Source organism: Hyperoodon ampullatus (assembly GCF_949752795.1).
Source record: "Hyperoodon ampullatus genome assembly, chromosome: 1".
NCBI lineage: Eukaryota > Metazoa > Chordata > Mammalia > Artiodactyla > Ziphiidae > Hyperoodon > Hyperoodon ampullatus.
This window is the reverse complement of record NC_136914.1, coordinates 156,716,576-156,860,754: the sequence shown is the minus strand read 5'-3', so window position 1 is coordinate 156,860,754 and position 144,179 is coordinate 156,716,576. Positions and strand designations below refer to the sequence as shown.

The 144,179-nt window shown below is 39.8% G+C and overlaps 1 protein-coding gene across 2 annotated transcripts; it reads right to left on the bottom strand.

The window, feature by feature from the left end:
* Positions 1-34,431: 34,431 nt before the first annotated feature.
* On the bottom strand, positions 34,432-143,722 carry PAPSS1 (3'-phosphoadenosine 5'-phosphosulfate synthase 1; the record flags this gene model as incomplete). Of its 2 annotated transcripts, XM_079699672.1 has the most annotated exons (13): positions 34,432-35,146; positions 50,386-50,615; positions 68,804-69,072; positions 81,306-81,441; positions 84,529-84,734; positions 87,346-87,457; positions 89,884-89,997; positions 114,423-114,541; positions 118,411-118,549; positions 125,117-125,352; positions 130,457-130,571; positions 136,037-136,155; positions 143,632-143,707. In XM_079699672.1, 13 exons carry the CDS (start codon positions 143,705-143,707, stop codon positions 35,008-35,010), a joined length of 2,010 nt encoding a protein of 669 aa, XP_079555798.1. In that variant the 3' UTR covers positions 34,432-35,007. The 2 variants fall into 2 exon arrangements, with proteins under 2 accessions (XP_079555798.1, XP_079555799.1); XM_079699673.1 differs by lacking the exon at positions 136,037-136,155 and having other exon boundaries at positions 143,648-143,722.
* Positions 143,723-144,179: the final 457 nt, after the last annotated feature.

The following is a 144,179-nucleotide window of genomic DNA, read 5'->3' as shown; positions in this document are numbered from 1 at the left end:
TTATCATTTTACAAGGAATAGGGATGAAGTTATCTTAACAGAGGAATTTCCTTTCCTATGCCTTCTGGAGAGGAATTAGCCATGATCTTAGAGATAGGTTTGGTCCTTGGTAACGAGTGAGGAAGCAGCAACAACTCCAGCTGGTGGGGAAGCCATACTGGAATCAGAACCCACATTCCAGGCAGGACCTCCTTTAATATTTACAGGATAGAAAAATAGTATTGGCAAAGCCCTCCAGCCAAAGACCACCAGGAAGACCTCTGTAGTGTGTTGGGATTATGGGGAACATGGGCTTTCTTATTAAGAAGGTGTTAGAAGGGACTTACAGGATCTGGGCTATGTTAAGTAATTGTGAGGACAGTTTAGGGAAGTGGGATTTTGCCTAGGATTGTGTGCTGCCAGGAAACAGATGTAATTTTATGTTTGGGAATTTCAGTAATTCTTATTTAGAAAATAAGAACACATGAATGGAAATTAAGTTGTATCCATAAAGAAGTAGCAGCCTCTCACAATAACTAGAAGGGGAGGTTTGGCCATGTTTGGGTTTGGAAAATGTTCTTGTACTCAGAACATGATTCTCAGGAGGTCCTGTTTACATCTTGCTCCATCATGGTCACAGACTGACCTTGTCTGATGATGGTGTTCTGTGAAATTGCCCGTGTTCCGTGGAGAACACCATTACCTAGCTGCAAGTACCAGGTCAGCTCCTAGCCACCTGAAGCCAGCTCTCAGATGTCTGGAACAGCCTTCCTCCTTCTTGGGACAGAGGGACACCCATATATCATTTATCTAAGTCTTTAAACGTTAAAAATCAACCTGTCAAATAAAGTATGTTTAATCCTTTTTCCTTGATAAATACATTCATAACAACAAAACTGAAAGGACTGTATAAAGCCATGGTTTTTATATGACTGAAAGTTGGCAAAATATTTTAAAAGACTGAATTTAAATACTGTTGTGCATGTCTGAATCTCCTATTGATGAGTCAGTGATGTTTGTGTGAATAATAAAAGACCTATACGGTCTATAAATTACTATGTTATTTATTTTATAAAATTTTCTTACGTACATTCTATGCAGAACAGTATGGAGGTTCCTTAAAAAACTAAAAATAGAATTACCATATGACCCCACAATCCCACTACTGGGCATATACCCTGAGAAAACCATAATTCAAAAACACACACGCACCCCAATGTTCACTGCAGTACTATTTACAATAGCCAGGACATGGAAGCAATGTAAATGTCCATCAACAGATGAATGGATAAAGAAGATGTGGTACATATATACAATGGAATATTAGTCATAAAAAGGAATGAAATTGGGTCATTTGTAGAAACATGGATGGACCTAGACACTGTCATACAGAGTGACATAAGTCAGAAAGAGAAAAACAAATATCGTATATTAACGCATATATGTGAAATCTGAAAAAATTGGTATAGACGATATTACTTACAAAGCAGAAATAGAGACACAGACGTAGAGAACAAACGTATGAATACCAAGGGGGAAGTGGGGGTGGTGGTGGGATGAATTGGGAGATTGGGATTGATATATATACACTATTGATACTATATATAAAAAAGATAACTAATGAGAACCTACTGTATAGCACAGGGAACTCTACTAATGCTCTTTGGTGACTTAAATGAGAAGGAAATCCAAAAAAAGAAGGGATATGTGTATACATATAGATGATTCACTTTGCTGTCCAGTATAAACTAACACGATATTGTAAAGCAACTATACTCCAGTAAAAAGAAAAAAAATATATTAATTTCTTCTGCTTTAAAAGTATCCACTCTTGGGACTTCCCTGGCAGTCCAGTCGTTAAGACCCCACCCCTCAGTGTAGGGGGCATGGGTTTGATCCCACGTCAGGGTAAGATCCCACATGACACATGGCACAGCCAAAAAAAACACAAAAGTATCCACTCTTAAAAACCACAGAGTCGGGCTTCCCTGGTGGTGCAGTGGTTGAGAGTCTGCCTGCCAATGCAGGGGACAAGGGTTCGTGCCCCGGTCCTGGAAGATCCCACCTGCCGCGGAGCAGCTGGGCCTGTGAGCCATGGCCGCTGAGCCTGCACGTCCGGAGCCTGTGCTCCGCAACAGGAGAGGCCACAATTGTGAGAGGCCCACGTACCGCAAAAAACGAACAAACAAACAAACAAAAAAACCCACAGAGTCATTCAGATCTCTGACTTTACAGAAAATATTATTGCCTGTTGTAATCTGAAAAAAATCGCATTAAGTGAAAGGAAAACTATTTTAACTCAGTGTTAATTTAATGGTTTCTGAGCTTATAGAATTTATTCTTGCTTAATGGCACTTTGTACCCTCAAACTAGGGGGTGTTTGTTGATATTGCTTGGCAGCTTTATGTCACAGACATGTAGGTGCTAACCTCAAATAACTCCCATATTTAAGCCCTTAGTTTACTATGGCTCTACGTATTAGTCAGAAAAAAAACCAATAGGATGTATATATACAAAGCAAGAGATCTATTATAAAGAATTGGCTCATGCAATTATGGAGACTGACAAGTCTAAATCTGCCGTGTGGTCTGGCAAGCTAGAGACCTAGGAGAGTCAATGATGCAGATGACGTCCGAAGGCAGACTCTGTAGAATTCCCTCTTGACTGGGGAGGCTGGTCTTTTTGTTCTATTCAGGTCTTTAACTGATTGAGAGGCCCGCGTACCGGGCCTTTAACAGTGAGAGGCCTGCGTACCACAAAAAAAAAAAAAAAAAAAAAAAGTCTACAGATGAAAATTGCTGGAGAGTGTTGAGACCGTCAGCACTGAACATGTGATTGAAACCCAGTTAAAGGCTCTATCTAAAATTTTAAGATTCTGGCAGGCAGGTGCAGAGAACTACTCATCTTAACACCTGCAGGAGACAAGTCTCTTATGTTCACAGGCCAGAAACATGCATGAATCAAGAGCAAATATATTTCCACCCATGTGGCTGACAGGGTCCTGATGCTCCGGCCTGGTGTCAAGCCTGAGTCTCGGAGGTGGGAGAGGCGAGTTCAGGACACTGGAGCACCAGAGACCTCCTGGCCCCATGTAATATCAGTCAGCGAGAGCGACCCCAGAGATCTCTGTCTCATCCCTAAGACCCAGCTCAACCCAAGGGCCAAACAGACTCCAGTGCTGGATGGCCCCATGCCAAACAACTACAGGAACACAACCAGACCCATTAGCAGAAAGACTGCCTAAAATCATATTAAGTTCACAGACACCCCAAAACACACCACCGGAGGCAGCCCTGCCCACCAGAAAGACAGATCCAGCCCCACCACCAGACCACAGGCACAAGTCCCCTCCACCAGGAAGCCTACACAACCCACTGAACCAACCTTACCACTGGGAGCAGACACCAAAAACAACGGGAACTACAAACCTGCAGCCTGCGAAAAGGAGACCCCAAACACAGTAAGCTAAGCAAAACGGGAAAACAGATATGCAGCAGATGAAAGAGCAAGGTAAAAACCCACCAGACCAAACAAATGAAGAGGAAAGAAGCAGTCTACCTGAAAAAGAATTCAGAGTAATGATAGTAAAGATGATTCAAAATCCTGAAAACAGAATGGAGAAAATACAGGAAACGTTTAACAAGGACCTAGAAGAACAAAAGAGCAAACAAACAATGAAGAACAACACAATAAATGAAATTTAAAATGCTCTAGAAGAAATCAATAGCAGAATAATTGAGGCAGAAGAACGGATAAGTGACCTGGAAGATAAAATAGTGGAAATAATTACCGCAGAGCAGAATAAAGGAAAAAGAATGAAAAGAATGGAGGACAGTCTCAGAGACCTCTGGAACAACATTAAAGGCACCAACACTTGAATTATAGGGGTCCCAGAAGAAGAAGAGAAAAAGAGAGGCTCTGAGAAAATATTTAAAGAGATTATAGTTGATAACTTCCCTAATATGGGAAAGGAAATAGTCAATCAAGTCCAGGAGGCACAGAGAGTCCCATACAGGATAAATCACAGGAGAAACATGCCAAGACACATATTAATCAAACTATCAAAAATTTAATACAAAGAAAAAATATTAAAAGCAGCAAGGGAAAAGCAACAAATAACATACAAGGGAATCCCCATAACGTTAAAAGCTGATCTTTCAGCAGAACCTCTGCAAGCCTTCTAGAAGGGAGTGGCAGGACATATTTAAAGTGATGAAAGGGAAGAACCTACAACCAAGATTACTCTACCCAGCAAGGATCTCATTCAGATACAATGGAGAAATTAAAGCCTTTACAGACAAGCAAAAGTTAAGAGAATTCAGCATCATCAAACCAGCTTTACAACAAATGCTAAAGGAACTTCTCTAGGCAGGAAACACAAGAGAAGGAAAAGACCTACAAAAACAAAGCCAAAACAATTAAGAAAATGGCAAGAGGAATATACATATCAATAATTACTTTAAATGTAAATGTATTAAATGCTCCAAACAAAAGACACAGACTGAATGGATACACAAACAAGACCTATATGTATGCTGTCTACAAGAGACCCACTTCAGACCTAGGGACACATACAGACTGAAAGTGAGGGGATGGAAAAAGATATTCCATGAAAATGGAAATCAAAGGAAACCTGGAGTAGCAATTCTCATATCAGACAAAATAGACTTTAAAATAAAGACTATTACAAGAGACAGAGAAGGACACTACATAATGATGAAGGGATCAATCCAAGAAGAAGACATAAGGGCTTCCCTGGTGGCGCAGTGGTTGAGAGTCCACCTGCCGATGCAGGGGACATGGGTTCATGCCCCGGTCTGGGAAGATCCCACATGCCGTGGAGCAGCTGGGCCTGTAAGCCATGGCCGTTGAGCCTGTGCGTCCAGAGCCTGTGCTCCGCAACGGGAGACGCCACAACAGTGAGAGGCCTGCATACTGCAAAAAAAAAAAAAAAAAAGAAGAAGAAGACATAACAATTGTAAAGATCTATGCACCCAACATAGGAGCACCTCACTACATAAGGCAAATGCTAACAGCTGTAAAAAGGGAAATCAACAGTAACACAATAATAGTAGGGGACTTTAACACCCCACTTTCACCAATGGACACATCATCCAAAATGAAAATAAATAAGGAAACACAAGCTTTAAATGACACATTAGACCAGATGGACTTAATTGATATTTATAGGACATTTCATCCAAAAACAACAGAATACACTTTCTTCTCAAGTGCTCATGGAACATTCTCCAGGATAGATCACATCTTGGGTCACAAATCAAGCCTTGGTAAATTTAAGAAAATTGAAATCGTATCAAGCACCTTTTCCACCACAACACTTTAAGAATAGATATCAATTACAGAAAAAAATTGTAAAAACTACAAACACATGGAGGCTAAACAATACACTACTGAACAACCAAGAGATCACTGTAGAAATCAACGAGGAAATCAAAAATTACCTAGAAAGAAATGACAATGAAAACACGATGACCCAAAGCCTATGGGATGCAGCAAAAGCAGTTCTAATAGGGACAAGCCTACCTCAAGAAACAAGAAACATCTCAAATAAACAACCTAACCTTACACCTAAAGCAATTAGAGAAAGATGAAGAGAAAAACCCAAAGTTAGCAGAAGGAAAGAAATATTAAAGATCAGATCAGAAATAAATGAAGGAAACAATTGAAAAGATCAATAAAACTAAAAGCTGGTTCTTTGAGAAGATAAATAAAATTGATAAACCATTAGCCAGACTCATCAAGAAAAAAAGGGAGAAGACTCAAACCAACAGAATTAGAAATGAAAACGGAGAAATAACAAATGACACGGCAGAAATACAAAGGATCATAAGAGATTACTACAAGATTATAACTATATGCCAATAAAATGGACAACCTGGAAGAAATGGACAAATTCTTAGAAAAGCACAACCTTCCCAGACTGAACCAGCAAGAAATAGAAAATACAAACAGACCAATCACAAGCACTGAAATTGAAAGTGTGATTAAAAATTTTCCAACAAACAAAAGCCCAGGACCAGATGGCTTCACAGGTGAATTCTATCAAACATTTAGAGAAGAGTTAACACCCATCCTTCTCAAACTCTTCCAAAATACAGCAAAGGGAGGACACTCGCAAACTCATTCTATGAGGCCACCATCACCCTGATACCAAAACCAGACAAAGATGTCACAAAAAAGGAAAACTACAGGCCAATATCACTGATGAACACAGATGCAAAAACCCTCAACAAAATACAAGCAAACAGAATCCAACAGCACATTAGAAGGATCTCATACACCATGATCAAGTGGGGTTTATCCCAGGAATGCAAGGATTCTTCAAAATACACAAATCAATCAACGTGATACACCATATTAACAAATTGAAAGAGAAAAAGCATATGATAATCTCAATAGATGCAGAAAAAGCTTTTGACAAAATTCAACACCCATTAATGATAAAAACCCTCCAGAAAGTTAGCGTAGAGGGAACTTACCTCAACATAATAAGGGCCATATATGACAAACCCACGGCCAACATCATTCTCAATGGTGAAAAACTGAAACCATTTCCTCTAAGATCAGGAACAAGACAAGGTTGCCCACTCTCACCACTATTACTCAACATAGTTTTGGAAGTTTTAGCCACAGCAATCAGAGAAGAAAAAGAAATAAAAGGATTCCAAATCGGAAAAGAAGTAAAACTGTCACTGTTTGCAGATGACATGATACTATACATAGAGAATCCTAAAGATGCTACCAGAAGACTACTAGAGCTAATCAATGAATTTGGTAGAGTAGCAGGATACAAAATTAACGCACAGAAATCTCTTGCATTCCTATACACTAATGATGAAAAATCTGAAAGAGAAATTAAGGAAACACTCCCATTTACCACTGCAACAAAAAGAATAAAATACCTAAGAATAAGTCTACCTAAGGAGACAAAAGACCTATATGCAAAAAACTATAAGACACTGATGAAGGAAATTAAAGACAGTAAAAACAAATGGAGATATACACCATGTTCTTGGGTTGGAAGAATCAACACTGTGAAAATGACTATACTACCCAAAGCAATCTACAGATTCAATGCAATCTCTATCAAACTACCAATGGCATTTTTCACAGAAATACAACAAAAAATTCCACAATTTGTATGGAAACACAAAAGACCCTGAATAGCCAAAGCAATCTTGTAAAAGAAAAATGGAGCTGGAAGAATCAGGCTCCCTGATTTCAGACTGTACTACAAAGCTACAGCAATCAAGACAGTATGGTACTGGCACAAAAACAGAAATACAGATCAATGGAACAGGATAGAAAGCTCAGAGATAAACCCATACACATATGGTCACCTTATCTTTGATAAAGGAGGCAAGAATATACAATGGAGAAAAGACAGCCTCTTCAATAAGTGATGCTGGGGAAACTGGACAGCTACATGTAAAAGAATGAAATTAGAACACACCCTAACACCATATACAAAAATAAACTCAAAATGGATTAAAGACCTAAATGTAAGGCCAGAAACTATCAAACTCTTAGAGGAAAACATAGGCAGAACACTCTATGACATAAATCACAGCAAGATCCCTTTTGACCCACCTCCTAGAAAAATGGAAATAAAATCAAAAATAAACAAATGGGACCTAATGACACTTCAAAGCTTTTGCACAGCAAACGAAACCATAAACAAGACAAAAAGACAACCCTCAGAATGGGAGAAAATATTTGCAAACAAAGCAACTGACAAAGGATTAATCCCCAAAATATACAAGGAGCTCATGCAGCTCAATATCAAAAAACAAAACAATCTAATCCAAAAATGGGCAGAGGATCTAAACAGATATTTCTCCACAGAAGATATACAGATTGCCAACAAACACATGAAAGGTTGCTCAACATCACTAATCATTAGAGAAATGCAAATCAAAACTACAGTGAGGTATCACCTCACACCAGTCAGAATGGCCAGCATCAAAAAATCTACAAACAATAAATGCTGGAGAGGGTGTGGAGAAAAGGGAACCCTCCTGCACTGTTGGTGGGAATGTAAATTGATACAGCTACTATGGAGAATAGTATGGCGGTTCCTTATAAAACTAAAAATAGAACTACCATACAACCCAGCAATCACACTACTGGGCATATACCCTGACAAAACCATAATTCAAAAAGAGTCATGGACCACAATGTTCATTGCAGCTCTATTTACAATCACCAGGACATGGAAGCAACCTAAGTGTCCATTGACAGATGAATGGATAAAGAAGATGTGGCACATATATACAATGGAATATTATTCAGCCATAAAAAGGAACGAAATTGAGTTATTTGTAGTGAGGTGGATGGACTTAGAGTCTGTCCTACAGAGTGAAGTAAGTCAGAAAGAGAAAAACAATTACCGTATGCTAAAACATATATATGGAATCTCAAAAAAAATTGCTCTGACAAACCTCAGGGCAGGACAGGAATAAAGTTGCAGACATAGAGAATGGACTTGAGGACATGGGAGAGGGAAGGGTAAGATGGGATGAAGTGGGAGAGTGCACTGACATATATACACTACCAAATGTAAAATAGATAGCTAGTGGGAAGCAGTCACATAGCACAGGGAGATCAGCTCGGTGCTGTGTGACCACCTAGAGGGGTGGGATAGGGAGGGTGGGAGGGAGATGCAAGAGGGAGGGGATATGGGTATATATGTGTACATATAGCTGGTTCACTTGTTATATGGTAGAAACTAACACAACATTGTAAAGCAATTATACTCCAATAAAGATGTTAAAAAAAAAACAAAAAATTGCTGGAGAGTGTGTGGAGAAAAAAAAACCTTCCTACACTGTTGGTGGGAATGTCAATTTTTGCAGCCACTATGGAGAACAGTACGGAGGTTCCTTAAAAAACTAATGATAGAGTTACCATATGATCCAGCAATTCCACTCCTGGGCATATATCCAGAAAAGACGAAAACTCTAATTCAGAAAAATACATGCACACCAATGTTCATAACAGCACTACTTACAATAGCCAAGACATGGAAGCAACCTAAGTGTCCATCAACAGATCAATGGGTAAAGAAGATGTGCCATATATATGTGTGAGTGTGTATATATATGTAAATATAATGGAATATTACTCAGCCATAAAAAAGAATGAAATAATGCCATTTGCAGCAACATGGGTGGACCTAGAGATTACCATACTAAGTAAGTTACACAGAGAAAAACAAATATTATATGATATCACTTATATGTGGAACCTGTTTACAGAACAGAAACAGTCTCACAGACTTACAAGAGAAACTTATGGTTACCAAAGGGGAAGGGGTGGGGGGAGGAATAAATTAGGAGTTTGGGATTAACAGATACACACTACTATATATAAAATAGATAAACAACAAGGATTTACTGTATAGCACAGGGAACTATACTCAACATCTTGTAATAACCTATAATGGAAAAGAAATTTTTTAAAGAATATATGAGTGAGTGTGTATGTATATGTATGTATATATGTATACTTTTATTATACTTTATTTAATATATATATACATATTTATATATAAACCAAATTACTTTGTAAATCAACTATACTTAAATTCTTCAATAAAAAAACTATAAAATTTAACTGTCATTTAATCCTTATCATATCCCTCTGAAGTAAGCATACTAATCATTTAATAGATGAGGAAAATGAATCCTAGAGGTTCAGTAACTTGCTGAAGGTTTCACAGGTAAGTGGGGGAAACTGGGAATTGAAACCAGATCTGTTTGACTCCAAAAACTGTGTTTTTCTCATCTTCCCACACTGGGAAATATTGGTGTTTGCTCTGGTAACATCAGTCAAATAGAGGTTTGCTCCTGAAAACCTATGAGAAACACTGTCAGTGCCCGTACCTCGTCCCATCCTTCTTCCTTATAGTTATGTGCTCAACTCTCCCTGCATACACGTATGTTGGTAAAAGTAACAAAATCTCAAGATGCACTATCCCTATTCTGTGGATAGGTTAGAAGACTCAGGAGGTTAGGGAGAACAGAAATAGAAAAGAAACTAACTCCATTACAAAACGGTACCTGCATGTCTGCAATATAAAATGGCTATCTCTACAGACCACTCGATGATTGTAAACACCCAGACACCAGAATTGAATCCATTAATGACTGTGCAATTAAAATAGAGTCTTGTACAGTCACACGGCAAAGAACGTCTCCCTGAATAATGTTTTATGGCGGAATGTCTTTTGGTTTTCAATACCCAACCTTTATGGAACATATGTATCTTTCAGCACAACTTATTTTGGCTGACGTCTACATAAAAGGAATCTATATTTATATCCCTAAAACTCATTGTGTTAATAGGGTTCTCCAGAGAAACAGAATTAATAGGATATGTAATAAGGAAGAACAAATTTGACTCCATGTTGGATCTGTTTCTTTTACTTTAACCTTTGTGCTCTGTTGCCTGTGCTTAGTCATGTTGCCTCTGCACCTTTTGTAAAAGATTGTTGCCTATGGCCTGAAATATACAGGATAGCCCCGTTCTCAAGGCTCTGACTTTTAATGGTATAACACTCTTCCATTCAGATAGAGATAAAAAGCTGCAGAACAGAGGATAACATTTGTTACAGGAACATCATGACCTGACCTACGTGGACAGCTGCAAGAACAAAGGATTCTGACACGAAGAAGTTTGCAGCAACCAACCACACCCGCTTCCCTTTCAGTATAAAAGAAGCCTGAATTCTAACTCAGGTAAGATCATTATCTAGGACAGGGGTCCCCAACCCCTGGGCCACAGACCAGTGGTTGTCCACAGCCTGTTAGGAACCAGTCCACACAGCAGGAGGTGAGCAGTGGTCAAGCAAGCAAAGCTTCATCTGCCGCTCCCCGTCACTCGCATTACTGCCTGTACCATCCCCCCACCCCACCCCCGCCCGTGTAAAAACTGTCTTCCGTGAAACTGGTCCCTGGTGCTAAAAAGTTTGGGGACCGCTGCTCTAGGACATTATTCTGCCATTTTCTAGGTCTGCTGGCTTTCTTTGCCCCAACAACTCATCTCCCAATTTACTGGCCTGTTGTGTGGTGAGCAGAACAGTTTTGGACTTGGTAGCTGATATATACAGATATATATAAGAGGAGATTTATTACAGGAATTAGCTCATGTGATTATGGAAACCAAGGAGTCCCATGATCTGCTATCTGCAAACTGGAGACCCAGGAAATCTGGTGGTGTTCAGTCTGAGTATGAAGGCCTGATAACCAGGGAAAATGATGGTATAAGTCTAAGTCCAAAGGCACGAAAATTAGGGAGCTGAGGGTGTAAGCCCTGATATTAATCCAAAGGCCAGAGAACCAGCAGTGCTGATGTCAGAGGGCAGGAGAAGATGGATGTTTCAGCTCAAACAGCAAATTCACCTTTCCTCTGCCTTTTTGTTCTATTGAGGCCCTCAAGAGATTAGATGATGTCCACTTGCATTGGTACAATGATCATCTTTACTCAGTCTAACAATTCAAATTCTAATCTCTTCCAAAAACATGCTCACAGACACACCCAGAAATCATGTTTTACCAGCCATCTGGGCATCCATTAGTCCACTGAAGTTGACAGATAAAATTAACCATCACACTCATTACAACATATTAAACAAAATGATGTATAGGAAAATTCTACAATTCCAAGTGCAATTGCTAAAATGTCAGACTCTATACAGACCTTTTTTAAAAGCTGAAGAGTGAAAAAAAGAAACAAAAAACAAAACAAAAATCAAAAAAAAAAAAAAAAAAGCTGAAGAGTGCTAACAGAGGGGAAGTGCAACGTTACTGTATGCAAAACAACTATTTATAACCATTATTTTTACTGTGTGGGAATCAGGAAGCAATATTGTAAGCATTTTACAATTATTACTTATGTATGTAAGTAATATACATAATAACTGTTTCAGTTCTATTTAAGGAAATTGGTGGTAAGGGAATGGTGTATCATATTTACTACTTAAAGTAATGGGGAACGAGCTGAAAGTCAGCATTTGTTGCACAGAACATCTGAGTTTCAGAAATGAATTTCTGATATTAAGAAGGTTATGTGCAATTTTATTTCAATAACTTACGTGGCAGTGAAGATGTACTGATCACCCTATCTTAAAAGAATACAAAGTTGTCCATTTCCTTTCTTACACCCTGGACATCAGGAAGCTTTCATTGTTACCTCATCTTGGGACTTGATTCCCTTGGAATCATGAGCATCAATGGATTAACAAAGTCAGAAGATTGTTCGGTTTCCCTCTCCCTGTCAGCAAACACCATGCACCGTGGTGGCGAGCAAGATTTTTGGTGGCAGGAAGGCCTTTGTGATGTTGCCAAACTCCTGTGGAAGGTTGTGGAGCCTGCAACTGTTGTTTGCACAGAGGCTGACTGCTAGGATTCAGCAGCCTAGAGTAACAACTTCTAAATATTTACTGAGTGATCACTGTACTGGGATTATGTTGATTGTTTAAATACAGGTAATACACAGAAAGTCCTGATTCCTCTTCCCTTGGAGTCAAAAATGAACACAAAAAGGAGGACATGGACTGAGGCAGCTTTTCAGAAGTGGATGAAGTCCCTGATGCAGCCTGCGAGAACTTCTCTATATATTCACCACGTTGTGAATGAATAAGTTCACTTTTGTGAACTCTGAGCATGGAAATGTGCTTAAAGTTGCTGGGACCTTGCTTGATGACAATCCTAATTAAGACCTTGATGCTGTCAAAGATACAAAAAAATCTTTCCCCTTAGACAAAGAGAGAATGATGGGGTAGGTGCTACTATTTCTTAAAATCCATCCCATCTTCATTTGCAAACGTATGAGCTAAAAACAGTCTAGCTTTAAATGAAGCAGTACATGAAGATGAATCTGCTTAAGACATGTAGAGGATAAGGAAGGCTTCTGCTTCAAAATCTCTGTACTTTATAAACATGAAAGTTTTGTGTTTTTCTCTTTTCAAATCAAATATATACAATTTAATGGATTTTATAAAAAATCTTATCTTCTATTATCTTTGCTCATGGGGAGGAAAGATTACAACTGTTAGTCTAAGTTGGTAACAATGCAAAGTAAACTCCTACTTGTCCCATCAAAACATTAAGATATCTTGGGCTTCCCTGGTGGCGCAGTGGTTGAGAGTTCACCTGCCGATGCAGGGGACATGGGTTCGTGTCCCGGTCTGGGAAGATCCCACATGCCGCGGAGTGGCTGGGCCCGTGAGCCATGGTCGCTGAGCCTGCGCGTCTGGAGCCTGTGCCCCGCAACGGGAGAGGCCACAACAGTGAGAGGCCCGCGTACCGCAAAAAAAAAAAAAAAAACATTAAGATATCTAAATATGGTAACATTCATCACACTTTAAAAAGGGGCTGACAGGGCTTCCCTGGTGGCGCAGTGGTTGAGAGTCCGCCTGCCGATGCAGGGGATACGGGTTCGTGCCCCGGTCTGGGAAGATCCCACATGCCGCGGAGCGGCTGGGCCCGTGAGCCATGGCCGCTGGGCCTGCGCGTCCGGAGCCTGTGCTCTGCAGCGGGAGTGGCCACAACAGTGAGAGGCCCGCGTACTGCAAAAAAAAAAAAAATAAAATAAAAAAAAAAATAAAATAAAAAGGGGCTGACAATCTACTCTCCAAAAGAAATATTTTTTTCTTCCCATGGAAAAAAAAGAAGTTTTCATAGTTATGCAAGCAAGCAAACACACACACACACACACGCACACACATCTGCATGATCTTATATTTTCAAGCTAAGGAGCAATGATATAGAACGTTAAATTATCTTCCATATGTTATGTATTAGTTATTTCTCTTATCGAACACTCGATGTATAAAAACTGAAGCACATGCACATAACACACTCTTTCTTCTTCCAAAAACATTCAGATTTGTGGTGTCTAAACTAAAGTAGATACTCTCCAATGTTTGTTTCTTTCCTTTCTTTATAAAGAAATATAAAAACATAAAATCCCTTCATGTATTGTAATGTGATAAGGGTAGACCACAGCTCATAATTATTACCCAGACTGGGAGACTTTATGGCAAAGAAAATGAACAATTTACCAGTCACACGTAACAATAAGAATGACTCTCACAAGCATAAAACCAAACATTAGAATCCAGACGAAAGAATACATACTGTATGACGACATATACATCAAGTATTAAAGCAGGCAAAACCAAGCTCTGATATTTAGGGATGTATGCTTCAATGATAAAACTATAAATAAAAGCAAAGAAACAAAATCCCCAAAAAAGACTGTGGTTTCCTTTGTGGAGACACTAAGAAATAATGACTGAGGGGTATTTCTAGACCAGTGACAATATAAGTAAACTAGTGTTTGCTTTGCAGTAAATAGATGAGAAATAAACTGTGCTTATGGGTGTAGGCACTTTTCCATCAGTGTGTTTCACTGCATAATGTAGAATTGGAAAAGACATAATTTGTGAATCCAATTATATTTCAAGAGTCTTAAGAAAAGGCTAATACTTTCTGGTCCTCAAATTCCACCTTTGGAAATCTACTTTAGAGACATAATCTCTTTAAAATGTCTTATTCCTCATGATATTCACTGAAAAATTATTACTACTTTGGAAATTAATATAACCTAAAACCCAACAACAAAGAAAATGGCTTAAATTGTGTTTATAAATGATCTGATCTAATTATAAAGGTAGTATAATTATGACTATGTTTTTAAAAAATTCTATCCATGGAAACAAGACTTGAAAGATACAATAAAATGTTAAAAGTGAGTTTGAGTAGTAGGAGTACAGCTGATTTCTTCTTCATGTTTGATGTGATTTCTCTATTTTCCTCTAATTAGCACTTATTAATTTAGAATATTTTAAAAATAGACTGCTGTCCAGTTTGGGTAGACCTTTTATATGGTCGTGACTTAACAAGACTTATTTATATTTGACTGTGCAACATGTTGGAGTTTCAAGTGTCTTACTTCTTCAAAGCCTCCTGGGAATCTTATAGAGAAGGATTATCATTCTTTGGTCAGCTGAAGAAACAGAGGCACACGGAGCTTAAGCAACCTGGCCTAAGTCACACAATCAGGAAGTAGGAGAGCCAGAATTTGAACCCATTCTTCTTAATTCAAAATTCTGAAATTCATTAAATTATACCATACATACACGTAGGGTTACACATATATGATTAGTTAGAAATAAGAATAACAGTAACTAATCCTCTCTAAAAAATAGAGTAGCAATGTCCAACAGTGAGATCCAGACTTACCAGACAGATATCATATTAACCAGTGATTCTCAACATTTTGGGGGAAGATACAGATGCCTTTGAGAATCTGCTGAAAGCCAGAAAAAAAACACACATACAGTGTTTGTTTTTTTTTACATTTAATTCAAAAAATCTATGAAGCCTATCCATATACCCCTGGTTTTTTTTTGTGTGTGTGTGGTACGCGGGCCTCTCACTGTTGTGACCTCTCCCGTTGCGGAGCACAGGCTCCGGATGCGCAGGCTCAGCAGCCATGGCTCACGGGCCCAGCCGCTCCGCGGCATATGGGATCCTCCCAGACCGGGGCACGAACCCGTATCCCCTGCATCGGCAGGCGGACTCTCAACCACTGCGCCACCAGGGAGGCCCAACCCCTGGTTTTAAATCCCTGTCTACATGAACATGAATTCTAGATAGCAACAGACTAGTATTCAGTATCTAAATGGCTGGAAAAAATACAGCTTAATTATGCAGAAAGGAGTGTTTAGGACAAACATTTTTTTTTTCTCCTCAAGCTTCAATAAAATCCCACAAAAAAGGACAAAGACAGTGGAAATAGCACTACTCGTTGTCCACTGTGAAGTTTTCAAGGATGGCAGATCTTATCCTTTCCTTCCCACACCCAGAAAAAGTGCAAAGGACTCCTCAAGGTCCATGATAAATCATCCCTACTGCCCCTGTATATTGTATAAAAGAGAAGCCAAAGGTTTTCTTCACAATTACTTCTTCCCTGTACATAGTCCTGAACCCAGATGGATAAAAATGGAAATATAGTAATACAAAGCTGATGAGACAGCTCCAGGCATGAGACCAACCTTTCTTGCTCAGATCTTCCCTGGCAAGTGGATCTGAGACACTTGAAGGAGAGAACAAAGGACACCCTCAGGGCCCTGACATGCTCCATGCTGTGCTTGCCAGGAAGCTCCCAGCACATCACACTGGGCCAGATCATCATTCATACATGTTTAGCCATATTCTCTCATCCTAGCTCCAAATCCCAAGACATACTCATTGGATTATGACTATGAGCCTGTTTATGTTGCCTCCCCACCCCATCATTCTTTCCCCTCCCAACCCCACAAGAATAAAAAACTGACTCAAAGCGTGGTGATGGTTAAGGTTATAGATATAAATATCTGGAATCTCACATGTTACAGAACAAGCGGACTACCATGTGCTGTAGCACAGTGTTGGAGGACCAGGTTGTAGTGCTTAAACTGATGTTTGTTCCCTCTGCAGCCATGGTCTGTATCCTCCTCACCTACCCCAGTGCCACATCAGATGGGGATGCAGGTTCTGACTAGAAAATATGGGACAACTACAATAAAGTTCAGAATGGACATTTATGAACCCCTTACTATGTGCCAGGAACTTTGAGTTAGCGGCTTTCAAATATTTTATCTTACCAAACCCCAAATCCCTGTGAGATCCTCATTTTATAGGCAAGAAAAAACCTAGAGGCTCAGAGAAGTCAAGTGACTTTCCCAGTGTCACACCTGCCCTTGACTCTTGCTCAGAGAAATAGAGCATCTGGCTCACAGTCCTACTGAAATAAGCTTTCTAACCGCAACCAACCAGGACACACAATTAATGACACTATCAGTTCATGAGCTTAAATTCAGGATCCCTCAACAAAGCTTTACTAAGGGATCTCTCCCAGACCCATCCTCCAACTGTCTTGGGGACGTAAGCATGACAATTGCTTGTCTTAGCTAAGGTTTCTACGCTTCTGTTTTTTATAAAATGGGGAAGGCAATATCAGACTGTTTTCTACTTCCTGAGCTCATATCAAGAGCAAAAATAAGTTATGTGGATGTGGCTAATTAAACAGAATGTCCATTTTGATGTCTTGTTGGACTCAGGCACAGGGAAATTGTTTTGCAGTATGAATTCTGAGCTGGCACAATGATAAAAGGAATAGCAACTATGGTTGTATCATAAGTAAGAAAAGTGTTTCAAGCTCATAAAACATAAATGCTTAGTACAAAATATCTCACTTTCATTTTCTCATTGTCCTCATTCAATTATTATTTTATCACGTTTTTTCATTTGCATCCTCATAATATAGCTTATATCTTTTTGGGAAAAAAATCAAGATTTTATTTTTTTAATTGTGACAGAGACTAGCTAAATTGTTCAATAATTCCTTTAATGCTTCCTGAGAATTCAGATAAACTACATTTCTCAGTATCCCACACAGTTAGTTTGGAGTTATGTGACCAATCCTGATCAGTGGAAAGAAGATAGGATGAGGTAAGGACCACTTTCAAGGCCTGGCCCTAAACCCTTGCATGATTATTTCTGCTCTCTCTGTTCTTCCACAGCGATCAAGGGATCCACAGATTGAAAGTAATGATATCAAAAAATGGAATGATCTACATCTACCTGCAGATTGTGATAAGTGCAAGAAATAAACTGTTTTTGTATTAAACCATCGAGATTTAGATATTACTTTTATATCACTTAGCATTGCTTATCCTGATTCTATAGTAAGACCATTTATATTATTCTATCTTTTAAGACTGGGAAACAAAAGGTAGAAAAAAATAATTTTTGAAAACCCTAGCAAATTATACAAACTTATAGGTCATTAAGCCCAAGGGAATGTTTCCAGTTCCAGGCAGAATTCCCAACATTGATACACAATTATCTGAGTCCCTGTTTTCAGTTCTTTTGGGGATATACCGAGAAGCTGAGTACTGGATCCCTACGGTAATCCTAGGTTTAACTTTTTGAGGAACCACCATACTACTTTCCACAGCTGTTGCACCACTTTGCATTCCCACGAACAGCGCACCAGGGCGGCAGTTTCTCTACATCCTCACCAACACCTGTTATTTTCTGTTTTTATGATAATAGCCAACTTAATGTAAGTGATATTTATTTTTATACATGTGTCCACTGTAATTAGTCTTTGTTAATTATGAAAGGTAAGAATAGAAGATTAAATTTGAAAAAGATAATATCTATATTTTTAAATAAATTTAAATTTTTATGAATGTTTCTCAGAACTCTGTTTTATACTAAAAATTTAACACTAACATTAACGATTTTAGTGAACACAAAGTGATTTAACTATACGGTCACAGGCAAAGCCCGTTAACAATTCCTGGGGAAAAAAAATAGAATCTGGGTAATAAAGTCTAACCTTTTTTTCCTTTGGCTTAGTCGAGTTTCACTCGCTCACAGGATGCCGCAGACAGAGGCCTCGCACCCGGCACTTCAGAGCAGAGTCCCTCGTGATAAACGGCGGCACCCCCACACTTCAGCTCCGCGGGCGTCCTGCACAAACACTACCGCAAGACACTGCAATTCAAGATGGCGGCAGCAGGCCGTGCGCAGAGTCGCTGCACCTGGCACTTCCAAGCCGGAGCAGCGCAGCTGCACCTGATCCATTGAGAACTCCGCCCCTCCCCCCGCCCAGATTCCTGTAAAGCAGCCCCTCCCATGGCCTGCTGGGGAGAGCATGTGCTCTAGAGCTCGGTCTCATACCTCTCTAATTCTCTGATCAAAGAAAAAAACTTCCCTTTAATCCTGAACCGAACTTGGTCTCATTCTATTGGCTCAGATGACACCAGGCAGGAGGACCCTTGTTGGGGACTGTCTAGGGAGGGTCGGTAACAATACTTTGTTATATGTTTAAACCTTAATTCAACATTTTGTGATGTCACTGAGTTTTAATGGCTGTCATCTGCAAAAAGTTCCTTGCACCGATATTTAGAGCCACATGGGAAAAACTGTATCATTGGTTGTAAATCCTGGAGTTTAATTTTCAATTTCATCTACCAATTTTCAATATTTTTCTGTTAAAATACCACTACTAGTGGTATTTTTTATTTTTTCTGATACATCTGTTTTCTTGTAAATGAATCAGAAAGTATTAAAATTTTAAATTATCATCAAATAGTTTCAAAACTCACTAAAACTCTCGATTTGAAGGATTTTTTTTATCAGTTTAGATATGAGAAAATTTGTATGTGACACATTTATGTTGTTTTTGACAATAAAATAACAATGGAACATTTCCAAACATCCAGTTTCAAAATGATTTGTTCATAGCAGGAGTTTCTTTTGAAAAGCAATTACTTTCTCTTTCATTGTTAAAACATCACTTTAAACTTGAGGGATAGATTGTGTTTATATTTTCAAACAATGCCTGCTGTGTAGCATACTACTGCCAGCCACTTGTTATCAGAGAAGAAGATACCAAATTTGGAACACTTGCCTTTTTGTTTAAAAAAGGCAAAATACATTTTTAAGTTAAACAACTGTTTAGTACTTTGCCATGAGAAATGTGGTGAAACTGTTATAGTACAGAAGATTTCCACAGTCTCTTCCCATCTCATTACAAAATCCACTGCTGTTTTATTTTGTTTCTGTAAAACTAAGTGCATCAGTACCTTCTGTATCATGGAAAAGGCAATACTTCAGGATAGGATTGTAGTAAGTGAAAGAGTGAGCGATGTGGTCAAGCCCGCTGCTTGGTGGGAAACAAAGTACTAAAGTGACCACAAAATACTATCTCCCTCCTTCTATCCTTTACAATGTGACCTTGCAATTTGACTTTGCAGCTTCTTCCATTGAGAGATAGGCTATTTCCCCTCCCTTTGAATCTGGGCAACCCTGTGACTTGTTTCAGCCAGTGGAATGTGGCAGGAACACCAGGATGTGAGTTTCAAATCTGGGCCTCTAGGCATCTCATACTCCTACTCTTACTCTTGAAATTCGGCCACCAGGTGATCAAGCAGGGGCTTCTTAGAAATACAGATCCTTGAGCCCCTTTCCCCAGAAATTCTGATTTATTGGGTCCGGAGGTCTATATTTTTATCAAGCATCAGAAGCAATTCTGACTCAGGAAATCTTCCGATAATACTTCAGAAACCCTGTGAGTCTTGGTTATGAAGCAGCCTCAACTCTAAGCATATTCTAAGAATCAGAAAATACATAAGAACTAGTGTTCACTCATAGTCTAAAATGTGTGTCACCTTTGCAAAATTCCTGGGTTTGACTCTAGTCCCGACTTTGCATTTCACTAGATTTGTGATCTTAATTCCCCTAACCTCTCTGAGCTTCAGTTTACCTAGTTGTAAAATGGGAATTTTACCCAGCTCTTTAGTCTTTTGTAAAAATTAAATGAGATAAGTTGTATAAGCATTCAACACAGAACCTGGGTCACAGTAGACGTTCAACTGTTTATTATCCTTGACTCATTATTATATTGTCCTCTTTAAGTACCTACTCCTCCCAAAGGGCTAATGTGAATTTCTGGACAATGCCAAATCCCTCAATGAAAACCCTGTCTCACACCAAGTCAGGCTCTGGAATCAGTCACACTTTGGTTCTTGTCCCCAACTCTACCTCTTATTAGCATGTGACCTTGAGACTTAACATAAGTCTCAGTTTTTGCATCTGTAAAACTGGGACAAAGGTATTACCTTATACCATAAGGTTGTGAAGATTAGAAGAGTTAATGTATGTAAAGCCCTTCGCCCAATGCCTGCCACATGGTAACCCACAGCAAGTATTATCTATTAGGATTATTTCCTCAGGGCTCTTTCTTTTTTTTTTTTTATGGCTGCGTCAGCCCTTAGTTGTGGCATGCAGAATCTTTGTTGAGGCGTGTGGGATCTTTCGTTGTGGTGTGCGGGCTCTTTGTTGCAGCGTGTGGTCTTCTCTCTAGTTGTGGCATGCAGGCTCCAGAGCACGTGGGCTCTGTAGTTGCGGCACAAGGGATCTCTAGTTGAGGCACATGGGCTCTGAATTTGTGGCGCACAGGCTCTGTAGTTGTGGTGTGCAGACTTAGTTGCCCCTCAGCATGTGGGATCTTAGTTCCCCAACCAGGGATCGACCCCATGTCCCCTGCATTGGAAGACAGATTCTTTACCACTGGACCACCAGGGAAGTCCCAGGGTTCTTTCTCATACATCCTGAAACTCCAGTTAAGAAAAGGCACCTGCATTTTTACAAGAAACAATCTAGAAACTCAGTGGTAAGGTCGCATCATCACAGGTGTTCTTAGTATATACAGGGAGTATCCTGTAACATGACAATATTGCTGGAGCAATTAGAGGGAGGGCCACCAGAGAAGAGGGAGAGGCCACTAGAGGTTTTCCTGAGGCACAGAACCTAAAAGCAGACACATCTGGTATTTGCAGCTGCCACAACAGGAATAAATTTGAATGATATTGTCAAAAGCTCACCTGTGAGTGAACAGATGATGTTAAAGCATATGTGGCCACCGAAGAACAGGTCAGACAGAGCTGCGAGGCCCAGGAGTTATTTGGGAAGATGTAAAGGTATCCTCTCTTCTCCACTGTTTCTTCCAACACAGGCCCTCCTAGTCCCTTGTCTGAAAAAACACAGCCCTTTTAACTGATCCTTCTGCAGTTCCTCCTCTCCACTCAACACACTGTGGCCAGAGTTATCTACTTGAAACTTGAAACTCTGCTTGCCTCATGTCACACTCCTGGGTAAAAACCTACAGTGGCTGATCCTGTTGGGTTCAACGGAAATGCTTCATTCTTACTGCAATCAGCTTCACCCCTCCACACGCATGAAATTCTTCTCATTAAGAGCATCAGTAATCCTCCACCTGCCAGAGGTAGGGCACAGTGATGCTCTCCTGAACATTCAGGGGCCTAGTTACATGGTTTGGAGTCGTCAAAATTTCCCCAGGCCCTCGCACCTTATACCTCATTTCAGTGCATCCTAGCCAGGATAAAACAAGATGCTTTAGTTTGTTTTAATTTGCATTAATAAGAAATCTAATCAGGGGTATGAAATGTACAGTGTGGGAATATTGTTAGTAATTATGTAGTACCTTTGTATGGTGGCAGATGGAAACTAAACTTATCGTGGTGATCATTCTGAAATGTATAGAAATATTGAATTACTATGTTGTGTAACAGGGGCTAAAACAGTGTTGTAGGGCAATTATACTTAACAAACAAACAAATTCATAGAAAAAGAGATCAGATTTATAGTTACCAGAGGCAGGGAATAGGGGGAGTGGGAACTGGATGAAGGTGGTCGAAAGGTACAAACTTCCAGTTATAAGATAAAATAAGTTCTGGAGATATAATATACAACACGATAAATATAATTAACACTGCTGTATGTTATATATGAAAGTTGTTAAGAGTAAATCCTAAGAGTTCACATCACAAGGAAAAAAAATTTTTTTCTATTTTTTTAATTTTGTATCTATATGAGATGATGACATTCACTAAATTGTGGTAATCATTTCATTATGTATGTAAGTCAAATCATTATGTTGTACACCTTAAACTTACACAGTGCAGTATGTCAACTATATCTCAATAAAACTAGAAGGAACAACCTTTTAAAAAGAAAATCCTAGGGACCTCCTTGGCAGTTCAGTGGTTAGGACTCCACACTTCCACTGAAGGGGGCACGTATTCCATCACTGGTTGGGGAACTAAGATCCCACATGCTGCGAGGCGTGGCCAAAAACAAAACAAATTTTAGGAAGCAATTAAAAAAATCTAGTATAGGGCTTCCCTGGTGGCGCAGTGGTTGAGAGTCCGCCTGCCGATGCAGGGGACACGGGTTCGTGCCCCGGTCCGGGAGGATCCCGCGTGCTGTGGAGCGGCTGGGCCCGTGAGCCGTGGCCGTTGGGCCTGCGCGTCCGGAGCCTGTGCTCCGCAACGGGAGATGCCACAACAGTGAGAGGCCCACATACCGCAAAAAAAAAAAAAAAAAAAAAAAAAAAAAAAAAAATCTAGTATAGCTGAAAATTTTCCCATTTTTGTATTTTTCCACTGGTTATATTTTATTCTTATTTTTTTTTGACAAGATTTTCTCTAACACTTTTCAATTGATTTCATTTTTAAGTAAGTTCCTGGAACTGGAAGCCCTGGTTATCATAAAAAGTCACTTGCTTAGACACATTGTAGGAATCTCCTATAATCATGTCACATAATAAGTCCTCTCATAAGCCTGTCCTGTGGCTTACTTCAGGACTGGAGGGTGGGAATCTTCCACAAGTTGGCAGCTGAAGCAGTAGTGAGATGTCTCTCATGGGAAGGGGATGCCCAGACTGAGTGAGGTGTGAGAGAGTTGCCTTGTATTCCTCAGAGTATTAAAAAAACTTTTAAAAAAAACTGTAAACATTAAAGAGCTTGCCTAGAGTACTTTGGTGCTAAGCATTTCTCTGAGATTGAAGTGTTCTTTCTTCTCATATTAAAAACCTTTCCAGTGTGGTAGGATTGTCATGAAGAAAGAGAGGTGGAAATGCTGAGAGACTGAGAGACTAGCTTGGCCCTGAAGAGAAAAATGCCTGTATTGAGTTCCTGAAAGGGCAATGGGAAGCCTTATACCATGTGGGGCTACATCTGCTTATTTCCCTAGTGTTGGAGGGTCTTCTAAAGTAGGATTGATATGGAGGAATCTGGAGATGTCTATAGGTAGGTACTTCGTATGACTGTTAACTTTTCCTTCTTAAAAGTTGAAATCCAGGACTTCCTTGGTGGTCCAGTGGTAAAGAATCCTCCTTATAATGCAGGGGACGTGGGTTCCATCCCTGGTCAGGAAACTAAGATTCCACATGCCATGGGGCAACTAAGCTCACGCATCACAACTACTGAGCTCGCACACCTCAACTGGAGCCCACGTGCTGCAAACTACAGAGCCTACGCTCCCTGGAGCCTGCACGCCACAACTGGGAAAGAGGGAACCTGCATGTCACAACTAGAGAGAAGCCCACACCCCACAATGAAGAGCCCATGCACCGCAATGATAGATCCCGCATACCTCAACGAAGATCCAGCGTGCCACAACTAAGACCTGACGCAGCCAAAAATAAATAAATAAATAAATAAATAAACAAATAATAAATAAAAAGTTAAAATTCCATTTAATTGATTATAAGGTTTTCAAGTAAGGACCCTGGGCTATCTAGAGAGTATTTTGTCATTTCCTGGATGGAGTCTTGTTTTTTTTGTGTGTGTGTTTTTTCATTTTTTGTTTTTTTCTTTATTAACTTTTAAAAGAAAATAATTTTGAAGCAACCCAAATGTCCATCAGCAGAGGAATGGATAAAGAAGATATGGTACATATATACAATGGAATATTAGCCATTAAAAGGAATGAAATTGGGTCATTTGTAGAGACATGGATGGACCTAGAGACTGTCATACAGAGTGAAATAAGTCAGAAAGAGAAAAAGAAATATTGTATATTAATGCATATATGTGGAATCTAAAAAAAATGGGCATAGGCGATCTTATGTAGAGAACAAATGTATGGATACCAAGGGGGAAGGGGGGTAAGATGAATTGGGAGATTGGGATTGACATATATACACTACTATATATAAAACAGATAACTAATGAAAACCTACTGTATAGCACAGGGAACTCTACTCAGTCCTCTGTGGTGACCTAAATGGGAAGGAAATCCGAAAAAGAGGGGATATATATATACTTATAGCTGATTCACTTTGCTGTACAGTATAAACTAACACAATACTGTAAAGCAACTATACTCAATAAAAATTTTTTTTTAATTATTCTGGGTGTACAAAAAAGTTGTCCAAATAATTTCCAAATACTCAGAGTCTCTACAAGTTAACATTTCACTGCATTTGATTTCTCTGATTCCCCCTCCGCCTTTCCTGGATGGAGTCTTGAACCAAGCAAACCGTGATCACCTGAAGAGGTAATCTAGGATCCGAAAAAAAGAAAAATTTTTTTTTAATGTTCTATTGTTAGCGGTGGTCTCGTTATATTCCTTAAAAAAAGTATATGGACTCTTAGTATTTCAGGAATCCCTGAGAATTATTTATGGGAGAGCAAATAGGCTTTAACCTTTTAGCAAAAGAAAAAAGACTTATCAAAGCCCTAGTCAGGTGAGGACCATCCTTGAGCCACCTCTGTCTCTAGTTGCAAATTCTCAACATATTTCTCAAAATGTTCAAAGGACCAGGGCTTTACTAAGTAGTTCTCAACAATAACGTCTCCGTAAACCTCACTTTCTGGAGCTGATAGCCAAAACCAAAGCTTATTAAAGTCTTTCATTGGAATGTATATGCAAATCAAAACATGTTATAACTTTTAAACAAACCAATTCAAAAGAACTATCTACCTGAGCTTTTATGCCACCCTAAAGATATCATACTTTAGGGTGCATAAGAATGACACAACGCACATATTTAAATGTATATTCCTGGCTTCACCCAGTGATACCAACCCAGGTATCTTTAATAGATGGGTCAAGGCCACAATTTGAAAAACACTTCTTTAGACTTTTTTCAAATACAGCAGAAATTGCTAAATACCATGCACCATATCTTGTTACCGAGTTTGCCAAGGAAGCATTCTGAAGTCTGCCTACCAGACAGGCTAGCTGTGTCTTCTCTCTTTATAAGAAAAGCAAAGCCCCCACCCTAACAGAATTCCTCTTACGTCTTCTTGGCCCACATTGGTCCCATGACCAATGATAGTTACGAGAGAGTCTGGAAAACACGTAATGTCTACTTCAAAAGGGGAGGAAGCAAACATATGTTGAATACCTATTATATGGAGAGGTCTGGATCAAGTACTTTCACATTTTTAAAAAATCCCAGTTAACATAATACCCCAAAGTCCCTTGCTTTCACCACATCACCTCTGCTCTCTTTCAGAGTTATCATGGTAGACAATGTCATCACTCCAGTCCCTTTTCTAAAAAAGAGAGCCTTTTAAACGTTTCCATTTAATGTATTTTAATCACTCAAAATTGAGTTTCCAAGTTTGTCTATAAGCTGTATTACATTTTCTTTTCTTGATTGAGGTCCTTTATTCTCTTTTGTTTATTTCCGGCAGTAAAAGAAAAAAATTTTATGCAAGTTTGAGCACAATACTTTTAATCCATTAGAGATCTGAATAAAAGGAATCAAATCCCTTCCCAATATTCCAAACCTAAGATTCTCAAAGCAGCTATTATATGGTATATGGTGATTGTCCTGAGAGATTGGGATATTAAAATTTTTCTTTTGTTCTCCTTTTTTTAAAGGAAACTAAATGCAAAGAAAAATGTTAATACAATGCACAGGATACAAATTAAAACATGGAAGTCAGGAAATGCAAAGGTGAATGTTCTCATAGGAACCTCAGCTTATATGCCCTGAACACATGCATGATGATCTGTCAGCACTACACATTTTGTGTTTCTGCTGATAAACCTGATGTTCCTGTCACCAATCACTGTGAATCTGTAATTGCCTGGACAGTCATTTTAAGTATAAAAGTGAAAGAACTACTATTGGAACCACTGCTTATTAAAATTTGCATTGATTTTTATTATCTGCCTTGTATGTATTTTAAAAATATACCTATTTGGATTCACAAATTTTTAGTTCCCATCACCAGAAGAAATACTGCTGGGGGACTTCCCTGGTGGTCCAGTGGTTAAGACTCTGCACTTCCACTGCAGGGAGCGAGGGTTCAATCTCTGGTCGGGGAACTAAGACCCCACATGCTGTGCGGTGCAGCAAAAAAGTTAAAATAAAAAAAGAAGAAGAAAGAAGAAATGCTTTTGGATCAACATGATGCTAAAAACTCTGTTCTAGTAATCACAGGATCCCTATAAGAGGGAGGCAGGAGAATCAGAGTCAAAGAGAGAGAGAGATCAGAAGATGCTACACCGCTGGCTTTGAAGAAGGAAGAGGAGGCCACTAGCTGAGGAATGCCGGTGGCCTCCAGAAGGTGGAAAAAGCAAGGAAACATATTCTCACCTAAAGTCTTCAGAAGAAATGCAGCCCTGCTGGATGCCTTGATTTTAGCCCACTGAGACTAATTTTGGACTTCCAACCTCCAAAACTATAAGATAATAAATGTGTGTTGTTTTAAGCAAAAAACATATATACACTATTGATACTAGGTATAAAATTAGTAACTAATAAGAACCTACTGTACAGCCCAGGGAACTCTACTCAATGCTCTGTGGTGACCTAAATGGGAAGGAAATCCAAAAAAAGAGGGGATATATGTATATGTATAGCTGATTCATTTTGCTGTACAGTAGAAACTAACACAACATTGTAAAGCAACTATACTCCAATAAAAATTAATTAAATAAAAAAGAAAAAATAAATAAAAGAAAAGAAATAAACACTGTTTTATTCAGTAAACAGTTCAATCAACATAGCTCCAAATCGAGTTAGACTGCATGTCTGACACTTAATTGAATTATTTGGACATGTTACTATTAGAAGCATCCAATCTCACTCCCATAATAGGAGGCTGTTGAGCATGTACCACTCTGATTTCTCTGACTTTGCAGGTTAAACCCGCTGAGGGTCTGGGCCTCTTCCCCATTGCCATCTCACTCCCATCCAAGCCGAAGAAGGGAATAGAAGGGTGAGCTATATAGACTAAATACTGAGTGTATTGCTCCATTCCCCAAGTCTGTCCCCTTCTTTCAGTAGGAACCCTGTTGTAGAAGTAATTGTCAGCCTAGAGCAGGGGTCGGCAAACTCTTCCTGTGAAGGGCCAGATGAAAAGCATTTTTAGCTCTTCAGGCCATAGGGCGCCTGTCTCAACTACTCAGCTCTGCTGCTGGAGCACAAAGCAGCCTCAGACAATACTTAAATGTGTAGCTATGGTCCTACACAGCTTTATTTACAAAAACGGACAGCAAGCCAGATCACCGTTTGCCAACTCCTGGTCTAGAGAACTCTGCTTCTCTGTTTTTTTCTTATTTTATCAAGGATATATATATATATATATATATATATATATATATATATATATATATTTTTTTTTTTTGCGATACGCGGGCCTCTCACTGTTGTGGCCTCTCCCGTTGCGGAGCACAGGCTCCGGACGCGCAGGCTCAGCGGCCATGGCTCACGGGCCCAGCCGCTCCGCGGCATGTGGGATCCTCTCGGACCAGGGCACGAACCCATGTCCCCCGCACCGGCAGGCGGACTCCCAACCACTGCGCCACCAGGGAAGCCCCAATATATTCTATTTTATAGCTCTGTAACTCAACACTTTTTTATATACAGTGTTGCCTAATTCTGTTTTATCTTGCCATTGCTGTTTTAATTGATTCTACCATTTATCCTTCTAATCATAAAGCTTCTAGGTGCTACTCGTTTCCCTTCTTTTTTTTTACCTTTACCACAACCCAAATTACCCCAGCCATCATCAGCTGGTGAGTACAACTGATACATGGGCTGTAATGCCTGTATTAATTAGTTATCGCTGTATAACAAAGCACCCCAAAACAACTACTATTATTTTTCCTGAGTCTTTGAGTCATATAATTACCTTGCCTTTTTAGTACTTGTTATTCAAAATGAATTGATAAAATTATTATAATTTACCCCCTAAAAAATTCATTGAGGTTTTAATTGCCTCAAAATCATGAATTTTAGGAAAACTGACATTTTTATGCTATTAAGCCTTTTCACCTGGGACCAAGGTATACTGTTCCACTTTTTTAGACCTTGCTTTTATGTCTTTTCATTAAATTTTATAGTTTTACTCAAGTAGACCGTTTCTTTTCTTAATTCTGTTCCTAAGCATTTTACAGGTTGTGTGACTGTCATTGTTGGGACATTGTTGGTTTACAAACTCAGGAATTTCCCCAGTGAAATCTGAAAACAGCTCCTGAACACAGAGGGCAGGGAGAGAAGAAAGAAGCAGCCACTCCAGATGCCTAGGCGGCAGTTTTAATAAGCAAGGGAACTTACAAGGCTTGTCTCCTAAGGCTGCAAAATGGGTACATCTCCACACCCACCCATCAGAATCTTGAGAGTTTGTATAGCAGCCTTAACAGGGTTCAGCCCCACGTACCATCCAGATGGTCTCAACAACACATTATCTCTCAAGGCTGCGTCCTTGAAATGGCTCTGGCTGTGGGAATGGTGAGCGGAATGTACATTCCAAGGATGGAGAGGGATGAGGAATCTCTGATTGCCTGCGTCCAGTTCGCAGGTCAACCGGCAGTCATGTCCTTCTGATGACCTCTGCAACAGATATTTTCACTTGTAGTCAATGATTGTTAATACACAGATTTTGATTTTGGCACATTTATGTGACTTTGGTTTTTGCACGTTTCTCTTATACTCGACCTCTTTATCAAAGTTAACTTTTAATATTAATTTCTCTTCTAACAAAATTATATTATACTAATTTTTATTGCAATTCTTTGAAAACAATTTTTCTTCTCCTTTCTTAATAATATTTCTTACTATGCCAGTTATTGTTATAAGCATTAAACAAAATAATACATGTAAAGCACTTAGCACAGTGTCTGGCAAATAAAATAGTAAGCACTTAGCAAACGTTAGCTATTATTATGATTTTGATTGTTTATTCAAGACAAATTTAAATGTTATGTTATTCTTTACTCATTATCCTACTCTTAGCTATGAGATCTTTTGACTATATAAACAGGAAAAAAAAAATCCCTGTGTGGAAAACTCTGGGAAACAGTATACTATTTTGTATTTCATGTTCCTAATACCTTTATTCCTGTTATGTCCATGGAAGATACAAATAATTCTCTAGGACATGAAACACCACTTATAGTTCAATTCTAAAAGTTAAATATATTTAAGGGCTTCCCTGGTGGCGCAGTGGTTGAGAGTCCGCCTGCTGATGCAGGGGACACGGGTTTGTGCCCCGGTCCAGGAAGATCCCACATGCCGCGGAGCGGCTGGGCCCGTGAGCCATGGCCGCTGAGCCTGCACGTCCGGAGCCTGTGCTCCACAACGGGAGAGGCCACAACAGTGAGAGGCCCGCGTACCGCAAAAAAAAAAAAAAAAAAAAAAAAAATATATATATTTAAGATTTTATGCTTTGATCAGAGGTGTCAACAAGCTGAACTTTTAAATGAAAAGTGTAACACTTGTAAAATGCAGCTTTGATATAGGTAATGACCACATTAATTAAAGCAAGCCTTCTTCTGTAAACTTAATGTTGAGAATAAACTACCTTTCTAATCTTGATCTTCCTCTCGATGATGCTTTCCCAAAGTACTATCATTTTTTCATAGGATTAGTCTATGCTTGCTTTAGGCAAATGTGTGTATTTTTCTGCTTTTTCTCTTTGCAAAAATGTACTAGTTTTCTTAATCTAGAAACCACAGAAGTTGGACACAGGGAAAAATTGAGGGGAAAGTATGGCTGAAACAAGGATACTGTGTCTGCCTTTAGGTTTGTATCTAACATATAACTGTATTTAGTCACTTTGCTCAGTGGGCTAGAGAATGGTTTTATGAAGCAAAGATTACAAGGTTGGTCTCATAAATATTGATATCACTGTTTCTTGGCCAAAAGACTACATCTTTAAATAAAACAATAATAATAAAGGAGCAGTGCTTTACAAGCATTACCTCATATAATTCCTGACTATAACCTTTGGTCCACAGATAAGGAAATCAAGCCCTCATGAAGCTGAAGATCACATAATCAACAAGGAATTGGTCAAGTTTGACTTCAGAGCCTGAATTCTTAACCACAAAACTATACTTTCTCTTTTACGCTTGTGCTTCTGCTTAAATGTCTCCTAAATAAACTTTTATTTTTTACTCAAAACTCTCTAATGGCTGCAAATGCCCACTAGAATTGACCACAACGTATCAAAAGTCATATTGCTATAACTGTACCTATGTACAACATATAGATCACACAAAATAGCACTAGCCACACACTGAGGTTCAAAGTCATTCGGGACAGGCTCTGGGCAGCCAGGCAGTGAACCAGTCATGGGTCAGACATAACTCAGTCTCTCCTTCACTTGGCTTTTTTTTCTTGAGGACCTGATTGTGCAGCAAGGCCCCAGTATACTTTTAACAGATAATTACTTTCTCTTGGGCAATAGAAGTGGTTATGCTCTCCGAGAACAGACACTTTTCAAAGAGGACAAGCCAGAGATGTTGGAACAAAAGCAGAGAGGGAGTCGGTGTTCTAATTCATTTCAGTGGAGAGGTTTTCCTGTGCTTTTCCTTTTTTAAATTGAAGTATAGTTGATTTACAGTTTTCAGGTGTACAGCAAAGTAATTCAGTTTTACATATCTGTATGTTTTTTTTCAATTTTTCAGATTTTTCCATTAGAGATTATTATAAGATATTGAATATAGTTCCCTGTGCTATACAGTAGGTCCTTGTTGTTTACCTATTTTATATATAGGACAGTGTATCTGTTAATCCCAGATTCCCAATTTATTCCCCCCCTTCCTCTTTGGTAACCATAATTTCTTTTCCTAACAAAGGCAGATCATTATAGATGCTCAGTGCTGGTGCAGGTCTGGGAAATAAAGGTCCATGATGAGATTTTCCATGTTTCTAATTTCAGTTCTTCAAATCTAGGCCCTAAACTCTAGTGCCATTTTCCTGAGGATCTGTTGAAACAGGAAGTTAGGAAAAAGAGGTTCCAATCTCAACACACCCCTGGCTCAATTATAGTCCTCAAGTACTTACCTTTAGGGAGGCCAGCTTTTACCTTAGTCCAGAAAAGACTGACTGAGAGTTAGGTGGGCAGAATGTGTTTTGCACAACTTATATATAATTATATTCAGGACAAGACTGTGTGGAGGAGGAAATGGAATCTGCAGAAATACAAAGAGGCTTACAGGCCCTCTAAGGAATATAGCCCACACATAAAAGAAGCCCGTCGGCAAATACTTCCTTACTTTGTGAGCCAACTCACCCCTGGATACATATGTGCTAATAAAAATATACCATATGGGGGAAGCACAACTTCTGAATTTTTCCCGATAAGGTATTTAAATGCTAACTTCTAAGATATGGACATAACTGTTCCCCTCTTGGATGGAAATGAAACTCAAATATGTGGTCTTGATTATCAGAGTGGAATACAGAATTGACAGATTTAAAACATTATATTTCTGCCAAAACATTATATTTCTGCACTTTCTTTTCCTCTTTTTTAAAAAAATAATTATTTTTCCATTCATTGTTCCAGCTGATGGATAGATAAAAATGACATTGAGATTTCCAAGACCACTTGGCAGTAGAGGTTTGGTGTAAGGGGTGAAGGTTTTAAAGATTGGTTTGGGGTCATTTTTATGAGTTGGGAAAGAAAAATAAAATTTCTACATATGTCCTATTTGTAGATTAAAGACACACATACCAACCCGTGGACTGGTAGAAATCACTGGGTACTTTTATTTTCTTCTCCATCTCTCTAAAACACACAAGTGGGTGGCCAATCCCAAGAGCAGAGAGGCTTAGAATCATGTTCTCATCATGTCCCTCCCTGGTGGGTTGAGGACAAGGGGCACTATGGGACTCAGAAAGGAAAATTACGTGACAGAACACAAAGCTCCTTTTTCGACCACATTTCACCCTGATGCTGTTGATTTCTGTTCTAAACATTCTCAGCTTGATTTTATGCGTATATTTTTGTAATTTTAAAAGGATAAGTTTTCTGAGTGCTAAGTATTAAACTTTTTCTCTATATTTTAACTTTTAAAATATGCTAACAGGGACTACCCTGGTGGCACAGTGGTTAGGAATCCACCTGCCAATGCAGGGGACACGGGTTCGAGCCCCGGTCCGGGAAGATCCCACATGTCGCAGAGCAACTCAGCCCGTGCGCCACAACTACTGAGCCTGCGCTCTAGAGCCCGTGAGCCACAACTACTGAGCCCACGTGTCACAACTACTGAAGCCCACATGCCTAGAGCCCGTGCTCCACAAGAGAAGCCACCGCAATGAGAAGCCTGCACAGTGCAACGAAGAGTAGCCCCCGCTCGCTGCAACTAGAGAAAGCCCTCGCGCAGCAACAAAGACCCAATGCAGCCATAAATAAATAAATAAATAAATAAATTTTAAAATAAATAAAATATGCTAACAGTAAAAATCACCTTGAATTTAGCAGTATCAAGATTTTAATGTGAAGTATACATTTTTTCACGTCACCTGTTATGATCAGGGTTCTTGGCAAACGACAGAAACTCTAGATAATTTAGGCAGCAAAGGAATATATGGGGAGGCTGTTGGGTCTCTTACAGAACTGATGGAAAATGCAAGAGAATGAGGCTTGGAAAATGGTCAGGAATGAAAGGTTAGTGGCAGAGGACTCAGCCAAGGTCATGCCCTGGAACATTCAAGATAGGGTACTACTTTTGCACAGGAGACCCCCACTGCCACGAGCACCATCACCACTGCCCCCAGAATCTTGACTCTGTCGCTGCCACCATGAAACCACAACTCATTCTGTCCTTACATCTTTGCATCATTCCTACACATTCAACACTTCAGGTTGGAGTTTCTGAATTAGCTGAGCTGAAGCCCTGTCACACCTTAGCTGTCTGTGGTTGGAGAGCCCCTCTGCAATCCTTCAACCTTTATATATACATAAAAATTGAAGATTTATACAAGATTTATATAAAGGAGATCTCCCTAAAAGAGATCTAGATAATGTGTAACCAAAAAAGTCATATCAACTATCACCTCTAATTCTTCCCATCAACATATGCATTCATATACTTTTTACATCGTCCACTAATGAATATTTTCATTCAGTATCCACTAGTGAATAAATCCATCCACTAGAAACTTTTACTCATATTCTCCATTTTTTTCTATTTATCAACTTTCTAATTAATTCCCTCAGTGATGTGCTTTTACTTTGTTTTCGTTTTTCCTTCTATTTCTTTTCCTAGTGGTATTTTATTCCCATTTGACTTAATGACAATACACTATCTCCGTGTATAATCTGCCATCTCTTTGTAATGCTGAATTTTCAAGGCTAGATCATGCAAGATTATTTCATCATAGGAAATACGACTGCAAATCAAAAATGCTGGCATCTCAACCAAAATTATATATCCAGTCCCTAAATAAGCATCTCCTCTGGAATATTCTACTTGAGGATATACTACAAAAGCAAACTTGATATGCTGCCCTTCCCCCACCATGAACTAACCTCCCTCTATCATGTCTCTATTACTAGTACCACCATCTTAGGTATTTAAGAATATTAGAGAGATATTTGGGGAAACAGGTTGAGTTTTTGGATGGACTGAGAATGCATTATTATTTTCCCACTTAAAAATTCACTATGAAACAGTGGTTGGAACTAATTATTATCAATAGATTCCAGTAATGAAAGACGCCTGTATTTTCCCTTCCCCACCAGAAACTTCTTCACAAGAAGGATAAAGTATGTGTAGACAAAACAATATTTTTAAAAAGTCACATAAATAAGAAGCCAAAAAGTTTAATTTTATTGAATAAAGTTCATTCAGGGCTTACACAGATATTAACATACTTTAGATTATAACAGTTGAGAGATCAATAGCTGATGGGAAGGAAGGCAGAAAGCAGTCTGTACTTCCAATGTAGAAGAAAAAATCTAAATGCTACAGACGACCTGTAAAATTCCCAAACAAGGTCTAGCCAAGTTTATTGTTTAGTGGATTTTTTTTTCTTTTTTCAAGAGATGAAAAGTGAGATTCAATGTGTATACTATTGGTTACAACTGATATAACAGCTTGAAAAAATCATGAGACAGAAGCATAAATATAATACAAAAAGACTATATTGTAGGAATATTTAACTACAGTAAGTGGAAAAGATACATTAAAACCAGCAGTGTGTTACACTAGTTCAGAACAGAACTCATAAGGCAGACCAAAACTGATGCTAGTTAAGGAAAAGGGTCTGTTTTTAGGAAGCATGTCCATACAGATACCACCACAAAGAAATGCCAACAGTAACTACATGGTCCCCTCTTGTTACTCAGTGAGGTGTCAAAGGTGAAATGACTGGGTTAACAGCTTAAGCTTTCTCCAAGGATTTGTAGTATTCCATCAGCACAGTCCAGGCCTTGGGAGCCATGAAACCTTCAGGAGGTTTCTGGCCTTCTCGGGCAAGTTTGCGCATTCGTGTTCCTGAAATAAATTCAAAGTCTTCATGGCTGAAAGGGAGAGAAAAAAGAAAAATATTTCATATTTTTAAAAACTTAGTTATAGTGAAATTTTAAAAAACATTCGTTCCTTCTGTTCATGGAAGACAAGCTTAATGAAAAAAATATCTGGATGAAATGTACTACTTATGAATATCAACCTGATTTCAAGTTTGTCATTGAGCAAAAAACACCACACTATCAAAACTTACCAAAAAAAAAAACCAACAAAAATACAATAATGATCCCTCAGGTTGCCCTTTTATAGACATACCCATTTTCCTCCCTCCTCCCCAACCCCTGGCAACTAATAATTTAGAAATAGAAATTTTTTTTTTTAGAAAAACATCGAATTTAGATGCACATATTGAAAACTTTTTAGGAAGTCTGAATCTGGAAAGCTAAATGCATTTTGGAACATTAAGAGAAAAACTGGAACTTAAAAAATAACAACAGCACGTAAGTAGCAATAATTAATATTATTCCATTGATAAACTATTACACAAAGGTAGTGTTAGTTCTTTTCACCTTCACACCTACAAAAACACACAAAAGCCCTTAGACCATTAAGCACAGAGCACCTATGGCTATGACACATACTGTCTATTGGTAATTTCAACCTCTTCCCTCAATCAAGGGAACCGACTAGATAGCAGACCCAAGAACAGAGCAAGAGTTCTGGGTCACTCAAGTCACCAGATCACATCCCCTGTTTACTCCTAGTCAGCGACTGTACGTTCCATCCCCACTTTTTGTGGAGTTAATCTGAGAATTGAGTGAAATCATAAACTGCAAGTGCCCCTTGTTCCTAGAGGTATGCCAGGTATGTTTCAACTAATAATCACACTTCTAGGAATCTACGTAAAGGAAATAATCAGAGATGCCAACAAACACTGTGCATAAAGATAGCTGTCTGAAAACTGTTTTATGATAGTAAAAATGTTGTAAATAATCTAACAGTTGAAGGTCTAAGTAAATTGTGGTACAGTCCTGAGCAGAATTACACAGTCATTAAAGTATAGTTAAAGATTGGATAAAATGTTCACGATGTAATAATGGGAAGTGAAATAATCAGGACACAAAACTTTATATACAATACCAATGCAATTTTGTTAAAATAAGGGGGTGCGGGGAGGAGAAGATCATAAAGAAATACACCCAAATGTTAACAGTGCTTATTTCTACAAAGTGGTATCACAGGTGCTTTTAGTTTTGTCATGATGTTTTCTGCAGTTTTCTACAATGATGATTTATATTATCAATATCAAAATAAAATAATATATTATTATCAATAAGAGCTTATTTTTAAAATCTCTATCCAAAAGTGATTTAAATAATTTTAAATAATGTGACCTTTAACTGATCTGAAACCCCAATCATTTGGAACACTGCCCTGATGAGAGCAGATAAACAGGATGCTGACATAGCATTATACTCCCTATTCTGGCCCAACAGGAGTTACAATGGCTATTAATTCACCCTTAAATGACAGACATCAGCAGTAAACAGTATATCATAACAGTGTTGGGACATACAACATATTCAGTAAATAATGACCAGTGATCAAGTACTTTATTAGCTTTCTAACTAGGAACTCAATAAATATTTGGTGAAATATGAAAGAATGAAAAGGTATATGTACAGAAAATTTTTATTCAATATAGAACCATTTAGAGTCTTATACAAGTCACTAACTACTCTCCATCCTCTGGCCAAAAAAGGGTAAGATGGGGTTTCTGATTGCTGTGGTTCATCTGAGCTCCTTGTATATTCCCTTTTCTCTAAATCTGGATTATTCACACTAGAGGTTTCTACATGCCCTTCATAACCTCTTCAACAGTCATCTTCCGATCTAGCTTCTCTCTTGACCTTGCTCACCTCCACTTTATCTGGGGGAACCTGGTTCACTTAGTCTATCTATGAGCTCTTGGGTTGTCCACTTGGTAGGACTGAGCTCCAGACCAAGGAAGAATTATTGTGATTTCCTCATGATCCAGTGTGCCCCAGTTTCTGGCCTCTCCTGCTTTTCTAATTTGCATTGTCTGTGTGCTCAATGACCCGACTGCTCACTGGTTTTCTGAACCTTGGACTTGGTTATATTATCACCAGCCTCTACATATCTTGCATCTGGCCTGTCCTTAGGCCTGCCCACTACTGTTAGTTCCTAAGATCAACTTGACTCTTGGTCCTGGATCTAGGTTTCCCTCTCATATTTGCTGCTGTCCCTAATTCTGGCCTTTCCAACTCCCCAGTGAGGTATCCAGGCTTTAATGAATGTCCTACCCCACTCTGAAACACCTAAGAGTCTGAGAGTTTTATTCTGGAATGCTACACATACAGGATAAGAATATAAAAAAGTGGGCTTCCGTGGTGGCGCAGTGGTTGGGAGTCCGCCTGCCGATGCAGGGGACACGGGTTCGTGCCCCGGTCCGGGAAGATCCCACATGCCGCGGAGTGGCTGGGCCTGTGAGCCATGGCTGCTGAGCCTACACGTCCAGAGCCTGTGCTCCGCAACGGGAGAGGCCACAGTGGTGAGAGGCCCGCGTACCGCAAAAAAAAAAAAAAAAAAAAAAAAAAAAAGAATATAAAAAAGTGTAACTCATTTAATCAGCCACAGGAAAATCAAACTTAATGCTTTATAATCCCATCTCTTGCTATTAAGCAGAAGTCACTACTTCTTTAACTCAGGCATGTGACACCTTCCCCTAGGCACCTGTCCGCTCTTCTATTCCCTGCACTACCAGAAAGACAGGAAGATATACATTCAACTCAATATTTCAACAGCTCTCATCTTCTTAGGTAAAACATCTTTTAAATGTCTGCTCACATTTTCAAAGATGACCGAAGAAAAGGAAAGTTTAACAGATATTGCTCCAAAGCAAGATGGATTCAAGTAGTTTAAATCTAGGGAGTAGCTCCTACTTCTATCATGTGTTCAATGTGTAAGAAAAGTCAAATCTACTATAATAAACTGGCCCATGCAGATGTGTTGGTTACAATAGTTCAAATATGAAGTAAGCTATCATCTTTCTCTTACATAAATGACTACAACTTAAGGGGAGAAAAAGAAATTGACTGCATGTGAGATGGGCCTAGGAAAAAAGCAAGACTATAAGAGATTTCCAAAAAATTCAGGAAAGGTTGGGGTTAGAAACATAATTTTTAAATTTATCAACACTAAAATGAAAACCCAGTTTGAGAAAATGGATAAGCTCTCCAAGAAAGAAGACTTGCCAAAAGGGAAAGCATTTGTCGAAAGAGTAAGAAGAAAACCAAGATGATTATATGGAGGTCATGGAAAAAGAAAAAATTTTAAAGTGAAGGCCACAGAGGGGCTAAGGAAGATGACCAAGAGGGGCGGAAAAATCCACTGGATAAACGAATCAGAATTTAAATTTTCTTTAATCAAGGAGTTTCAGTGGATGATGAAGGAAAGAGATGGAGTGGTAAAGTGGCAGAGATACACAGTGGAGAAAAGATTTTTTTTTTACAAGAAAAGGGAGGTCTTAGCATGTGTATAGGCAGAAGAAGATAAGTGGCATAGAATGAGAAAAGGAAGGAGGATGAAAGCCAGGAGAGGGTAACAGGAAAGAAATGAAAGATGGAGAAGTCTGGGATGAAGAACACAGAGAAAGGAGCTCTGACAAGGAGGGTGAAAAATGAAGAAAAGAAGAAATAGTGATGACGTGGAGTTAGAAAAAGATGAGGTGGTTAATGCAAGATGGTCTCAACCTTCTCAATAAAAATGTAATAAGGTTGTCTCCTGTGGGTAAACAGAACCTGTGTGGGAATGAACTGATAATAGGATCCATCAACACAGTTTGGTGACTATCTCTAGGCTAGAGAGGTTACCCCTCAGGGCAGGGCTTAGCAAAGCAGCATGTGGAGGGGAAGTCAAGGGTGTGGAGGGGTCCAGATCTCTCCAATTGCATCTAAAAAACCCTCATTCCAACCTGATGTAAAACTGGTTAGTTCAGCTGAGAATCATTTGACAGATATTGCTTGAATGTTTTTTAGTTCCTTAGGAGGGTCACTTATCAATTCCCTAAATAAGTGTCATTAAGGAAAATTATGACAGTAGATCTTTCTGGCGATGTCAATTTAAAATTTTGAATTCAGAAAGGAAACCCTGTGTTCCATGCATAAAGTACCTGTTCCTGATGGGGCAATGAAAAAGAAATGAGGGAGCAGCTTGTAGAATGACTCTGTCCTGGCTCTGTGATTAAAGGAAAAAAGCCAGACCAATTAAAGTCCTTTCTTTCCTCAGAATGCCAAACAGTCTGAAATCCAGAAGTCTGCTTGCATTCCTTCTGAAACTGAATTTTAAAACAAAAGTCCCTGGGTACCTCTTTTCCTGACGCTATTTCATACTCCATCTGTCCCGCATGCCACAAGCATTTCTTCATCACATGAAACGGGATTTTCTGCTGCCACATGCTGGTGGTTCCACACCACCCGGGCTACGGAAAACACATTTATTTCCCTCTGCCTCAGACTTGTATTTCTATCCCTCACATGAGGATTTTATTTTTTAACAGAAGTCAGGTGCAAGGACTTGACACTAGAGTCACTATCTGTAATCTAATCAGTTTTCACAATTACATCTTTAAATGGATAGCATTTTACAGAAAAAATAAATAAATCAAGTAAAAACTGAGGCATTTGGGGAATGCTCTAAAATTAGCTCTGAACTTTACCTGTGAGTAATTGGGAATCTGGCAGAAGCAGAAAAGGCTACTAAACCTTAGGCTTTCACTACAAAGCAATTCTAGCTAGTCCATCTAATTACACTCGTTAACCCATCTCCATGGCACCTGAAAAAGGAAATGCAAGTCTGTTTTTTTTTTTCTTCCCTTTTCAAAACCACTTGGTCATAGATTCTTACAATCCACAGCTGACAGAACGCCTCCTCTTAAAACACACACACAAACACACACTCCCCAAAAAACAAAAAACAAACGAAACAAAACAAAACCAAAAAAAACCAAAAAGAAACAACTGAAGCGGAAGGGGTTAGAACGCAAGGACAGAAAAAGCACACCATCCAGCAGACTATGTGGGACCCTGTGGGTCTAGCATCTTGTCCCATGTGGGACACACAACTACATATGGCCAGCATCTTGACCAACTCCAAAGTACAACAGCTCTTGGCCACTTGTTGAAGATTTTAATTCTTTACAAATATCTGCTGTCTCTCAGTCCACATATGTGGCCATCAGAGCCACCAGCACAAGCTGTTCAGACAAGAAGCTGGGGTCAGCCCAGGGGCCTTCAATTTTATCTTTCAAAAGTTCATATTCAATTAGACCAGCTTTTTAAAAAATACTAATTAGATGATAAGCAATCAGAGACACAAAGGGAGCTTCTTCTCTGATAGAACTAAAAATAATGGTAGTAACTTATAAGTGAATCTAATTAACTATTTGGGGGCTAACTACCTTTCATTTAACTCAAAAGAAACTCATATATAATACAGTATATATAAAAACACTAAGAATTCTCTTCAAATACAAATCATCTGTTCAAAACCAGATAATCAGTTATTTATGGCTTTCTTTCCAGGAGCCAAAGAGCATGGCATCATGCATGACAAATTTAACAATTTTTGTTTCCAAACCAAAGACCAACTGAAATACATGAAAAATTTAATTGTCTCGAACTAATTTATCAAAATCCTTAATTCATCATGTTTTCCTCCCCTCAAAAATCTTATAAATAAAAGCTAGAGAACAGCTCCTATCAGACATTCAGTCAAACAAGAAGTTTCCGGGGAATGCCTACTCATCTTTCTTCCAATCCCCCTGTTGCAAGCTACCTAAACCTAAACCATCATTTCATTAATTCTTGCCTGCACTAATGCACACCTTCACACTGACTTCCCTCCCATCTTTCTCTTTTCTATACTGCTAGGTCATTTCTATACTTTTATGTGCCACGTAGTAGTTTCAAACTTTTTTTTGTTTTAGTAAACACTGCAAGTATAGTTATTTTGTAATCCATGTCTGGTAATTCTAGTACGTGAAGTCTCTACAGGCAGGTCTGCTAGTGCCAACTGTAGTTTCCCTTTTTTATTTTTTTTCCTTGCTTTGGTGCTATGTTTCCTTGTATACTTTATCATTTTTTACTTAAGCTGTTCATTAAGCTTGTATAATTATTTGTGGGAATAAATTGAGGTCTAGGACAAAGGAGTAATGCTCTAGCGACAGTCTACATTTGCTTCTGCTGAACACTTAGAGGCATGCTCAGTTAAGAACCACCAAAAACTAATTTCATGGCTTGAGGGCTTTTTGGTTGTTTATCTGTTTTGTTTTGATACAACCCGGGTAGTATGAGTTTGGCCCATGTGAACAGTTCTGAGCTTTTGAGCCTAAAGCTCAGGGCTGTGCTCAGTCTCCTGGGGTAGGGGAATGGGTGGGGTTCACTTCAGATTCTCTCTTAACTACCTAAGGTGGGAGGGAGCATCAACTTAATGGGAGTGTCTCCTGTTGGGACTTCCCACCTCGGTCAAGCCCATGGAAATCAACACTCAAATTTGCTAGGTCAACCAAGACAAAAGCAACTTCAACACTCAACTTACCTGAAGTTCTAACCTTCATTTAATGGTTTAGCCTCACAATTCTTATCATCTTATCAGCACAATACTTTTATGAAAACATTTTCCTTTATCCACAATTTTTACTTAATTTCTCAGGAGAATCGACCTGTATAATCCAACTTACCTAATTACCAAAAACCTGAACTTCCCAATATTTAATGTACATGGTAACAACACACTATCTTTTCAAAATCTATTCCAGTTTGTACCTTTCAAAGAACTGCCTTATCTAGTCCCTGTCTCATCATCCTCCTTTCACTCTCTTTTCCAGCCCACCCTGGCCTTCTTCCCAAACCCTCTGAGTCTATCTCACCTCAGCACCTTTGCATGCACTTATCCCTTTGTCCAGAATGCTATTACCTCCTTCTTTACCAAGGGAATGCCTAAGTCATCTTCTGCAGCTCAGCTCAAATGTCTCTTGCTCCAGGAACCCATCCCTGATAACCCAGACTTGGTCACACAAGTGCTAGCAGAGCTTCCCAGAAGTCTTCTGCAAAGCACATGCCATCCTTAAGAGGTTTACTGTCTGTCTTCTCTAGAATGTAAGTCCTATGAAGGCAACAACAATATCTGCTTGTTTCCAACCACAGTGCCCACATTTAGCAATGACATGTACATAGTAAAGACTCAATAAATAGTTAATAAATGAATAAAGCATAGCAAAGTTGGAAAGTTTTATACTAATTTCAATGTAACATGTTGACTTTAAAACAAGACACAGCATATATAAAATATATAATTTGACTTTTAAAAATATACATAGTATTATGTCCCTAATTATGATTAAAATGTATAGTAAGAAAAGACAATGCAATAGATTTTAAATTAGACCTTATCAGTTAATGGTTATGCAATAACCCCCTGCAATAAAATATGTGCAAAATCTACAAACACAGGACAAGATTCATTGGCAAGTTCATGCAGTTACAGTCAGACTTCTACAAGTTTTTAAAAGAAACATCAAAATTAATAAAAACAAAGCACTTTATAAATGAATGGAAAAGACAGTTCCCCAGTACTCTAACAGAAATATTTATGTATGGCAAAGACTACATAGCAAGAAAGAAAAAGAAAAGAATTTACACAAGAAATATTTCAGGGGTCAATGTGACAAGACCTGAATGTGAAGAGTGAGGTGGAAGGATAAAGGACTTCAAGATTCTACACAACAGGGAGAACAAGTAACTAAGGAAATTTAGGATTTGGAGATATATGAGGGGAAAGGTAAAGTTGCTTCTGGGCATTTTAAATAATAACAAGAAATCTAAGCAGAAAACACCCATTAGCGTGGTAGACAGAATTCTAAGATGGCCTTCATGACCTTCACCCCATGGTGTTACTACCATGATATGTCCTTATATGGCAAAAGGAATTTTGCAGATGCCATTAAAGTTGCTAATCAATTGACCTAAAATAGTGAAATTATCTGAGTGGGCCTAACCTAATCACTAAAGCTCTCTAAAAGCAAATATTCTCAGATGACAGCAGTAAGTAGTCAGAGATTTGAAGCCTGAGAGGGATTTGACCTGAGGGAGGTTCTACTGCTGAGATGAGGGGGCCCACAAGGAAGACTCTCAACGTGGCTTCTAGCTGCAGAGAGTAATCCCCTCCACTGTGATAGCCAGTAAGAAGATGGGGAGCTCAGTCCTAAAACCGTAAGGAACTGAATTCTGCCAACAAGGGTCATCTTGGAAGTTGATTCTTTTCAGAGCCTTCAGATAAGAGCCCAGCCTGGCCAGAGAGTCCAGCTTGGCCCACCCAGACTTCTGACCTAAGGAACTGTGAGGTAATAAATGAGTAATGTTTTAAGCCACTAACTTTGTGTCAATTTGTTACACAGCGACAGAAAACTAACATAATTAGCAACTTGGAAACACTGAGGAATAGCTTTAAGAGTCACCACACAGAAACCACTAGAACAGACGAGCTTTCCTGTAGAAAGTAAATAAAAGAAGTTAAGAATATATGAGAAAAGCCTTGAAGGATGCCTCTAAGTAGAATGCTTTTAAAAATTGACACTGGGCTTCCCTGGTGGCACAGTGGTTGAGAATCTGCCTGCTAATGCAGGGGACACGGGTTCGAGCCCTGGTCTGGGAGGATCCCACATGCCACAGAGCAACTAGGCCCGTGAGCCACAACTACTGAGCCTGCGCGTCTGGAGCCTGAGCTCCGCAACAAGAAAGGCCATGATAGTGAGAGGCCTGCGCACCACCATGAAGAGTGGCCCCCGCTTGCCACAACTAGAGAAAGCCCTCACACAGAAACGAAGATGCAACGCAGCAAAAATAAATAAATTAATTAATAAACTCCTACCCCCAACATCTAAAAAAAAAAAAAACAACATAAGGGGAAAGCTTCATTAACAATGGATTTGGCAATGATTTCTTGAAAATGACACCAAACACAAGAAACAATAACAAAAGAAACAATAGATGAATTGGACTTCATCAAAAAAAAATTAAAAAGAAAAAAATTGACACTAATAATACATGATTTAAGGTATACTCCAGCATTAAAAAATATGAAAGAAGTACTCTACTGATAACATGGAAATAACCAGACAGCAAACATTTATGTCCACCTGTCCCCTCACTGACCCATTTCCACCAGGCACTCTCACTCATGTGCACTCTCTTTTTGGTGAGTTGCTACTTCAATAATCTCAACCAAAATTTTGCATTTATCTATCCAAATACAAAGAAGATTTACTGCATAAAGGAGAAAAAAATAGAAATAGCTGAATTATCTCTAAAAGTTTGTAATATCTGAAAGAATGGGCTTTAATCTTGTACTCCTAAAACTCAATTTCCTTGAGTCATTATTACAACTAATATGAACCTACTTAACTTCCTAAGTATAAACAGATGATTTTTATCATAATTCTTATCAATAATATCTTGCCTGTAATCTTGATGAAGTTTGTTTCTTTCTCCCTAAGCCTTGCCTTACACTGGTATTTAATCAAATCAAAAGCTACAAAATCATTAATTACATAAAATCTGGCATTGAATAACATCCATTAATCAAACATAAGACAACCTCATATGTGCATAATTAATAACTGTGTTTTCTCACTACAACAAAGACTATCGCCTTTCCACAAAATTGTAATCACTTTCCAACATATCCCATCAACTTAATTATATTTGAACATAAATATAAAAAATTAGAAAACCAAGGCAGTTTTAAAGCTCCCCAAGTTACAATTTATAAAGATTTGGTAACTCAAAAAAATTCCAAGAAAATGAGCCAGTCATGCAACTAATATAGAATTCATCATTGGAAAATCTTATGAGAACTGATGTAATTATTTAGCTTTCGAATGATTAAAAGAGAGACTTAAAGAAATATTACACAGATTTAACAAAACATGAAAGTTATCAAGGGCTTCCCAGCACATCATTCAGCTACGTACAGATGGGTTCTAGGATCCGGTGTGTGATTAAATCAGCTGATCACGCAAAGAAACCACAGTAAGGAAACACATCAGCACAAGAAGTGTAAAAGAAAAGCTCAACTCTATTTAGTTTTGCTTCCTTAACTCATCAAAATGGAAACTCACCTAAGTTTTAAGCATTTGGCCACTAGCAGAACAATTCTATTTCTCACCCCTCACTCTATAAGTGATTGTTACTTTCAGAACAAGGTTATGCTCAAACATCTTGTACACAAAGTATACAAATAAATTGCATGCTGGGTGAGAAGTGAAGGGGTGCCCTGCCCAGGATTCCATCTCTGACACTATATAGTCTACAGATTTGTAGGAAGGCAAGGCTACCCTCTGTGTGTGGGGGGAGCTTTCAAAAGAACTGTCAATGGGTAATCCTCTCTCCAGACTAAGGAAATTAATATCTCTGATGGTGGCCCTACATATTTTGAACCAAAGAAGGACAGACCTATATTTGAAACTTTTTTATTTTCCTTAACATTTAATTTGTACTTTCAATCACCTTTTGCAGTAATATAGTTCAAGGTTTACTCTAATTGCTTTTTCTTTAAAGAAATTTTCTTTAAGCTTGTAAGGCATTTCTTTGGTAGAAAAAGTCCATTTACAACTCTCAGCACATCACTTTTATAGCTGCACTTTTATTTAGACAGTGAAATTGTAGAATGTGTCTATGTATGTATATAAGTATATATATATAGACATACGCATACATAATCACACACACATTTATTTTTAGGGCAAAACAAAACACGCCACAATTTAGAGCTATTTCTAGGTATTGGCAAACCCTGATTTTGTACAAGGGTAAAAATATTCTGGTTTATTGCAAATTCTTCTCATGGTGTGGTTCTGAAGTATACTATAACCTGGGCCACAACTTGGATCTTCAGAAAATAACAGTCTCGAGTGGCCACACCAAGGCTATTGGGAACAGCCCGGAGTTCTTTCCTATTTCCCCAAAACAGCTGTCCAATAAGTCTTTTCTGTTCATTGACTCATAAGGTTTTCCTGTATGTTGCTACAGTCCATCACTCAGAGAAGACTGCTATCATCTAAAATTATGCATTTTCTCCAGAATTATTATCATTAAACGAGAAGCCAACAAATCCCTCAATCTCCACTGTTAACAGTAGTATTTCTTTATCCAGATAACTTATCATTTAATTAAATGACACCAAATTTTATGTCCCTTTCAGAAACAAGAGAATGTGTTGATTTTTAAAAAGTTTCTTTTTCCTTCTTGTCTGCACCATCACAAAAAAGGCTACAACAAATGAGGACGCAGGGTTAGGATCAGCGTTATTCCTGAATGCGCAGTCAACTGCACACTATCAAGGGAAAAAGGATGAGCGCTCTCAGATTAGAAGTCATTAGACTCAGTCAGTTTTTAATTAGCACCTGCCAGTAGAGGTGAACTGATAAAACATAAATTAAAAATAGAGCCAACCCTCTATATCCATGGTTTCCACATCCAAGGATTCAATCAACCTCTGATTGAAAATATCTGGAGGTAAGGGGAGAATTCCAGAAAGTTCCAAAATATAAACCTGTAAAACCAAGAGCGGGTTTTTTGAAGGGGTAAACAAAATCAACAAACCTCTTATCATGGGCAGGCAACTATTTACATAGCATTTACATTGTATTTACAACTATTTACACAGCATTTATACTGTATTAGATATTATAAGTATTCTAGAGGTAATTTAAAGTAGAGAGGAGGATGTGTGTAGGTTAAATACAAATACTACACCATTTTATATTAAGGGACTTGAGCATCTGCAGATTTTGTTACCTGTGGGGGGTCCTGGAACCGATCCCCCCCCGCCAGATACTGAGAGACAACTACTTACTGAACATGAATTGTAATTTATACTAAAAAAGCAGGGGTACTAAATAAGCAGATGTAATTCGTACTAAATAAGCATCAATCAACAAAGCATGAAGCACCTACTAATGTAAAAATAACTAGGAGCTACGATTCCCGGAAATGACTACAGATTTTGAGCTAGAAGGGAATCAACTCATCCACTGCCATCATTGTAGAGATGAAGAAACAAGGCCAGAGATGACACAGGAATCTCAAGTCATGCAGGAAGAACAGGGCTAGCACTCATAACTTCTGACGCTAGAGCCTCACACTGCCACTCTAAATTTACAGAGTGTACTACCTGCAGGCCTATCTCATTTATTGCACTCCATTTTGTAGCACTTTTCACATATTGAAGGTTTGTGGCAACCCTGCATCAAGCAAGTCTGTTAGCATCATTTTCCCAACAGCATTTGCTCACTTCGTGTCTCTGTGTCACATTTTGGTAATTCTCACAATATTTCGAACTTTTTCATTATTATTATATTTGGTGATCTATAATCTTGGATGTTACCACTGCAATGGTTTTGGAGCGCCGTGAACCACGGCCGTATAAGATGGTGAACTTGATCAATAAACGTGTGTGTTCTGACTGCTCCACCAACTTGCAGTTCCCCAGTCTCTTGCCCTCTCCTTGGGCCTCCCTATTCCCTGAGACACAACAATATTGAAACTAGATCAGTGAATAACCCTACAATGGCCTCTAAGTTTTCAAGTCAAAGGAAGAATTGCACGTGTCTCACTTTAAATCAAAAGCTAGAAATGAGGGGCTTCCCTGGTGGTGCAGTGGTTGAGAGTCCACCTGCCCATGCAGGGGACACGGGTTTGTGCCCCGGTCCAGGAAGATCCCATGTGCCACAGAGCGGCTGGGCCCGTGAGCCATGGCCGCTGAGCCTGCGTGTCCGGAGCCTGTGCTCCGCAACGGGAGAGGCCACAACAGTGAGAGGCCCACGTACCGCAAAAAAAAAAAAAAGCTAGAAATGATTAAGCTTATTAGTGAGGAAGGCATGTTGAAAAGCAAGACAGGCTGAAAGCTAGGCTTCTTGTGCCAAACAGCCAAGCTGTGAGTGCAAAGGAGAAGTTCTTGAAGGAAATTAAAAGTGCTGCTCCAGTGAACACATGAATGACAGGAAAGCAAAACCAGCCTTATTGCTGATATGGAGAAAGTTTTACTGGTCTTCACAGATGATCAAACCAGCTACAACATTCCTTTAAGCCAAAGCCTAATCCAGAGCAAGGCCCTAGCTCTCTTCAATTCCATGAAGGCTGAGAGAGGTGAGGAAGTTTAAGAAGAAAAGTCTGAAGCCAGCAAAGGTTGGTTCATGAGATTTAAGGGAAAGCCATCTCCACAGCATACAAGTGCAAGGTGAAGCAGCAAGTGCTGAGGTAGAAGCTGCAGTAAATTATCCAGAAGAACCAGTTCAGATCATTAATGAAGGTGGCTACACTAAACAACAGATTTTCCATGTAGATGAACAGCCTTCTCTTGGAAGATGATGCCATCTAGGACTTTCACAGCTAAAGACAAGTCAATGCCTGGCTTCAAAGCTTCAAAGGACAGGCTCTCTTGTCCTTTGGCTCTCTAATGCAGCTGGTGACTTTAAGTTGAAGCCAATGTTCATTTACCATTCCAAAAATCCTACTGTCTTCAAGAATTATGCTAAATCTACTCTGCCTGTGCTCTATAAATGGAACAACAAAGCCTGGATGACAGCACATCTGTTTACAACATGGTTTACTGAATATTTTAAGCCCACTGTTGAGACATACTGCTCAGAAAAAAAGATTTTCAAAATATGACGACTCACTGACAATGCACCTGGTCACCAAAGAGCTCTGATTAAGATGTGCAACGAGATTAATGCTATTTTCATGCCTGCTAACACAACATCCATTCTGTAGCCTGTGGATAAAGGACTAATTTCCACTTTCAAGTCTTCTTATTTAAGAAATACATTTCATAAGGCTATAGCTGCCATAGATAGTGATTCCTCTGATGGACATGGGCAAAGTCAATTGAAAACCTTCCAAAAAGGATTCGTCAGTCTAGATGCCATTAAGAACATTTGTGATTCCTGGGAAGAGGTCAAAATACCAACATTCACAGGAGTTTGGGAGAAGCTGATTCCAACACGCATGGATGACTGGAGGGGTTCAAGGCTTCAGTGGAGGAAAAAACTGCAGATGTGGTGGAAATAGCAAGAGAACTAGAATCAGAAGTGGAGTCTGAAGATGTGACTGAATTGCTGCAATCTCACAATAAAACTTAAACAGATGAAGAGTTGCTTCTAACGGATGAGCAAAGGAAGTGGTCTCCTGAGGTGGAATCTACTCTCAGTAAGATGCTGTACAGATTTTTAAATGACAACAAAGAATTTAGAATATTACATAAACTTTAGTTGATAAAAAGCAGTGGCAGGGTTTGAGAGGACTGACTCCAATTTTGAAAGAAGCTCTCTTGTGGTCAAATGCTATTAAGCAGCATTGTGCGCTATCGAGAGACCATTTGTGGAAGGAAGAGCCAATCAATGCAGCAACCTTCATTGTTGTTCTGCTTTAAGAAATCACCACAGCCCCCCCAACTTCAGCAACCACCATCCGATCAGTCAGCAGCCCTCAACACATAAGCAAGGCCCTCCAACAGCAAAAACATTACAATTCACTGAAGGCTCAGATAATACTTTATTTTTTAGCAATAAAGTATTTTTTAATTGAGGTATGTAAATTGTTTTTTTAGAAATACGGCTATTGCATACTTAATATACTACAGTACAGTGTAAACACAACTTGTATATGTACTAGGAAATAAATATATTTGTCTGACTTGCTTGATTGAGATACTTGCTTTAATTACAGTGGTCTGAAACCGAACCCATAGTATCTCTGAGGTATGTCTGTACTGATATTATCTATAGATAGCAATAAAAGTTTGTCAGTCAAAGGAAGATAGATGCATGCTCAATACTACCAATAATTTGTATTAAAAGGTTGTTATTTTTTTGTTCCTTCTAAGATCTTTGAAGAAAGAAGTTGCACTCTTAGTGGTCAAGAGCATAGGCTCTGGAGCCATACTGCTTGAGTTCAAGTGAAGTGTTCCCTTAAACACTTCACAACAAAATTCCTGAGATCATGAACCATGAAACCAGATTCAATTTTTATTTCTACTTCTAACTTCTGAAATATTGAGAAATTTGTTTCCCTGGCTTGCCTTTCTCTGAAATAGGTACAACAAAGCTTGTCACTGATAAGTTATAGTAAAGATGAGACAATGCGTTAAAGCCCTCAGAGCAGCTTAGAGCACAAAGTGTTTCACAGATTCATGCAGAGACTGTAAAGCTTACTGCTCAGAGTCATAGTAGTCCATCCGCTTCTTTTTCTTGTTATAAGCCGCGACTCGAAAGGGAACTATTTCCAAGGTGATTAGGCCAGGGGCCATGGTCAGCACTTTGGCGCCATGAGTTGGCTCATACAGACCCTTCCCTGTTTCTGGATGAGGCATGCCAGCAGGGTCTCGTCCAACAATGTAAAAATTGGCTCCTGCAACCATCCGTGCTCTGCAATGCCACTGGACCTAGAACAAAAATTTTCCTATTAGATAACCATGATTTTATGACCAGCACTTAGAAGTAATAAGTGGATAATAAATGCATATACTTCTTATACAGTCAGTATCAGTAGGATATCTCAACAGATTAAAATGTTCACTTTGGGAAGCCAGAAACAGAACTGGCAACCCCTCACCTTCCAAAAAATCTAAAAGTATATATGGTATGGATGTTTATGTATATGTACCTATATATTTGTTTTACTGGTAAGAGATATGTGAATGTACATCTGTGTCTATGTGTAGGATTTTATACAACTACTAGATGTCATTTATATATAGTTTAAAATCTAATATGTTGGTTAGAAATCAGGCTGGTGGTTGATCCTCTGAGAGAGGCAACTGAAAGGGGCTTCTGGGCTAACGATAATGTTCTTTTTTTCTCCACAGCTTTATTGAGTATAATTGACAAATAAACCTGTTTATCTTTAAAGCCTACAATGCAATGATTTGATATACATATACATTGTGAAATACCACAATCAAGTTAATGAACATATTCATTACAGCACAGTTACCTTTTTGTGCCTATGATGAGAGCACTTAAGACCTACTCTCTTAGCAAATCTCAAGTATGCAATACAGTATTATTAACCACCAACACCATGCTGTACAATAGATCCTCAGAACTTACTCATCTTATAACTGAAAGTTTGACTACTGTGACCAACCTTGGAAATAAAAGCTTGTACCTAATCCACTTGGATGTTAGTTTTAGGAGCCTCTAGTAATGTTGTTTCTTGACCCAGGATCCAATCTGGGTGCTGGTAATCAGAGTATGCTCACTGTAAGAGTTCACTGAGCTGTGTGTACACTGTGATGTATGTACTTTTCTCTATGTTATACTTTAATAGGTTAAAAAAAAATTGGGTGAAAATTATTTAAATTATATGAATATTTACATAAACCGGTACTGAGAAAATCCTGTCACCTAAATGATTACTACCTAAGATACTAGGTAAGAATAAGACAAGGTGTTGGTTGTGACTAAATAGCCATGCTGCATCCAAAGCTACCTCTGTAGCCTACACTTTCACATTAATACTGTTTAAAAACAAAAATTAGTCTAACATCTAGAACTATAGAACTTTAGAAGTTAAAGTAACTCATTAAAACTTGAAGGAAGTAAACCCTCAAAGGTTAAGTGACTCGGCCAATAGAGTGTAGGACAAACCCAGGTACAAACCTGGTCTTAGCTCCCTTTCAGTGTATGGCTCCATTATTTAGTGATTTACAAAACCATCTCAGTTCTGTGTGAAAAGAGGTATAAATGATGACCACTACACATCACTTTCATTTTATCTCTCTTGATAGTTTCTCTTATACCAAGTACTTTATTTTTATCAACATAGTTCAGAAAGTACAAGAACACAGGGGCAATCCCATACCCTACACTTGAATTGGTCACCCTGAGGAGTTTCAACATTTTTAGTTGTTTCTACAGATATTTACCTCTGTATTTCTTTTTCTTGTAAATATTTATTTATTTATTTATTTGGGTGCACTGGGTCTTAGCTGCAGCACACGGGATCTTCAGTTGGGGCATGCAGGCTCTAGTTCCCTGACCAGGGATTGAACCCATGCCCCATGCATTGAGAGCGCGGAGTCTTAACCACTGAACCACCAGGGAAGTCCTTACCTCTATATTTCTAAGCAGCATGTGTACACTGCTGCATCTTGACTGTTTAATTTTAGATATTATATACTGTCATCCTCAATATCTGTGGATGCTCAAGTCTCACAGTCAGCCCTCTGCACCCAAGGCTCTGCATCCATGGATTCAATCAACCACAAAACTATGTAGTACCGTAGGTATTTACTGAAAAACACCTGAGTATCAGTGGACCCACACAGTTCAAATTTGTGTTGTTCAAGGATCAACTGTAACACAGCCATTATTTCCACATTACTTATATTTCCTACTATAAAAGAAGATATGGGACTACCCTGGTGGCGCAGTGGTTAAGAATCTGCCTGCCAATGCAGGGGACGTGGGTTCGAGCCCTGGTCCGGGAAGATCCCACATGCCACGGAGCAACTAAGCCCGTGCATCTCAACTACTGAGGCCTGTGCTCTAGAGCCCACAAGCCACAACTACTGAGGCCGGTGCACCTAGAGCCCGTTCTCCGCAACAAGAGAAGCCACTGCAATGAGAAGCACACGCACCGCAATGAAGAGTAGCCCCTGCTTGCCGCAACTAGAGAAAGCCCGTGGGCAGCAATGAACACCCAAGGTAGCCATAAATAAATAAATAATTTTTTTAAAAAAAGAGAAGAAGATATTTGGCTCTTACTCCACTAGCCTCATTCCCTATCCAATTTATCCAAGAAATACAGTGATACCAATACTTCGGTGAAATAAACATTCATCTGTAATATGGGAATTACAATAGTATTTATCACCTTCAATTTTTAAGAAAATTAACACATGAAACATGTGAGGACTTAGAATAGTACCTGGTATCGAGTAAGTACACAATAAATGTTAGCTGTAATCATCTTTATTTTATTCCTCTCCTTGTACAACTGTTTGTTTTTCCTAGAGTTAATAATTGTCTTGATTTTTTTCCACTTGCTTAGTTTTCCATATACTTGTGTTTCTATGTGCCTCGTACCATCCTTCTTCTTCCTGAACACACAGTTTAATACAATTCTCAATCTCCCTTGCAGTGTGGCCATATGGCTGAGTTCTGGCGGAAGGAATGAGAGCCAAAGTGATGCATGCCACTTCCAAACATAGACCATTAAAAAGCCTCCAGAGCACTATCCTAGTTTGCTTTCCCCATAAGCCAACTAAATAGAAAGGACCCTAAGGCCCTATAGTAAACTACCTCTTTTCCTACTACAGTATTACTTCTGCTTGCATTGAGCTGCAATAGTTCTGTATGAACAAGATGGCAAAGCATGATGCTTTGTTCCCCACATACGCCCACCCATCCCAGATTCAGCTCTTCATGAAATTTCGGCTCATTCCCCTCTGCCCCTTCACAAGAGACCCACAGAAGACCTTTGCTAGTTCACACTCAGAATTTTTATCAAGGGGTCAGTCAGAACCAAATCATCAATTAACTACTCTGCAACTCCACTTAAATGGAAAGTCTTTTCTGCCTCAGGAAAAATAGCTACTGCTTACAGAGTTAAATTAAAAGGGCAGTCTAAGTTTTCTGAATTTAGGTGAACTTACTTTTCTCATTAAATATTTATGTCTGGATGCTTAAATCATTCAAGTGCCAAATGGTCATTAAACTAGGAATATTTTTCAAAAGCATATTGGTGACAGGGGCCAGTGCTAATTCTGTCTTATAAAATTGCCAGAAATTTAAACTGCTTCTCTGACTTCTTTTAGAAATTATATGAGTAAATTAAATGTAAACACAACAAACATGGAGTCAGCATTCTGCTGCAGGTGACCTGAATGATTTCAATATATATTTTAGTGAATGGTTCCCTTATGAGAATACTTTTTAAATTTTAACAGCCATGAATAGGCAAATCACACGTAACTCTTCCAAGAATGCCTACTGTGAGTCAAGTTATAACCTACTGAACAGGTAATATGTTTTAATCCAGAGAATGCAAGTCAGCCCACAGCCATCAGTATCTGGTTAAGAATACAGGCTTTATTTAGAGTCAGGTTGTCCTAGATTTGAATCCTAGCTTTGCCCCTTAGTGATGGAATGCCCTTAGGCAACTTCTTTATATAAGCCTCAGTTTCCCAGTTTATAAAAATGAGAATGATAATACTTAATGCATAAGACTGCTGGGAGTTTTGAAAATATTCAGGACACCACCTGGCCCTCAATAAAGGACAGTCACAAATATTGCTGCTGTTAGTATTATTCTGTATTTTCTGACAATCACAGTTGAATTAATTGCTTCCTAACCAGTGTTTCTAAAGAAAATTCATTCAGTCTCTAAAGATGACATACTACCCAGAAGACGGCTGCTAAAAATCAGTAAGAGCTATCTATCTACCCAGCAGACTGAGGTCAAGATGTATTTATCTTTTCATGCCCAGTGGCTAGCATCATTATCGGGAAACTGAATGCATAGTGAAGAAGGAACATAAGATGATACCTAGAAGTTTTCTATAAACCCCTCTAAGAATCTGTAAATGGCCAACTGAACAACAAATGACTTATTTTTGGCTTTACTTGCATCTGTGTAGCAAATAACAAATAGCTTTGTCACATTTTTTCTGATTATAGAAGTAATTTAATTCACAGGTGGCAAAGACTGCTAGTTGCCTCCACAACAACTAATTTCTCTTTGCCCTGATCTCCCTATTCCTTGATGACAGAAACGGCACCCTAAATGATGAAAATGTCGGGTCCTTGCTTTCTCAGCCTTCCCTGACATACAGCCCTACAGCATGGGCATCTAAGCAAATAATAGAATCTCTTGGGAAGTCTGCTGGAGGGTTCTGAAAAACTTTTCCTCCTTAATAAAATTCTCAACTTTCATTTATCTAAAATGTCTTTACTTCACCTTTATTTTTGCTTGAATACAGAATTCTAGATTACAGACTTGTTTTTACTTTTTTTCTCGCTTAAAAATGTTATTACTCCATTGCTTCTAGTTCATAATGCTCTTGAGAAGTCAGCCATCATTCCTATTATTTCCCTATTGTTCCCTCTTCCTCTCACCCTCCCCATCCCTCTACTTTTAAGGTTCCTCTCTTTATCATAAATTTTCAGCAGATTGACTACTATGTGCTTAATTGTGGTTTTCTTTGAACTTATCCTTTTTTTTTTTTTTTTTTTGCGGTACACGGGCCTCTCACTGTTGTGGCCTCTCCCGTTGCGGAGCACAGGCTCCGGACGCACAGGCTCAGTGGCCATGGCTCACGGGCCCAGCAGCTCTGCGGCATGTGGGATCTTCCCGGACTGGGGCACGAACCCGTGTCCCCTGCATCGGCAGGCGGACTCTCAACCACTGCGCCACCAGGGAAGCCGCAACCACTACTTAAAAAAAAAAACTTTTTCTGCCACATTCTTTCTCTCTCTCTCTCTCTCTTTTCGGAACTCCAATTTTACATATGTTATATGGCTTGACGTTGCCTACAAGTTACTGAGGCTCTGCTCATTTTCTCCCATTTATTTTCTTTTTTTCAAATAATTTCTATTGAGTTTTCAAAAACCCACTGACCTTTTTCTTCTGCCAACTCTAGTCTGCTTTTAAGTTCATCCAATAAATGTTTCCATTTCAGATACTATACTTTTATAGTCCTTGAATTTCCATTTAATTTTTTTATAGTTTCCACTTTTCTGAGATTCCCCATCCATAAGACTACATTTTTCTTTAAGAAGCTTTAATGTTCTTATTTGCTAATTCCACCATCAGCATCACCTCAAGGTACGTTTCTAGTGACAGTTTTTATTCTGGATTATAAATCCCACTTTCTTGCTTATTTCCAATAATTTGTTGCTGTATGCTGGACTCGTGAATGACTTGGGGGTTTTGGGGTTTTTTTTTGTTTTTTTGCAGTACGCGGGCCTCTCACTGTTGTGGCCTCTCCCGTTGCGGAGCACAGGCTCCAGACGCGCAGGCTCAGTGGCCATGGCTCACGGGCCCAGCCGCTCCGCGGCATGTGGGATCTTCCCGGACCGGGGCACGAACCCGTGTCCCCTGCATCGGTAGGCGGACTCTCAACCACTGCACCAGGGAAGCCCGAATGACTTGTTTTAAGGAGTCTGAATGGTGCTTTTTTCCTTTAGAATGTTAAGAGCCTGATTCTAGCAGGCAGGTAATTTACTGGCACCTCGTCTTACCTTTTTGAGGTTCAGTTTTAAACCTTGTAGGGCAGGTCCAGTCTAGCTTTGTGGGCCAATTATCAACCCACTGCCTTTCAACTCCAAATTCACCCTCAGTATTTGCTCTGAGATAATGGATTGAAAACCAAGCATTTCCCCTTCACAGTGAGCAAAATGTTAAGTTTTATCAGTAGAGGGACATTGTAGAAGGAAGGGTGTGTAGTGGTACCTGAGTATGGGGATAGTTGGTGGCAGTCTGGTCCAGCAGCAAACTCAAAGTGCACAATCCTTCAACAACCTCAAAGCCCTAGCCTGAGTCCAGTGACCACCTTGCTGCAGCCCTCCTAATGCAAACACCAGTGCGCTCCAAGCCTACCACCAGCAGCTCCCAGACTCCCTCTGCTTACTCACGCACCACCCTGTGCTCATCTGTGCCTCAGAGGGTTGTTTCCTGCATTAATTCCAACATGGGTATCACACTGTGCACCAATCTTGCAGCAAGCCAGCTCCCAACGCCCTGACCCCCACTGAGCCCCAGTCTATTAGCACCAGATAGCTTGTGAACCAGAGGGTTGTTCCCTGCTATGTGGCATCTGTGAACCCGTGAGGCCCAGGCAATCCACTGAACTTCACCATCCAGTGGGATGAAACCATACCTTTTCCAATGAAACGTGAAGCCCAGCTTTGGGGAGAGGATCCCTTTTCCAAGTGTATCTATCTTTCCTTTGGTAATCTCCCTCAGCCCCAGGACACCCTTTAGAGTTCACTCTGCATTTTTGTAGTTACTTCTCTATTAAAGCTTAACAATTCTTTAAACTTCCCCTGTCCAATTCTGTGTGATTTCCCACCTCCTGACTGTACCCAAATTGATACACTGTTTCTCTAGGGTGTGGTCTTTGTTCCTAAAGCATGTGTTTCTGATGTCTTAGTTGAATGCCAAGGGTGTTAGCAAGGTTTCTCCACTCTAGCTGAGCTGGAATGTCATCTTCCAACAATGAATAACCTCTGGTATCTTCAATCCACTCTCAAACTTATTGCAGCCACTCTCTACCAGGCCTCAGAGTCTTGCCCTGCACAATGCAGTCCAAGGAACCATGGGGAACACCCTCACAGTCTTCTGCTGCCTTAGCTCTATACTGCAAGTCTCAGCTGCTCCAGCAGGCCTAAAATCCAATCTCTGCCTTCTCAGCTCAACAGGTATATTTATACAATGGAATATTACTCAGTGACAAAAAAATGAAATACTGCCATTTGTAGCAACATGGATGGATTTAGAGATTATCATACTAAGTGAAGTCAGAGAAAGACAAATATTATATATCACTTATATGTGGAACCTAAAAAAGTGATACAAATAAACTTATTTACAAAACAGAAACAGACGCACAGACACAGAAAATAAACTTATGGTTACCAAAGGGGAAAAGGGAGGGGGAGGGATAACTTAGGAGTACTGAATGGGATTAACAGATACACCTGACTACATATAAAATAAACAACAAGGATTTACTGCATAGCACAGGGAACTATATTCAATATCTTGTAATAACCTATAATGGAAAAGAATCTGAAGCTGAACATCTGAAATTAACACAATATTGTAAATCAACTATAGTAAAATAAAATAGAATGGATGCCAGAATAATGACTACTCTGAATAAGTCATAGAAATAAATCGATATTTATTTCATAATTTCCTCCCCAAATACATTTTTGCAGCTAATGTTTACTTGACTCTTTACTTAACTTCCACAATGTAATAGAAGTAAGAATTAAGTTCTGCTACCCAGTAGTGCTAATAGGGGAGTAGTTCATGATTCAAATTATAATCAACTCTTAAGGAAATGAGATTGATCTATGCAAATCCTATAATGGCTTCTCCCTGCCAGCCATCATAGATTAAGATATTGTGCAGGACTTCCCTGGTGGCGCAGTGGTTAAGAATCTGCCTACCAGTGCAGGGGACATGGGTTCGAACCCTGGTCCAGGAAGATCCCACATGTCGCGGAGCAACTAAGCCCGTGCGCCACAACTACTGGGCCTGCACTCTAGGGCCCGCGAGCCACAACTACTGAGCCCATGTGCCACAACTACTGAAGCCCGCGTGCCTAGAGCCCGTGCTCCACAACAAGAGAAGCCACCGCTATGAGAAGCCTGCACACCACAATGGAGAGTAGCCTCCACTCACTGCAACTAGAGAAAAGCCCGTGCACAGCAACGAAGACCCAACGCAGCCAAAAATAAATAAATAAAATTAATTAATTAAAAATAAATATTCTTGGGCTTCCCTGGTGGCGCAGTGGTTGAGAGTTCGCCTGCCGATGCAGGGGACATGGGTTCATGCCCCGGTCTGGGAAGATCCCACATGCCACGGAGTGGCTAGGCCCGTGAGCCATGGCTGCTGAGGCTGCACGTCCGGAGCCTGTGCTCTGCAATGGGAGAGGCCACAACAGTGAGAGGCCCACGTACAGAAAAAAAAAAAAAAAAAAAAAAAATTCTTAGAAAAAAAGATACTGTGCGACTAACAAACCAAAAATCATTGATATATAGAAGCCTAAATTACCCATCTCCATACACATAATATTTATAATGTAAATTCTTTAGAATTAGAATTGTTCCTGAATCATTCCAATATGGCATATTACCTCGGAGTGTGTCTCTTCCCCATTTTTAATTCACGCCCCTTTTTATAAACATGAAAGTTTCATTTGCTCCCTGACTCCATTAGAAAATAGTACCTATCATTTACCTCTCTACTCCCAAACCTAGCAAAGATTTTGGTAAATTTTATTTTCAGTAGTTTCTGAGAGAAAAATAAACAAATTACTTTCCAAATTTAAAATATTACATTATAAAATTATAAAACTGGACTATACACTTACATACAACACCACTAGTACTACACTATCTTCTTCATACCCCACAATGGAGAAATTCCACTGTCCTAGAAGCCTGGTTAAGTATCTAATATTTTCAATTTTGTTTAATTAAAAATACTGAAGATAATAAATAGAACAGTTATTTAAGTCTCCACTTAAATAACCTATTTCTTTATACATTTCACATCAAAATTTTCTTCAAGTGTAATGAATTTTATTAAAGTCAACATTCCATAAAGCCAAACTCATATACTCAACTAGTTTATGAAAGAACTTCAGGCACAGGGACTTCTTTTTTTTTTGTAAATGTGCAAATTTGTTTTTTTGTAAATCGTCAAAAATGTACTTGTTTTAATGTACGAAAATTCTTTAGAAAGTCAAATCAATTATCTATTTTTGTTGGGTAAAAAAATCTATATCTTCATTCATCTCATGAATTTCACATTAAAATACTTGGTTGTATATTATCACATCATTTTAGTATTAACCTATTTTCTTGAAATTCCCAAATCTTAATGGTCTGCCTCTTGATTTCTCAATGGTAGGAATCATTTTAAACTCTTCAAGTTGACTGAGAAAATCAAGAGAGGCAAATGAAAGACAAGGTTCATCCTTCCCATCATGTAGATTCTGGGTACTTATGACTTTCAATCTTTATACAACTAAGTATTCTAAATGCTTCTAGAATTTCCATCACTCTGTACAGGCACTGAACAGTATTCAGTCGTCATGAGAGTCACATTTCTGATTTGCAATGCAAAAATTATGAAATCTACTTAGACATTCCATTCTCCAGCTTGTTGGAGAGAATGAGACACACCTTATAATTACTCCCATCAGACAATTTTAAGAGTTGAAAGGGAATTTAGATTGTGGAATCCGAATCCTTCAGTCTGCACACCAGGAATCTGAGGCCTGATTCCTCACAAAATACAGACTTTCCCAAAGACTTCCTTTATCTTCAAGGATAAACCTCAGCTGTCTCAGGATTCAAAATAACACAATTCAAATGCAAGAGAAGTATTTGTTCAGAACCATCAGCAACCAAACTAATTTTCATCTTGTAAATTACCTTGCCCTGGCTGAGCCCAGGCCCCCAGCAGGTGTGAAGAGGGTCATGGGATAGAGAGCAAATCCAGTATTCTCCTCCCTCTTCCTGCCTCCCAAGCACAGGGACCACAAAATTTGCTTTTGATAAAAGCCAAGGGGCTTCCCTCGTGGTGCAGTGGTTGAGAGTCCGCCTGCCAATGCAGGGGACACGTGTTCGAGCCCTGGTCCGGGAAGATCCCACATGCCCCAGAGCAACTAAGCCTGTGCGCCAAAACTACTGAGCCTGCGCTCTAGAGCCATCGAGCCACAACTACTGAGCCTGCGTGCCACAACTACTGAAGCCCGCATGCCTAGAGCCCGTGCTCTGCAACAAGAGAAGCCACCACAATGAGAAGCCTGTGCACTGCAATGAAGAGTAGCCCTCGCTTGCTGTAACTAGAGGAAGCCCGTGTGAAGCAACGAAGACCCAACGCGGCCAAAAATAAACAAAATAAATTAAAAAAAAAAAAAAAGAAGCCAGGGCTTCCCTGGTGGCGCAGTGGTTGAGAGTCTGCCTGCCAATGCAGGGGACGCGGGTTCATGTCCCGATCCCACATGCCGCGGAGCAGCTGGGCCTGTGAGCCATGGCCGCTGAGCCTGCGCGTCCAGAGCCTGTGCTCCACAATGGGAGAGGCCACAACAGTGAGAGGCCCACGTACCAAAAAAAAAAAAAAGCAAAAAGTCCTTGATAATCTTCTGTTTCTCCACCCCCTCACTGATTATTAAGGAAGCAAAGGAAGGCAACCATGGTGGTATGTCATTGGAAAGCATTTCATGATATCCTTTACAGGGGTGAGAGAAGAAAAAAATAGGTACCAGTTATTGAGTTCTTCCTAATATGAAAATAAAGTGTTTTATAAATACCTCATTTAATGTTTAGAGTAAATCAGTAAGATAATATTTCTGTTTCACAAATAAGAAAACTTTCAATAACACATTCAAAGCTGCAAAACGAGCAACTAAGAGACGGAATATTTGAACTGGGTCTTTCCGATCCCAAAGTCCATGCATACCTACTCTTATTGAGCTACTTACACTGTGTCACGCCCTACAACACAGGACATCAGAGCAGGACAGGAAACACAAATTAGTACTACATTTAAGGAAGAAACGGCATAGATTACAACTGCAGAAAAAAAGTGAAAAGCCAAACTAAAACACAATATCTGAACTTGATGCTGCTTGAGTAAGAAACAGGCACAAAGATTCTGAGTTGGAAATCTACAGAAAAGTCAGGAGAAAAACAGGGTTTCCCACTTCCCCAGGAAAAGCATCCTAAAACACCTGTAAAATCTAATGTTTCTGAATTAAATTAGTAATTTCAGTTCTTAAGACACATATACGCTAAAAGTATATAAAACAGACTATAGGAATCCCCAAATTATTTTTTAAATAAATCAACAGACTCTAAATGTTTTTGTGATAAAGATCTGCAACTGCTTACCAGAAAATCTGAAGTTCAATTTTTTTCCAGCTTTGTTGAGATATAACTGACATACAACATTATGTAAGTGTAAAGTATACAACATGATTTGATATAGGTACATACTACCAAGTGGTTACCATAAGAAGACTACTTAACACATCCATCTGAAATCCAAAAACCCAGTTTTTTAACTAACTTAGCAGAACCTGATCAAAACTGACATGAAGTTATCTATGGCCTTTGCTGATCCCAATTACTGTGGAAAGTCATTCACTTTGCTACAGAAATATTAATGTGTTTTATGTTTCAGAACCATCAGGAAAATTAAGTAGTAATACATGACCCCAAGTATTTTGGATAAGAGACTGTGAATCTGTGTTACGCTATTCCAGGTACATCAATAAAATAAATGAGCAGATGACAAAATTATCAAAGACCTCAAAGAGGGTCAAAGGTTACAATTAAAACTTGGGAGTTTATGGCTCCTGTAATTAGGCTCAGACCCTAAGAGTGTCCCTTTAGGTTGTTAAAGCTCTTGGAAATGTTTAAGGGGAAGAACAGGGTTTCTACCCTAACAGACATCCTATTTACTACTCCAAATACTGGTGTAAAGCAGGAACTAATTAAATATACTGGCATCATGTGGCAATATGTTCCTACTGTAGCTGTTTAAGGGCATCTGCTCACTTAAATACAATCAGTTGCTATTAAGGAGTCATTTACCAAGTGCACAGATAACTTTCATGGCAAAGAAAAATCCCAGCTTCTAACAATGCATTTTCTCCAAAATTCAGCTCATACTTTTCACTCAAATGCCTTAAGCCCAAGACAGAACTTATTAATGTACATATCCACATTCCAAGGTACATCTTACTTTCAGCACTTTCACGTTAACATGTCTTCAAAAGTATTATTTGTCCTTTACAGAAATGGATTTAGCATTTAGTGAGATGGGACAATTTTCTACATAGTGGATAAATGCCTCAAAAAAAAGTACATATATGACACATTTTCAGCATTAGAAAAGTAGCTCTCCCACCACATGCTGCCCTGCACCCCACCTACCCAATTCCTAAAATGGAATTTAGGAATCAAGCCATTAAATCTTTACAGACTGAAAAATCAGGGACATCCTGTTGATAACCAAATAGACTAACAGCTGCTCATTGTTCTGAGAAGCATTTGTGCTGCGGAAGCAAATCTAGTACCAATGCCTTCTAAATGACCTACAGACAATGATTAAAGGAAGAGTCACTGTTTTTTATTTTATTATTATTAGTTGGCAAATGAGCATTACTGGCAGACTTTTTCCTGATGTCACTGGAAAAGCTACAAAATGAGTGTTGTGTTTTGGTTTTTTTTTCTTTGAACTATAAAAAAATTCTTCACTTGAGGCTGTGAATAAGCCAAATAAGTCAAACACACAAGTGAGGCACTTGAGAAAAAGAAATGGATAGTTTTCAAAAGTCACTCAATCTAACAGTTTAAATCCTGCCAGTTCATAAACGTTAATATATTTAATGGTTTAAAATATGAAGCGGTTTATCAGAATTTCTAAAGTTTGTTCTATAAAAGTTCAGAAGTTAAAAATGGCCTTTGCTCGGGCACTAGATGCGGTGCTTCCTGAGAAGAGCTATACCTCTTAGCATGTAACTGACACTCCAAACAGAGATCTACAGACAGAAACTACTCTAACACACCTTTATACCCTTCTAGGAAACCTGGGAGCTCTGTGTAGGCTCAGGGGATCCTTAATTTCTTTGCCCTCCCACCGACTGCTAAGGCCCCTTTGAGGCTTCCAGGCAGCAAGGAGCCTTGTGCAAAGAACACACAGTCCTTGGAGTCAGAAAGGCTTGAGTTTCAGTTCCAGCTCTGTGTCTTGCTGGCTATAAGATCTGACCAAGACTCTCTCCCTGACCTAACTCTGGTCAGGTTCCTCCAAGCCCTCTATGCCTTGACCTTCAGTGTCCATCCTTGTAGGGCCTGTAACCACCCAGTTGCAGCAAAAATCTAAGTCTTGAAACCCTCCATCCTCGATATCTGATCAAATTCTACATCCCCACCACCCCCCAAGTGACATCTGATGAGGCTGTCCTGCCTTCCACAAGGATCCTGCTAGGTCTGTTTAACTAGAATCATCCCATGCCCATTGTTTCTGATGTTTCCTCTTAGTAATTTTCCATCCACTGACTCCCACTCTGCTCCTTGGCTATAAATCCCCACTTGACCACGATGTATTCAACTGAGCCCAGTTTTCTGCTGAGGTCTCCTGCTGCAGTAGTTCCTGAATGAAAATCTGTTTTTATTGCTTTAACTACTATCCAGCTCTGGTTTTCTTGGACAGACCAAAGTTATGTTACTTGGTCTCTCTGAGCTTCAGTAACCTCAGCTATAAAATTGAAATAAAACCTATCTCACTGAGCTGTTGTGGGGATGAATACAGACTAAACAAAGATCACAACCCACAACTCTAGGCTATGATAAACAAAAAATACATTTGAAAGGCCCTGTACTAGAGATTCCACCTCTAATGAATGTCAGCCAAGGCCATCCTAATTCACTGTTCTGGAATTCCTACAGGATATTTAAAGAATTTATTTCCAGTCTGTTTTCCAAAAATCTGTGGCCACATATTTTAATATTATAAGATAAAAAATATTCTGTGGCAGTTATAGTACCTGGCTCTGGAGCCAGACTATCTCAACACTGCTGTGTGATCCTGAACGGGTTATTTAACCCCTCTACCTCCATTTCCTCATCTCTGAAGTAAGAATAATAATAACAGTACCTATTGTCTTGGTGTCATTCTAAGGATGAAGTTAGCTAATACATGTAAAGCACTTGGAACATTGCCTGGCAAATACAGTAAGAGCTCAATAAAAATAGGCTATTCTTATATTCTCCATCATGGTATATAATTTACTTCTCCATTTCCTCTTCAGTGAAACTGTTTCAATGAAAAAAATGTTGAGGTTCGTTAAGAAATAGTAAAAGTATTACAGAACGCTTGGTTAAATAGGGCTAGAGGACCCAAATGGCTAAAATGAAAACAGTCATCAAGTTTAGAGGAAGAAATACACTGCTAACGAGAATATAAAATGGTACAACCACATTGGAAAATTGACTGGCAACATCTACTAAAGGTGAACAAAGGCATACCCCTAAATTGTCTAGAATTCCTAGGTATATAACCAACATAAATGCCCACAAAAAGTCATGCACTAAAATCTTCATACCAGCACTATTCTTAATAGCAAACAACTGAAAACTGCACAAACGCCCATCAACAGTATTGGGTGCAGTCACACAATGGGGCACTCCACAGTACTGAGAGTGACCAATTACAACTAACTACACACTAGTTTCACCAACACAATGTAAAGCGAAAGAAGCCGGACACCAAAGAGTATACACTGTATAATATCGGTTATGAAAAGCACTAGGACAGGCTGGACTAGATGCTGTGATGCAATGCCCTGGTCCCCCCAGGAAGGAAGGATTATTCCCCCCAGCTTTAGGAGTTGCCAACACAACACCCAGCGGCTGTCAGCCCTCCTTAGAAACTGCCTCTGTGGAAAAGAGCAGCAGCGCCCAAAGGCATGCCCTTCTTGTGCAACTCAGAACATCTCTGAAGGGCCTTTCCAGAATTCCACATGGGGTCAACCGAGGCTTCCACTGAGACTGAACTGCAGCTCAACTTCTCCCCCTGCCCAATCTTGCTCTCTTCCTATCCCTTCTCTTCCACAAGTGTTGATCCCAAGAGCCATCCTTGATACACTTCCTGAATGCTAATCTCTCACTCTTAGAGTCTGCCTCCCTAAGTATCCACCAAGCAAATGAGATCTATGATGTGAGAAGTGAGGACAGGGATGACTACCGTGGGGAGAGCAGGTAATGACAGGAGATGGCAGGAAGGAGATCATCTAGGGTGCTGGTAATAGGCTTTTTACCTATCTGGGTGCTGGTCCTATGACTGTTCAAATGGGAAAAATTCATTTCATTGTAAACCTATGAAATATGCACTTCTTCCTACGTATATTATACTTCAATATGAAGTTAAAAGAAAATAAGGCAGGGCTTCCCTGGTGGCGCAGTGCTTGAGAGTCCGCCTGCCGATGCAGGGGACACGGGTTCGGGCCCTGGTTCGGGAAGATCCCACATGCCACGGAGCAGCTAGGCCCGTGAGCCATGGTTGCTGAGCCTGCGCGTCCGGAGCCTGTGCTCCACAACGGGAGAGACCACAACAGAGAGAGGCCCGCGTATCGCAAAAAAAAAAAAAAAAAGAAAGAAAATAAGGCAAATAAGAAAATGATGAGAATGGGACAGAAACTTAAAGGATATTTAGTCTCACCTCCTTGTACATCCCTTAAATAACCCTTTTTTGTGCACTTAAACATAGCTCAGTGAAGTCTAACCTGCGATTACAGACCAGCTGGTGACAAACCAGGCCAAGAACAGGCTCAGGCTTCGACAACAGCCTGTGTTGTTTTGACCAGACCATACTCTTCTGGGTAGCAACAGGAGTCAAATCCGAGGCTGGGGAAGGGCCTGCTGCAGCCGGCTCACCTCGCTGTCAGTTTTGCCTTGCAAGGAGGGAGACTCTGAGGTTAGCCGAAATGCAAGCACCCCAAAGGCACCTTTAGGTACCTTCACCTTTGAATCTTCAGAAACACACCTGGCTCTGAAATTGGAAGACTTAAAAATGTTTCTAGTGTAGACAAAACAGCATGCTTGACCCTTTGTGGTGTTCTCTCAAGAAAGGCCTTTCTCTCTTACCATAGCTGTCTGTTTTGTTTGTTTTTTTTATTAATTAATTTATTAATTTTTGGCTGCGTTGGGTCTTTGTTGCTGCGCTCAGGCTTTCTCCAGTTGCAGCAAGCGGGGGCTAGTCTTCGTTGTGGTGCACGGGCTTCTCATTGCAGTGGCTTCTCTTGTTGTGGAGCACGGGCTCTAGGCGTGTGGGCTTCAGTAGTTGCGGCACGGAGGCTCAGTAGTTGTGGCTCGTGGGCTCTAGAGCGCAGGCTCAGTAGTTATGGCACATGGGCTTAGTTGCTCCGTGGCATGTGGGATCTTCCCAGACCAGGGCTCAAACCTGTGTCCCCTGCAATGGCAGGCGGATTCTTAACCACTGAGCCACCAGGGAAGTCCCATCTGGCTGCTTTTATTATTTATCTATCCCTTCATTGCCTCCTTCTCAAAAGCAGTTTTTAGTTTATTTAGGTAATAAAATGTCACATCTTCCCCTTTTACATAGGGAATAAAAAACACAAATAGGACAAAATATGTCCTCAATAGGGAAGATAAATTCCTTCATTTTCTTCACTGGCTCTTAATGAGATTATTGATAAACTCATTCCTGACCCTAAATTCACCTGCATCATTCCCACAGTGAAAACCACTCACCCTATAACTCTGGAAAACTTCAGTCCCAATGATTCCCTTAAAATGATGATGATGAAGACAGCACCAAAAAAGTTGAGAAACTATTGGAACAAAATCGTTATTTTATTTCCAAAATAATTTAGTTCATCTTTGAGATGTAAGAACTAAAGACCATGGTGGTCTCTGGGAAACTCAAAGGGCTTTTGGTGCCCAATTCTTATGAACATTTTATACCAACAAAGAGGGAAGAATATGAGGAGTTTCACCTCATATGGAAGTTCTAATGCATTATTTAGGCTGGATCCAAGAGAAGAGTCAAATACATTGTAATCTTTTAACTTGTTGTTATTGTAGTTTTGTGTCAGTATTTCTTAAAGAGTTGCACAGCCCCACAACTAAGGTCCAATGAAAATTTTCAGGCTTGCATAGCACAGGGAGATCAGCTCGGTGCTTTGTGACCACCTAGAAGGGTGGGATAGGGAGGGTGGGAGGGAGACGCAACAGGGAGGGGATATGGGGATATATGTATACGTACAGCTGATTCACTTTGTTATACAGAAGAAACTAACACAACAATGTAAAGCAATTATACTCCAATAAAGATGTTAAAAAAAAAACACAGGGCTTCCCTGGTGGCGCAGTGGTTGAGAGTCCGCCTGCCGATGCAGGGGACACGGGTTCGTGCCCTGGTCTGGGAAGATCCCACATGCCGTGGAGCGGCTGGGCCCATGAGCCATGGCCGCTGAGCCTGTGCTCTGCAACAGGAGAGGCCACAACAGTAAGAGGCCCGCATACAGCAAAAAAAAACAAAAACAAAAACAAAAACAAAATTTTAGGCTTGATCCCAAAGAATAGCCAAACACACCTGTATTTCCTTTTAAACTTTTTTTTTGAAGGAAGATATCACAGAGTATATACAACTAAATTATTTAATTCTTTCTAAAAGGGTTTGCCTCTCAGATAAATCTAAGTAAATTCATCTCCCTTCAAGGCAGGGATGAAAAAGAATGCAATAATAACGTGCATTCCATTCTTTATCTTAAACACTCAAAGAGAAGCTGGCTAGGAATTTCCCACACACTGCTTTTTAGGTCATTTGTTGATTTATTCATTTATTCAAACAAATATTTTTTGAAAGCCAACTCTACCTTGAAGCAAAAACCTAATTAACTCCTCTTCCTTACATATGGTTATAAAAAGATCTCAAAACCTCCCTTTTGACCACTAAGTAGAACTCTAAAACTCTCTTCCACCCCATAACAAGAAGCAATTTTACTTCCTAACCCTATTAGTCCTTCAATAAAGAACAGATGAAGAATGTCTTCTGAATGTTTTTTTGAAAAGATACCATGCTTTCCTTCCCACTGAAATACCAGAAGCAAAAGTCAGACCAAATCTGTCCCCTGAGAAGAGTAACTCTGGACTTTGCTAAAGGGATAAGATGAGTGTTATCAGATCTGTATAACATGGTCAGACAAGAGCCTGTGTCACACCTTCCCAAGCTCACCCACGCGAGCATGCCTTGTGTTTAGAATAGACCTACAGATGAGAGAAAAATCAAAAGTCAGGTCTGTTGTTGACACTTGCTGTGTCAGTAACAGTGGTTCAGCACTGCTGCCGTGAATACCTCAGTTGGTCCAGCATACATCATGGGAGATGGGAAGATGGCCACCACTGTGGTTTCAGTATTCAGGACTCCTTCCTCCAGCACTGCAGCATGCTGCTTCATACGCCACATCAGAGGAACATCATCGTCCTTCGTCCAGCCACCAAGAGGGTGAAGGAGAAGGACAGGGCGCCGGTAGCCCCTCTCTAGAAGTTGCTTATGGGTATCCTGCATTAATAGAGCATGGCCATTGTGCACTGGGTTGCGTAACTGAAATGCAAAGACAGCATCTGAAAGAGAATATTCAGAGTTAATAATAGTCCTTTTCTAACAGATTACCTTCCAAAGGGTAAGCAGCAATTCTTCTTGAAGCTTGATGCTTAGGATTAAGCAAACACGCATGCTCAGAATCAGAAACTGGTGAAAAACATGTACTGCGCTGACCATTTACTCCAAGGCAACACGATATAGTAATTATTACTTTACAAATCTTACAAGCCTGAGCATGTGTCACATAGTAGTGATGGATTTATAACAATTACTTTCTGAATTCATGGGCAACCTGAGAATGATAATCAGACCTTCTGGCCCTAATATCTCGGTTCAACTGCTTGCAATGGATATAAATTCTTGGTCTATGCCTTAATTACCCATCAAGTCAACCCTGCCGTTGGACCTAAGATACTCCTTTATTGAAGGAAGACAGAAAGACAGAGATATGTAGAGTTTAAAAAATTTACTGACTATCCAAATAAGCTCATTTATACTGATTACTCTACTTGACTGGAACCCAATGTTGTTTTGTGATGCCAGGTCTCGATTTTGGATTGTAGTTTAGCAACAGCAATATCCCTTACAAGGACCATTGCTATTACTCAAATGTTGAAAACTGCTGGATTAATTAAACTGGTTAACTATGTAACATCTGATTACAACCCTGGCTTCACTCCTACATGGGGCTCTTGCTATCAGAAGACCTTTCTTAGAAGGCATGGTTCCTTGGAGTCATAGAGTAATTTCACAGAACAGAGTAACAATGCAGTTAGAGGAGCTCTGTATTTGATGCCCTCACAATATCTGATATATCATCACGCCATGTTGATCCAATCTTGACTCAGAGAGGAACAACTTCCTCTTCCCGAATAATTTTAAGCCGAATAGTACAACATCCCCAATCTATTCTCAATTCTGACCCTCTTCTATCACTGTGACAAAAGGCACAGAAAGAAAACTATGGCACCCTACTTGACCAGGAGATTTTTGGGGACACATCCTGTGATATTCCAAGATTTAGAGCATTTTCACTATGCTTTGAAGTTCTCAAGTTACCTTTTCTTGAGAAACAAGGCTGGTTTTCACCAAAGAAATAGCTGCTAGCTTTTATCTGCTAGTTTTAGCATGCTGCATATACTGCCAAATGGTGATTTTTCTAATTCCATCATTCCATCTACATTTATTAGCTGAATTTCTACTATAAGTTAGAGTTTCCACTTCTCCTCCTTATATGACATAAAGTACAAAAAAGAAGTCTTGATACAAATATGTGAGTATTTAAAATTATGCTGCTTTAAGGAAATGGGAGGAGCGGTACAGACCTGAAAGTTTTTCTCTCCTTTTAAAATCACTTCAAACTTTGGATATAGTAATATGGATATCAAAAGATTTCAAAACATCCCTTTTAGCCATTAAGTAGAACTCCAGAACTCCCCTTCCCCAAGACCAAGAAGGAATTTTACTTCCTGACTCTATTATACTCCAGTCCTTCCAAAAAAGAACCGATGAAGAATGTCTCCTGAATACGAGCACTAACACTGCTCCATTTAGGGGGGATTACTGCTTGAACTGAACCTGCATTCTGATTCTGGCCTAAATCTCATCAGCAACTTTAGTTCTCTCCCCTCTCTTCCCTTCCCTTTGTACTGCCCATTCTTTGTAAACAGCCTTGAAGCACAACAGAGACACTTACTAAGCATTAATAAATCCTACTACTGGGCTAATGTGAGTTACTGCACTGATGGAGAGGTTGGGGGTGAGTGGCTCCAGGTTTGCACCACGGGGAGGAAAGAGAGTAAGAGGACTCTGGCCCAGCATAAGCCTGTAGCACCAGGGCTGAGGAGATGCCTGCATGGTAGGGGCAAATAGGGCCAGGACTGAGAAGACAGCTCATTTGCCTGGGAGCGTAAACAGAGCAAATAAGTAAATAGATTGAGTAGAATGGCAGCCAGGATTCTCACTGTAGGAGAGGAGGCAAAAATACCAAAAAGAAGAAAGGCTAGAAAAGACCATGTGGTATTGGATTAGGGTTGAAAATAGCAGCGTGACCTCATGGTTTTCAGCTACATAGACAGATATATACAGGAACAGATATAAATGTGTGTGAGTGTATGTGCTTATGCACATTTCTTGGTTCTGTCCGCTGAAAGGTCCTACGAGCAATGACTACCCAGTGGCAATGAACAAAACTAAAGCCCAAATTTTACATTCTAAATACTATTCCTCACTTAAACCAGGGTTCCTTGGCAAAATGGCCAATTCTAGGGCTAGGGCACGGAAAGTACAACATGAGCTGGAACGTCTTTTGTGTCATAAGGAAAGGAAGTGCTCAGAGAATAATGAGGACTTGTCAAAAGGATCCAGCAACCAGTCTGACATGGTCCCAAAGGCCAACCTAGGACAAGCTAAGTATCAAGTAAATAATAATATTAATGGATTGTAAACCACTGAGTAAATAGGAATCTGTAAATCCAGAAACAATAAAATAAATGAAAAAACCAATGGAGGAGAAGGGGAAACTCTTACAGTAGAAAGTCAACTAATAAACGTAGATGGAATGATGGAATTAGAAAAATCACCATTTGGCAGCATTTGCAGCATGCTAAAACTAGCAGATAAAAGTTTGATGACAAGGGGATATTTATGGAGTCTCAAAATCTCTCCCCCAAAATACCTGTTAGTACATACAAAATAATTTGTTAACTTTACAGCACAAAAACCTGGTAAACATGATCTTAAATGATAAAAGTTAACTTTAAAAAAGTTAACCTCATCTGTAATAGGACAAATCAAAATTGTGAGCCACCAAATACGATGTGCCAAGAATTCAGCACTGTTTCCTGCAGGATTCCTGACAAAAATGTGTAACTGGAACCTAATCATGAGGAAACAGCAGATAAACCCAAACTGAGAGACAGTCAAGAAAGTAAACTATTCAAAAATGCCAGAGTTGTAAAAGACACAACAAAGACTAAGCGACTGTTCCGAATGAAGTAGACTAAAGAGACATGACTGACACCCTGAACCAGGAAGGAAAGGTGGCAAAGAGATTTTAGTTGTCATTGTTGGTTTTGTGATAAAAGACATTATTGGGACAGTGGCATGATGTGAGTGAAGTGCACAGATTAGACAGTATTATATCAATGGTATTTTCCTGAGTTTGATGAGCATACTGAGGTGAGGTAGGAGACTGTCCTTATCTTCAGGAAATACATATGGAAATAACTAAGGAGTAATGAGGCATCATGTCTGCAACTTTCAAAGAAAGTGAGAATGAGAAAGCAAAGAAATATAACGTTAATTATGGAAACTGGGTGAAGAATATATAGGAGTTCTTGGTACTAGTCTTGTAATTTTTCTGTAAATTTAAAATTATTTCAAAATAAAAAGTTAAAAAACAAAGTAAAAAATTATGACAGGAGACATATGAACTGGTTATAACATGTAGATTTTATTTAGATCCTGATTCAAACAAACTATAAAAAAAAGAAATGTGACTACTATGAAATTATCAGAAATATAAACAGTGACTAGATATTTGATAGTATTAAGAAACTATTGATATTATCATTATTTAGGTGCAATAGTGACATCATGGTTGTATTTCTTAAAGTCCTTACCTTTAAGAAATACTTTCTGAAATATTTAGATGGTAATGACATGGGGTTTGAGATTTGCTTCAGAATAATATGCAGGGATGCAGTGGGGTAGGTAGGAGTACAGGTGAAACAAGAGTAGCCAAGAGTTGGTACCACTGAATTTGGGTTAGAGGTATATAGGGATTCATTCACACTATTGTATCTACTTACAAATTAAGTAGCATATGTTTAAAATTTTCCCTAATAATTTTTAAAAGAGAAGATACATGTAGAAGCAGCACTGCTTTGGAACATGATATTTACGGGTTCAAATTACAGGTCTAACAATTTTTAACCATGGACTGTCGTCTTTAAGGACTTAATTTCACTTTTGACATCTTCGTAGTGGGGATGATACTAAGGTTACTGTTATGAAGATAAAATAATATAAAGTACCCAGCACGGTGAGATGTACAGTGCAGTCACTTAAAAATCTAAGTTCCTTAAGACAATTCATTCTTCAAAAAAAACCAAAAAAACACCACATCTAAAAGTTCCTGGCAGGAAATTGAACCCACTGTTCTACTGGTGACTCAAGGTCTACTCTAGTATGAACTAACACTCCAGTGAGTGTTTCCAAGATGAGGGTGCATTAGCTCTGTGCGGCAATATGCAGCCTTCGCCTTCCTTAATCAGGAACAGGTGCCTAACTGTGAATAGGACCCCTGGGTAATACATCTCAGGTGTATGATGACTACATTCCTAGACTCCAATCAGGTCAAATCTGATTTTGTAAAATTGCCATTTAGCAAGATTATTTATATGAACAGCATGTGCAAAAAGGAAACATAAATAAATTCTGTCTCAAATATACGTATTTCACAGATTCTAAAAATTCATCTACCTAGGTTTCCTTTCCAAAAAGAATTAATCTAGCTCCACACTGGACATTTAACAGATAAAGTTAAGATGAATGACTTATTAAAAGTTTACATTAGCAGCATATAAAGGATTTTGCTGCCAAAATTTCTTCCAGGTAGAATTATTTCCTTATTATCAGTTCCATTCAGAAATCCAATGATCATTTGCTCTGTCTGCCCATTTTTTCTTGCCAATATTACCAGGTCTTTCCTAAACTTCCAGACTTTTCAATCCCTTGTTAACTATTTATCAATGAATTACACAAATGGCTTTAACTGCCTGTAGCTCCAGACTGCATTTTCATCCCTACCATCTGGTTTCCCCACTAGAGAACTTATGTGGATGAACAATGGAATGGAAGCACCCGATCCACTGGAAGCTTACACTCCCAAGGTATTGCCCCAACTAACATAACCCAGTATGCATCACCATTATATTTTCCTCCAACAATTTTCCATCAAGGATGGAAAAAGAATAATGGGCCACTATGGACCTGGGGCCACTGATACTTAGAGCAACTTTCAGTAATTCTTCACATTCTCATCCCCATTTTGTAAAGGACAAGTGAATTCCCCGTTGTCACACCAAAACTGGTAGAAAATACTTGCCTTTTCGCTTACAACTCTTTATGGATTAGTTTAAGACTGCTTTACCTAAGATCAGGGTTTCAACCGTGTCTGAAAATGGGACATTATCTTCAAAATGACTGGAACTTAATATGAACATTTATGATTTCCATTTCTTTCTAGCCTTCTGCCCCCATTCCTGGGAAAGGACCAGGAATTCCATAATTGTGATTTATAGAAATTACACTGTGAAGCTGCTGATGCCATGCACAAAAACAAACTTTTTCCTTCAAGAGCTAGAGTGAATATTTTAAGCTTTGCAGACTATGGGGCTTCTGCTGCAACTACTCAACCCTGCCGAGCAGTGCAAAAACAGCCACAGACGATGCATAAGTGACTGTGGATATTTCCCAGTAAAACTTTATTTACAAGAACTGGCAGCAGGCCAGATTTGGCGTGCAGGCTGTGGTTTACCAACCTCTGAAAGACAAATGAAATTCGGGTGATGGAAGTAAGAGCACTGCAACCAAGACGCCTGGTGTGAGCAGAAGTGTGGAGGCAGGAAAGCAGATGTGTCTGAGGACACAGAATCATCCATCTTGTCAAAGATGGATACAAAGCCTAGCACATGATATCACGCAGAATTTTGAACGATAGGTTAGGAAGGATACTGTGTTCCAAACAGAGGTTGTGAGTTAATCAGTAATGTTGCCCAGAAAATTAGGCTAGTAGACTGTGCAGGACTGAGGTGGGGGAGGGTCAGTGGGTGGAGTGGGGAGACAGCAAAATCAGAAGACTGTGGCGCAGAAACGTGCTCCCATATTTTCCATATAAAATAAACCATCCACCAACTCTTCCATTCTCCCCACTCAATCTATTCCTCCCCCAGGATACAGACAGCCTCGTCTGACCAATCACAACCTACACACTGGGAATGGGGTCACAACGGCAAAGACTGGCGTTGCCCGCTGCTCCCTCAAACCCCTCCCCAGTGCTGAGGTTACTGAGCAGCACTCTATGTGTTACTGACTCACAGATCTATGTCATCTGACCGAAACTCCCCTAAGCTCCAGACCGTCTCTCCACCTGCCTCTTAGCACTCCACGGGCACCTCAAATCCCCTCCTGCCAGCCTCCCTGCACGCCTCTGGCCCTCCTCCACGCCCTCTGAGAGCAGGCACCACTACCCACTGCAGAGTCGTAGACTCTGGAGGACCACTGCCATCCTCTACACGCAGTGCATCGCTCTGCTCCCTAAACCTCACTAAACCCTGCTTTCTTCACTCCCCGTGCCCACATCAGCCCTTCATCCCTGCTTCACAAGACAACTGGTCTCCCCCCGCAACCCCATCTAGCCTCCATCCAGCAGCCAAAGCAGGCAGGGGGGGCAGGGAAGAAAGGAGTTGGGACAGGATGAAAATTCTGCTTTAGATAAACTGTCCTGGGGGAACAGTGGAACTGGTCCTGCCCCCAGGAGCTTACAATCTAGTCAGAGGAGAAGCAAACATTCACTAATCCGAGAATAAATCCATGTTAGAAGGAATATACTTCCTTCAGCTCCAAGAGGACATGATTAGATCTTTGTTTTCAGAAGGTAAGTCTGGTGACAATGTGAAGGATAAAGTGATGGAAGAAAAGAACGGGAATGGAGTCACTCCTTCAACTAATTCCTTCCTGCTCTGCCACATAGTGAGTATGAAACCCCTGCCAAATCCAAAAGGTACTTTCCTGTTTTAAAGTCCTGACCTCTCTGCTGCCTCTGACATTAAAAAAAAAAAAAAAAGCTATGCCACTGTCTTCACAGCCTCAAGGCCTGCTAACCATGGCACCAACCTTTTCTATTTCATCTGCCTCTTTACGCTTTTTCTTTAGTAAAAACCATGAAACACTGAAGAAAATTTGGAGGGGAAAAACCACCCCAAATGCACTATCTTAATATAACTGTTTTTGGGTTTTTGCATAGTCTCCTAGTTTTTCTCCTTATGCATACATTTTTACACAGATGTGATCAAATGTGTATGACATTTTATATTCTGCTTGGCCCATTTTGGCCTAGTCACCTGTTTCTGACATCCTGTAGTCCTCTCAGAGCTACAGAGTTCATTGCTGGGTCCTGTGAAATTCTCAGAGCCACAGAGTTCATTGCTGGGCCCTACGAAATTCTCAGAGCTACAGAGTTCATTGCTGGGTCCTACGAAATTCTCAGAGCCACAGAGTTCATTGCTGGGTCCTACGAAATTCTCAGAGCCACAGAGTTCATTGCTGGGTCCTATGAAATTCTTTCTTTACGTACTCATTCAGGAAACTTACCCCTTCGCCTGGATTCAATTACCATGTGCATACAGATGGCTTCTGTTAGCTGCATCCCTAAGTCCTGACCTTCCAACTCATCAGTTACAGAGACTTATTACTAAAAACGTTTCAATAGATGCTGCCCATTACCACCCCGACCCTCAATTCCTTCACCTTCACTTACTACCCTCACATCTCAAGCCAAAAGCAGGCACAGCTTCTAAAACCTGCACTTTCTCCTATACCTCATGTCTAAGTAAAGGAAGAGCCCCATACTACAGTTTCTCTCCCTCTCCTCAGGATTTGACACCATCCAGTCCAGGAGCCAACACACCATGTTAACAAGTACGGTCTGATCCCTTTCCCTCCAGCAGACGGAAGGGGAAGAAGACAGTGAAGAAGGTTCTTCTCGGGATGTGCTGATTTCTGACAGGGGAAGGAATGGCAACCGTGAGTGTTTTTGAAGGTGGTGGGAGGAGGCTGGACCCTGACCCCCAGAATACGTGCAGGACACGGGCTGCCTAATCTAGTGCCACGGCCACGGAACCCTGATGTGGCACAGTACAAACACCTAGGCTGGACCCCTGTGCTGCACTTTCTCAGCGAGGGGTCCGGGAACAACTGCAGCTCCCCAGCAGGGCAGCTGTGAGCAACGAATGAGCTGGTCAGCAGGGGAGCGCTGCTAACTCCTTCCCCCAGATTTCTCAGACCTGCATTTCACTGCCCAGCCCACAGGCAGAGCCCCGGCCTGCATCCCAACCACTAGACCCAGAATTACAACATCCGCCTGCTGTCTTCCTTTCAACTTCTCTGAAAACTGGCCTGCATGCAGCAGTAATTAATAAGTCTTCTCTTGCAGTCCTACGCAAGCTCTATTATCTGCCACTTTACCCCAAAGCTCTAAGTACAGGCATTTCTGATTTTCCCTAAATCAATATAGTAGCTGAACAAGAGAGTCCTGACGATCGCTCTAGCGTTGCTGGGAGGCAGGCTGGGGCGCATGCACGCTATGTTTTCGTGGGAGTTTTTTGAAGAGAGCTGGAAATGAGAAAGAGTTTGATCCCCCTCCTCCCTCGAGACTGTCATTTCTTTTACTTAAAGTGCTCATGAGGGGGGAAAAAAATCAACAAGACAGGACTAGGCTACTTGAGTAAATATGAATAGACTAGAATTTTTCACCAACAGGCACTCTCATACCCCAAAGTACGGCAGCAAGTTGTTCTTTCTCAGGACTAGAAATGCTTTCAAATTAAAGTGAAAAATAATGTTGGATATAAAGCTTTTTTGCCAGCTGGACTCTGTTCTCCATTCCCCTTCCTGTCTAGTCCTGTCTTGTGTCTCTGTGCACGTGTGCACATGTGCATGTGTGTGCGTGTTTGGGGGTGGGAGTGCTGTACCTCTGCCTCCGTACGGGAGACATCAGTAGGCAACCAGAGAACGGAGAACAGAAGTCTCGCCCCAGTAGCATCCCGCTTCAGCGCTGTGATCACAGCGGGGTCTACACCCCGGACAACTAGCTCCTGCCCGGCAGCCCCTTGCCACAGGGGCTCCAGCTCCTCTTACCCCACTTCAGAAACAATGCTGCCTTCCGACGCCCTGCAGGAATGGTCATAGTACCCCAAATTGCCAGTCCCCAGATGCCTCATCATTCCTTGGCGGTTCCCTTAGCCCTGACCGCCCATCTTTAAATACTCACGTTGTTAGATAATGTTCACAGCCTCATCTGAGCGTGCCTTGACCTGACTGACAAGAGGCTCCATCACCCAATCTCAGATTACAGAATCTCCAGCCCACTGCCACGTATGGGCAAGAAAGCCCAGTGCCTTCAAGAGGCAAACTATCTGCTTCCACCTCAGCTTTCTCAGGCATCTGTTGTTCCCAACTTTGCCTAATATATCCATCTACTGTCTCTACCCATTCATTTAAAATACAGTCTGTGGTTCAACAACTTGACAAAGCTTTCTCAGATTTATTCAACACTGTGTTACCACATACTAGCTTGAAAGAAATTATGTCAGCGTTTCCCTTTGTAACCCAGCAGGACACCAGTACTCTGTGTGTAATAAACACTAACTGGCTCTTACTTGGCTTAAGTGAAATTCAGTCTTTCTTTCCAGGATAGTGGTCAATCATCGGTGGTTCAAAGAACTTGCCATCTGGAACCGTGTCACCTTGCAATCACTGACGTGGGTATTAAAGACCTCTCAATCCTTTCCGCTACAGAATGGTCTAGAAACAGCAAAACTGATCATATCAATGTGCACAGGACAACAACCCACACAGGGTAATCAAAGATTACCTAATATTCCCTAAGATGAGGGAAGGAGAAGGAGGGAGAGGTAAGAAAAGAAACCTTAAGTAAAAGAAAAAAAATATTCCCTGTTTTCTCTTCCTTGAACTATGATTTGTACACAAGAGTAGATGACTTGTTATTGGCTTCCAGAAAGAGTGAATAAGAACTATAAAGGGACCTCCTCAGTCTGTTGCTTATTTGCCTTAGTCTAAAATGGAAAAGTAAACAAAATAACAATCCATCATCTTTTTTGCTGGATTTAAGGCTAATAACCAGCTCTCAGCTACTTTAAACAAAGCTGCAATCACTCATTATGCAACAAATCCTCTAAATGATTTAAAATGTTTGGTACACAAGGAAGAATGTAAAACAGACGTAATATAAAGTCTTGGATTATGAATGATAATTTCTTGATAAGACCCCTCAACAGTGCTAAAAATTTATTTAGTAACACAAATTCCAGATATAAATTATTTTGAAAACAAATTAAAGTAAGCAAAGAGGTCTCAGCAAGTCCTCAGCGAAACATGTTCCTGTTCACCAGAAAAAAAGAGAGAAGTCTACACATATTAAACTACCAGATGCTTCTGGATGCAAATAAACAAAGACCCAACTAGAAGTGTCTTATACAACTCAAACATGCATTAGGTCTTTGAATAACAAATCTGGATACAGAGGACCCAAGGGCTGGATCAGGAACTCAAACAGTATAAGATTCTTATGGATTCTCATGGTACAAAATGGCTACCAGAGCTCCAAACATTGTACCCTTATGTGACAGCATCCAAAGCAGGAGGAAGAGGAAGGATGGGAAAGGATAACTTTTTGTCCTAAGCCAGTTTCTTTTCAGGAAGGAAAACCTTTCCCAGAAGCCCCACTTGCTTACATCTCAAAGGTCAAAACTGACTTACACATGGACCTTTAGGTCACACACTGACAAAAGAGAATGCGGCACCATCACTGACTTATAGCAGTCATGATGCAGTTCATGATACAGTCCTCTATGACTGGGCCCAAAACGTGTTAGCAAGAAAGAAGAAAACAAGCTGCTGTATAAGCAAGCACCGAGTGTAATATTTGGAGAAATTCCTGCACAAGTAGTTTAAGCCAAATATGTGCTTCAAATTCAGAGGAGAGGAATAAAATTCAGAAGGAGGAATGGGGTACCACACTATCAAATACCGTAAGGGGGCCAAGCAAAAAATGTGCATGAACGAGGCAGGCTGGTGGGGACTGTGGAGCTCTGAAGAGTGTGTGTCCATCTCGGGCCTCCAGTTCTTGATCCCTTTCACATCACTTCAAATATCAGCTAATTACGATACAGCTTAAGAAAAAACAGATACTCTTCCTCTTCCCTTTACTTGTATACCCTTTACTTACTGGTAAAACTAGCTTCCAACTCACATAACAGAAATAATGACACCTTAACCTCTTACTGTGTGCCAGGTACTATTACGGTGCCTAACCATCTTAGTTCATTTCACTTTTTAAAAATAAAATCCTATGTGTCAGGTACCATCACTGTCCTCATTTGTATACCTAGGGAACTGAGCCTTAGAGAGGAAACCCCTTTCCCCACAACCACATAACTTCTAAGTGGTAAAGTAGGGGGCAGTGTGCACACAGGACTCTGAATGACTACCAAGGATCTGAGAGGTCACAGAACCTAAACACAACTGATAAAATGGGAGCTCTTGCCCAGATTCTGGAGTCACTTGGGAAGGCAGGCTTCTGGTTAATAAATACAGCTGAGTGGCCACGTAGTTCCTTAAAAGGCATCCATATCCACCTGACTTTTCTCAGCCATATCTCCTCAATTTGTGCACAGAAGATATTTTAAAAAGCAGCACCAATGCTTAGTGTTTAACCATTTCTGTAGTGGGTGAGAATTCACTAGCAGCATGATTATAGGAGGTTTCAAATTCTTCAGACCTTAAAAAACAGCCTCCTATAATCTACAGCGAATGCTGTGGCAGGCACCCGGAATTTGCAAGTGTGGGTGCACCAGTGTAAACACATCATTTACCTACTTCTGTGTAAAATATCTGCTAATCACAGATGTCTAATATAAAAATCCCTGTCCTGGGACACTTTCTAAGACAGTATTATAAAAAACAGCTTCTACAAACTCTCTATATTTACTGTTCCATTCTGTCCTAATCCAGAAATCTGAAATCATTATTAACCTACTCTACAACAACTTTTCCTGTTATTTGTTGACTGTCTCTCTCTTCTACACCATAAACTCCTGTCTTATTTATTTATGAATCCTCAGCACTTGGTACTCTGGCATATAAACATGCAAAACAAACACTTGCTGAATGAACAGCAAATGTGGTATTGTTGTTCTATTATTTTCTGCAGTGGTACGTTCCACTCCAATAAGACATTCTGGGATATAAAGCACACTGATATGAGTGAACTACACAGGTTGATGCAGATTGACTACCTTTCCTTACATATTCCATTGCTAACTAAATTTATCTTTACTCCTCATTCTGTCTTACATTTTAGCAAGCATTGGAAAAAATCTTCAAGAACCTCCCCATCAAGGAGAAACTCCAAGTAATCCCATGTTAGATAATTAGGTCCATGTCTTACCTGCATTCATATCTTTAAACTTCTGCTTTAGCTCAGTAGGAGTAAAACGGTACTGATCAAGACCATCATTCCAATAAATTCGGTCCAAGACTTGAAGATCTCCTCCAATCAGCCAATCTCCTTGTTCCATAACCATCTAATGGCAAGAGAAAGAAAATAATTTTTTTTTAACAGGAACCAATATCAAAATAAGTAAGAACATTTCTCTCATACAAGCTAAATATACCTGTAAACTACTCTCTTCTTAAGGTCAGTGGTAAATCTGTTTGGTTTATCAACTGAACTGGCATTAGAGATGCTGTAGAATTAGAATATATTTTATAATTTTGCAAAGGATTTGTGACGCAGCTATTATATTTGCATATGAAATGCAAACAAAATCAGAATGAATAATTACTTTTTTAAGTAACCAAAACATTCTTTTCATTGCTGTTGTATGTTGATTAACAGAAAAGTGTGTAAGCCTGGGTCACCCTGCCCTCTTGTGTTCTCCAATCCTAAACTTTTGAGCAATTAAAGTAATGATGATGGAGCTGAACACAAATTCATGCCTTCCAATCTCCACACCGCCTCAAATTTCTTTCTGCTCCACTCGTGTCCTTTCTCTGCATCTGAGAGAAGATATACCCTCTAGGACCCATCCATTTTTGCAATGCAGCTCAAGCTCTTCCCCCACGGCTTCAACTTACCTGCTAACAATGCACCTCAACTGCGTAGTCACTTCCTGCCTGCTCTCCCTCACTAGTAGGTCTCTACCCATCCACCAAACCACTCATTCAACAAATTCACTGAGGACTGGTATGTGTCAGGGCCTATGCTAGGCACTGGGAAATACAGCAGAAAACGAGAGAGAAAGATCTTACTTCAATGGAGCTTATATTTTAGTGGGCGAGACAGAGGAGAAACCAGAGAAATATCAGCTAGTGATAAACGTTGCAGAGAAAACAAACAAGGCACTGGAACACAGTGCCCAGGGAGTACAGTGAATGGCATTTAAGAGAAAGGAGTTAGTAACTGCCTCTCTGAGGAAGGTGACATTTAACCTGAGAGGATGAAAAGGAACTCGTCACAGAGGTAAAGTAGTTCATGCAGAGGGACACCAAGTGCAAAGTCCTGGCGCAGAAACACGTTTCTGTCTTTGAGGAACAGAAAGAAAGCTAATGTGGCTAGAAGGTCAGAAAGGCCAAAGCAAGGAGAGGGGCAGCGGTAGTGGAAGAAGGCCAGGGTCGGATCCCACAGGGCCCCACAGGTTTTATTCTGATTACAATGAGCAGCCACTGGAGAGTTTTAAAGGGGGCAGTGATATGTTCAGATCTATATTTTTAAAAGACTCACTCTGGCTGCACTAGGAGAATGGATTTCAATGGGTATGACAGGAAGCAGGACTCCAGCCAGGAGACCGGGAGGGCATGGCCGGTACCGGGGGGCATGGGGCTGGAAGAGGGACACCCTGCTCTAGACCAGCCGGCTGGCTTCTTAAATCACCACGTCGTTTGTGACCCTGTCAAATCTGCCTGCCACCTCTCTGTTCCTAGGAAGGCAGAGCAGCATAGGGGAAAGAGCACAGAAGACCTAAGACAGACTCTAATCCTGACACCTCACAGGTACCTCTGCAGCTCTGGGCAAGTTGAACCTACTCTAAGACTCCTCAGAATAAAGAAAATAACCTTGTCTGCTTCTAAGGGTCACTGTAAGGACTGAAAAGCAGAAACGTGGTTGAAAAGCATAAATACATGTAAATTGTTATTATGACTGAACAAAATTTTAACACCTTGGAGTAGAAACTGAAGCCCAAGGTCCTCTCTCCCACTGGACCACCAACTCTCTCTCAAACGCACGGAGTCTTCACGCCCCCTGCCCCAGAAACCTGGGAAGCCGTTTCTTACAGCTCCCTCCTATCCAACTGCTACTGGTTCCTCAAGGCTGCACACCAAGTACTAACTAACCTCAGAAGTCTTATAGACTGCTCTAAATAAAAGTGGCACACAATATAAACAGCATTCACATATGTTCAGTGATTAAAAAATGTCTCCTCCAATGAATTCATACAAAAAGTACTCTCTAGTGGTAGGGATTACATAGTACGTGAAGCTCTACATAAACCAATAATGACTTTCTGCTAAGGATTATGGAAGATGGCTTTAAAGCCCAAGGTCTTGGATTCAAATCAGACCCTCATCCCAACCATAAGCTGCAAAACTTTGGCCAAGAACATATATCCCCCATAAAGTCTCAATTTCTCCATGTGTAAGATGGAAATACCACCCATCCTATAGGTCTGCTATGTGGTTCAAAAAATTTACATAAGCATGGTTTGTAAACTATGTTATTTGTTATTAATAACTGTAGAATTTTAATGCTGAAGGAATGTCTGACACCGTTAGTTCAACCTCATTTTATAAAACAATATATTTGCCCGTTTTTTAAGTTTATCATTTTTTTGTCCTACATAAGACAATGAAATGAAATTTAACACACTTCCATGATCTAAACAGATGTTATATAAAGTTTCTAGGTAAAGCTACTAAAATTTCACTTAGTTTCTTTTTTTTTTTTTTTCGGCTGCACCATGCAGCCTGCAGGATCTTAGTTCCCCGACCAGGGGTCCAATCAGGGCCCTGGCAGTGAAAGCGCTGAGTCTAACTACTGGACTGCCAGGGAACTCCTTCGCTTAGTTTCTTTAAAAGTTCAAAGTCTACTTTAAAACAAATGACAGAAATGTGACTTCAGTGATAATGTTTCACATACAATACATAAAATACATGAGGCCCTTTGGGGAGACCAATTAAAAATTTCACTGCTTTCATACCAGAAACACAATGTTCAATTAAAAGCCCACATTGGATAAAATCACCCAGCGTGGGCTCCCATAGCACCCTGCCATCACATCCTACCTGTAAGTACAAGATCAATGTCTGCGCCCACCACGAGACAGCATGCTCCAAGCATATAAAGATTGCCCCTGCCGTGCACATCAGCCCTATATACCCAGCATTAGCACCTAGCTCAGTGCCTGGTGTAGAGTAGATGTTTAAAAAATATTTGCTGAATATTTATGTGGACCAAACAACAAAACCATATGCTCATCACACTAAGTTCCAGCCTTGATTCTGCAAAATATTAACAGTTCCAATGGCATAATTGATATACAGGTAATGCCTCACATTTCAGCACAAACATTATTGGCAAATCAAGATAAAATGCAGCAAGGTTTACTCAGGACCTTGATGTAGGGGTGGTTCTTGCATGTTGTTCCCCACTGCCTGGCACAGCGCTCCTCCTTCCTGTGCTCAAAAAACTCTGGATTGCGAAGAATAGCCACGCGGCGGCCCTCGTACATCAGAGCAAAAGCCGTGCAGCCGTCCAGCCTCTCTTTATCTTCCTGAGTAGCTGTCAGAACTATCGGTACTGACAAGTTAATGACACCCCCTGCAGGGCACAAAAGAACATAAAGCACACAGCTTGCATTACTCAGCGGGCCTCACATCTACCTTTCACACTTCAGTAGACACTCTTCAAATAATAAAAGATTTATTGCTCCAGTGACAGTGTTTCCACTGGTACCTGGCACAGAAAAGCAGGGAGAGAACAAGCAACAAACCCAGAGTTGAAAACAAAACAAAACAGCAAAAATTAAGAACCTCAACACTGTGCAGCAATACTCCTCACAACCACTCATGAAACTGTCTTTAGGGGTAAGAATCACAGAAGTTTAAGAAACTGTTGAGTAAGGAAGAATCAGCTGGCTAAGCCTAACATCACCAAAAATATATGAGTAAGACAAAGAATTATGCTTCACGGCCTTTACAGGAAAAATATTATAACTGATACTGCTGACAACTACATTTTGAGTGGCAAGTTGGTTAAGTAACTTGAGTATACTTGGTATACCTGGATATCCTTGAGAGAGGAAGACGAAAACACTCAAAAAGTTTTTGTTTTTTGTTTTTTAATCAGAATGGAACTGATGCTAGCTATCACTGGTCAAGAGATAAAGGTAGTAAATAATCAGTGGCTCCATTCAAACCAAAATATGTTGCCAGGGCTTCCCTGGTGGCGCAGTGGTTGAGAGTCCGCCTGCCGACGCAGGGGACACGGGTTCGTACCCCGGTCCGGGAAGATCCCACATGCCGCGAAGCAGCTGGGCCCGTGAGCCATGGCCACTGAGCCTGTGCGTCCGGAGCCTGTGCTCCGCAACGGGAGAGGCCACAACGGTGAGACGCCCGCGTACCGCCAAAAAAAAAAAAAAAAAAAAAAAAAATAATGTTGCCGGTGAGACCAAAGGCACATTCTCAGTTCCCAACCTTTCAAGCTCTGAAAGTGTTTTTTTCTTTCCTATTCGTCATGTGCAAGTTAGAAAAATAAAATACACCCTCAAATTCATATGTGGGTATTATTTACATATCAAAGAGAAACCACACTTTTTGGGAAATCATGGCATGCCTTCTTTGGGCAAAAGGCGTCAACAAAATCAATGATAACAGTTTGGCTGTTTTAAAATTACCACCATAAGGTGGAGTTCAAAATGGAAAATTAATAGGTAGATTTACACCACACCCAAGACTAAGTCATTACTAAGGAGGCAGTCCACAAAGACTTTACCATTATTTCCAAGGAAGAAAATCAAGAAGTAAAATTTAATTCTTCTGTTAAAGGTTCTTGAGAACAATGAGTAGGAATTACATTTTCTAGTATCTATTTTACGCCCCAGTCAAAAGAAGTTATAACACAGAAGAACGTGGTCTCAACTTTGCAGGGTTCTATGACTTTTTTTTAAAATTGAAGTATTATAGTTGACGTACAATATTATGTTCGTTTCAGACGTACAGCATAGTGATTCAACATTTAAACATATTAAGAAATGATCACCATGATAAGTCTAGTAACCATCTGTCATCATACAAAATTATTACCATATTATTCCTTATGCTGTATATTATATACCTGTGACTTATTTATTTTATAACTGGAAGTTTATACACCTCTTAATCCCCTTCACCTATTTAGCCTACCCCCACCCCCTTCTGGCAACCACCAGTTTGTTCCCTGTATCTACAAGTCTGTTTTTGTTTTGTTTGTTCTTTTGTTTTGTTTTTTAAATTCCACATATAAGTGAAATTATATGGTATCTATCTTTCTCTGTTTGACTTATTTCACTTAGCATAATACCCTTCAGGTCCATCCATGTTGCAGCAAATGGCAAAAGTTCATTGTTTTTTATGGCTGCATAGTATTCCATTGTACACACACACACACACACACACACACACACACACACACACACACCACATCTTCTTTATCCATTCACCTATTGATGGGCACTTAGGTTGCTTCCAAATCTTGGCAATTGTAAATAATGCTGCAATGAACATATGGGAACATATATCTTTTCTAGTTAGTGTTTTTGTTTTCTTCACGTAAGTACCCAGAAGTGGAATTGTTGGATCATACAGCATAGTTCTTTAACATTTAGCAATATTTTCTTTATTGTAGTAAATTAATCTTACCAACAGTATACAAAGTTTAAGGTAGCTGGAATGTAATTACAATACCCTAAATATCCATTTCTTTGGCAATTTTTTTTTTTTAGTGTTTTAAAAGAGTAGGAAGAACCATCCTTTTAACCACCTATTTCAGGACTCCTTAACTTGGGACTCCCTGATTCCTTGTTAGAACACCTGGCTTAAGCAAGTATGGGCTTCAGCACAGCACAATTAGTAAGTATGTACACTTCCTGGGGAGAGGCTTTTTACCATGATCAGGTGGATATGGCATAGGGAAACTGTATTTGTTTTTTAAATCCATTTTCAGCCCTAATCCCCAGGTTGTCCTTCTCCCCCTGCAATAAGTCACAATCAAGAAAACTAAAAATGGAAAGATCTCATGATACATTTAAAATATTCAGTACTGATATAATCTAGTCTTTAAGTGCTATCTCCATTAGATGTTACCAGTACTCTCTATAAATAGTGACGAATCCCTGCAACTGTGTGCTTTCTTTTCCATACTCAATGTACTTGAATATTTTAAAATGTCTTACCATCCAGAAGACAATCGAAATGAAGACACTGCAAGTACTCCCTCTCTCTCATAAAGCCATTCAGCGGGGTTGCCCAGCCTTCTGCCAAAACCTGCACCCACTGCATATCCACCTAGTAAATGAGACAGTAAAGAAAAATGCTCTATTTCATGTACTTATGAACAAAAGCACTAATGGCTTTTTGGAGTTTAATTTTGAAAGCAATGGAAACGAACTTCTCAAGAATGTTTATAGATTTTACAAATCTAATCAACAATAAGGGCACTAGGAAAGTATGTATTTTTCTTAATAAATTTGAATAACATTAGGCTTCCCAACATTTCTAGTAAGAATAGCATCTCCTAAACCAGTGGTCCTCAAACTTTAATATGTATTAAGAAACCTCTGGAAGGCTTGTTAAATGAAGACTGCTCCACCCCCCAGTTTCTGATTTAGCTGGTTTGCTGTGGCACAAGGATTTGTATTTTTAACAGGTGCCCAGAAAATGCTAACAATGATGGTCTGGAAACTACACTCTGACAACCACTGTCCTGAACTAAAACAAACTTTAGATAAAAATATTTACCAAAAAAAATCTCTCACCAATGACAGAGTACCCTTCATTTTACAAACACTATATTATTTCTTGAACTTTAAGATTTCTAGTAGATCCCATCAGAATATTAAAGAATTGATGAATTAATGCAAGCTGGATATGCTCATTTTTTAACTGTGTGTGTGTGTGCGTGTGTGCGTGTGTATATAAATATATATATATATAGGTATACCTGGATATGCGAATCATATGAGAAAAGATAAAGTACCTGGCCAAGAGGTGTGCATTATGATGTGACTTACCATGTATTCCCAAAGTATTAGGTTGGCATGTTCCGCTGAAAAATCAAATAATGGTAAAGCATTCCCTTCCTTCAATTCACAGGAAAAAATTATATTCGTGCACCAAATTGTTTCACTTTCAAGTTCTCCTCTTACTAATTTTTCCTAAACCTTTGACAATGGCCACTATTCTTCTCTATTGGAATCTAATTCTAGATGGTATCTATTATGGACTGAATGTTTATGTCCCCCAGAAAATATGTTGAAGCCCTAACCCCCAATGTGAATGTATTTGAAGACAGGGCCCTGAAGGGGTGATAAAGAATAAATGAGGTCATAAGCGTGGGTCCCAACCCAATAGGTCTGGTGCCCTCATAAGAGAAAGAGACACCAGAGCTCCCACACACACCCTGTGAGGATAAGGTAAGAAGGCGTCTGACAGCAAGTCAGCAAGGGAGCCTCGCCAGGAAACAAACCAGCCAGCACCTGGATCTTGGACTTTTTAACTTACTGAACTATGGGAAAATAAATTTCTGTTGTTTAAGCCATCCAGGGTATGGTATTTGTTATGGCAGCCTAGCATACATTATGTGACGTAACCTAATTTTTTAAATTAATTACTTTGCATACTGCTGTGCAAAGAACAAACTACCATATTGAAAAAAAGATCACATTTAGAAAAAGCAGCTGTTTTTCTGGGTTATAGAGTCTAACTGACCTGGATTCATATGCATTCATTCTCAGTTTCGTTCTCTCTCTCTCTCTCTCCCCCCTTCCCTCCTCCCTGTCCTGTCTGTGTGTGTCTGTGTGTGTGTGTGTGTGTTTGTGTGTTCGTTCATTTGATGCACAGTCTGTCAGTGACAAAATCTGTTGTTCCTTTGCAAAGTCAGCTTTGAGTGGCTCTGCTCTCCAACTCTCCCTCTCTCTGCTCCCCTGCAGCATGTCTTAGCTTCTGGTCAGAAACCCAATCACACAAATCACCTAGATAATGTACTCCTATCAGGAATTTGAGTAAGTCTTTGAAGAGTCTTCCTCTGACCTCAGAAGGGTTGGGGGTTTATTTTTCTTTCTCCTTACTTGCACATTTGGCACCTCCCTGGGTGTCCAGGATTTTAACTATATTAAAAGAAAGGCTGAGAAATTCTAGTCCTGGTCCACGTTCTTATGCCTAAATCTCTCCATTTTTAAAGTATATCTGAATGACACAATTTAAAATTCTCTAAGATTTGAAAGTGATAAATTATAGCTGCCATTGTCATATCTAGTTTAACTAAGCAGTTTTTTATTGGGAAAAACACCTAATGCTATTATTAGAGATAAGATACACAACAGAATTATTCTTCACAATATAAGAAAGGGAAAGTCAGGGTTTTGACAAGGGATTAGGAAACATGTTTAAAGGAAAAAAATGTTCATTTAAATTATTTAATTATTAACCTTTTAGAACCCATTCCTTCTGATAAGCCTAAAAATCTTACATAATCTTTGTTCTTTGATATTTCATAATAAATAAATATTATGACTAAAATGAAATCAAAGCCATGGTAATTTGGAAATATGGTTTTACAAATTAAACATATTTCCCATCCCTGGGAATTGTGATATACACAACTACCACTATCACCCACACCCTCAAACACAAAAATAAAATCACAAATTCTATAGACTAACAACTATACATAAGGTTAAATCACTCAGTAGGAAAAGGAACAAAGTACTCACTTTATTAATTTTCAATGCTGGTAATGTTTCTGCATCTGTTTTTGCCAAATGAAGTTTATTTTCTGGCACATACAGTTCTTTCACTTCATAAGAGGCATCCACAGGTACAATATCCTATACATACACAAAAGTACAGTTAAATGTTTGATTCAACAATTTAGCTTTCTCCAAAGGGCATCTTAATGAAGAAAATTAACATTTCAAAATGAGACTTAAAAAACGAAGTATAAGGGCTTCCCTGGTGGCGCAGTGGTTGGGAGTCTGCCTGCCAATGCAGGGGACACGGGTTCGAGCCCTGGTCTGGGAAGATCCCACATGCCGCAGAGCAACTAGCCCCGTGAGCCACAAATACTGAGCCTGCGCGTCTGGAGCCTGTGTTCCGCAACGAGAGGCCGCGATAGTGAGAGGCCCGTGCACCGCGATGAGGAGTGGCCCCCACTTGCCGCAACTAGAGAAAGCCCTCACACAGAAACGAAGAGCCAACACAGCCATAAATAAATGAATAAATAAATGAATAAATAATTGATTAATTAAAAAAAAAAACAAAAAAAAACGAAGTGTAAGAGAGGGATTTAATGCTGTACCTCCCAATCAATTTTCCTAGTGACAGCTGGTCTACTTGCAAGCAGGTAACATCCCACATGCAAGACTTCATTAATTGTAATCTCCCACTATCTAGTGAGATAGAAATTCCTGGAATGTGTCATAAGTCAAGATCATGCAGCTGCAAAGAAGAGGTGACCTCAAGTAAGGGGTAATGATAAAAATAATTTGGAAACAAAGAAATAAACAAAAAAAAGCACTCTAAACATAATCATTATTTTCTGTAACATATTATAAAACCATTTCATTCCAGCTTCCACATGCATCTTTGTCACCACTGTCACTAAAGCCACCTTCTTAGTCATGTAACACAGTATTCCAGAGCACGTCAGCTCTACTCCCACCACTGCAGTTTGAGAAACAGCACTCTCTGATGTCTTAACGAAATGTAGTCCGGAAATTTTAACCAAACTTCCTAGTATTCATTTATATCACACTGCACAGCATGCAGGATCTTAGTTCCCTGACCAGGAATCAAAGCGGCGCCCGCTGCAGTGGAAGAGCAGAGTATTGTTTTTTTTTAACATCTTTATTGGAGTATAATTGCTTTACAATGGTGTGTTAGTTTCTGCTTTATAACAAAGTGAATCAGTTATACATATGAAGGGTGGAGTCTTAACCACTGGACCACCAGGGAAATCCTACTAAATGTGTTTAATTACTTTAAAATTTTCCAGTCAAATCAATCAAGTAATCTCTATAAGCATACAAAACTGGCACTGATTAAGGGTTTTCCATATGTATCCAAGCAATAATTTCTTATGCAAAATAAATTAATTCTCAAGAGAATAAGAAGACAAGCCACAGACTGAGACAAAATATCTGGAAAAGGCATATCTGAAAAAGGACTGTTACCCAAAATATACAAAGAACTCTTAAAACTCAACAGTAAGAAAAGAACCCTATTAGAAAATGGGCCAGAGACCTGAACAGACAACTCACAAAAAGGATACACAGATGACAAATAAGTATATGAAACGATACTCTACATCATATATCATCAAGGAAATGCAATTTAAAACAACGAGATACCACTATTAGAATATACTTATTAAAATGACCAAAATCCAAAACACTGACCACATCGAATGCTGACAAGGATGCGGAGCAACAGGAACTCTCATTCACTGGTGGTGTGAATGCAAAATGGTACAGCTGCTTTAGAAGACAATCTGGTGATTTCTTACAAAGCTAAACATACTCTCACCAAATAATCCAGCCATCATGCTCCTTGGTATTTACTCAAATGAGGTGAAAACTTACATCCACCTGCACACAGATGTTTATAGCAGCCTTACTCATAATTGCCAAAACTTGAAAGCAACCAAGAAGTCCTTTAGTAGATGAATGGATAAACTGTGGTACATCCAGACAATGGAATATTAATTATTCAGCACTAAGAAGAAATGAGCTATCAAGCCATGAAAAGACATGGAGAAAACTTAAATGCAGACTACTAAGTAAAAGAAGCCCATCTGAAAAGGCTACACATTGTATGATTTCAACTATGTGACATTCTGAAAAGGCAAAACTATGGAGACAGTAAAAACACTGGTGGTTGCCCAGGGTTACAGGGGAGGGGAGAAGGGATGAATAGGAAGAACACAGGGGATTTTCTAGGGCAGTGCAACTATCCTCTATGATACTACAATGGTGTATAAATGTCATTACACATTTGTCAAAACCCATAGAAGGTTCAACGCTAATGTAAACTATGAACTATGGATGATAACAATGTGTCAATGTAGGTTCATCCATTATAACAAAGGTACCACTCTGGTGAGGGACACTGGTAGCAGGATAAGCTGTGTGTAGCAGGGAGTGGAGCCATGGGAGTTCATTCTCTATACTTTCCACTCAAGTTTTGCTGTGAACCTGAAACTGCTCTAAAAAATAAAACCCATTTTAAAAAATGCATAACAACAGAAAAAGTAATTCAAAATGAATATTAATGGAAGAACCAGGTGTTTAAGGACAATACCTACTACTTTTAGAAAGAAAAAGTTTGAGAAGAAACTTCAACTTACATTTGGACTTTGATTAATATCTTCAGTAGTGGAAAAAAGCAGAGTCAGATATGTGTCTCAAAGCTAGACGATCTCATGAAAGCCTGAGTGCTACCACTCAAGCAGTCCGTATGGGTTCTGAGAATCTAGAAAGAATTATTCTACTACATTTTTCTGACGTTCTGTTCCCTCAAAGATGGAGCAGCACTGGCTAAATCATGTACCAGAATCAAGCTCCTCCTACCAGTAAATTCAAGGCCTCTGATCTTTCTCATGAAAAACCCAAGAATGAATAAGAAGAGTAAACATGAAGGAAAAAAGAAAGAAATAATAAAATTAAAAGACATAAATAAAGAAGCACTGCTTACTACCATACCACGTTCAGCTAGGTCTCTGGAGGCCCTTTGTTCTTTGAGCATCCCACTACTCACGGGAAAGTAGAAAGTGTGTGTTAAGCACAAACTCTGCACAGCACAGGGCACTTCATAAACCTTCCAGACCGCCTTCTGCAATTAAGCCTGCAGTAGGTACCCACAGCAGAAGGCTATTTATTGTATTTACTAACGGTAAACACTACATGAGTGCATCAAAGAATAATGATGAAGGAAGAGAGACAGCTTCCACTGGCTGCCTCAATTTTCTCTTTGTAGATGTAAATACTGTACAACCTTGTAAAGACTCTTTCTTAAATCTACAAAGAGAAATAGCTTAAGGTAGTCCATTCTGTACCTCCTAACTCCAGGAATTATTTTTAATACATTTATTTTAAATTATAAAACAGCAATAAAGAGAATGTGGAAAGGAGAAAAACCCATCACCTTATACATGGCTATTATTGTCATTTCTGTATATTCCCCTCCAAGCGTTTTTCACCCATGGGCATTACAGGGCAACTGGTAGCTTCAGCATTTTACAAAGGCTATTACTCCATCAACCAGAAAACAGAAATTCAGAATCAACTTTTCCCAGAACAGTATGATGTGCATTAAGTGAACTGCACACACTCCCTTTATGTTCAATTAGCTTCTTGGACATGTAAAGCTCTGAAAGGTACCTTGAGGAACACACATTTTTGTAAAATAAAGAATTTAAGTCTTTCACACTAGGAACAAATGCTAAATTAAATTACACAAAAAGTCAGGCATTCATTAGGGCTTTTGTGAGAAAGAGTATGGTAAAGTTTCACAAGTGTAAAATTTCACACTTGAAATTAAATATCTGCATTAATCACAAAACATTAGAGACACAACATTTTCAAAACCAAAAAGAGCTACAAGAAAGCAACACAGGTCTATAGGTCAGTTATTTCTGATTTTTGTACTTAAGACCTGAGTTCAGATTCTAACAGTGCAACCTTGAGCAGGTTATCTAACATTTCTCACCTTGTCTCTGTCTCAGCTGTTTAACAACACTGCCACCAAAAAGTTTGTGTGTGTGTGTGTATGTGTGTGTGTGTGTGTAGTTACAGGGCTGCTGTGACAAATGACTTAAAGTATGTAAACTGCGGGGCTCACATTTACTGGATGCTAACAACAATACCAGCAATGTTCTAAGGGTTTCACGTGAATTAATTCATTTAATTTTCATGCAATCCTACCTATGAAAGTAGAAGAAACTATTGCTATCCTCCTTTTACAGATGAGGAAATTAAGGCTCAGGAGAGGTTAATAACTTGCCCCAAATCCCTGTTGTACCGTGTTCCAATGTGCTTACCACACAAATAAATACTCAATAAATAATAGTTATAGTGTGCTTGCTACATGCCAGGAACTGTTCTAAGCACTCTACATTTATTAATAGAATCCTCAGTACAATTCTGAGACAGGTACTATTTTTATTTCCCATTTCACAGATGAGAGAATTGAAGCCAGAGAAATCAGGTTATTTTTTCCAAGGTCGTACAGTTAATTGATAAGTGTTGGAACTGGGATTCCAACTCAGGTCCCAACACTATGCTCCTCCAAATAAAAAAACAAATTTTTAAAAATAAAAATTAAAAGAAAAACCTTTACTGTTTTTCCCATAAAACTAAGTTATAAAACATTTTGCCACATAAATTGTTCTTAGTTTACTTTCATGATTTTATTAAACATTTACAATTCCCAGCGTTTCTGGTCAGTGTGTGATCTTTCTGTGTTAATAAAGTCCTAGACAAAAAGTAAAGATATTCAACATTTCAGTTACATCTAAACATTTCTATTAATAACAAGTGAACGATTTTCAACCAACTTTCTCAAACTCCATCACTGTGAATAAATTGAAAACCTCCACTTCCACCACTTGAGACCCCTTAGAACTTTGAAAACCAGAATCACAGTCTGGGAATAAATGACACAGGAACTCCAGGGAAGAGAAGAATTTCACAGATACAAACAACTCTACGTAAAGCTTTCTTTGCCATCTCTGAAGCCTATATTATTTTGTAAGGATGAGATGCCTTTTTTGTGATGGTGTTGACTACTCTCCCCCACACCCCATTTACCACTAATAGCTGTCAACAATCTTGGAGGGTCAGAGGAGCGCATCCAACAGACTAAATCTTTTCATCTCTGTTGGACGCAACAGGGCATTTTTAGCTGGTTTCCTAAGCCATCATCACTAGAGTCAGCTCACAAATACTAATGAATAGCAGCAGTGCACACTGCCCACTGTAATGCTCCCAGCACAAGGCTGGGTGTGTCTCCGCCTTGCCTCCACCCTGGAATCTCCCCTTCTGTAGAACGCCACGACACTGGAGTGTACACTCAGGTATGTGAATCTGCTCCCTCTGAAGAGACTCTGTTCAAAGTAAGAACTGAGAACCAACAAATGTTTCCTTCTATACATCGTGTCTATTTCCTTCCAACCACACCCTAAGTTAAAAAACAAGTGTACAGTTTGTGAGTAAATCCAAGAGAACTAGTTTGAACATGAGAGAGTGGTATCTATATTATAAAACCAACCAAATTATTTTTTTAATGTTCTGTACACTAATAATGCCTTAGCTTTAGTAATGCATGTTAGTAATGTGCTGCTTTGTATGCATGAACATAGAGGCTATAATCACTTTTTTTTTTTAATTTTTATTGGCCATGCCACATGGCTTGCAGGATCTTTGTTCCCCAACCAGGATTCAAACCCGTGCCCCCCTGCAGTGGAAGTGTGGAGTCCAAACAACTGGACCGCCAGGGAATTCCCCTATAATCACTTGCTTTTCAAAAAGGAGGGAAGTCGTTTGAGAAAATAATTTTAAATAACATAAAATTTTATTGTTTAATATTTATAATTAAAATTTTATTAAAATTATTTAAGTATAAAATTGTTTTCATTACAAGCATGTCACAAAATTCTTCCCTTTTCAAAATTCACACCCTGCAATTATTTTAAACTGAATTTTAACCTCACAACTTAGATATAAAATTCTTCTGATATCTAACCAATGGCAAAATAAAGGTTCAAGAGGTTGCTACTGTTTTTCTCTTCTAAAAAGGTACATAAAGTGAGCACTTTTGGAATTAACACAAACATAGCAGGAGCCAACAGGAACATGGAACACATACTCAGAGGAAGCAAGTTCTCTGTGGATTGGACATGTAGAGAGAAGAGAACTATCAGGAAGACAAAAAGTTTTTAAAATGCAGACACAGCCAGTTCCTAGCACATTCTACTGACAAATAGTTTTCGTTTCCAAAACCACTACTGAACATCTAAAAGAGTCAAAACCACCTCAAAGTGAGACAAGAGATCTGGACAATAGAACATGAAGTCCCTGCCACATGAGCTACCCATTTTAGTTGGGATTCACTTGGATTCCCAGAGACACCGTCAGCTGTTAGAAAATAATGTGTTCTTCTGAAACCTGTACAAATAAAACCTTTTATTTAAGGAAATTTCCTTTAAAACAAAAATATCACAAGCCAGGTCAGGAACAAGTGTTCATGTACCTAACCCCTTACTTCCAGTTTTATGAGCTCCATAGTCACCAAGTATTTAAGGGTAGAGAGGAAACAGGGGTGCTCCTAGGAGTTCTCCTGAGTAGGGGGTCAGTAAACAAATTCACATGCTACCATTAATGAGGAAGGTCTAGAAATATTTTAAAATTTAATTTTAAAATGTAACATGGATACTCAAAACTTTTTCTTTTTTTTTTTTTTTGCTTGACTGACTAAATACAATCTAAGACCTAACATATGTTGTATCCATATCTTTGTTCAAAGAGAAAATTGTTTTTTCCTGGAAACTGGCCGGCAGAACAAACAACATTCACTACCTGAAAATAATAGTTCTTGCCTTCTCTTTCTAATCTTCCTGAAGAACTGTGAACAAGTTAATAAACACAGTGACTTCACATTTAAAATTTTTCCTTTAAGTATTTTCTGAACTTTTTCTTGAGCCAAATCTCAACAGATTTGAACACTAGAGCTCAATCATATTTTTATGAAACTATTAAATTTCTATTATCTAAGCTACATGCATCCAAAGCATGAACACTAACGACATACTGGCATCACTTTAAAACTGAGCTGCAAAGTCTGGTTTTACATGCAGTATAAAACCCATTTAGAGCACTAAACCACCATTTCATAGGAAGACAAACCTTTAAATAATTTATAGCACTACTAAATCTAGAGCTCCTAGTAGATTTAAAAACAGTATTTAAAATATCACTTTAGATTAAAACCATCAGCAAGAAGCCTACTTCTTTATGTCATAACCCGCCAAGTTAAAATGCAATACCAGCAGGCCATCTAGTGACCATTCAAGGGTTAGGAAAAAACTTAAATAAAAAACCCTCAGTATTTTCCAGTGTCTTCTATCTTCTTGGATAAAAATGTGCCAACTGAAGCATACTGAGAAAATAAAGATGCCCTGACAAAAATACTGAGAAATTAAGTATTTATTTAAATGACCACACTGCCTATACCAATTATACTACATAAGCCAGATCAAAAGAGAAATAAGACAATCCAGAGATGACAGAACCAAAATACCCATCATCCTAATACCCACTGTAGACCACACTAAAAATATTTTTTCCTGGACAATGAAAATCAATTCCATATCTTAATAATGATAAAATTTCATATTCTAAGGCAAATCAAGGAAAATTTAAACATGAAAAATTGTCACTGCCCTTTGACCTCTCTCCCCTCTACTGTGCATCGTGTATCTGCATTATGCATTGGCCTAACCTTCCCCAGTGGCAGAAATTCATGTTCAATCATAAAGAGCAATGTTCTCCTAGCACCAACAAGACAACTCCTTAAAAGATAACATTCCTTCTTGGGGACTTCCCTGGTTGGCGCAGTGGTTAAGAATCCACCTGCCAATGCAGGGGACACGGGTTCGAGCCCTGGTCTGGGAAGATCCCACATGCCACGGAGCAACTAAGCCCGTGTGCCACAACTACTGAGCCTGTACTCTAGAGCCCACGAGCCACAACTACTGAAGCCCACGCACATATAGCCTGTGCTCCGCAACAAGAGAAGCCACCACAATGAGAAGCCCGCGCACTGCAACAAAGACTAGCCCCCGCTTGACGCAACTAGAGAGAGCCCACGCACAGCAACCAAGGCCCAACACAGCCAAAAATAAATATATTAATTAATTAATTTTTTAAAAAAGATAACATTCCTTCATGATCTTGTAAGGGGCCACAATGACCCCCACTTTGTACTCACAGATCTGGATTGTGCAAACTATCTAGGTCATTTAATGTACAGCCCTCTGTCTCAAAAACCTATATAACTGTGCTTTGACCTTTAAGGGCAGAACAGTACTCAGAGCTTGCTGAGGGCCTGTTCCTGGGTTAATAAAATCCTCTATTTGACTCGAATAAAGTTTTCTATTTCTTTCTTAGATGGATTAATTTTTTGTCGACAGTAAAGAATGTTAAAGAAACAATACCTGGTAGAATTCATTTCAGAAGAGTCTCTCCAAAGTAATACAGAGCATCAGGCAGAAAAAATTCCACTTATCACCAGAGGAGGCAGCACTTGCCAAACACCTGAACCATCCTGGGACAAACAACTTCAACTCCCTGAATCTGTTTCCTCATCAGTAAAATGAGGAAAATTATAACTACTTCTCAAAGTTTTAACAAAAATTAAATGCAATAATGCTGGGCTTCCCTGGTGGCGCAGTGGTTGAGAGTCCGCCTGCCGATGCAGGGGACACGGGTTCGTGCCCCGGTCCGGGAGGATCCCACATGCCGCGGAGCGGCTGGGCCTGTGGGCCGTGGCCGCTGGGCCTGCGCGTCCGGAGCCTGTGCTCCGCAACGGGAGAGGCCACAACAGTGAGAGGCCCGCGTACAGCAAAAAAAAAAAAAAAAAAGCAATAATGCTACTGAAGGGGCTACCAAAGGCTTTGCACATGCTAAGAGTTCTGCTCTTCCATCTCTACCTGTGCCATTCCCTGCCAGCACTCACAATTATATTCTTAGACATAATGCTAGTCAACGCAGAACCTCTAATCTTCACATCCCCACTCAAAGCACACACTAGACAGCTATGGAGATTTGGTTACTATTCCCTGAAAACACCACTGCACTCGACATCTTCATCCCCTCCACCCACAATCTATATTTGTGATATTAACTCTATCATGTGAGCTCACATAACCCACCCTTGGAAAACCTAACAAATATCTTTGTGGAACTTCCCTGGTGGTGCAGTGGTTAGGACTCCAAGTTCCCAATGCAGGGGGCCCAGGTTCAATCCTTGCTCAGGGAACTAGATGCCCCATGCATGCCACAACCAAGAGTTCGCATGCCGCAACTAAGGAGCCTACGAGCCGCAACTAAAGGAGCCTGCCTGCCACAACTAAGACCCGACACAACCAAAAAAATAAACAAATAAATAAATAAAATGTTTTTTAAATGTCTTTGTGATGACAATGAAGTTGAATTGCACTGGCTACCCCTGGACCACCAGAGAGAAGGAGCTTGTTAGGAAAAGCACGTTACACTAAGTCACCTTGCGATAAGGGTGCAGCAGGCAAAGAAACTCCTTGTATCACCAACTAACCATAAACTCTGAGCTGAACATCAGGTGTGCACTGGTTTCCCCATGTATCCTAATGTTCACCTGAGATTCAACTTTGTGAGAAAATCAAAGGAGAATAAACGCCAGAACAGAAGTAGTTGGGTATGTGTGCATATTTCTTCCTTCAATTGTACTTTTAAATTCTATATCATGTTATAAAAGAAAAAAAAGAATTTATATAGTCATTCTAGTTTATAAATAATGGTAGTAAGGACCAAAAATTTAGGTCCATGAGGCAGGAATCTGTACTGTCTAATTCACTGCCACATCCACAGTGGTTTACAACAGTGCCTAGCATGTATGGCACTAGGTATTTGTTAAATTAACTCACAGGATCAACCAGTACAAACAGAAATACATACTTTCAATGGGAAGTGAAGTCATTTACTTAGGAAAGCATATAACTGAAATCTTTTCAGGGTGGTTCCCAAAAAAGCAATTGCATTAAGGAGGCATTTACATTTATTCTTTTGTCACCACCCAGCTTTAGAATAAAAATGAGTAATTTTCAAAAGAAAATTTCCCTGTCTTAAACTAATATAACCAGAATACCTTTCTGGCCGTAAATTTAATTATATTGTACTTGAGTTGTAATAAGAACACTCTTCAAAGTAAAAGCCAGAGGCATATGAAAATGAATTCTAGGACTCCATGTACCTGGAATCCTAGGTATGGAGTCCAATAAGTTCATGAACAAGTTAGTTAATATCTCTGAAATACTTCACAGGTTTACTCTGTGAATAAAATCAGACAACATACACAAAGTACTCAGTGCAAAGACCAAGTAGGAAACCACCAAAGTAATTCAAGTGAGAGGTGGTTAGAAGCTAAAGTAGGACAAAAGACCACTTCCCCTGAGATTCTAACAATCAAAGCAAATATTTTAAAAGACACAAAGTCCCACATACATGTCCCTTACAAGAAGTATTCACTAGATGTTAGTTTATCTATCCCTCTTTTTCAAAACCTTGAATGAAACTGTCCAATTATCAGATTGTCTAGCAAGAATAATATAGACTAATATCTGTATAAAAGGAAGAATAATAGGTATAATCATTAATTAGGAACAAACAAATTGGGAGCAAGGCATTAAGGCCACAGAGACTAAGGAAAGCAATGGCATCAAAAAAAGAAAAAAAGTAAACACTGTGGTGAAAGGCATAAGGACAATAATTTTTAAAAAAGCAGCTTGGAACCAAACTATGGAGAAGCTTGAACACAAATTACCTTAATTCTACAAACAATGGGGGAAAAAATCAATATATATTTTAGAGTAAAAAACAGAAAGGATTAGACTACACTTTAGAAATGTTATTCTGCCAACAATATAAAATGGAATAAAAGGCAGACAGGACTGGAGGTGGGGTGACCAATTGTACAGTGGCAGTCAACACTAAATTTTTTACCATTACAGGGGGAAAAAAAAGGCAAAGTCCTGTGCATAACAGACACCACATGAGCCTCCATTTTCATTTTACAGAATCATGGTTAAAAATAATTTAAGTCTAAATACAGTGAGGGATCTTGGATTGAATCCAAGAATAGGAAAGGATAATAGTGGAAAAGCTTGTGAAATCCAAATAAGTTTGTGCTTTAGTACAAAGTACCAAGCTTAATTTCTCAGTTTTGAGAAATGGTCTATGATCATGTAAGTTATCAACCTAAGAGGAAGCTGGGTGAAGGATATACAAGAACGCTCTGTAATATTTTTAGATTTACAGAAGAACTGCCAAATTTTCTCAAGATAAATTTCTCTTGAAAAACAACAAATCATCTTCCCACTACAAAAAAAAAAAAAAAAAGAAGAAGAAAGAAAAAAGTCTCTATGTAGGTAAAAGTGTCAAACTCAAAGGACGCAACTCTGAGTAGGGCCCCAAAGAAGTGTTTAGGAATTGAAGGAAAGAAAGAATGGAGGGAGGGTAGCCATCACACTCTAAGTTTAGTAATCTCTTAAGTGTCTGAACTATCTATAGCCCATAAAATGGCTTCTGAGATTCATGAGCCCCCTAAAATTTTATGAGAATATCTATGTGTATTTTTCTGAAGTTTTATAAAACACTTAAGAATCAGTAATTAGATACAAAAAACAGACAATCCAAACTAACAGAAAATAGAACTATTGGGAATTCCCTAACGGTCCAGTGGTTGAGACTCTGCACTTTCACTGCCATGGGCCAGGGTTCGATCCCTGGTCAGGGAACTAAGATCCTGCAAGCCGCACGGCATGGCCAAAAATAGAAAAATAAAAAAGAAAACAGAATTAAGTATAACTTTCTAACATTGATATGACAAATCTCAAGTTAAAAAAAAAGATAGGTTCAATATATAAGAAATGTAAACAAAACTACAATCTAAATATAAAGGAAAAATACTGAAAACACAGTTTCAATGAAAATGGCATAGAATTAATATTTATTGATTTCATACAAATTTATAACTATAAATAACCCCAAAAGAGTAAAAGTAGAGTAAGGATAGACAATTCACTGAAAATAAAACAGAGATTACACAACAGACCACCACCTAACAAACAGAAAGGCCAGCTAATCTATAAAATCAAACTTTCTTGAGCCCATCACAGAGCTGAGGTCCTAAAGCAGTAACATGAGCTGCTTCCAAAGAGTGACAAGTCCCACCAAGAAAAGTCAAGACATATGAATTATCTCCCTTTAGTAAAGCCTGGGAGGAAGAGATGGCTGCAAGAAAAGCAGGAAGAAGAAAACAGCTTTAAAGTTTTGAAAATTCTTCAAGGCTGAGTGTGGACTAGTGTGACAGGTGAGTATCACTGGGAACCCAGACGTGAGGAGCTCTGCGCCCACTCACAAGCAGGCCTACAGGAGGTATGCAGAAGGAACGTGAAGAGCAGGTCTGGAGACCAGAGCCCGCTCCCTCAGTGACGCACAAGCACAAAGCTCTGCCCACTCCCTGCAGCACTGTCTCATCCAAGACGAAAGCCTTAGGCTGATGGGGGAGGGCAGGAAACCACTTCCCACCCGACCCCTAGCCTCCCAGGGTCTGCTGTTTTGGGGGAGGGGTAGAAGCAAGTATGGCCTGCCAAAAGGAGGTGGAAGAAACTCTCTTGGCCCAGGATCCTGAACCGATACAAACCAGGGATCTGCACGTGAGGAGCAGAAAACTCACCCTCCAAGACCTCCCAGGTTCAAAGAGAGGCTGGCTACCGTGCAGGGAGGGGAAGCAACACTGAGAAAGACCCACTCCAAGATCCAGAAGCATAGGTCCTGCTTAAGACTGAATCTGGACCAGCAGAACTGAAAACCACCACTGCTCCCCCATCATGACCTTGGCACTAAGTAATAAGCAACAGTAGTTTACTGCTGTGAGAGAGGAGCAAGAGCCTGGAAGGAGACCCCTTCTGTGGTACAGGCATATAGGGAATGCTAAAAGCTGAGGATGGAGCAGAAACACTGGGGAAAACCCTCCAGCAGGCCAGATCCCACACTAAGCACAAGGAAAACAGCTCACCACTGGAGAAATGTGAAGCGGGTGTCACATGAAGAATAACTATAGAATAAGGAAACCCTAACCCAGCTGAACTACTTATTAAACTAACTCAACTCACTACACTAACAGTGTGACAGAAGAAGCATAAATGCCCAAAGCATAAATACCACTTACCTCAATCTCTACTGTTCTTCCAGACACAACACCCAGCATTCAATAGAAAATTAGGACACATGAAAAAGAGGAAGAAAAAACACCCACTGTTAAGAAATACAGCAAGATCCAGAAATGACCCAGAGGTTAGAACCATCAGGCAGGACTTTAAAATAATTAAAATTACTATGTTAAAAGATCTAGTGCAAAAGTGGACAGCATGCCTAAAAAGATAAAGGATTTCAACAGAGAGATGTAGACTATACTAAAAACAAAAAAGCCAAATGATGATAGAATTTTTTAATTATCAGAGTTTAAAAATTCTTCCTATGGGAAAATCAATATATTGGATACAGCTAAGGAATCAGTAACCTTGAAAATAAGTGAATAGAAATTAATAAAGCTGAAAAGTTAAGACAAAAAAGTGTGAAACAACAGAGCATCTTTAGGCTGCGGGAAAATATTATATTGTCCAACATATGTGTAACTGGAGTCCCAGAAGGAGGAGAGAGAATAGGACAAAAGGAATATTTGAAGACATAATGGTCAAGAGTTTTCAAAAACCAATAAAAGAATAAACTACCAACCCAAGAAAGTAAAAGAACTCTGAACTGAAAGAAATAGACCTAAATATACTGAAAGACTTATAAACTTCATACTAAAACTGCTGAAAACCAAAAAGATTAAGAGCAAATGTTGAATTTAGGCAGAAAAAAAAAAAAGAAACATAATAAAGAGGGGAAAAAAGAAAAGAATCACATCAGACTTTCATCAGAAACAATGCAAACAAGAGGACCATGGAACAACATCTTTAAAGTACTAAAAGAAAAACACCTGTCAACCCAGAACTCTATGCCCAACAAACACATGAAAAGATGTTCATCATCACTAATTATTAGAAAAATACAAATCAAAACTACAATGAGGTACCATCTCACACCAGTTGGAATGCCCTTTATTAAAAAGTCTACAAATAATAAACACTGGAGAGGGTGTGGAGGAAAAGGAACCCTCTTATGCTGTCTGTGGGAATGTAAACTGGTGCAACCACTATGGAAAACAGTATAGAGGTTCCTCCAAAAACTAAAAATAGAGTTGCCATATGATCCAGCAATCCCACTCCTGGGCATACACCCAGACAAAACTATAATTCAAAAAGATATATGCAGCACCACTATCTGCAATAGCCAAGACATGGAAACAGCCTAAATGTCCATCAACAGATGAATGGATAAACAAGATATGGTATATACATACAATGGAATATTACTCTGCCATAAAAAGGAATGAAATAATGCCATTTGCAGCAACATGGATGGACCTAGAGATTATCATACTAAGCAAAGTTAAGTCCGAAAGAGAAAGACAAATACCACCTTACATCACTTATATGTGGAATCTAAAATACAACACAAATGAACATATCTACGAAACAAAAACAGATTTACAGATATAGAGAACAGACTTGTGATTGCCAAGGGGGAGGGGGGGTGTGGGAGGGAAGGACTGGGAGTTTGGGATTAGCAAATGCAAACTATTATATATAGGATGGATTAATAACAAGGTCCTATTGTATAGCACAGGGAACTATATTCAATATCCCGTGATAAACCATAATGGAAAAGAATATGAAAAAGAACATATATATATATAACTGAGTCACTTTGCTGTACAGCAGAAATTAAACACAACATTGTAAATCAACTATACTTCAATAAAATTTTTTAAAATGTATACTATGCCCTCCCCAAAAAAATCTTTTAAAAATGAACAAACAGATGAGAAAGATCTGATATAAGCCTTTCTAAACTCAGTCTTCTGTGCCTCCCAGTATGCTATGTATACATTGAAACTACGGTTTCTAGGACACTTTCTAGGAGTTACATACTCTAATTTCTATCACCTAAAACGTAAATTCCTCAAGGACAGAAACACAGCTGGTTAAGCTCTGTAGTGCCAGTGCCCTAGAATGTGACTAACTACAGTAGCAGGCTTTTAACAGATATCGGATTGATGATGGATAATGAAAGAATGAATAATGAAGAGATGAGAGGGAAGCCAGAAGCAGAGCAATAGGACTGGCTCAAGAGCTCAGAAGTTGGTTAATAGGAAACCTATCAACCAACAGAAAAATGAAGAAGAGCAGAAAGATCAAGTACAAAACCTTCTGGGATTAGGTCTCATTGACCTGCAGAGAGTACATCAATATATATAAAGAAAAACATCAGAGCAGGGCAGTTAGCAATTCATTTTATTTTTATTTATTCAGCTAAAATGCTTATGTAAGGGAAATAAATTAGGAAAGCAAGTCCCAGACTAATCATCTGGTAAATATTTTATAATATGGAAAAATACAAAGGCTAAACATTCATAGTACATTCAGATATAGGTAATTTTTATTTAAAAGTTTTATGCCTAGTATATCCAGTAAGAAATACTAGATGAAAGAGTTTTATGGTAATAGGATTTTAAAAGTCAAGAGTGGATTCAGAAATCACAAGCCACGGTTAGGACAGAATGAGGAGCAATGATGCAACGCCAACTGTCTACCACCATATCAGGAGTTGCTGTGCAGCACTGAACAGCAAAGGTAGGGACCCCACCACTCGGGAGAAAGGAACTACTGACTCCCACATGAAGGCCAGATCCTCTTCAGCTAAATGAACTGTGAGCCTCCACTGGAAAAAGGGAAGTATGGAGAAAGGAGCAGAGAAGGGAAGAAAAATAACTTCTAAAAACTGAGATTAAACTAAACTCAGAGAATCATGCACCTAGTGGGCCCAAGTTCTGGATAACATCAAACCTCTTTACGTTTCCATATGTTCAGGAACGAGACAAAGGTTGTTATGTCCTGGAACCTTCACCCCCCTAAAAGTCAACCATAAGATGTCATCAAGTTATCACAGGGGAAATCTGGACTCTCTAAATGTTTAGGAAAAGTTAAATATATTATGTAACTCAACTTAAAAATATACTGATGCCAAGCTGTAGAGCTGAATAACCAAGGCTGAATTTCCTCTATAAGGTATTTGTGTGTTAAAATTACAGGTAAAATAAAAGATTGTTTGTCTCTCAAGCCTCCTGTGGTTTAGACTGACTGGAATATTTCACATGTGGTATATATACGATGCCCCCCACAGCACCTAACACAGTGACACACATGCACAGAAAGCCATCAGTGCTATAAAGAATTTAAAATGCACATATTCAGCAATTAATGTATTCAACAACACATTAAAAGGATCATACACCTTGATCAAGTGGGATTAATCCCAGGGGTGCAAAGGGTGGTTCGATATCCACAAATCAACTGATGTGATATGCCACATTACCAATATGAACAATAAAAATCATATGATCATATGGATAGAGGCAGAAAAAACCTCTGACAAAGTTCAACATCTATTTACGATAAAAACTCTCAACAAAGTGGGTATAGAGAGAACACACCTCAATATGATAAAGGCCATATATGATAAGCCCACAGCTAACAGCATACTCAATGGTTAAAGCATTTCCTCTAAGATCAGGAACAAGACAAAGTTGTCTACTCTCACCATTTTTATTCAACATAGTATTGGAAGTCTTAGTCACAGCAATCAGACAAGAAAAATAAATAAAAGGCAACCAAACTGGAAAGGAAGAAGTAACACTGTCACTGCAGCTAACATGATACTTTACACAAAAAATCCTCAAGACACTACCAAAAACTACTATAGCTAATCAACGAATCTGGTAAAGTTGCAGGACACAAAATTAATATATAGAAATCTGTTGCATTTCTATACACTAACAATGAACTATCAGAAAGAGAAATTAAGAAGATAATTCCATTTACGATCACATCAAAAAGAATAAAATAGGAATAAATCTAACTAAGGAAGTAAAAGACTTCTTCTCAGAAAACTATAAGACACTGATGAAAGAAACTGAAGATGACACCAACATGCAAAGATATACCTTGGTCATGGACTAGAAGAATTAATATTGTTAAAATGACCACACTACCCAAGGCAATCTACAAATTCACTTCAATTCCTAACAAAATACTAATGGCATTTTTTACAGAACTGGAAAAAATAATTGTAAAATTTGTATGGAAACACAAAAGACCCCAAACAGCTAAAACAATCTTGAGAAAGAAGAACAAAGCTGGAGGTATCATGCTCCCTGATTTCAAACTACAGTATAAAGCTACTGTCATCAAAACAGTACGGTACTGATACAAAAACAGACACATAGATCAAAGGAACACAACAGAGAGCCCAGAAATGAACCCACACTTATATGGGCAATTAATCTATGAAAAAGGAGCCAAGAATATACAATAGGAAAAAGACAGCATCTTCAATAAATGATTTTGGGAAAAGTGGACAGCTACATGCAAAACAATCAAACTGGAGCAGAAGCAAGAAGAACTACAATCCTGCAGCCTGTGGAACAAAAACCCACATTCACGGAACGATACACAAGATGAAAAGGCAGAGGGCTATGTACCAGATGAAGGAACAAGACAAAACCCCAAAAAAACAACTAAATGAAGTAGAGAGAGGCAACCTTCCAGAAAAAGAATTCAGAATAATGATAGTGAAGATGATCCAGGACCTCAGAAAAAGAATGGAGGCAAAGATCGAGAAGATGCAAGAAATGTTTAACAAAGACCTAGAAGAATTAAAGAACAAACAACCAGAGATGAACAATACAATAACTGAAATGAAAACTACACTAGAAGGATTCAATAGCAGAATAACTGAGGCAGAAGAACAGATAAGTGACCTGGAAGACAGAATGGTGGAATCCACCGCTGCGGAACAGACTAAAGAAAAAACAATAAAAAGAAATGAAGACAGCCTAAGAGACCTCTGGAACAACACTAAATGCAACAACATTTGCATTATAGGGGTCCCAGAAGGAGAAAAGAGAGAGAAAGGACCAGAGAAAATATTTGAAGAGATTATACTCGAAAACTTCCCTAACATGGGAAGGGAAATAGCCACCCAAGTCCAGGAAGCGCAGTGAGTCCCATACAGGATAAACCCACGGAGAAACACACCGAGACACACAGTAATCAAATTGGCAAACATTAAAGAAAAATTATTGAAAGCAGCAAGGGAAAAACGACAAATGACATATACGGGAACTCCCATAAGGTTAACAGCTGATTTCTCAGCAGAAACTCTACAAGCCAGAAGGGAGTGGCATGATATACCTAAGGTGATGAAAGGGAAGAACCTACAACCAAGATTACTCTACCCAGCAAGGATCTCATTCAGATTCGATGGAGAAATCAAAAGCTTTACAGACAAGCTAAAGCTAAGAGAATTCAGCACCACCAAACCAGCTCTACATCAAATGCTAAAGGAACTTCTCTAAGTGGCAAACACAAGAGAAGAAAAGGACCTACAAAAACAAACCCAAAACAATTAAGAAAATGGTCACAGGAACATACATATCGATAATTACCTTAAACGTGAATGGATTAAATGATCCAACCAAAAGACCCAGGCTTGCTGAATGGATACAAAAACAATACGCATCTATATGCTGTCTGCAAGAGACCCACTTCAGACCTAGGGACACATACAGACTGAAAGTGAGGGGATGAAAAAAGATATTCGATGCAAATGGAAATCAAAAGAAAGCTGGAGGGCTTCCCTGGTGGCGCAGTGGTTGAGAGTCCCCCTGCTGATGCAAGGGACACGGGTTCGTGCCCCGGTCCGGGAAGATCCCACATGCCATGGAGCAGCTGGGCCCATGAGCTATGGTCGCTGAGCCTGTGCTCTGGGAGAGGCCACAACAGTGAGAGACCCGCGTACCGCAAAAAAAAAAAAAAAAAAAAAGAAAGCTGGAATAGCAATACTCATATCAGATAAAATAAACTTTAAAATAAAGAATGTTACAAGAGACAAGGAAGGACACTACATAATGATCAAGGGATCAATCCAAGAAGAAGATATAACAATTATAAATATATGTGCACCCAACATAAGAGTACCTCAATACATAAGGCAACAGCTAACAGCTATAAAACAGGAAATCGACAGTAACACAATAATACTGAGGGACTTTAACACCTCACTTACACCAATGGACAGATCATCCAAAATGAAAATAAATAAGTAAACAGAAGCTTTAAATGAAACAACAGACCACATAGATTTAATTGACATTTATAGGACATTCCATCCAAAAAAGCAGATTACACTTTCTTCTCAAGTGCGCATGGAATATTCTCCAGGATAGATCACATCTTGGGTCACAAATCAAGCCTCACAAAATTTAAGAAAATTGGAATCATATCAAGCTTCTTTTCAGACCACAATGCTATGAGATTAGAAATGAATTACAGGGAAAAAAACATAAAAAACACAAACACATGGAGGCTAAGCAATACGTTACTAACTAATCAAGAGATCACTAAAGAAATCAAAGAGGGAATCAAAAAATACTAGAGACAAATGACAGTGAAAACACAACGATCCAAAACCTATGGGATGCAGCAAAAGCAGTTCTAAGAGGGAAGTTTATAGCTATACAAGCCTACCTCAAGAAACAAGAAAAATCTCAAGTAAACAATCTAACATTACACCTAAAGCAACTAGAGAAAGAAGAACAAACAAAACCCCAAGTTAGCAGAAGGAAAGAAATCATAAAGATCAGAGCAGAAATAAATGAAATAGAAACAAAGAAAACAATAGCAAAGATCAATAAAACTAAAAGCTGGTTCTTTGAGAAGATAAACAAAATTGATAAACCATTAGCCAGACTCATCAAGGAGGAGAGGAAGAGGACTCAAATCAATAAAATTAGAAATGAAAAAGGAGAAGTTACAACAGACACCACAGAAATACAAAGCATCTTAAGAGACTACTACAAGCAACTCTATGCCAATAAAATGGACAACCTGGAAGAAAAGGACCAATTCTTAGAAAGGTATAAGCTTCCAAGACTGAACCAGGAAGAAACAGAAAATATGAACAGGCCAATCACAAGTAATGAAATTGAGACCGTGATTAAAAATCTTCCAACAAACAAAAGTCCAGGACCAGATGGCCTCACAGGTGAATTCTATCAAACATTTAGAGAAGAGCTAACACTCATCCTTCTCAAACTCTTCCAAAAAGTTGCAGAGGAAGGAACACTCACAAACACATTCTATGAGGCCACCATCACCCTGATACCAAAACCAGACAAAGATACTACAAAAAAAGAAAATTACAGACCAATATCACTGATGAATATAGATGCAAAAATCCTCAACAAAATATTAGCAAACAGAATCCAACAACACATTAAAAGGATCATACACCACGATCAAGTGGGATTTATCCCAGGGATGCAAGGATTCTTCAATATATGCAAATCAATCAATGTGATACATCATATTAACAAATTGAAGAATAAAAACCATATGATCATCTCAATAGATGCAGAAAAAGCTTTTGACAAAATTCAACACCCTTTTATGATAAAAACTCTCCAGAAAGTGGGCATAGAGGGAACCTACCTCAACATAATAAAGGCCATATACAACAAACCCACAGCAAACATCATTCTCAATGGTGAGAAACTGAAAGCATTTCCTCTAAGATCAAGAACGAGACAAGGATGTCCACTCTCACCATTATTCAACATAGTTTTGGAAGTCCTAGCCATGGCAATCAGAGAAGAAAAAGAAATAAAAGGAATAGAAATTGGAAAAGAAGAAGTAAAACTCTCACTGTTTGCAGATGACATGACACTATACATAGAGAATCCTAGAAATGCCACCAGAAAACTACTAGAGCTAATCAATGAATTTGGTAAACTTGCAGGATACAAAATTAATGCACAGAAATCTCTTGCATTCCTATACACTAATGATGAAAAATCTGAAAGAGAAATTATGGAAACACTCCCATTTACCACTGCAACAAAAAGAATAAAATACCTAGGAATAAACCTGCGTAGGGAGACAAAAGACCTGTATGCAGAAAACTATAAGACACTGATGAAAGAAATTAAAGATGATACCAACAGATGGAGAGATATACCATGTTCTTGGATTGGAAGAATCAATATTGTGAAAATGAATATACTACCCAAACCAATCTACAGATTCAATGCAAGCCCTATCAAATTACCAATGGCATTTTTTACAGAACTAGAACAAATCATCTTAAAGTTTGTATGGAGACACAGAAGATCCCAACTAGCCAAAGCAGTCTTGAGGGAAAAAAACAGAGCTGGAGGAATCAGACTCCCTGACTTCAGACTATACTACAAAGCTACAGTAATCAAGACAATATGGTACTGGCACAAAAACAGAAAAAGAGATCAATGGAACAAGATAGAAAGCCCAGCAATAAACCCACACACCTATGGTCAACTAATCTATGACAAAGGAAGCAAAGATATACAATGGAGAAAAGACAGTCTCTTCAGTAAGTGGCGCTGGGAAATCTGGACAGCTACATGTAAAAGAATGAAATTAGAACACTCCCTAGTACCATACACAAAAATAAACTCAAAATGGATTCGAGACCTAAATGTAAGACTGGACACTATAAAACTCTTAGAGGAAAACATAGCAAGAACACTCTTTGACATAAATCACAGCAAGATTTTTTTTGATCTACCTCCTAGAGTAATGGAAATAAAAACAAAAATAAACAAATGGGACCTAAGGAAACTTCACAGCTTTTGCACCGCAAAAGAAACCATAAACAAGACAAAAAGACAGCCCTCAGAATGGGAGAAAATATTTGCGAACGAATCAACGGACAAAGGATTAATCTCCAAAATGTATAAACAGCTCATGCAGCTCAATATTAAAGAAACAAACAACCCAATCCAAAAATGGGCAGAAGACCTAAATAGACATTTTTCCAAAGAAGACATGCAGATGGCCAAGAAGCACATGAAAAGCTGCTCAACCTCACTAATTATTAGAGAAATGCAAATCAAAACTACAATGAGGGGCTTCCCTGGTGGCACAGTGGTTGAGAGTCTTCCTGCTGATGCTGGGGACGCGGGTTCGTGCCCCAGTCCGGGAAGATCCCACATGCCGTGGAGCGGCTAGGCCCATGAGCCATGGCCACTGAGCCTGAGCGTCCAGAGCCTGTGCTCTGCAGCGGGAGAGGCCACAACAGTGAGAGGCCCACATACCACAAAAAAAAAAAAAAAAAACTACAATGAGGTATCACCTCACACCAGTTAGAATGGGCATCATCAGAAAGTCTACAAACAACAAATGGTGGAGAGGGTGCAGAGAAAAGGGAACCCTCTTGCACTGTTGGTGGGAATGTAAATTGATACGGCCACTACGGAGAACAGTATGGAGGTTCCTTAAAAAACTAAAAATAGATTTACCATATGATCCAGCAATCCCACTAATGCCCAACGACAGATGAATGGATAAAGAAGTTGTGGTATATATATACAATGGAATATTACTCAGCCATAAAAAGGAACGAAATTGAGTCATTTGCTGAGACGTGGATAGATCTAGAGACTGTCATACAGAGTGAAGTAAGTCAGAAAGAGAAAAACAAATATCATATATTAACGCATGTAGGTGGAACCTAGAAAAATGGTACAGATGAGCCGGTTTGTAGGGCAGTAGTTGAGACACAGATGTAGAGAACAGACATATGGACACCAAGGGGGGAAAACTGCGTTGGGGTGGGGATGGTGGTGTGCTGAATTGGGCGATTGGGATTGACATGTATACACTGATGTGTATAAAATTGATGACTAATAAGAACCGGCAGTATAAAAAAACAAACAAAACAACTAACACTAAACTTTCATTGGGTTATTTGTATGGAAATATGTTAATATAAATGTTTCAGACATTACATGAAATTTCTAAAAATCTTATATGTTCTGGTATAATGTTATAAGTCATAATTCTAGTTATTACTTTAAAATGTATATTTCAGAAATAACTAAATTTCCTTGTCAATTGCATTATTATGAACTTTCCTCAAATCTTTAACCATGGTCATTTTTAAGTCTTTTGTCATTTACAGACAGTTCTGGGTGTACTCTGATGCTTTTGCAAAAATGTTCCTATAAAAGGGTTTCATCTTCAAGGAATTCATGGAAAAGACTCTTACAAGTACAGGTTTCTGGTAACTGACTGTACTGCTGAACTGAATGAATAAGCATTTTCAGAACTCTAATGAAAAACTGATGAACTCATAAAAGTGCTAACAAAAGATCAAGATGAAAAAAAAAATTAATTACATGGGACTGAGTGAACTGATGAGGATGATTATAATTTTTGTGACTTTCTGTTTGAATTAAAAAAAAAAATCCCACAAGGACTCAGAGGCAAAAAATATACAAATCAATTTCCACTGCAAAGTAAAGGAGCTGTTACAGTGGAGGATTACTGGACTGAATGTCAATATTATGACATAGTATGAGTGTGTTTCATGTTTGGTAATTACAATCATTGTTACTTTTGTTGTGGTCATCCATTTACAATGCTTGGTGTCAGTCTATCTCTTGTAAAAATAAAATACTGTGTGTGTGTGTGTGTGTGTGTGTGTGTGTGTGAGAGAGAGAGAGAGAGAGAGAGAGAGAGAGAGAGAGAGAGAGAGAGAGAGAGAATAATTAATTAACTAATTAATTTTAAAAAAAAGAATCAAACTGGGACTACTTTCTCACACCATATACAAAAATAGATTCAAAATGGGTTAAAGACTTAAATGTAAGACCTGAAACCATAAAACTTCTACAAGAAAACACAGGCAGTATGCTCTTTGGTCTTAATAATATTTTTTTTTTGGCTATGTCTCCTCAGGCAAGGGAAACAAATGTAAAAGTAAACAAATGGGACTACATCAAACTAAAAAGCTTTTGCACAGCAAAGGAAACTATCAACAAAACAAAAAGGCCACCTACTGAATGGGAGAAGATATTCACAAATGATATAGCTGGTAAGGGGTGTATATCCAAAATATACAAAGAACTCACACAACTAACATCAAAAAAACCAAACAGGGCTTCCCTGGTGGTGCAGTGGTTGAGAGTCTGCCTGACGATGCAGGGCACACGGGTTCATGCCCCGGTCCAGGAAAATCCCACATGCCGTGGAGTGGCTGGGCCCGTGAGCCATGGCCGCTGAGCCTGCGCGTCCGGAGCCTGTGCTCCGCAACGGGAGAGGCCACAACAGTGAGAGGCCCGCGTACCGCAAAAAAGAAACAAATGTTACTCCATATTACCACCACCCTTTTTTGGAGGGGGAATGTTATGAGATGGATGTAATTATTCTCTGGGGATCCCCTCGTGGACCTCTGCTTACCCGTTCCTGTAGAAGCTCCACAACCTGCTGGACACAGTCATTTACATCACAGGAGTCTGTTTTCAGCACCAATTCCGGGGCCTCTGGTTTTTCATATTCAGAATCAATCCCAGTGAAACCTATAAAAGGTAAAAGATAATAGAGGGAGTGGAAATTAAAACAGGTTTGTTTCCTCAGTGCAAGTCTCTGCTATGCTGAAGTTCATATTTATGCTGCCCCTTCTAAGTTACGGGGCTATAATATTGAAACTTCTTTCCTGGGAGAAGATTTCTAATTAAACTTTTGTTTCTTCTTTGAACACAAACAGTCGATCCTTCTTATTCGCAGTAGTTCTCTTCAATAAGTTGCCACACACACAAAATTAGTGAATACTGAACCACTGCTTCTAGGAGAAATGTGGGTTTGGCTTCCTGTGAGCCTCTAGTCACCAAATTTTTATCAACCAATTAATATATTTGTTTTATGAGTGTTTCTGTTTAAAGACACCTTATTTCATATATAGTGCTGATTCATTAACACCGAACTCATGGCCAACAGCACCAGAACTCATGTCTGAACAAAGCTTATCTAACACATGTATTTTCTCCACAAGGCAGGTCAGTCTTCCTGCACTTGGGAACACTGGACAGTACTTCAGCACTGTGCCGGGGGGCCATTTTAAACAGCAAAATCACCAACAAAAAGAAACAAAAAAAAGCAAAACACATAGCACTAAACAGGCCACCAAAAGGACACTTCTTTACAGTATGAGAGCTGAAACACAAAAGCCTTGTTCAACTTCAGCTGGGAATGTATATTCTGGGTGACTAAAATTTTGCTGCTCTGTGTGTGTCTACAAGTGACAGCCAAAGCACTGTGGGTATATGGATGTGGGGTAACAAATAAATTTTAGTGAGTAGGCACATTTGCAAATCTGGAATCTTCAAATAATGAAGATTGATGATATTTCTATCACCCTTCCTTTTTTCTGTTAAGTAAATGCCTACAGTGCCTGTGAAGAAAACAGAAATGAATACCAAGTAATCCAGAGCATCCAATTTCTCCACAGGAACACAGGATATAGTGCCTAAACCTTGGGCATAAAACCAAACTCGACAAGATTTTTTCTCCCTCAGCACAAAAACCAACGCCAAGTCAATCTGTCCATTATATTCACCAGGATTATCTACAGCCGAATTGAAGCTCTGCAGGGTTCTTCTGCCATCACATTAAGTGTTCAGGCAAGACAGATTAACTACTATTAGCTTCAGCAGAACACAAGTAAGGAATCCTGTTGTATCACCAAAAATGTTCCACAATCAAATGTAACCAATTTAGATATTAACCACTATTTAGATTTTCCCTATCTGTATATGTGCTACCGTGTAACTGCCTAGAGGAGAAAGAACACATGATGTTAACCACAGAATAGGCTGGCTGAGCTGAAGATATGCTATTCCTATCTTTCATATTATTCCATACCTAAGTCATTCGAGATCTGTCTGCCTTGGAATGCCAAGTCATTCTTGGGTTAGGATGGTAAACATGAACTTAAAATCATTACTAAAAAGCTTTAAAATAAACACTACAAGTCTACAGCCCATCTATTTCATTTTTTTTCTATTTCATATTTTTAAGTATCACATGAAGTCCTGAACCCAAGAAGAAGAAATTTTTGCATTACCAATATTCCCAGCAGTATTAGTGGTGAGTCACAATAAAATGGGCGGGGAAAAGACAAACCTGGTTAAAACACTAGTTCTTAAGCTCTGATTCTCAAGTGTAGCTACACGCTGGAATCACTGGGTCCCACCCTTAAGAGATTCTGGTTCCAATGGTCTGGGGTACAGCCTTGGCACTAGATTGTTTAAGTCCCACCAGATAATGCTTATGTGCAGCAAAGCTTTGAGGATCACTGTGTTAGAAGACTTGGATTAACATTTTAAAAGCCCAGGAAGTCTCTTCCTAGTTAATTTAGCCCATAAATGATTTTACAGTAAATGTATACTGTGAGAAAAACGTTTATATTTAAGTAAATAATAACTACTTGAGCGTTACTCGTGAAAATAATCTAGGTATTAGAGTAGCTGACACAGGCATATATCTACACTTTAGTAAATGCCATATAAAAGCCTGAAGTCTGCTGAATGTATGCAATCCCAGCTGTCCCTGAAATGTTTACCATCAAGGCTCTGAAATAGCATTGGTAGGAAACTTTTTAAGCACCATTCTTACAATGAGTAAATGATTTTGAAAACTGTCCAGTCAGGAACTCTAGAACCATGGCAAACCTAAAATAAATAAATGTGTGTACACACATGCACACAGGTATACATTAACCTAAGAACATTTTATCAATGTCTATTCAAAGGAATTAAGAAACACCTGGTAAACAAGTAAAACATACAAAACTGAACGAATACAAGCACACTCCCAGATACAGAATGCAAACTGTAAGTGACTCAAGGTATTTTGGATTCAGTCTTATTATTCATCTTTACATCCCCAGCACCAGATATAAACCCTGCAAATAGAAAGCATTGATCAAAGTGTTGAACATCCAATTTCCACTCCACCTTCTAATCCATTCGACAAGCATTTACTGTGTGTGTGTACCAAGTATTATGCTTTGGGCCATGCTCCATGCTAAATTCTAAAAATACAGAAATGGTAAAGATGTTGTCCTGGCTCACAGGGTGCTTACTCCAGCTGAGCAAACAAATCTACCTCCCTCACCAATCCATCCTTGCAAAAACAACAAAACCAAGTACAGTTAAAACAAGTAAAAGATTCAGACTTCAGGATCCTGGACACACTGTTCTGCTTCTCTTTGCAAATCTCTATTACAAAAAACAGAAGTGCACACTGGCCGTCAACAGAGAGAGGGTGACCTAGAAATTAAATGGATAAACTGTTTTCCCTCCTGTTGTCATATATTATTCAGGTCAGGCAGCTTATTCTCACTGAGTCAAGAAAGTACAGGCTTAATGGGTGAAACCTGAGTCTCCATGATGGTAAGACTGGATACGAGCCCTGCCCAAGGAACCAGATTCACCACGGCCAGTGGAACTTGCCCCAACTGCTAATGGGCTCCCAGGTCCAAACAGAAGAGCCCAGAATAACAAGCATTTTCCTTCCTGTTCCACCTTTTCCTTTCTAGGGCCGGAAGCTGGTGCCAAAATCTACACTTCATAGAGCTCCTGGGAGTCTGAGGCTATCACACTCCCTGCTGGGAAGGCAAACAAAAGTTAGGGGCATGAATTGATCCCAAACAATGCTGAACCTATCTTTGATTTTTCTTATGCTGGCATGCCCTCTGTTACTGTTAATACCGGTAATAGACCAGGGCTAATGTCAGAGAATGTCTAAAAGATAAACAGAATGACTGGTATCAAGGGCGACAGCAGAACGGGTTCTAAATGTCTCTTTCTATGTCCAAATTTTCATCATAGTTGAAACTCTGGGAGCAGACCATAAAATCGAAAATACAAGCTGTATGTACTTTGATAAAATCACAGATATGTTCATTTAATCTAATGCAACAATCATACATAGAATGAATTTCAGACCATTCCCGGCACTATGATATAAATAAGAGAGACATTTTCCTTGCTCTCAAGATGCTTATAATTCAGGCATTTTTCCCAGTAGCTATGGAATGCCCTACATTTTCACTGGAACAAAGAGAACAGAAGTGGCAGCAACTATCCAACTAATAGCCAATCTAATGCTAGGTACCTAATTATACCAAATAGGCTTCCCAAAGTCCCAATCCTCTAAAACTGCCTTGTGAGTAGGAGTTCAACCTGATCGATGATACTGAGTGTACACAGTGCCAGGTACTACTGGTAGGCCTGAGAGATACAACAGTGTAACAAGACCTGCTTTCTCTTCTCAGGGAGCTCCAAGTTGTTTGAAAACTTCCATCTCTTAGAATAGATTATCAGTCTCAGATATGGTAAGATGAAACATCTAAGGAAAGACAAACTCGGAAAAAAATATTACTTACCTTTAATTTCTCCAGCCCGTGCTTTTTTGTAGAGTCCTTTGACATCCCTCTGTTCACAAACATGCAGGGGAGCATCAACAAACACTTCAAAAAAAGGTAAACTTGCGCCCTCGTGAATTTGTCTTGCATTGTTGCGATCCTTAGAAAAAAGGCACATACAGAAACATAATAAAGAGTGCTCATATGAATCAAGGGTACTATATTAATGTCAAGGACAAGTAAAAGTGCTTTTCAGCTGTGTTAGTGGAAAATAAAGTTTAATTTATATTTTGAAAACATAAACTGAAAAAAAAAAACCCAAGAAATTATTAGATTAACACACCCATTCTTCATTAAGGATTTTTTTAAATTTATTTATCTTTTTTAACATCTTTATTGGAGTATAATTGCTTTACAATGGTGTGTTAGTTTCTGCTTTACAACAAAGTGAATCAGTTATACATATACATATATCCCCATATCCCCTCCCTCTTGCGCCTCCCTCCCACCCTCCCTATCCCACCCCTCTAGGTGGTCACAAAGCACCGAGCTGATCTCCCTGTGCTATGCGGCTGCTTCCCACTAGCTATCTATTTTATGTTTGGTAGTGTATATATGTCCATGCCACCCTCTCACTTTGTCACAGCTTACCCTTCCCCCTCCCCGTAACCTCAAAAGGCCTGCTATTCTAAAAATCTGAGATATTGGCAAGTTCCAGGAGGGAGAACAATGGATGCCCCATAAAAACTTTCACCTAAATTTTACGAGGAAGCTGAGCCAAAGCCCAGCTTAAATGCAGACGTCATCAGGCCTCTCTCTTAACAGGCTCAACCTCATCCTAAGCCAGCGTGAAAGGAACTTCACAAGGGATCCATTCAGAACCCTGAGGCTAGTTTATTCACTTGCCAAATACAAAGCCCTGCAGCCACTACACATCTCTAGCATTCCCAAAACTTTACTTTTCTGCATGGCTCCTAACCCCCAACTCTGCTAATACCTTCACTGCTCGGCCTAAACTCTCTCTGGAACACTGCTTCCTTTGTAAGTGAAACTCTTCTTCTTTCTGGTCTTAACTGAAACCAAGTTCTCCCTTGAGGATTCACTCATCTTCCTGTTCTCAAACGCAGGCTCCACATTCATATTCTATAGACAAGGCAGTGCCACCATTTTCAAAGCTAGCCCCTGCACCTTCCTCCATCCTATCCCCACATGGCTCATGTTATCATTTACCACCTTTCTTGTGGCCCCTCAACCCATGCCTACTTCCACTCTTATCAGATGGCCACACTTCTAATTTCAAAAAGAAAATCCCCAGGGACTTCCCTGACCGTCCAGTGGTTAGGACTCCGTGCTTCCAAAGCAGGGGGCGTGGGTTCAATCCCTGGTTGGGGAACTAAGATCCCACATGCCGTGCAGCATGGCCAGAAAAAAGAAAGAAAGAAAAGAAAAAGAAATCCCCAGACACGAACGCTCTCAATCTCCCCTCTGCCATATAATTTACCTATATCCCCCACCTTTATCTCCTTCCCTCCTGCTGCTCCTCCCTTCATGGATTCAAAATCCCCTACTCTGCAATGGAATACTATTCAGCCATAAAAAAGAATGAGATTTTGCCATTTGTAGTAACACGGATGGGCTTGGAGAGCATTGTGCTAAGTGAAATAAGTTTGACAGAGAAAGATAAATACTGTATGATATCACCTGCATGTGGAATCTAAACAAATACAACAGGACTTCCCTGGTGGTGCAGTGGTTAAGAATCCGCCTGCCAATGCAGGGTACACGGGTTCAAGCCCTGGTCCGGGAAGATCCCACATGCCGTGGAGCAACTAAGCCTGTGCGCCACTACTATTGAGCCTGCGTTCTAGAGCCCGCGAGCCACAACTACTGAAGCCTGCCTGCCTAGAGCTCGTGCTCTGCAACAATAGAAGCCACTGCAATCAGAAGCCTGCACACAGCAACGAAGAGTAGCCCCTGTTCACCGCAACTAGAGAAAGCCCGCGTGCAGCAATGAAGACCCAATGCAGCCAAAAATAATAAATATATAAAATAAATTTTTAAACAAACTAGTGGTTACCAGTAGGAGAGGGGGGAAGGGGCAACACAGGGGTGGGGAGTCAGAGGTACAAACTATTAGGTGTAAGAGAAGCTAAAGGATGTAGTGTACAACATGAGGAATAGAGCCAATATTTTGTAATAACTGTAAATGGAAAGTAACTTTTAAAAATTGTACATAAGAAAAAAAAAATCCCCTTCCTGCTAATGAACCTTGCTCAATCCATTATCCCTGCTGCATCTGGAATTTTCAACCTCCTCCTTCTCCACTGGCAACAAACAAGTAAAAGTCACCCTCTTCCATTAAAAAGAGATGAGCTAACAAATCATACAAAAATTCCCTCAATCCTGGCACTTTCCAGGCCATTCTGCCACATTTCATACTACTAACCCTGTGTACTGCAATCATGCTACTCCCCGGCCGTTCCTATGCAGGCTCCCCTACGGCAGTGGGGTTGCCCACATTCTACCAGGAGCCCACTGCGCACACTGCACGGTCCCTGAGCACTTTTCTCAACTGCTTTCACAGTGTAAACTACAGCATATAAACCAACACTCAAGCCTGAACTCTGTCCTCTCCCGAAAGTAAACACACCTTTCCAACTTCCTCCAAAATACACCCACCTGGAGATCTCCCAGGTCCCTCAAACTTAACACGTACAAAACTGAACCCACTCTCTTTTCTCCCAAGCTTGCATTCCCACCTACACTGCCCACATCAAGGGATGACGACACTACTCACCCAGAATCCCCAGAGTTGTTCTGGTTTCTTCCCTTTGCCATCCCACCCCCTGCATTTTGTCACAAAGTCCTTCAGATTTTACCTCTACACATTACACTAACCCAGTCTGCACTTCTTCCCTAGCTCCTGGTTCAACCTCATTTTTCTTGCCTGGACAACACCCTTTTAATCAGTCTGCTGGCTTCCAGCTTTGACCTGCTCAAAGCCACACTCTACACTGTCCCCAGGATGACAGAGGATGCAAATTCAACCACGTCACTAAACTCTTCAGAGACTGCCCGGCACCATCAGGGTAAAACCCAAGCTTCTCAGTGTGACGCCTCAGGCCTTCTCCACCTGGCCCCACCATTCTCAGTCTTGCACCTGATGTTCTATTGATAATCAACACCTGCCTGGTCTACCAGGCTGTTTGGGCCTAATGACTTTGCCATCGCCCCCTGCCAAAAACACTCCACCTCTCTCCTCTGGCTACAGCAATGTGTCCCCTCAGAGCACAGCTTCATGCTAAGTCCTCCAGGAAGCCTACCCTCATGTCCAGGCTGACTGAGGCCTCACTTCTGCTAGGTTCTCAGAGTACCCACCATACACCTCTGTCACAGATCTCATCCCAATGTACTGAAATAATTTCAGTAGTTTTATAACCTTAGTATCTGGCAGAGTGATTAAGTCGTGATTCTACTATTCCAACTGTTCTTTTAAATGAAGGTGTTCCCCAAGTTTCCACCTGTGACTCGCTTCTCATTCTATATATATACTCTTTTGTACACTCAACTTCATCAAGGTTTCAACAATAAAGTTAATGATTCCCCAATTTTTTTAAAATTTATTTTTGGCTGCACTGGGTCTTTGTTGCTGTGTGTGGGCTTTCTCTAGTTGTGGCGAGCAGGGGCTACTCTTCATTGCGGTGCACGGGCTTGTCATTGTGGTGGCTTCTCTTGTTGCAGAGCATGGGCTCTAGGTGCACAGGCTTCAGCAGTTGTGGCACGTGGGCTCAGTAGTTGTGGCTTGCAGGCTCTAGAGCACAGGCTCAGTAGTTGTGGCGCATGGGCTTAGCTGCTCTGTGGCATGTGGGATCTTCCCCGACCAGGGCTCAAACCCGTGTCCTCTGCACTGGCAGGCGGATTCTTTAACCACTGCACCACCAAGGAAGCCCCTGATTCCCAAATCTTTATCTCAATTCTACACAACATTCCTGAGCTCCAGAACCAATTTCCCAATGACCCAGTGGTCATCTTCACCTAGATACGCCACCAGCATTTCAAACCTAACCCAGCTAAAATCAAACAGTCATCTTCTCCCTTCCTACCCTATATTTTTTAACTCAATCATACCATCTTCTCTTCTGAAAGCACCATCCTTCATGTTCACCCCCAAATTCAGCAATCAACCCGGGCACCACGTTCCACTAACGCTACAGGCTCAAGAGCCCTCAAATATGCCCCATCTTTTCTATTCCCAAGGCCAATACCTGAATTCACTCCAAAAGCCTCCTCACTAGTCTCCTACCTCCAGACCCTTCCCATTCCAGGCCTTAAGGGTGACCTCACTAAAATACAAAGGCACCAGAGACACTATTCCCCAGTACAATCTCAAACTCTCTACCACCTGTGGGGCAAAGTCCCGAGCAGTCCAGAGTTCACCGTCAGACCTCTGCAAATCGCTCGAGCTTCATCTCCCCTCACGTTCATCTGGCAGAGCAGCCAAAACAAACTTCCTACAGTTCCCCAAAGACCTAAGTCCCTCACATTTCCATGCTTTTGCAAATCCTGCAGCATCTCCTCTCTGAAATAGTTTTCTCCTGCAAGAAAAATGACTCATCTTTCATGACGCATTTCAAGCAGCACTTCCTCTGTGAATCTTCCACAGCACCTTTATAGACATGTACCTAATCACTTGCCTCACGACACTGCAAGTGTTTGCATCTCTGTGCTCCCACCAGACTACCTACTGACTCCCCTCAAGGATAAGAACTATCAGGTTTATTTTTACAACCAAGATGCCCAAGGTTAGTGGTGACAGAGAAGAATACACATATCCTAAAATATATGATTTGGTCCAAATATTATCATGAATTTTGACATGACCTAAGCATAGTCCGAACCTCATTTTCATTCTTAGTGCTTTTGGGGGTGAGATCAAGAAAAGTGTTGCTCCATGTTATGGAAACAAGGGAGCCAAAAAAACAGATCAGCGTATCCTTTCAGATACCCAGGTCTCAGCTGCTCGCTCTCCAAATTAGGTGTTACTGACTTTCTCTTTTTCCAAGAGTTGCAAAGCTTCCCAGAAAGTGCAAGCAAATCACTGTTACTATATTACTATGAAAATTGTTTATATCCAAGAATTCAGGAACTCTAACAACTCTCATTCTCTCATACACTTCATTATTCAGGATACCTTAAACTGACATATTGACACCAATCCCAGTGTTTCAGGAAGATGAAAAGCAGCTAGTCCTCAAAGAACCTTTAGGACTCCTGCCATGAGTGAACCTGTGTGATTAACACTAAGTCTCACACTTATCTATAACCCTTACAGCTCAAATTTTGTTTCTGTTTTTAAAAAAAGTCTAAGTAACCATCCAGATTTATGATACAATACTAGAATTGCACTATTATTTACTACACTTACTATTTATTACACATCAGGCACTATGCTGAAAGCTGTGAGTGCATGATTTACCTAATCCTCAGAGCAACCCTACGAGGTAGGTATTACCTGAGCTTGGAAGGTTAAGTAAATCGGCCAAGGTCCTAACAGTAAATGGCAGAGGCGAGATTTCAGTCTCTTGCTTCTGGCTTCAAAGCCCCTGTGTTTAACTACTACTCTAACTCACCTGTTCTTTCATATCTGGGCTTCCTAAGGGGCTATGCTATCATTTAACAAACACTAAATATCTACTGTGTTCCAGGATCTGGGCTTGGCATCAAGATTATAAAGATAAATCAGATGTAGTCCCAGCCTTCAAAGAGCCAGTGGGGTTTAGAGACAGCAAAGCACAGTGGGCAAGAGCACAGGTTCCACCGACACTCTCTGGGTGCAAATCCTTGCTCTGCCATGTAGAGTGTGTGAGGTAGGGTGACTGACACCTCTGTTTCCTCACCTCCACCCTCCTCACTGGGTGATGAGAACTAAGTGAGCTAATTCACATAAAAGCACTTTAAAACTGTTACCAGTACACAGTAAGTGTTCAATCAACGTTAGCTGCTATTATTATCATTATTATTATTATTACTGCTGCTATTAGCACCACCAACCAAAGAACTGGTATTTATAATAAAACAATGTGCTATGGCACAATAACAAGGGCACCAAAGACAGGTACCCAACAAAGCCTGAGAGACTTAGGAGGAAGAAATACCCAACCTGAGTCTCAAAGCATGAACCGGTGTCAACCGATGCTGAGGCGAGGCTAAGAGGAAGGAGAAGAGGGCCTTCGAGGCAGAGGGAAACAAAATTCTCGTGGTGAGAAACAACGTGACTTTTTTCAGAGAAATACAAAGAAGTGAATTAGTGCTCTATGGTCTCTAAAATAAGTAAGAGTGTGATGAAAGATGAAACTCAAGAATTGTGAGCAAAGAAGCCATGACAGGACACATGTTAAGAAACCTAAGGTTCTCCCTGGTGTTTGATACATGTTGAGTATTTATTATAGGATTTTTGAACTGAAAAGTCAAACTTGAAATAATTTGGCCATTGACTTGTTCAACAACTCTGGTTATACTTTTGAGGGGGGCGGTGGGTGTGTGGGTTATAGCAAGCTTTTCAAAAATGAATTTACTCAGCAAGTTGCGGCACAAAAATGTCGTAGGTTAATTGTTTTAATTTGGATTTAGCCTCAAAGTACAAGTCAGTGTTTAAATTATTTGCTTTGCCTGACACCATATTCTCAATATATGTAGTGAGAACAGCAATGGCGCAAAAGCCACATACCTGAGTATAAGGTGATATAAAACTTGTGATGCACACTAAGCCAGCATCTGCAAACAGCTTAGCAACTTCTGCGATGCGTCGAACGTTTTCTTCTCTGTCTTCAGGACTAAAGCCAAGATTTTTATTGAGACCCTGACGAATGTTGTCACCATCCAAAGTGTAGCATGGAATACCATGGCACACCAAGTACTCCTCCAAAGCCATGCTTACTGTGGTCTTTCCTGCTCCCGATAAGCCTAGAAGTGAACAGTCCAAACAGATTCCATACATAAAGTTAGGAGAATAAGTAATAAAGAATTTTAACCACAGGCTTCATTATTCAGAGCAGTCTCTTAGCAACATTCTTGTCTAATATTTCTCTGTAAAATTTTACTACATCTTAGCTAGAAAAACATCTGTAGTTTAAATATAATAAGCATTTATCTTTCTAGTAACTTCTGTCTAACCCCGAAGGTATCCTAGGAATCACTGAGCTACAAAGGCTTAACCAATTTTAATATTACACATGGTCAGGTAGATATTCACTTTGTCCTCTTGTTACCACTATTCTAAAGCTGCATGCCAATTTTAAAAGAAAATTATATGACCAAATTATTTCTGGTGAGGGAAGAAAAAGAAAGGACAAAAGTAAGTGAAATAAATATTAGAAAGTTACCTCTATATCCCAGGATCAACACCTCCCAAAGGCAACCATGATAAAAGCACCTGGGAATCCAATTTATAATATAATTAACCTTGAAAGAATATCCTCATTTCACCTTCCTCTACCAATGTTTAGTCACTAAGCGATGAGGGGTAAAGGAAAAGGAAAGAGTACATTTATGCACTAACACTTGCCACCTTGGTGAGTGTAGCAGAATTCACAACTAAGATAGGTACTTCGCTGGTAGTCCAGTGGCTAAGACTCCGTACTCCCAATGCAGGGGGCCCAGGTTCAATCCCTGGTCAGGGAACTAGATCCCACATGCCACAACTAAGAGTTCGCATGCCGCAACTAAAGATTCCACGTGCCACAACGAAGATCCGCATGCTGCAACTAAGACCCAATGCATCCAAATATAGAAATACACAGATAGATATTTCAAAAAAAAAAATTAAGATAGCTATGAGACAAGAGATAAAACACTGAAACCTAATGTACTGATACTTTGACATGCTAGTATAGAAGGCTAAGTGAAAAATCAATTTTAAAAAGGATGATATGTTAAGAGGATCAATATAGTGTTATATGGTTTCTACATTAAAAATGTATATTAACATGAGTACAGCAGGTAGTATTTTCCAAAGATTGACTGAAAGCTTGTTTACAATGTGACACTGCCACTGTCACACCCAGAGGTAGAGTATTTCTCAGCCCTTGAATCTGGGCTGGACTTAGGAGTCGCCTGTAGCCAAAACAATATAGTGAAAATGATAAGCATGACTTCCAAGACTGGGTCAGAAAAGGCTATTCAGCTTCTCTTTGGATATTTAATTGGGGAGAAGCCAGCTGTTAAATAACTCTGAGACCACCGTGCTAGAGAAATCAGAAGTAGGTGTTCCTGTCGATAGCCTTAGCCAGCTAAGCTCCCAGCTGACCAGCATCATCCACTGGGGAGTCACTGCAGACACCCAGCCAGTTGTGGCTTTAGATGACTGGAGCCCAAGCCAGCATGACTGCGACCAAGCAAGACCCAGGGGGAACCGCCCAGCAGAGCACTCCTGAATTCCTTACCCACAAAACAGTGAGCAAATTAAAATGGTTGTTTCACACCACTAGGTTTTGGGTAATTTGTTACATGGCAACAATGACTGAACAAAGAGATGGAGGCTAGGGAGACTAGGTTTTTCTGTTCTTTGTTATTGTTGTTTTTAACTACCAGTTGAACACTAAGTATCAGGGGAAAAAAAACTGAAAACATCAACTTCTTATACAACAAAGACAACCTAATCAACTATACTCCAATATAAAATAAAAATTAAAAAAAACACAAAGATAACCTAAACTACAATTAAAGTGTCTGCTCATATATACATGTGTACATGTACGTATTTTATGTATATATTTAATTTGAAACAAAGAACAGACACTGCTGAAAACTGAACTAATGACACAGAAAATTTCACTGAGATGATTATAGTGAATGTAGACAAAAAGGCTAGGAAATCAAAGCGGTTAGAGAAAATTAATAGATAATGCAAGACAGATAATCCAAAACTAAGATAAAGAAAACTGGTATACCAAAGAGAAACCAAATGTACTAGACTGAATAGTGTCCTCCCCAAAATTCACATATACCTGGAACCTCAGACTGTGACCTTATTTGGAAACAGGGTCTCTGTGCATGTAATTAGTTAAATTAAAATGAGGTCACACAGGACTACGGTGGGCACTAAATCCAGTGACTGAAATCTTTATAACAAGGCCATCTGAAGGCGAAAGCAGAGACTGGAGCGGTACCTCTACAAGCCAAGGAACGCTAAGGACTGCCAGCAGAACCAGACGCTAGGAGAGAGGCATGGAACAGATTCTTCCCCAGAGCTGACAGAAGGAACCATCCTCGATTTCAGGTTCCCAAACTGTGAGAGAATAAACTTCTGTTGTTTGAAGCCACTCGGTTTGTAGTGATTTGTTACAGTGGCCCTGGGAAACTCATATACCAATCAATGTAAAAAGACAAAAACCAGAAAGTTTATCTGAAATAAGATGTAAGAAAAAACAGTGTTCCAAGAAAATGACATACAAACCACTCCATACCTGGACAGATCTGGTTAAGCTACTGAATTGCAAGAAAAAGAAAGAAATCATGACTTCCATATCCAACAATATCAAAAAAAAAAAAGTGAAGGCTATAAATTTGACAACATAATTAACAACCTTGATCTGATGAACATATATAGAATATTGCCCAAATCAGGGGAACACATTTTCTTTACAAATACACATTTATGAAACTGATTACATCCTACACTGTAAAGCAAGTACCAAAAAAATCTGATAAAAGTATATATAAGCATCATTAGTGGTAAAATAAATGGAATAAACCATGTTTAAGAAAAGGAGTACCCAATATTCTAAAGATCAATTTCCTCCCAAATTGACCTTTAGATACAATGTAATCCCAAATCAAATCCCAACTGGATTTTGGTGGAATTAGTTAAACCTATTACAAAATTTATACAATACAAAGAGCCAAAAAAAAAAAAAAAAGTCAAGACATTCCTAATGAAGAAGGTAAGAGGATTTACTCCACTAGATTTCAAGACTCTACAAACATATAGTAATTAAGACAGTGTGGCAATAATAGAGCAATAGACAAGTATACCAGTGGAATACATCAGAGCTCCCAGAAACAAATCCACACATAAGTGGAAACCTGATCTATGACAGCTGGCACAGCAGATCAGAGAAAAAGGATACCCTCATCTTGGGACAACTGATTATCCATATGGAAAAAAAAAGAAAATGGATCCGTCCCTCACACTACACGCAAAAATCAATTGCAGAAGGAAAAGGGCCTAAACGAGAAAAGCAAAACTTACAAAAGAAAATATACGAAAAGAAATAATTCTTCAGGCATGCAGATGAAAAAAGGAAAGCTCCTTAGAAGAAGAAAAAAAATTGGATTAGTCACAACATTTAATAGAAGAAATGTCTGCCTGTCTTTTACAACAACTTGGCTGGGTGAAATATATATTTGGTTCATACTTTCTTTGTCCTGGAATTCTTAAAACATTACTCCAACATAAAAACTCAGGGAATTCAGAATCCAACGGAAAGCATCTTATAAAAACCACTGAACAAAAAAAAATACAGACCATAAAAACTTGACTCAAAGAAAGAGCTCATGGGGGGCTTCTCTGGTGGCGCAGTGGTCGAGAATCTGCCTGCCAATGCAGGGGACACGGGTTCGAGCCCTGGTCTGGGAAGATCCCACATGCCGCGGAGCAACTAGCCCCGTGAGCCACAATTACTGAGCCTGTACGTCTGGAGCCTGTGAGCATGCCGTAATAAAAGAACTGATGGGAAGGTAGTAAGGTTGAATCAATTTACTTACAGAACTCAAATACAAACACCTATGGGAATTTAAGATTTGGAACAGAATGTGTCACAAGCCTAGACAATATAAATGTAACAATTTAACATCAATCTAGACTTAAGAATGAGGAGATGGGAAGAACTCAAAAATGCTCTCTTCTTTCATACAGAAACACACAGACCTATCTACAGTTGAAATTTTCAATTTATAAAAACAGAAAATGGGAATGCTGTTTTTTGGCAATCAGCAAAAGTTTTAAGGATGTTGACAAAGACACTGGAAAATGGACCCTCACCACATTTGGAAAATAAATAGGTATAAATTTTAGTGGGTTGTATGGCTGTTGGCATAACTGATGCCAACTTGGTGCTTCTCTGTCATCAAGGCTTTGTAGTTAATAGATTGTTTAATGTTCGTTAGGTCCAGGTGGCCTCTATGCTCTGTTAGTCCCCAAACAATGATGAAGACCTTCGCTAATATATTCCTGGGGCCCAGAAGACTAGTTACCCATTCATAAATCCTGACTTAGGAATACACTTCCTGTCTCCAAGCACGTACCTCCGTACCCTAGGTTAACTATGAAATTGTCCCAGTGGCCCCTCAGCAGTGCAGAGTGCAGCTGTGAATGTTTCCAGATCACTGTTTGCCAGATCCCACCCTGTGAATAAGTTACCCTATAATATAAACTGATCCACTGATTATATGGAGCTGCCTGCCTTGCTTTTCAGTCTCAAGATTCCTTCTCAATTCAGTGGACACTTTTCATTCCCTCTGTCCTCCAGCATGGGTAAATTGGCAAGATGCAACAAAATTTTATTTAAGATTCCTTGAAGTGAAAAAAGATCCATCATTTTTAAAACCACCTCCAAAACCTGGATCAATTTACCCTCTCAAAGAGAGATTCTGGGAAAATCAACACAAGAATCAATCAGAAGCCAAAGCAAAAGAAGAATCATTAGAAACTGATTGTGTGAAATTCTTTACCACTCATTCTTTCTCTTCATATGGTCTATATTATTAGCATCTTGAAGGCAGAATCCAGGTCCTATTTGCATGCAGAATTTTACAGAATGTAAGATAGTTATCAACTAGAAAGTAGTTTTAAGCTGCATTCTGATTTTTCCGCTTTAACAGCAATTTTGTAGAGAACAAAAGGAATTACCAAAAGAAAATATGTTATTATTAAGCGGCTCTGTCAGTTACATATTATGGTGCTCCAGATACAAGAACAGAGCTCAAAATGTAAGTATCCTTGCTCCTGGCTCAAGGCTGTCTATACCACTGCTTTTGAAATAGACTGGCTTGTCTCTCCAGACCATACCTGTTAGCCAAACCGTGCAACCGCGAAAGCCACCTCTGGTCCCCACCACCTGACCTCTCTTGTTCCTGCTGACGTGGTGAGCTTGATAGGTGACATTAGTTGCCCTCTGCATCCCCTGGAAAAAAGTAAAAAAAAGAATTCTGGTTTACCTGAGTCCCTTAAAAGGTAAACATATATTCCTTGCAAACATACAGTAACTGCCCTATGTAACATGCCAAAAGCAAGGAAAAAGATTAAAACTAACGACTTTTTCTTTCTTTAGAGTACCTGGCATGGTGTTCAGTTCTTTACATATACATATACTAATTAATTAGTCTGCAAAGCCCCTCAAGGATGCAGAAACTCCTACTACTGTGGTTTTCCAGATGAAGGTGTTAAACCTGAGAAAAGTTAAATAACTTGCCCCAGTTCCCCTAACTGGTAAGTGGCAGACTCCAGAGCCCAGTCTTCTCACTCATTCATTCGTTCAACCATTGTTTCCTGAGGCCCTACTAGTACACCAAGTGAACAGAAGAGGGTCCCTACTCTCATTGAGCTCATTCCACTGGCAGGAGACAGACCAATAACACTTAATTATTAAATCAGAGAGTGACAAGTGCACTCTGAAAATAAAAAAGAGTAAGAATGGAAAGAGAGATAGGGGATGAGTGCCTCTTTAGGCAGGATAATCAGGAAAAACCTCTGAGAAGGTGGAATCTGAGCAGATTCCTGAATGAAGTGTGGAAGGGATGTCTGCGGGTATCATGAAATGCATGATGAAAAAAATGGAACGTAATTGTTGTTCTCTCAAATTTTCTTCTCCTTAAACAAGAAGGGCATAAAATTACATAGGTCTCAAAGGATCTTAATAGACGTTTCTCCAAAGAAAAAAATACAAATGGTGAATAAGCACATTAAAAGACGCTCAACATCATTAGCCATCCAAGAAATGCAAATCTAAACTACGAGATACCACTCACTCGATGGCTATAATCAAAAAGACAGGAAATAACAAGTCCTAGTGAGGATATGGAGAAATTAGAATCCTCATACATTTGCTGATGGGAGTGTACAGTCACTCTGGAAAACAGAAGTTCTACAAAACATTAATTATAATTATCATATGTCCAAATGATTCCCACTCCTAGATTTATGCTCACAAGAAATGAAAACATGTCCACACATATCCACACAAAACCTGTACACATATGTTTCAGCAGCATGATTCATAAAAGCCAAAAGGTGAAAACAACCCATCTGTCCATCAATTAATAATTAGATAAACAAAACTGTTTAATTGTATGGTATATACATACAGTGGAATATTATTTGGTAATAAAAAGGAATGAAGTACTAATACAACCTACAATACAGACAAAGCTCAAAAACATTATGCTAAGTGAAAGATGCCAGTCACAAAGACCACCTATTGCATAATTCCATTTATATGAACCATCCAGAATAGGAAAATCTAAAGAGATAGAAAGCAGATTAGTGGTTACCTCAGGCTGGGATGTTGGGAGAGGAATGTGGAGTGACTTCTAATGGATATGGGGTTCTTTTCTGGGGTAATTAAAATGCTCTAAAATTGACTGTGGTGATGGTTGCACAACTGTGTAAATATAATCAAAACTATCAAATTGTACATTTTAAGTGGGTAAATTGAATGGTAGGCAAATTATCTCAATAAAGCTGTTTTCTAAAATTAAAAAAATGAATCACATAGCCTCTATTTTCTCCTCCTATGGAGCAAAAACATAATTTAGATTCTTTTCAACAAGTTATGCCTTTATAAAATAGGTAAGTGTCAGCATTCTTTTAATAGGGTGTTTGTATTTGATACTGCATATAGCTCTGATTTTTTTAAAGACAGTTTTATTCATCATTCACTCAAAGATATCTACTGAATGCACACTACATGCTTGACATTCTTCTAGGTACTGATGAAACAGAAGTGCACAATACCAATAAAATCACTGTCTTCCTGGGGCTTCTCTAGTCTTCCCTCCCAGGGCAGCGGTTCTCAAAGCGTGGTCCCTAACCAGCAGCTTTGGCATCTCCTGGGAACTGCTAGAAATGCAAATTATCAGGACCTGCCCCAAACAGACTAAGTCAGAAACTCTGAGGTGGGGTCTGACAATCTGCATTTTAAAGCCTCCAAGCGACTCGGATGCCAGTTCAAGTTTGAGAACCACTGGACTAACAGGAAAAATAGAGGCGAGAAAAGAAAACATCAAGATAAATAAGGAAATTATGTAAGTTAGAGATAAGTATCAAAGAGGGGGAAAAAGTAAATAAGGCAAAAAAAGTGAACAAATATCATAGGAAGTGTGATATTTAGACAGGGTGGCCAGGGAAGGCTTCAGCAAAAAGAGGATATTTAAGATCTCTGATGACCTCTGAGGGAAGCACCTTCCAGACAGGGAACAGCAAGTGCAAAGAAAAGTGAAAAAGTAACTGGGGAGATCCAGAATGATTGCTGGGCAGTCCAAACAAGCCGTCTGGAGGCAACGGTCATACATCTAAAACAAGAGCAGTGGCCATGACCATGTTTTCTGCAGCCACGTGAGTGGCTCAGGTTGAGGCACGGAACAGTCAGACTGATTCACCCTTGACCCAGAGGTCTTCAAAATGGGGAACAAACGCCCTCATAGGTACATGAACATGGACCTTGTCAGGGGACCATTTCCATCCAGATCTTCAGCTTCCAGATGTGTTCTTTTCTAAAACTGGTTGGCCTGAGAAGGTGCCTGAGGTTCAGGATCTCTTTCCCCCTCCCTGCACAATTCCCCTAGTGTACAGGAGAAAGCATCTCTGCCCATCTGCATCTTACTCTCACTCACTGCCCTGGGGGTGTCCTCGGGAGCCAAAGGGACAATTGGACAATTCTTTTAATAGGCCCACCACAAAAGCTGCACCCCTCCCCCACTAACCATCTCATTAGCAGATGTATCCATAGTTCCAATCATCACGAAGAATTCTACTATGGGTCTCCCAAGCCATTTCCTTTCAATTAAACTGATGAAGCAAACATAACTTTCCAGCTCTGCATTTCCAGGATTTTAAACAAAATCCGGGGTGTCTGACCCAGACATCTGCGTCTCCTGGGAAGCAGTGGCCCCTCTTTCCTGAGGTATCCAGTTTTAGCTTCCAGGCAGGCAGGCTGGGAGGAGAGGAGACAGGAGCTGGGTCTACTGGAAGGGGACAGGACAGGGATGGGGGACAAGGAGGCTGCTATACACATGCGCTGCCTACACTTGCAGAACTTGTTTGACTTCGTCATTTTGTTTCGGGATTTCTTTCCAAGTTACTTTGCTTTGGGGCAAGAAGAAACATGTATTTAACGAGTTTTAATTCATTTTGGCACCATAATATATCTTCTCTTTTCTTTTTAAATTGAGTAGAATGTATAAAAACTGAGAAGCTACAAAATGCTGAGGCTGTGGTTGAGAGAAAATATAGGATAAGAGATTGTTTTAATCACTAGAAAAGTATGCTCCCTCCGGGCTTCTTGCCTCCTACATTTAAAAAAAATTCTGGCAGTAAATATGGCAGTCTGGGTACAAGGAGGCTTACTGTTTATGTATGTTTGATATTTTCCATATTAAAACACAAACTTAAAAAAAGATTTGCCACAATCTCCTACCTCCCGGTTTTTCAGAATAAATCGAAGAGCACTTTTTAAAACTCTTAGAATTGCAAGGTGGTGGGTGTATGCCTGAATTTTACTAAAAATCTAAAGGCCACTTCCATATGTAATCTTCTAGTCTCCCTTGCCCTCTCTTTTGCTTTTCCACCCACTCTAGCCAAAGCCTTCCTATAATCCCGCCAGGAAAACATGACATTAGTGGGTGCATCAGTGAGTTATCTCCTTCCAACGCTCCATTCCTGTTCTCAGTCTTCAATGCCCTAGTTTCTATTCACAGAACAATGAAATCAGGCTTATTCTTTTCTAAGAGTCTGGGTGGCTGATAGTAATATTTGGCTTGTTGTACATACACCCAAGGCAGTCCCTGTAACATTTACTGCCCATAGGATTCATCTGTTATTTATGGACCGTTTTATACGGTGTGTTTTTGTATATAATTTTTACTCCCTTGGGAGAATAGGTCAAGCACTATGAGTTATAGTTCTTTGTGTTTTTCACAACACCCAACCTCTTTTCTTGTGCCTAGTCAGTGCTCAGTAAAAGTTAGATATAAGGCATTTATTTTAAAGCGTGATTTGTGTTCTCTGTATAACCTGCAAATGAAATGATGATTGACATGCAGAAGTCTTAAGAATAGCAGAACTGGGGGGGCTTCCCTGGTGGCGCAGTGGTTGGGAATCTGCCTGCTAATGCAGGGGACGCGGGTTCGAGCCCTGGTCTGGGAGGATCCCACATGCCGCGGAGCAGCTGGGCCCGTGGGCCACGACTACTGAGCCTGCACGTCTGGAGCCTGTGCTCTGCAACAAGAGAGGCCACGACAGTGAGGGGCCCGCGCACCGCGATGAAGAGTGGCCCCCGCTTGCCACAACTGGAGAAGGGCCTCGCACAGAGACGAAGACCCAACACAGCAAAGATAGACTGATAAACTCCTACCCCCAACATCTTCAAAAAAAAAAAAAAAAAAAAAAAGAACAGAGAGGGCATTTAGGTTCTGGAAAAGTACTTAAAAAAAAAAAAAAAAAAGAGAATAGCAGAACTGGGACAATTCATTTCAAAAGAATTCCTTCTCTTTCTACGATTGGGACTAAATGACTACCAGTCCTGTTACTAGGCTAACGTCATATTTGTGGTGTACATTTCCTACATTCTACAAACTGCTGTCCTCAACACCCACACGAGTGGCCCTGTGCCCCTTTTTGACTCACCTTAACTTCCACATGGGCTGTTTTGTTATTTTATCCACTTCCCTATGGGACAAATTAACTTCTCCTATGATGCTACTTAGAGAATTTCATGGTTTGAGTTTATGATGATTTTATGAAGAACTCTGCATTTTTCAGTGAAATTTGTAAAGGCACAGAAAATATACCAAATATCAAGCATAATTCTGGACTTCAACGTCTATCACCCACCCCACCCCCCATCTTAAACTGACTGCCAAACAGTATATTCTTCCAAAGAGAATACCTGAAATGGTAACACAGATGTGTCTTTTATATCCCAAGACATACTGTGAGTAAACTGGAGAGATGGTAGAGTACCATGTGGATAAAACTGAAAAGAATACAATGAGAAGAAAGCTTTAGTTCACAGAGTTATTGATAACTGAAGTTAATCTTTTGAACATTAACGTTAACAAGCCAAACAGCAAAAGTGAGGCTCATACATTCCTGGAGGTTAAGAAAACAACTTGAAAAGGCTACACTTAAAACCTTGCTGGTACAAAGCATGGGGCACAGCAACACTGGCAGTAACCTGGTTTCTTCTCAGAAAGTGAATCTCAGGCCCTACCCCAGATCTCCTGAATCAGAGCTAAGATACTGACATGCCTATTTGATCACTGATTGTCATGCATACACTCCGCATATACATTATGGCTCTCCAACTATTCTGTTTTAAAGATTAAAGAACACTTAAATATTTACTTAATGGATATTTTAAACTGTCAATACTTTTAATGGAAGGGGCCCTGAATGACCTCCAGTTGGGAAGTCCAGCCATAAGAGATTCTTATAAGTCAGAAATGAGCCTGAGACTACCTGTTCATTCATCATTTGTTGATGGATCCCTCCTAGATACGGGGAGTAAAACGGATCAAAAACATTTCAGGGAGGAGACAAACAATAAAGAGAGAAAGACACCTTTACACTATGACAGGCCCCTGCCTCCCACTATGGTGACAGCAGGGCTTTCCCTACATACATGATAGGGATGTGTCCTCTACGATGTGTCCTCTACAAGTGGTTGTGCTTTTGTGTACTTTACTGTACAATACTGTATAGAGTACAGAGTACAGTAGTACAGTGTCTTTATTTCAAGCCCAGGGTGTCCAGAAGCAAGCATAAAAGCAGCAGTGATGTAGCCAGTACTGTACTGTACTTTTCAAGGTACTGTACTGTAAGATTAAAATTGTTTTATTTTTTGTGTTTATTTATTATTTTTGTGAAAAGTATTATAAACCTATTACAGTATAGTACCATATAGCCGACTGTGTTAGCTGAGTATCTAGGCTAACTTTGTTGGACTTACAAACAAACTGGACTTATAAATGCATTCTCGGAATGGAACTCGTTCATATGTAGGAGACTTACTGTACATGAATGTTCACAGCAGCATTATTCATAGCAACTGAAGAGTAGAAACAACTCAAATGTTCATCAGCTAATGAAAGGATAAGCAAAATGTGATACATCCATAAAACATAATATTATTCAACCATATAAAGGAATGAAGTATTGATACATGCTACAACATGGATGAACCGTGAAAACATTATTCTAAGTTAAAGAAGTTAGACACTAAAGGCCATATATTATATCATTACATTTATAGGAAAGTCTAGAATAGGGAAATCCGGAGACAAAAACTAGATTATTGGTTGGCAGGTGCTAGAGAGGGGGAAAGGGGAAGGATAGGGAATGACTGTTAATGGGTACAGGGTTTCTTTTTGGGGTGATGAAAATGTTAAAAGTAGATATTGGTGATGGTTATAAAACTGTAAATATACTAAAAAAACAATGAACTCAACACTTAAACATATGAGAGATAAAGACAGAGGGAAGGGATGCAACCATCAAAGAAACTACAGAGAAGAATAAGAACAATGGCTGCAGTCATCTAACTGGATTTCTATATGTACTGTCCAGTATTGCCACTGTTTACTCAGCTAAAACTTAATTGGTAGAGAACTGTGTCCTTAGGAAAGGATATTTCACAGAAATAATTACCACTTAGGTAAATACAAAAAAAAAACCAACAAGCAAAAAAAAAAAAAAAAAAACAGTCTCTTCATTTGAACTAATTACTTAGTAATTCGCTTTCAAAACAATTCAGGGTTGGATTTTACTGTTTTGTTGTTGGTATGCTATGGTAATTGATCCATCTCAGAGCAAAAGATGGTAACATCCTAGCTGGTGGAGGAGAAAATGCTAGTATCGGATTTTATTTTAAATTACTAGTTTTGCATTTCAGAGTTACCTAATTTATTTCCCCTTTTTCTTACTCAAAGCAAAGAATAGAACAGGGTTTCTCAACCTCAGCATTAATGACTTTTGGGTCTCGGCATTAACGATAATGCTTTGCTGTGGGGACTGTCGTGTGCACTGCAGGATTTGTAGCAGCATCCTTGGCCTCTACCCAACAGATGTGAGAAGCAACCCCCCCTACACACACACACACACAAATATAACAACCAAAAATGTCTCCAGATATTTTCCAAACACCCCTCTGGGGGCAGTAAATTTTTACCTGGTTGAAAATCACTGGAGAAGAAAACTACTCCTCAAAGGTCAATGTAATAGAGCCAAGTTGGGGAAGCTTATTTCATATTTCAAATTTAGAGAAGCCACTATGCTAAAGGGGAGGCTAACTGACAGCTGGGGACCCTGCCGGAGCCAGGACTACATAATTGCCCAAAACCGTGATTCCAAAGTTGCTACCATCTCTCGAAATTTCCTTCCCCGGGGAAGAAAGTAAGAACAAATACGCGAGTACAGAAATACACACATAAGTAGGAAAAAATGTCAGCAGCCATCCCAAAGTTACTATCTAGACCTGTCCAGTATAACTTTCTGAGATGACGAAAAGGTTCTATACTGCACAGTCCAATACAGTGGCCACGAGCTTCCTATGGAAATGCAGCACTTGAAACACGGAACGTTTCATCTTATTTTAAAGAAATTTAAGTTGCCACAGGTGGCTAGTGGCTACCAGGTTGGACAATGCGGATCTAGACCCTGCTGTCATTCTTCCCGTTCTTGTTGTCAGTCAACACGGAGGACGTTCTTGGTAGAAGTCCAGTCCTCCTTCTCCTTTAGGCAACTTTTCCAGCAGTATCTCCCTAGCTTCCAGGGAAGAAAACTCAGTAGCTGCCCCTGCACACAGCCAGGCCAATGCTCTGAAGGAGGAATATATGGCTTTCCATATGCTGTGTGTTCCATTTCTGCATGCTTGCTTCATTTTTGGACCACCTCAGTCTTCCCCCAAATCCAGAACGGGCTGCTGGCCTTCTAAGGAAGGCATCGAGCGGTATGAGGGACAAATTGTTCAGAAAAGGTAGAACTGATAAAAAGGAAAAATATCTCATTCATTTATTTTCTTTTCAATTAACCCTCTCCCAGGTAGAATGTAATATCCATGAGAGCAGGACCCTTTGCTGTCTTTTTACCACTGCATCCCCAGCACCTGGAACACAGGCACACACAAAGCAGGCGTTAAATATTCGATGAATTAATAAATAAGAACATCTTAAATAGTGCTCATGTGCCAGCACTAGAATGCTTTAAATGTATTAAATAACTGAAACCTCATTATAACCCTATGAGATATGCCCTATTAGCTCCACTACAAGCTATGTTTCATTATCCACATTATTACATTTGAAGACAGTGACGCACAGAGGAGTTAGGCAACATGCCCAAGATCACACAGGTAGTAAGTGACAAAACTATAATTTTAATTCTACCACATATGGAGCTTATTCTCTTACTTAAGCTGTGCTAAGTTACTAGTAAGTTATCTAACACTTTTAATAACAGAAGTACCCAAGCCTACTCTGCACCCTAACCCTTATCCCATCCTGTTATATAAGGAAAAGCTCCGTGTAGACGCAAAACCTCTGTAACGAAATATGATTACATGATACACGATAATAGCAGAGTGCAACATAACACAGAGGTGCACAAAGAATTCAGCCTATGTGCAACAGTGTGTGGACACAGGAGGCCACAGTTTTGGTACAGGAGCCCGAGGCTCTGAAGACTTCCACAAGTGATAAAGGTCAACAGGCATCAGGGCAGAAGGAAAGGCTTGTGTAAAACCCTGAGGATGTAAGGTATAGAAGGAGAGTTGGTGCTCGAGATATGGAGCTATGGGAATTGGGGGCGTGGAGGAGAGAGGGGAATGGAACGGCAAACCAGAATGAGATCGTCGTATGTGATTCTGAACGGCAATGCTAGATCTCAGACTACTCTGTGGGTAGTAGGGTCCAGCTCCCCTGTAAAGCGGGTCCAAGCAAGGGATTTGGCCCAACATGAGTCTACAAAATAGGTGAGTGACACCTGGGTCTGAACTGAGGGCCAGCTAACACACAGTTTGAAATGTTTTACGGAAGGCAGGTGAAAACCGGTCCCAATAGAGAAAGGTTCAATCAGATGTTAAATGATACTCATTACACCTGATGCTTCGTCAGACTGAGATAAGAGGAGGCTAAAGGGGCATGTTCATTCTTGATCTTCTTTACTGTTCTTGTACGTACATGGAGACACCTCCCTTCTCTCTAGTATATTCTCTAACTCGAATTTAACCATCAAATCTTTATTTTCGACCTTAACCTAACTCAATCCCTACAGCTGTGCTGTCCACAGGTCCCAACTGAGTTTTTAAAATGTGGTTAGTAAATGTAAAATAGCTAGCAAATGGGAGGCAGCCACATAGCACAAGGAGATCAGCTCGGTGCTTTGTGACCACCTAGAGGGGTGGGATAGGGAGGGTGGGAGGGAGACGCAAGAGGGAGGGGACATGGGGATATATGTATACATACAGCTGATTCACTCTGTTATACAGCAGAAACACAACACTGTAAAGCAATTGTACTCCAATAAAGTTGTTAATTAAAAATAAATAAATAAAATGTGGTTAGTCTGAGATGAGATGTGTGCTAAGTTAAAATATATACTTATGTATATTTTTTAATAATTTTATATTGATTATGATAGTATTAAACTCATTTTTATATTGAGATGACAGTACTTTAACTATACTGGGTTAAATAAATATTAAAATTTATTTCAACCTGTTCCTTTTTACTTTTTTTTTTTACTATGACCTCTAGAAAAATTTAAATTACATTATGTGGCTCACGTTATATTTCTATTGGATAGCCTTGTTCTACAGACTATTTCTACTAAGGCCATCTGTCCCTTACATACAGCATACTTAATACTGGGTCCACCTTTTACAAGGTCTATGACATCTCTGTGCCTCAGCTTCTTCATCAATAAAATGGAGATACTAATTGGAATAAAGGGGATAACTAACAACAACAGCTAACACACATAATACTCAGACTGTAACAGCTCACACACACACAACATTTACAATATGCCAGACACTGTTCTAAGCATTTTTCATATATTAACTGCTTTAATCTTCACAATATCCCTGTGAGGCCATCACCCCCATTTTATAGATGAGCAAACTGGCAAAGAGAAATTAAGTGACTACCTAAAGGTTACACGGTTAGTAAATAGTGAAGCCCAGGTTCGAGTCCAGGCAGTCAGTTCCAGGGTCCTTGCTTTAAACCACTGTCTCTCATGATACCCACCTCAAAAATGGTACAGAAATTCAATAAGTTAATTTAGGTAAAAAATTTCAAACTGTCTCCGGCACACAGTAAACTTTCCTTCAGTGTTTAACTATTATCACCATCACTCCAGCCCTCAACCTACTCCCCAAATTCCCTGCATGCTGCGACTTTTCTCCTCATTTCCCAGGATTAAAACCTCAGGATCCTGTTTTAATACGTCTCCCTCTTTCATTCCCTAACTCTTGTCAGGTCCTTCTTACTCAACCTTGAATGCTCTTACCGCATCTATTCTGCTTTTCCACTACCACCTTAGCCCAGTACTCTGCACCCTCACAACTGTATGAATTAATAGCAGTGGGCTTCCCTGGTGGCGCAGTGGTTGAGAGTCCGCCTGCCGATGCAGGGGACACGGGTTCATGCCCCGGTCCAGGAAGATCCCACATACCGCGGAGCGGCTGGGCCCGGGAGCCATGGCCGCTGAGCCTGTGCGTCCGGAGCCTGTGCTCCGCACGGGAGAGGCCACAACAGTGAGAGGCCCGGGTACCGCAAAATAAATAAATAAATAAATAAATAAATAAACAAACAAACAGCAGTAACAAGACAAAGACCTTAACCGGTGCTCATGTACCAGGCATTCTTCAAGTCTATTAATTCATTTAAACCTTACTATAACCCTGTTTGTCCTCCAGGACTTCTACATCTGGGCTCTAACAGTGTCTAATTTCTTTAGCGGACCCGTCTTCCTGGAATACCAATTTCTTCATGTGATGGGAACTTTAAAGGTGTCTGGATTCACTACACGTGTCCCTATCAGTTGATGTATGTGAGAGGAAAAGATGATGGGTGTTCCCTACTGGGGCAAAGAAAGATTTACAAGGCCCTGAAAATTAAAAATTCTAGCCTCATCCAAAATCTCTCACAGAATCTAGTCTCAACTCAGCAGCCAAACATTAACAACTATACAACCTAGCCCCATCGTGCTCATTCAACCTTATCTCCAGTCAACAAAAACCCTCTAGAGTGGTTAAACAGGTCTCTTCATTGTTCCTGGAGTAAATAATGGTAATTATTATTATTATTTATATTATTTATAATAATAATATTACAATAATATTATTATTATAAATAATATAAATTATTATTAGACCTTATTCATACAGTTCCCCTCTGCCTCAAAAATCTGAGCACACTTCTCCTCCATCACGCCCAGACTAAACTAATCTCCCCACTAAACTGTGATAAAACAGCTGTCTTACCCCACTCACTGGGGTCTATAATGATATATTCATCATCTGGCAAATGCCAATCACAACCCCAACCAGGCCCGAAGCAACTGGAAGGCAAGCACTGAGTCCCTCACTTCTCACCTTCCCCGTGAGTAGCACATGCCTCTACAAAGAACACGCACTTATTTGGCAAATGGAACAGTAAATGAGTTACAGACAGTGTAGCTGAAATGACATGTAAATACCCTAATTCAGCCAACCATATTTCCCTAACCAGGAAACACCTCAAGGTAACAGGAGCAGTATCAATAGTTTCATAGCAGTGTTATCACTGCACTCTCCAAGTCATTATCTTCTTTACTCCTCAAAACTCTCCAGTGAAGTACCACTACTATACCTTTAAGTCAGCTGAGGTTTAAAGAAGTCGAGGGTTTTTACTCAGGATCACACAACTACTACACGGCAAAGCTGGAACCAGAGACCAGGCCGCTAGTCCAGCGCTCTTTCCAATGGTCTAATTCACCTTTTATCTCTTCTCCGTCCTTATCACCTAAGGAAGAGTTAAATAACTAAGAGGGGAAAGGAATCGGGTGAGAATACTTGGTAACAACAGATGTGGTAAATTAATGACTTGAACATTTATTTGTCTGAAATGGCTTTTTTTTTTCTTTGACTCACCAACGGTAATGACGATTTACAAGGCTGCATTTAAACCTCGTGATCTTGCTGTACTCTGAAATAAAAATTTCCACCCAAACTTAAAACCAGTATCTTTCCGGTCTCCAGAGCTGGACATCACCTGCTCCACCCCACCCCCTCTACACTTACAAAATTTTAGCTTAAGGCTGTTTCTTACCAAGAATAATTAAGGAAGCAAGCAACCTTCCGAGGTTGCTTAACCATCAAAGCAAACAGGCAGTCCTTGCTAAACGTTATAAACCATTAGTTTCCCCTCACTTTACTGTTTCCATGTTATTTGCTGGATATTCCGATTTAACACCGAATCACAAAGAACCTCAGTTCAGGGCAGTCTCAGCTCATGAATGGCCGCATTGTTGGGTACTCTCCCTTCACGCTCAAAGTCAGAAATGGAAAGACGTGGAGCTGGACCCAAACCTGGGCTCACTGCACTGGCAGAGCCAAGAAAAACCAGGAAACGTACCAAAGACGCCTGCCTCTGCCTCCTCCGCAGACCTTCAGGCCACTGGAGGGGATGCGGGCAGGTCCCCTCGAGGGATGCAGGTTTCAGCAGCCGCCAGCTCACTGCCGAAAGAGCGTCCTCAAGGTCTCCTCTGAGACGAGGAGCTGGAGAAGGGGGAGTTCTTCCGACGGACCCTGGATCGGACCCCCGCCCCCGCCGCGCCACTCCACCCGGCACAACCCACCGCCCCAGGTGGAAGGCGCCGCGGCCTCGGGTACCACCCCCTATTCTCCAGGGAGGATACAGAGGAGGCGGAAGCGAGGCAGAGGCTCCGAAACAAGCTGCAGCCGGAGCCTCCCAGAGCCTCCTCCGCACCTCTGCTCCGACTCACCCAGTTCTGCGCGTTATTGCTCAGCTTGACTTTCTTGCACAGGCTACCGGGAACCTCCATGGCTGCTCAGCGCGCGCGTGCCTGCGTTCTCAGCGCCCAGAAAGTAGTCGGAGGACTGGAGGCCGGCGGGGGCGGGACGGGAAGGCGGAGTCTCCTCGCGACCGGGCTGGCACGCGCTGTCGTAGGCACGCGCTCGTGCTCGCGGCTCCGACTGAGAGGCGCCTCGACCCCGCCTCCGAAATGGGTCCGGGGCAGAGGTGTGTGGGGTGGGGCGAAGCAACGCACGAGAACCGGACGCAGGGGATGGGAGCGGGCCTTCAGGGCGCGCACCGACGCGAGCGCGCACGACGCTCCTCCCCCTTGATTCTGAAGAAGGGGCGGGGCCTGAGAAGGTAGTCGTGGAACTTCCAGGGTCCCTCCCCCGCTCGCCGCCTTGCGCTGCGCATGCGCAGAGGCTGGAAACGCGTCCCAGGCATCGACCTGGAAGGACAAGGAAGATACCAGGCTCTCAGCTCTTTGCTGGTTTGGCTGC